The sequence below is a fragment of the Alligator mississippiensis genome, chromosome 2 (genome assembly GCF_030867095.1).
Source record: "Alligator mississippiensis isolate rAllMis1 chromosome 2, rAllMis1, whole genome shotgun sequence".
Lineage (NCBI taxonomy): Eukaryota > Metazoa > Chordata > Crocodylia > Alligatoridae > Alligator > Alligator mississippiensis.
Genome location: NC_081825.1, coordinates 211,959,633 through 212,087,768, shown reverse-complemented (window position 1 = coordinate 212,087,768; position 128,136 = coordinate 211,959,633). Strand labels below are relative to the sequence as shown.

Below are 128,136 nucleotides of genomic sequence, written 5' to 3'. Positions count from 1 at the left end.
ATAATGGAGAATCAATTAAATATCTATAACTTCGTTGTTCTTTGTCTTATTTGGATGGAACTTGCAGCAGCGATAGCCTCTGCTATGAGCACAAAGCCTACCAAGCTTCAAGAAGATCAGTGCAGGGGTTCAGGGGGACCTGCACCCAAAATTATTGAAAGCAAAACTCATGTCACATGTATGTGTTAAGCCACAGCAGGATGAAAACTGCAGGGGCGGTAGCCCCTGCTGAGGCCACAAAGCCTGCCAAGTTTCAAGGAAATAAGTGCTGGGGTTTGAGGGAAAACTGCACCTCAAGCTGCAGACAAGCAAAACTCATGGCATGGGTGACCCTGTGTGTGTTAAAGCACAGCAGGGTGGAAGCTGCAGGCCTGCTAGCCCCTGCTGTGGCCACAACACCTGGCAGCTCTCAAGGAGATCGGTGCAGGGCTTCTGGGTTCTGAGGTCCTGCACCTCCAGCTGCTGACAGGCAAAACTCCTGACATGGATGCTTGTGCAACTAACTGTTTCCGTCTTGGGGCAATTGATTGTCTGAATTGATCATTTCCTCCCCTTAATTTGTGGTTTTGTAGGTGTTAATCGTTGCTCATTAACTCATTAACACCTACAAAACAACAGCTTGAGGTGCAGTTTCCCCCCAAACCTCTGCACTTATCTCCTTGAAACTTGGCAGGCTTTGTGGCCTCAGCAGGAGCTACCATCCCTGCCGTTTTCACCCCACTGTGGCTTAACACACACACACACGTGACATGAGTTTTACTTTCAAGAATTTGGGGTGCAGTTCCTCCCAAACCCCTGCACTGATCTTCTTAAAACTTGGCACACTTCATGCTCTCAGCAGAGGCAACCATCCCTGCCAGTTTCATCCAAATCAGACAAAAAACAACAAAGTTATAGATGTTTCATTGATTCCCCCTTATAACCTATGGCCAGATCTCCTAGGTGGCTCCAAAGCTTCGGAGCCACTTTGGCTGGATCGAAACAGGAACCTGGTCTGGAGCTCTGGATCAGATCGCTGGCATCCGAAGCAGCCGGATCCAAAGCCAGGTCAAATAGCTGCCTACTCGCACAGGCCTACTAAGGAACCACATGATTTGATACTAAATAAAATATTTAAAAAAAAGGTTTCCCTCAATTTAAAATATGGCCCACTGTGTTATACAAAGAGTGCTGCTGCTCTGAAGGGATAGGGCCCCTGGCTTCTATGTCAGACCTTTGCTCCTAATGGAGAACAAGCTCCCTTGCTACTCCCCATTAATTGATGATTAAATGCAAGGTGCAGTTGGTCAGCTTCAAGACAAGCCCATTTTTGCAGAAAAACTGGCTGGGTAACAAAGAATAAAGGTCATGTATACACTAAGTAGACAAGGTTCTTTGGGTGAATCTGATATCTTTTATTAGACCAACTTAAATAGTTGGAAAACAATTATTAAGCAAGCTTTTAGGTTCAAAACACTTCCTCAGGCTAAGGAAGTTTCAGCAGTTGATGTGTGCTCTTCCTGGATGGAATGCAAAGTAAAGAAGCCAGGGGCTGGGCTGGTATGCATACAAGACAGGCAGTTAGTGAAAATGTAGATTGAGGAGTCAATGGGTGAGAGAAGCCAATGGATTGAGGAGTCAATGGGTGAGGAGTCCTGGGTTGGGGGGAGAGAAGGGGGATGAATAGTGGAGAAGTACCTGGGGCGTCAGATGTCAGGCAGGTTATAATGTGTCATAAATCCAATGTCTATATTTAGTCCATGATTTTTAGTATCCAGGAGGTTGATGAAGTGGAGTTCATAGGCTCATCTCTGGAAAGTGTTTTGTAAGTTTCCTTTGAGGATCAGGCCTGAGAGATTGGAGGGAGAGTGGTGTTCTTGTGAGAAATGTGCCCTCCACAGGAAATTGGGTATTCTCATCTTTGATAGATTTCTGGTGTGCGTTCATTCTGGAGCGCAGTTGTTTGGTCTCTCCTACGTATTTTCCATCAGGGCATTTGGTGCATTGGATGGGATATATTACATTTCTGGAGGTGCAGGTGTAAGATGCAGGAATGCTGATGGCTCTGTTGTGGGGTGTAGTGATTGTGCGGGTGGTGGAGATGTGTTGGCAGGTTTTGCATTTCTTGTCATGGCACGGTCTGGATCCATTTGGTGTGTTCTGGGCCTGAGGAAGTTTGCTTCTGGTGAAGAGGTTGGCAAAGTTCGGTGCTTGTTTGAAAGCTAGGATGGGTGGGTCTGGAAAGACCTCTTTAAGAATAGGGTCTCTATCTAGTAAGGGTTGCAATTGTTTGAGGATTTTCTGTACGGGTTCGAGGGAGGGGTGGTATGTCATAACCAGCAGTGTGCAATTTGTGGAAGTTTTTCTTCATACTGCAGCAGTTCTTCACATGGTATCCGGGTGGCTCTTTCAAATGTGTGATCTATCTCTCTGGAGGAGTGTCCTTGTTTGGTGAAAGCCTTTTTAAGATTGTTGAGGTTTTGTAAGGAAACTTACAAAACACTTCCCAGAGACAAGCCTATGAACTCCACTTCATCAACCTCCTGGATACTAAAATTCATGAACTAAATACAGACATTGGATGTATGACACATTAAAACCTGCCTGACAGCTGACTTCCCAGGTACTTCTCCACTATTGATCCCCCTTCTTTCCCCCCACCCAGCCTGTCTCTCACCCATTGACTCCTCAATCTACATTTTCACTGACTGCCTGTCTTGTATGCATACCAGCCCAGACTCTGGCTTTTTTACTTTTCATTCCATCCAGGAAGAGCACACATCAATTGCTGAAACTTCCTTAGCCTGACAAAGGGTTTTTGAACATGTTTTTAAACTCTGGAATATTGTGGAAAAATTTATTAGTTATGTTTAGGTAGACAGAAAACCTAAGTACTTTTTAAATATATGCTTACATAAAGCTGAACAAGTCTCTCATAATGCCTTTATAGCAAGAAATGTGGCTAGACTCTAGTTTCTCGAGTGATATATTTGTAAAACAGAAATACAGAAAATTGTGTCGTGAAAGTATCATTACTTCAACTGAGTGATCATTCCACAAATTCCCTATAGGGAAATGCCATATAGGGAATTTGTAGCTCTGGTTTATGATCTTTACTAGGTAATTCATGAGACCTGTTTTTGTCCCCCAACTGAGATTGGTTTTATCTGCTTTTGCAATCTTACCACAAAGGTAAAACAACATTTTGTCTAAATCCATGTATGCTATGTTGTGTCTTGAAATAAAAATGTCAAGCAGAAACTCCTCCATAATGGCTGACAGATACAGCACCTTAATATATATGTTTCTTTTGGTACTGGTTTCCATGGGGGCTTTTTGGAAGAGATCTAGTTTGGATTTGGAGCATTCTTCAGACCCACAAATCATGTCCAGATGTGCATGGACATTTGGTACCCCAGGGACAACTAGCAGCAGTTGCACTGCTGCTAGTTGTTCCCAGGGAATACTGGTGCCACGTGCAAGTTACTTTGGGTGGGTAGGGGTGGCTGGGGCCAGCACTGGGATGGCCCCAGTAGCCTTACCTGTGATCCTGGGGGCTTCCTAGGGCTGCAGCAGCAGCGATCCTGCCATGTGCATCACCCCACTCCCCTTGCACTGCCCGGTGCTGCTCCCTTACCACATGTTCAGTTCTTGGTGCTGCATGAGGCATCACAGACGTGTTTGCAGCTCCACATACCACATGGCCACGCTCAGCATGTTGTGAACAGTGAACAAATGCCAATTAAACATAGACAAGGTGATTTTGGTAAATGTGATATCTTTTATTAGACCAAGTCAGTAGTTGGAAAAATTGTTCTTTACAAGCTTTTGGGCATAAGCACCCTTCTTCACGCATAGGGAGAGTCTGGTAGTGTTTGTCTACTCTCTAGGGTTGAATGGAAGCTTAAGTCAATATGCAAAATGCAGGTATGTGAAAATGCAAATGCATGGCAGGGAAGATCAGGGGGGATAGGAGTTAATGGATGTGAGACAGGTAGGTAGAGGGGAAAAAACAAAAGAAGGGAATGTCAACCAGTGATAAAATGTAGCTGGTAAAATGTAGAGAGGTTACTTGGGGTTATTAGATGGCAGGCAGGCCATACTGTGCCATAAATCCAATGTCTATATTTAGTCCATGATATTTTGCAACCAGTAGATTTAGGAAGTGAAGTTCATAGGCCTATCTATGAAAGGTGTTTTGTGAATTCCCTTTGAGGATTAGAACTGAGAGATTGGAGACAGTGGTTATCTTGTGAGAAATTTGCACCCACAGGTAACTCGGTATTTTTGTCTTTGATAGATTTTCAGCGTGCATTCATTCTGGTACATAGTTTTTGTTTGTTTTTTCCTACTTGGTTTCCATCAGGACATTCAGTGCACTGGATGAGTGGATTACATTTCTCCACTCATCCAATGCACTGGGGAGGTGCAGGTAAAAGATCCAGGATGGTGACAGTTCTGCTGTGGGGTGTAGTTATTGTGGGGATGGTGGAGATGTGTTGTCAGGTTTTACATTTCTTGTCCCAGTATGGTCTGGATCCATTTGGGCCATAGGAAGTTTGCTTCTGTTGATGAGTTCTTCTTCTAGCACGGGTTGCAATTGTTTGAGGATTTTCTGTATAGGTTCTAGGGAAGGATAGCATGTTATTTTTCTAGTCTATCCAGGTTATTCTGGATCCTAGCCCTACCTTGAAGAGTGTCTGCAACCCCAACCAAGATGGTGGCATCTACATATTTGCTAAGTGTGCACTCAATCCTACCATTAATGAAGATGTCTGGACACAGGACAGAATACCAGACCTAGAACCAAACACTGGGGAATCCCACTTGATACCTCCTTCCAACTAGACATTGAGCCACTGGTGACTATTTATTGACCTCAATGATCCACCTTCCAGTACTTTCATTTAGTCAGCATTTCCTTAACTTGTTAATGAGAGTTGTGTGAGATAACGTTAAAAGCTTTGCTAAAGTCAAGGTATATCACACCTATTTCTCTCCCCCCATCCACAGATCCTGTCACTTTATAGAAGGAAATCAAGCTAGTCAAACATAATTTGCTCTTGGTGAATCCATGCTGGGTTGTTCCTGATCACTTTGCTTCTAGGTCCTTCACAATAGATTCTTTGAGGGCCTGCTCCATGATTTTTCAAGTCATCAAGGTCAGACTCACTGGTTTGTAGTTCCTTGGATCCTCTTTCTTCCCTCTCTTAAAGATGCATTCTATATATTCCTCCATCATCCAGGTCTTCATTCAACCGCCTTAAGTTCTCAAAAAGGATATCCAATGCCTCTGAAATTACCTTGTCCAATTCCTTCAGTACCCTAGGGTGCATCCCATCTGACTTGAAAGCATCTAGCTTCTGTAAGTAATCTCTAACCCATTCTTCTACTATTCTGTGCTGTTTCTCTTCTTTCCTATTTTTTGCTGAGAACAGTGCTTGTCATCTGGTAGCTGTCCTTATTTGTGAAGATTGAAATAAAAAAGCATAAAAAACTTCAGTCATCTCAGCATCATCCATAACTAGGTTGCTTTACACATTCTATAAGTGACCTGTGATTTCTTTAGTTTTTTTCTCTTAAATTTGATGTACCTTAGAATCCCTTTTTATTGCCCTTTATTTCCCTTGCCACTTACATCTCAAATTACGTCAGTCAGTAAAGTCATGGTCTGGAGACAGTGAAGGATGATATTTTTCTCTCTGTTTTTCAAGGTCATCACCAGGGACTGCTAAGACAATAAACTGTTGCACTTATAAAAACTGTGGAAAACTCAGCTGAAGAGGACTTCTCAGGGACAATGTACAACCCCACATCTCAGAGTACAAAGGACCCAACCTGTTCAGGCTCTCTTAGAGCCTGAGCTGGTTTAGGCTCCCTTAGACTTCTCCCTGTTTCCCAAGTTGAAGCAAAACCCTTCATGGAAAGAGTATGGAAAGAGTTTCATGGAATGAGTTGGGAAAGAGTTTCAATGTTAACTCTTCACAGTGCAGCCATCAGAAACAAGGGAAGGGCCAAGCTGCAGCTGTATTGGGAGCCAAGTGCGTTGGTGTCAAGCAGGATATACTGAAAAATAAACAAATAGTTGACTGCAAATTATGTTTGTTTCTTTATCAGGCTAGTAATTTTTTTAATAGAGTATTCCTTATAAACGATTGCCTGTAGTTTAACGATTTAAGTTTGTACTTTATTGCTAAAGACCCCAGTTTCAACCATCACTGTGTAGAGTGAGTTGATCTATTTCTTTTCATTCTGTAAATTTTAATAACACAAATACCTATATTATTCTAGCACAACAGCTAAAATATTTACCAATTTAAAGCATAATCAGCTACAGTATATTTGGCATAAGTACTCCTTGCAAGGAGTACGCAGGAATTCCATATTCTTTAATGGAGATGCAAATTGTCACTATTGAAGAACAAATGGTAAGGTATAGTGACACTGAACTTCTTTAAAAAGGGGCAAAAGATATCATGCAGTGGGACAGTATAGCATGCTGTCTTTTCCTATGGGTTTGAATGCCATTGCAGAGATATAATGGACTCCTAGAGCACCCGCTGGGATAGTTCATTCCTGTACTACCTCCAGCGTGATCCACTGTGTAATTTATATAACTTGGCATATCAACAAACCACAAACCAGTTCAATTACAGAAATATGAAAGTACTTTTGGGAGTTCTAGATACAGCAGTTACACATCTGTGGACTAACTATTTAGCTTTCTTGCTGCACATGTTGGGTGGAGCTGGAAGGGGTTTCATGTAATTAGGGGCCAGGAACCCAAGCTGTAACTGTGGGAATTATTGTTGTTTCTTGCTTTTGTGGAACCTTGGTATTTTTTTTGTGGTCCTATGTACAGAGAAACATTACTCTGAGATATGAAAGTACGATTAAATGAAAGGCTAAAGAAAATGTATATTGTAAAGAAAACCTTCTGACCTAGTGAATTGTAGACAGCAACAAGCTCTTTGAATGCCTTCTCTGGTATGTAATTTCTATACTCCTTGCTCTAGTTACTTTTTATCACGAGATTAAAACAAACCCAAACACTGCAGACATTGGACACCAACCCTTTTTTTTTTTTGGTTTTGGCTTGACTAAAAATAAACTATCATCAAGTAATTTATGACCCTCTGCATTTTCAGTAGAGGCCTAAACCTGTAAGTAACACTGATCATAAGTCCCTATCCAGAAAACAACTTAACTTCTAGAGAAAGTAGTTTAGGCATGAGTAGTCCTGTCAATGGGTCTATGATCTAAGGTGTCAAAACAAAAACAAACAAACAAAAGCAGACAAACAAAACAATTCAACCTATTAAATAAAATGGTTTATAAAAGTCAGCAAATGTTAAAGATACAGAAACTGAATTAATCCAATCCAAGAGGTGTATAACCAAGATTAATGTTGAAACATATCTAGGAAACAAAATAAGTGTTATGGTTCAGAAATTAGGCCTAATTTTTGAAAAGTTAGTAATAATATGAATTAACTATAATAGACAATGAATTTATTCCACCCATCGCTCCATTTTGGCACCCTAATTTGGTATTGGCTCTGGAAAAACTGGTGGAGTATTAGTAATGAGTTGATACTGCCACAACTACCACCTGGAATCCTTGGGATATATTGGTCCTGACTAGATCAATCTGGAAAGAGGGACCCAGATATCATACTCTGTTTCTACTGGCTTTTGCTAAACCTCAACCAACAATTGGAATGTGACACCTGGATTGCTTTCACTCCCACTCTCAAATTTTTTTTCTTCCTTCTCATTTTATTTCCTCTCTCTTGTTTCTTTCTGTCAGCTATTGGTTCAAAAGAATCTGGATTAACCAGCCAAGAGTGCATGTTCTGCGATGCTTTTGTGAGCCGGTGACTAGAAAGGCAGCTACTTGCAATGTTATTAAATACTCTGAGGCTGGTTTAGAGTCTCAGATCTGAAGAGATATTGTGCTGTGCCTGTCATATTCTAAATGAGGCTGCAAAGTACAGCATCAAGACCAGAACCTTTATTTTCTATCTTTGTTGGCCTTTTGTCTTCTGTTTAGCATGCCTGTTTTCCTAAGGGGGGTTGCTAGAATGGAGATGGGGGCCACCTCCCCTCTCCCCCCTGCCCTCTGCATCTTCCTTTCAGTGGTTTTGACACCTGTTAATGCTCGTCTGGCTCACCCATGAAGCCCTGCCATCCAGCCTTCAAGAGCCCTGGAGCATGAGGTCTGTTCTGGCCCCTGGATGGGATCCAAGCCACTCATCTAACTCACCGCTCTGAAAGGTTGAGCATCCCTGTACTACAGCCTCACTTCCCAGGAGAAGCCACTGCTGCAGGGGGGAGGTGCCAATGTGATGCCAAAATCTCCTTTTTCACTACCAAAATTCAGCTTGAAATTGCAGTTCTACATATATTCTGGTAGCATTAGCCCCCATAGGAGTAGTTCGCTCTGCATACAAGCCCTATCAATTACGCTCCTTGTTTTGTTTTTAGGGGAACTCCAATAACAACCACCTCTCCAACCCATCTCACTTAACTTTTTCTCTTTTGCACTCAACAGAGAGCTATACCATCCTCAATATCATGTACAGGACTGTCAAACAGGGTTATAATTTTTAAAACTCTCTACTGCTATAAAGAAAGAAAATGAGGCACGTTGTTGAAATGAAAGCTATCTTTAGTATGTTACATTTCAAATGCTTTAACATTTTTTCTTCTCTTTCCTGTATCTTTAATAAAAGATTTAAAAGATTTTAATGGTGACTGCGTGCTAAGCAGGCTAAGTTCGGTGTACCTGAAAACCTCAATCTTGATTAGCTGTTTTAACGTTGTACTGTGATAAGGTCAGGTTAATACCTCTGAAACTGGGCTTATTTATTCTACTGAAATCAATGCAATCTATTTATTGCTTGTGTATAAATGCTTTCTTACAATTAAGGATTCCTACCGTAATTATTATTATCATCCTTCTCCTCATCATTGTGTTAATGCCTAATGGCCCATGCAAGTATCAGGGACGCATTGTGTCAAGAAGTACCCACACATATAATGAGAAGAAGGCCCTGACTCCAAAAGAGCTTACAGTTTAAGTACTATACTCAATAGTTTTTCTTTAATTCTGATACCTTATATTTTGTATAGCATTCTTCACTGGAAGCTGTAAATATAATTAAATAATGTTGAGCCTACAACAACTAGAACAATATGATCTGTAATCAAGAGAATAAACAAGTAAGGGCAAAGGGAGAGAAAAATAAGAGGTATGAGCAAGTTGAAAACATTGTATTTTCAAATGAGAGTTCAAGAGCGATGAGCTCATTGAAGCAGAAAAAATAAATGAACATTGTTCCACAAGGCAGTAGTTGCTTTTGAAAAGGAACACAAACACAATAGAAGGCCAATGGCTGAAAAGAGAGAGACAGGTAGATTTTCCAAAGCGACAGTTTAAAAAAGCAACGTAGGCTTTTAAGACTGATTTTCAGAATTATTTGGTGCCTAAAGATGCACATTGACATGCAGTGGGGTTTTCAAAGGCACCCAGTAGGCTATGCTATGCCTGGAATCGCAGAGCTTCCTCTTGTGCGTGGATGACCTCTACCTGACTCAAGAAGTCTATGGGCCAACGAGAGGCAAAGCGCTGCTCGACCTGGTGCTGGCTACTGGGGAGGACCTAGTCGGCGACCTAGTGATCGATGGGAAGCTGGGTGACAGCGACCACGAGCTGATCACCTTCACCATCCGCCAAAAAGCTGGCAAGTCAGTCAGCAACACGCAAGTCCTTGACTTCAGGAAAGCCGACTTTGACAAGCTCAGGAGGCTTGTCAGTGAGGCCCTAAGGGACTGTGACCACAGGGAGAGGGGAGTTCAAGAAGAGTGGTTGCTCCTCAAGGGAGCGATCCTCAATGCATAAACTAAGTCTATTCCATCTCGGAGGAAAGGCAGCAAGAGGGCACAGCAGCCCCCCTGGCTCTCCAGGGACCTAGCAGACCTCCTGAGGCTAAATAGAAAGGCCTACAAAGGATGGAGGATGGGAGTCACCTCCAAGGAGGATTATTCTGCACTGGTCCGGTCCTGTAGGGAGCAGACCAGGAAAGCCAAGGCTGCAACTGAACTCCAGCTAGCTTTGAGCATCAAGGACAATAAAAAGTCCTTTTTCAGATATGTGGGGAGCCGGAGGAAAAGCAGGGGCAACGTTGGACCCCTGCTGAACCAGATGGGGCAACTGACAACTGACGCCCAGGAAAAAGCCAACCTATTAAATAGGTACTTTGCGTCGGTCTTTCATCAGCCCCATGGGACGCCCGTGCCCGCTACAGGGCCGGGAAGTCCGGGTGAGGGTGATCCCCTGCCCTCCATTAATGCTGACTTTGTGAAGGAACATCTTGAGAAGCTGGATACCTTCAAGTCAGCCGGCCCTGACAATCTTCACCCCAGGGTACTCAAGGAGCTGGCGAGCATCATAGCCCAGCCTCTAGCACAGATCTTTGAAAACTCTTGGCGCTCTGGTGTAGTGCCCGAAGACTGGAAGAAGGCCAATGTGGTGCCTATCTTCAAGAAAGGGAGGAAAGTGGATCCGGCTAACTATAGGCCCATCAGCCTGACTTCTATCCCGGGGAAGATCTTAGAAAAGTTTATTAAGGAGGCCATCCTTAATGGACTGGCCGACACCAACGTCTTAAGGGATAGCCAGCACGGGTTTGTTGCGGGTAGGTCTTGCTTGACCAATCTCATTTCCTTCTACGACCAGGTGACCTATCACCTGGACAAGGGAGATGAGATTGATGTCATATATCTTGACTTCAAAAAAGCCTTCGATCTGGTGTCCCATGATCGTCTCTTGGAGAAACTGGCCAATTGTCGCCTTGGGTCCCCCACGATCCACTGGCTGGAAAACTGGCTCCGGGGTCGGACCCAGAGGGTAGTAATTGATGGAAGTCACTCATCGTGGTGTCCTGTGACCAGTGGGGTCCCCCAGGGCTCTGTCCTTGGACCCATACTGTTCAACATCTTCATTAATGATGTGGACACTGGAGTCAGAAGCGGACTGGCCAAGTTCGCCAATGACACCAAACTTTGGGGCAAAGCATCCACACCAGAAGACAGGCGGATGATCCAGGCTGACCTGGACAGGCTCAGCAAGTGGGCGGATGAGAATCTGATGGTGTTCAACGCCGATAAATGCAAGGTTCTCCACCTTGGGAAGAAAAACCCGCAGCATCCTTATAGGCTCAGCAGTGCTATGTTGGTTAGCACTATGGAAGAAAGAGACTTGGGGGTCATCATTGACCACAAGATGAACATGAGCCTGCAATGCGATGCTGCGGCTAGTAAAGTGACCAAAACTCTGGCTTGCATCCATAGATGCTTCTCAAGCAAATCCCGGGACGTCATTCTCCCCCTGTACTCGGCCTTAGTGAGGCCGCAGCTGGAGTACTGCGTCCAGTTTTGGGCTCCACAATTCAAAAAGGATGTGGAGAAGCTTGAGAGAGTCCAGAGAAGAGCCACGCGCATGATCAGAGGTCAGGGAAGCAGACCCTACGATGACAGGCTGAGAGCCCTGGGGCTCTTTAGCCTGGAAAAGCGCAGGCTCAGGGGTGATCTGATGGCCACCTACAAGTTTATCAGGGGTGACCACCAGTATCTAGGGGAACGTTTGTTCACCAGAGCGCCCCAAGGGATGACGAGGACGAATGGTCACAAACTGCTACAAGATCGTTTCAGGCTGGACATAAGGAAGAATTTCTTTACTGTCCGAGCCCCCAAGGTCTGGAACAGCCTGCTACCGGAGGTTGTTCAAGCGCCTTCATTGAACACCTTCAAGATGAAACTGGATGCTTATCTTGCTGGGATCCTATGACCCCAGCTGACGTCCTGCCCTTTGGGTGGGGGGCTGGACTCGATGATCTTCCGAGGTCCCTTCCAGACCTAATGTCTATGAAATCTATGAAATCAACAAAGGACAATCTTGAAGAACTGTAAGAACAAATGAACAACTTTTGACTGAATATAAAAGATGAACTGGGAGCCAATGAAATATTGTTGGTATAATAATTATGAAGCCGATTAACAATATTTACTGCCCAGTATATCTGATGATGTTTATTATATGCCGTTACATATACAGTAAATGTAAAATCAATTAGGATGAACTCTAAAGAGGTTTGGTAGTGTTGTCAAACACACAATGATTTTCGCATTATAACAGTCAACAGCTCCCAGCTCAGTATTAACTTTTTTCTTTTTTGATGTTGTCCAGATAATGTTCACAGGTAGAAATGAAAGGTTATAACAAAAATTTCTTAGCGAACCGGAGAATCATAGGCTTGGAAGGACCTCAAGTATAATCTAGGCCAACTCTGTGGTTTCTATAATGATGCAAATAGCAGTGTATGGATTGATGATGGCTTCATGCAGTTTGTCAAAACATTAAAACATACTACTGAAAGAAGTTTAGAAACAAATGTAAGGAATTTTTCCACTTTCCGTTGCTGAACCAAAACAGAATTAAAGAAGCCTGACGCTCTCCAAGCCTTCTAACTTTTATCAACCCTAGGTTTTAAGCTTGTTAACAATGTATTTTGGCAATTCAGCATGTAGGTAATTGTTGGCAATAAAACACACTGTAACAAATAAACCTTCTGTGTAGATTATAAATACCAGCAGGGACTGGACAGGCAGGTTAACCCTTCCTAGCCTGCTCCCCTGGGACAGACAGTAGGGGCAGCCACAAGTAGGTGGTGGGGGATGACCAGGGGAAGTCTGGGGGGCGTGGGCTGAGAGGAAGCCCAGATTGGGAGGGAGAGGAATCTTAGTGTTCAGTCCTCCAGGCCTCTGGCCTGAACATGGAACTGCTCCCCGCATCGACCTTACACTGCTAGTGCTACCCCCATCAGCCTTTGTGCAGTCACAGTGTAAGGTGCAGCACTGTACCTAGACTCCTGGCAACCCTGGGCGAACTTTTAGTATTGGCAGCGTTGCCAACTCTCATGATTTTTGGCATTGTTTTTAAAGTCTGCACTTCAGGACTGTGAAAAACTTAGCTCTTTCTTTTTTATATAAGTATATATACTGGCAGTCCTCGAATAACAACATTTCAAGTTACAACGTTTTGCACTTACAACATTTATAAATTGACACTGTTTCAACTTTCTGACGTCAGTTTCAACTTTACGATGCTTGATCTGACTTCCCTGGAGAACACCTGTCCAAACTTCCTTGCACACTTTCATTAAGAAAGCAGACAAGACTCCAGAAAAACCTGCAGGCAAGGTTCCTGAGAGCCAAGAAGCCTTCAAAAAGTCCAGCAAAGTCACCTCAAAGAAGGCCTTCCAAATCAATATATTTGCTATTTACAATATAAATACATTAATGTAGCTATATTATTAATCTATAATTGATTGAGTACAAAATTCTGGGTTATTTTTGGTGAAAATAGGGTACTGGGCCTTGGTTCAGGAACCAATCCCCATTTATAATATTGTTTGCTATAGAAAAATCAGTTCCGAGTTACAACGTTTCGATGTAAGACGGGGTTTGCAGGTGTAAGGAATGACCTAGAAGCCTCTACTCAAAGACGAAGCAGAAGAGAATGCTATGTGAAAAATGCCCATCTGCAATGATAAGGAGGAGACAGTCCTAGATAAAGGGGGCTTGAAAACAAAAGAAGAAGCAGAGTACTGGGTTAAAGGGCTCATTAAAATACTAAAAATCATGCCCCTAGGTGGGGAAGAAGTATGCTAATGAAACACACATGTATGTAAATGAGATACATAGCTAAACCACAGGTATAGAGACATGCTCAGTAAAGAACTTCTTGCGTCACTCACTTATAACCAAACAGCAAACAAGCACGCTGGTGAAAACTTGAAAACTCCTGTCTAAAAGATGCTTAGAAATAGTGATCTGGTGTGCTTGTTACGTGAATTATTCCGCTCGCACCTTTTATTGCTAGCAATAAACCTTCTTTGTACTTTCACCCCTGGTATCTTTATTGGCCTTTGCATACCGGGCACAATCCCAGACTTGAGCTGGGGCACAACAGTTTTGGCACCCCAGATGGGACTGCCTTAGATAAGGCTTTGCCCGGACTAACTGACGACCAGACAGCCGCTCCTCCGAAGCGAATGTCAGGCGTGCCCCGGGATCTCTTTTCCCGGTGAGACTTTTGCTTCAGGGGGAGCTGGATCGCTGAGGCGGCAGTAGCCTAACGACGCAACACCATAGAGTGAAAGTACCAGTAACAGGCACTTGGGTGAGAGGGTAGAAAGAGCATAAGGCCTACTGTCAGTACGCCTGCCTGGGATTATCTCTGTACGTATTCTGTCTGGCCCCAGTCCAAGACCAGTGATTTTTTCCCCTGTGAGGACGAGGACTAAGAACAGATCCCTGGATCCTAGGTAAGTCGGACGGTCAGAACCGGGAAGGCAGCCCTGAGATGGGTACCATTAACAGTAAGGTTAGGAAATGTACCCACCTCTCTTGTGTATTGGGACATTGGGCAGAGTTCGGTGGGGATCCTATGACTAAGAAGAAAGCTAAATTCTTCTGTGAAACTGCGTGGCCACGCTATAAGCTAGATGATCAAGAACATTGGCCTCCGGAGGGAAGTGTTAATTATAATACCATCTTACAATTGATTTTGTTCTGCTGGCAGAATGGTAAATGGGAGGAATTGATGTATGTGCAAGCGTTTATGTCTCTCTGTAGGGATAGAAAGGTTTTGGATAAATGTGGATTGGGGGAGGGGGTTGGGATCTGTGAGGTGGCAGTGGCTCGACCAACTGAAAATCCTGTCCTGGAATGTCTGGATCCGGAGGTTCCACTCCCTTTGCCACCTCTACCTTATCCTCCTCCTCTCCCCCCTCCTCCTCCTCGTTCGTCTGATTCCTTGTTGGCATCCGCTCTTTTTCCTTCCTCCCCCCCCCCCCGAGGCAGAGGTTGAGAACACTCCCCGACCCAGGGATCTGGAACAGCACCGACCATGGCCGTCAGGTGCTTGGCAATCTCCAGAACCCCCGACTTCTCCTGATATAACCCTGGGAGGTGGGTGGAGAGTACAGTTAGGAGCAGACTCCGGGGTTAAGGGAAAACATCACAGGGAATCTGATCCTGGCCGTGGGAAGGGAAATGGGGTATTTCCCCTAAGAGAACAAGTGGTACCCGGGCCCCTCGAAGATGACGGTGAGCCAACCTATCGTCGAACCTTTGTGCACGTTCCTTTCACTACCTCAGATTTGTATAACTGTTGGAACAACACCCCCAGCTTGAGAGAGAATCCTGAAAAGGTACGAAACCTGTTTGAAACGATTTTCAAAACCCATAACCCAACCTGGGCAGATGTTCAGTCTCTTTTAGATGTCCTGTTGACACCAGAGGAAAGGAGGATGGTAGTAAACAAAGCCCGTGAGTACGTGGAAAAGGAAATTACCGCAGGGCGCCTGCAAGGAAATAAGGACAATCATGTCCCCACCTAGGAGCCAGATTGGAGCCCAGACCAAGATATGATCTCCATCCGTGCCTATCGAGAATATATCCTCTGAGGACTGAGAGGTGCTGTGAAAAAACCTCAGAATCTCAGTAAGGTGTATGAGGTTCGACAGGAGATGAATGAGACCCTGAATGCCTTCTTGGAAAGAATCTACACTACTTTCAGACAATACACCCATGAGGACCCAGAGGATGCATCAAACGCTCGCATGGTAAATATGGTCTTCATAGGTCAGAGTGCATAGGACATTAGGAAGAAATTGCAGAAGGCAGATGGAGCAACAGGTATGCCTATTTCCCAACTAGTAGACTTTGCTTACCAAGTATTTACTAACCGAGAAAGTGTTCAGGAAAAGAAACAGGACAAGAAAGAGGAGAAAAAGATGAAAATGCAGGCAGCCCTAGTGGCAGCTGCAATCACGGGAAAACCCAGAAATGAGGGATCCCGGAGACAGCCTCAGAGGCGGGGTCCATTAGAGAAAGATAAGTGTGCCTATTGCAAACAAAAGGGACACTGGAAGTGGGAATGCCCCAATCAGAAAGTAGGTGAAGGTGAAAAGAAAAGAGAGGAGAGCAGTGGACTGTTTGCTTTTGGAGGGGATTCAGATTGAAGGGGACCGGAGGCCCGGGAGGGAAAGATAACCCAGATCCCGGTGTCCCCTGACGAGCCTCTGGTTAAAATGCAACTAGGGAACAGAGATGAATTGGTAGAATTTCTCGTCGATATAGGTGCTACTCATTCTGTCTTAACTCAAAAACTGAAACCTTTAAGTAAAAAGACTGTGCCTGTGGTAGGGGTCACAGGGAAGGCAGTAACACGGCCCTTCCTACAGCCAATGACCTGTAATCTTGGGCAGGCCGAAGTCACCCATCAATTCTTGTATATGCCAGACTGCCCCGTTCCCCTTTTAGGGAGAGACCTCCTCTGTAAACTGCAAGCTACATTGTCATTTCAGGATGGGCAAATGTTCCTAATGGTGCCTCCTGAAAAGGGGTGGCATCTGCAGGCCTGCCTTCTCGGCCTTCTCCGAGAGGAAAGTACACCGGATATTCCTCAAACCCTGCTCGATGCTGTTGTTCCATGGGTATGGGCAGGTCACCGAAACAGGAAGGCTAAAAATGCTGACCCTGTAAAGATTCAACTTTTGCCAGGGGCCAACCTCCATGCATGAAACAATATCCAATGCGGATGGAAGCCAGGAAAGGACTGAAGCCGTTAGTTGAACGGTTCCTGGAGTATGGCCTTCTCCGTGAATGCACATCAGCTTTTAACACACCCATCTTGCCCGTGAAGAAGCCTAAGAGTGATGAATATCGTTTTGTTCAAGACCTGAGAGCTGTAAATAAAGTGGTCGTGAGTATACACCCAGTTGTCCCCAACCCATACCCCCTGCTGTCTGCCTTGAACCCAGCTCATAACTGGTTCACGGTTATTGATTTAAAAGATGCTTTCTTCTGTATACCGGTAGAGAGGCAATCTCAGGAAATATTTGCATTTGAATGGGAAGACCCAGATACTAGAATTAAGACTCAGTTTTGCTGGACTGTCTTACCCCAAGGGTTTAAAAACAGCCCAACCCTATTCGGCACTGCGTTAAGCAAGGATTTACGTAGGCTAAAACTGCCACTGTCATGTGCCCTTTTGCAATATGTGGATGACTTGTTTTTAACAGCCACCACTGAAGCAAGCTGCCTGGAGGGAACAATTTGCCTCCTTAATTTTCTGGGACAAGAAGGATATCGAGTGTCCAAAAGTAAGATGCAACCAATGTCCCAGAAGGTAACATATTTGGGATTTGAACTGCAGCCTGGTCAGGGAGCCCTGTTGCCTGAAAGAAAAGAAGCTATATGCCAGCTAGCAACCCCAAAAACAAAGAAGCAACTACGGGGCTTCTTAGGTACAGTAGGTTTTTGCAGGATTTGGATTCCAAATTTTGGGGTTATTGCAAAACCTCTGTATGGAGCTACACAAGGTGATGAAAAGGTGCTCGAATGGACTGAAGAGTGTGAGGAAGCATTCTGCCAGTTAAAGCAGGCTCTTATTGAAGCACCCGCCTTAGGACTACCAGACATGAGTAAGCCTTTTTCCCTTTTTGTGCATGACCAAAGGGGGGTGGCCGTTGGTGTATTAACACAAAAATTAGGTAGCTGGCAGCAACCGGTGGCATATTTTTCTAAGCAATTAGACCTTGTGTCATCCAGATGGCCTGCTTGTCTCTGGGCCGTTGCTGCCACCTGTCTGCTAATACAAGAAGCTGAAAAGTTAACCCTAGGCCATGAAATGACAATCATTTCATATATGTCCCTCACGCAGTGCTTACAGTCCTGGAGCAGAAAGGAGGGAACTGGTTAACCCCGGGACGAATGGCTCGATATCAGGCCATCCTCCTCGGTAAGCCTGAAATAAAATTGGCCATTTCTCGCATTGTAAATCCAGCAACACTGTTGCCACCTATGGCTGACACACCAGATCTTGTACACGATTGCCTGCAAACACTTGAAGCTGTTTACTCCTCAAGACCAAACCTGAGAGACCGACCCCTTGACAATGTTAAACTGGAATTCTACACGGATGGCAGCTCGAGTATGGAGAATGGAATTCGAAAATCCGGATACGCTATCGTGACGACACAGAATGTGATAGAAGCAGGACCTTTAAACCCATCTGTTTCAGCTCAAAAGGCTGAACTCATTGCTATGACTCGGGCTTTGCAATTGGCGGCCAACAAAACTGTCAATATTTATACTGATTCTAAATATGTTTTCCTTGTTTTACATGCTCACGGAGCGCTGTGGAAAGAGCGGGGTCTACTTGATGCTAAAGGAGCAAGCATTAAGCATAGCAAGCAAATAAAAGCTCTCCTCAAGGCAGTCTGGGAACTGAAGGAGGTAGCGGTAATGCATTGTAAGGCACATCAGAAAGGGAATGACCCCTCCACAAAAGGTAATCGATTTGCTGACGCTACAGCAAAGAAAGCAGCTAAAAGACCTCAGACAGACTTGCTGCCCGAAGTAAGTAATCTGTTACCTCTCCTCCCAGACCTATACAGCCTGTGACACCACAGTATGGGGAAAAAGACAAACAATTAATAAAAGAGTTTCAAGCAAAGAAGGGGGAGCACAGGTGGCTAGTAGCAAAGGATGGCCGCATTATCATCGCAGCTGCCTGGGTTCATGCGGTAGTAAAGAGCACTCATCATGGCACCCACTATGGACCCAGGGCCCTGGTAAGATGGATCAGTCACTATGTAACTGGAGTGGGATTAAAAGAGGCTGCCAAGAAGGTATCAGAAACATGTGAGGTCTGCCAGAGAAATAACCCAAAAGGAGGGAGAAAAGAAACTCCAGGACATCGGAGAATAGGCAATGGGCCAGGAGAAGAATGGCAGGTGGATTTTACCGAGTTGTCCCGGCAACAAGGGATGAGATATCTCCTTGTCTTTGTGGACACTTTCTCTAATTGGGTTGAGTGCTTCCCCTGTCGGACTGCTCAAGCCCAAGAGGTGGTCAAGGCGCTCCTATGAGAAATCATACCTTGCTTCGGACTTCCAAAAGGAATAGGATCAGACAATGGCCCACATTTCATCGCACAAATTACTCAGAAGGTTTCTGAGTTCCTGGGAATCAGCTGGCATTTACACACCCCTTGGTGACCCCAGTCCAGTGGAAAGGTGGAACGTATGAATCAGACCTTAAAAAGACACCTTGCAAAGATTTGCCAAGAAGCTCGACTCAAATGGCCAGAGGCCCTACCCTTGGCCCTGTTACGAGTAAGGGTCACACCACATTCTAAATTGGGATTAAGCCCATTTGAGATAATGTATGGTAAGCCTTACCCTCTGAGTCTGCCCATGGGTACTGAACAACAGTTACATGTTTTAGGAGAGGGAATGATTAGAGAATATGTATGGTCCTTGTTTTCTGTTTTGTCTTCCATCCATCAGCAGGTACGGGACGTGCTTCAGTCACAGGATCAGTCTCCTGCCCCGGAAAACTGACTATTACCTGGGAGTTACGCCCTTGTGAAAGACTGGAATGAGGAACCACTTCGAGCCAGATGGAAGGGCCCATATAGGGTACTCTTGACGACCCCAACGGCAGCAAAGCTCGAGGGAATCAAGACTTGGATACATTCCAGTTGCCTAAAGCTGGTGGCTGGACCAGAACAAGAAGGAATCCCTGCAGATTCCGGGACTGGAGGCAGAGAACAGTGGAAGGTGGAGCCAATAAGAGACTTAAAATTCCTATTCAGAAGAAAGGAACTTTAAATAATTTGTCAATTTTTGATCAAGTTTTACATCCCTTATCATGAAATTGGTCAAAGTTTTATTGTGGGGCGTCCTGATCTATCCACTCCTTCTCATAAGAGGGGAAAAACCTTTTACAACAAAAATTTGACCCTCAGGAAAATGTCTGGATTTATCTGGCCCAGGAAATTTTAAATAGAACGGACTTTTGCTTAGTGGGAGGGATCAATGCTCACCTGGTTTTTACCTCATGCTTAATCACAGTACCAACCCCTTTGAAAATTTTACAAAATTATACTATGTTGAAAGATATAGATAAGGAAAGTACATATCAGGATATATATAATTGGGGGACTATTGTAAAAGATAAAAGCAGAAACATGTTCTCCTTACGGGTTCAGGCAACAGCTAATGCTTCCGAATGTTTCCTAATGGTTAATTGTACTGGTAATTGCCTTAAATTGAACCAAGGTAAAAATATCCTCTGTAATGAGACCAGTCAAATATCCTATGCATATGCACATACCGTCCTTCCTCGAGGATGGTTTCTAGCCTCCGGGAGAATAATATATTCATACCTCCCAGCGAACGCTACTGGAGGACCATGCACCATTGCCTGGGTAACTGCAGCTCTTCCAAGGAAATCTGACTTAATGCACACTGAACAAACCCCTCTCGGTGGGAGGTATAAGTGGGCATATACTACTCTCACCGCCGATTGTAATGAGAATGATTTCCCTGGACTGTTATCTAAGACTGAATACGTAGCATTAGCTGTATCTATGGTGGGGGTTCCGGGCCTCGCTGTAAGTAATAGTAGAAATCTTAATGCTGTGGCCTGTGTTCTAGCAAAAGGACTAAATGCTACATCTCGAGCTCTTTCAGCCCTGAATGCTGAACAAAAACAATTAAGGGACGCTGTCTTGGAGAATAGAGCTGCTATTGATTATCTCTTATTACGACACAATCTTGGGTGTGAAACTTTAAAAGGAATGTGTTGTTTCAACCTCACCGATAATTCTGTGCTAATTGAAGACAAAATTGGTGCCTTACAACAATTGGCACAGATGTTAAAAGAATCATCTGGCTTAGTCTTTTCCTGGTTAAATTCCTGGCTTCCCAATTTTAGATGGTTGAGACAGTTATTTAGTATAGTTGTCTTGTTTTGTGTTATAGGGATTATGGTTTGTTGCTGTATCCAATGTTTACCTGTTTTTATATCTATCTTCAGGCCTAAGGTAAATCAAATGATTTTACAAACAAAGAAAGCTGATGATACTAGATTTGTGTTAAGCCAAATTGCATGGAGCAATCATAATAATAATTAAAAATGCTCCAAAGGGGGGAAATGTAAGGAGTGACCTAGAAGCCTCTACTCGAAGACGAAGCAGAAGAGAATGCTATGTGAAAAATGCCCATCTGCAATGATAAGGAGGAGACAGTCCTAGATAAAGGGGGCTTGAAAACAAAAGAAGAAGCAGAGTACTGGGTTAAAGGGCTCATTAAAATACTAAAAATCATGCCCCTAGGTGGGGAAGAAGTATGCTAATGAAACACACATGTATGTAAATGAGATACATAGCTAAACCACAGGTATAGAGACATGCTCAGTAAAGAACTTCTTGCGTCACTCACTTATAACCAAACAGCAAACAAGCACGCTGGTGAAAACTTGAAAACTCCTGTATAAAAGATGCTTAGAAATAGTGATCTGGTGTGCTTGTTACGTGAATTATTCCGCTCGCACCTTTTATTGCTAACAATAAACCTTCTTTGTACTTTCACCCCTGGTATCTTTATTCGCCTTTGCATACCGGGCACAATCCCAGACTTGAGCTGGGGCACAACACAGGGACCGCTTGTGTTGCAAGTCTGAGGACTGCCTGTAAAAGAAAGAGCTACGTTTCTCACATTCCTGAGGTGTAGACTTTAAGAAAAACACCAAAACACATGAGAATTGGCAACAGTGTTCCCTCTAAGCTGCGCGGCACGCTGCCAGGCATGCCTGCGCACATAGCACAGCTTTGAGGGAATGCTGGTTCAAAATACTGTATTGGGCCCCCCTTCGTCAGAGATGATAATAATAATAATAATCACTTCTCAGCCTCTCGAAGGCTCAGATCAAATGCAGTGGCTTCTTAACTTAGCCGGGGAAATACCATATATCTGTGTCCAAGAAGGCAGTTTTCCCAAACTGCCCCGCAGCAAAACAGCTCTTCTGGTGTGGTTCAGTACCCGCTGAGGTGCAGCGGCTTTAAGCCCAGTTTATAGAGATGGGAGTCTCCTCTCTTGCTGGCTCTGAGGGCCTTACGGCTGAGGGCAAGCAAAACTGGGGGGGCATCTGTATGAATGGCACTAGGGGAGCACAGTGGCACTAGCAGCGACAGGAGCACGGTGGCAGGAGCGTTGCGGCAGTAAGCGGGGAGCTCCCGCAGACACTGCTGGCGCTGTCCCGCTGGCTACTGGGGGGGAGGGGTGCACTGCCATGCTCAGGGGGTGCACGTGCAGCCCCTATGCGTTGCCAAAGGGCATCCGAACCCCGCAAGCCTCTGCGCTTGGGCCTCCAAGTAGGATGCCCGCCAAAGGTTTTGGAAATGTCTGAAGCCCCAGATGGGGGTGGAGGATGTCTGCCGGTAGTAGGGCCACTTACAGTTCTGGACTCATGGATTTGGAATTAGTTTTGGCTAGTTTGGCCTCGGATGCACATTAACTAATAATAATAAAATAATAATTGGAGAACCGGGGAATAAAAATGACCATTTTGGGGCCCTGCTTTCTGCCCGGGGAGCAGCCGCCTGGTTCACCCGTGCCTGTGTGCGGTCCTGGTAGGGTGTCACCAGGCCCTGGCGCACTTGTCCCTGCTTGTCTTCCGTGGCCTTCCTGACAGCCCGGGCCGGGGGGGCACTCAAGCCTGCACCCGCCAGCCCCGGCCCCCGCAGCGGTGGCGGGAGGCAGCTCCATCCTCGGGGGCGCTCGGGACCCGGGCGGGATGCCCTCGGGGGCCGGAGGCGGGCCCGCAGCCGCAGGGACAGGCCTGGGCACCGCCCCGGCCGCCGCCGCAACCCGAGCCGGCGCGGAGGCGGAGGCGGGGGCTGAGGCTGGAGCAGAGCCGGGCGGGGCGCGCAGTCAGCGCTGCCGGGGCCCGGAGCGGCGAGAGGGCCGCAGCCATGAGCCGCCTGGGGAAGAAGGAGGAGGAGACCCTCATAGAGATGGCCTCGGCCACGGACGGTAGGTGGCCGGGCCAGGCCGCCCTGGGGCTATGCTGTGGGGAGGCTGCGGGCTGCGCTGTGGGGAGGCTGCTGCCCCGCCCTGCCCTGCCCAGCCCTGCCCCGTCCCGCCCGGCATCCCGCTGCTCTGCGCGCGCGGCTGGGCAAGTTCCCTCCGGCCCTGCCCTGCCCCTGGGGCTCCGGGAGGGTTTGGGATTGAGGTTGCCCCCCGCACACTGGGTGCGGGCCTGGTGGCTTCCTCCGGTCCTTCGGGGAGGTTTGGGTGCCAGGTGGCGGCGTAGCAGCTTACAACCGTGCTGGTGTGACCCGCTGCGTATGTCGCAGAAGTGCCCCGCGCCATGTGGGCTAAAAGAGGTGGCTGGGAAGATAGCCAGGCCTATTGACGCATCTCCGAATAGTCGGCGGGCAGTTCGGCCTCCCGGATGGGCTGGAGCAGGCTCACAGCTCGAGAGCGGGCACTGGGCGCAGGGTGGGTCCCAGAGTAGCTGGGATGGGCACCACTGCTGTGTGGTTCAGCCAGGCTAGCTGCTGGATTGGGCGTGGGGGAAAGAGGTGTGCGGGCCCAATCAGGCACGTGGACCAGCCCTGTGCTACTCATCTAGACCATTGGGCCAGATGAGTTTAATGCCCCCGCCCTAAAGGAACTGGTACGTCTTAGCCCTGCTAGCCCACGGGCACGGCCTCTCACCTGCGTCGTATACAGCTCGTATTTGACCCCAGGAGGATCATTATTTCTTCCGGCTCTCAGGGAAGTTTGTGCCTTCAGGGGGAGAACGGATCTAAAGCTTGAGGCATTTTGAGGAGATTCTTTAGTTAATCCGATTGTGACAATGATAGTCCCAGCACAGAGCTTTGACTCATCCCCACCTTCCTGTTGCGTAACATAAATAAACCACTAGAGGACTATTTATGTTTTAAACTAAGCATTTTTCTTCTTCTTCTTCTTTTTTTTTTGTAACACCCATCAACACGATGACCTTGTGAGGTCCCTTCCAGCCTTATGAATCTAACAGCCTTGATAAGGTTTTTGGGCCTCTCACTTCACATTATCTACATGCTTTCCGGTTTGAAACGTCTTTGACATTAACACAAGTGTCTTTAGTACATGACCAATAGTGTAAGATTTATGTTAAATAAACAAGAATGTATTCCTATACGGTCGGCAAAACAGAGTCTGTTTGTTAACTGATGGTCCAGACAGAAGGTAGGGCAGGGAGGTTCCTTGGACAGACATCATATTTGAGAGAAACCATTTTATCCTGGGACAAAGTGCAGCCATTCGGATGGCCACGTCTGTTGTCTGGGACGAATCCTAAGACGTTTGACACAAACAGTTCTGGGATGTTGCAAACCACATCTGAACAGCTGTGTCAGGATTGCAACATTGAATCAGTGGCAGAAAAGGGGCAGTATATTCAGCTGCTCATTAAACCTGAGGGTGATGTGTGTAAATGCCAATCCTGAGACTTTTCTGTTGCAGGACAAACACAGACACAACTTTTCCCAAGACAAATTCAATATCTGTTTTCAGCCTTAGGGACTATCTGGGACAGAGAGGCATGAACTGTTATGGGCAACAATGTACTTTATTGTTGACTCCTCACATGCTAGGAACAGATGCAAGAAACCCACGTAAAGTAGATTGTTGCCTGTAACAGGCTCATGACTCTCTGAACCAGTTAGTCTCGGAAATGCCTTGCCTCCAGACAAACACACCTTTGATTAGTCAGTCATCAGAAACAGTAAAATGTTGTATGTGAGATCATCCTCAATGTCATCTAAAAAGGAGGAACCAACCAAAGAGGAACCAATTGATCAGCTATGTAGGATCTCAAGAACTTCCTTTACCCAGTTCAGAAGGTTTTGATGCCAGTTACAGGTTTGTAGAACATAAAGTTAGAAGGGACCACTACGACCTGTAGTTTGACTGCTCTGGTTACAGAGACCACAAAACTTTCCCCAGAATTTGGGACAAAGCATGCCATTTAAAAGATATCTAATCTTATTGTAAAGTCTGTAGATAATTGTTTGATAGTTTGGCCTTCTGTGTGTTGGAATATAACAGCAAATGGTATTGAACTGAAAATTCACTGCGGTGCACTCTGTTGGTCCTTGGATTTAGGAAAGACCACGCACTTACCCAGAATATGCCCCTACCCAATCTCCAGGTAAAAAGTACTCATTAAATTCAGAGATGGCTTTCCCTAAGCTTTTGCTTATCCGATAAGACTTCTTTCCTATGTTTCAGAGAGTACATTATACCTGTAATACTAGCCTTGAAATTGCCAGGATCTAGTGGGTTCAAGGATGCATTATACATTTTAAAATTGACAGATGTTAGTTAGTTTAACTAATTTTGAAGCTAAATGGACTATAGTTACATTACAAAGTAGATATTGAGACGGAGAGCTCATGTGCACTTAAAGCGGTTTATGCAATTACATAATATTCAGCTAATCAATATTTTTTATGATGTAAATGGGAGTGACATTGTATTATATAGTTAAGTGAATTATAGACTTGCCTGATGTGCATGCAAGTGGAGTACCTTTCAGCAGGGGCTACTCTAAGTTATAATTCTGGTTGTTGCAATTTAAATACCACTTGGAATAAAGGCCACAGCCAATTTGAGTGTTTTGAAGTTAAATGAGCAGTTACTTTCACTGTAAAAGTATCTTACAGTGGCTAGTTCTTCTCTGGTATTCAAACAGCCTCCTAGTTAGCAGTGCATTTTCAGGAAAGTCTGAGTCATTATTTGCTAAGTGAATATGCCCAGACACTCCTAAAGCATGTCTAAAATGTCTTACACTTCAAACTGACCCATTCAGCTATGGGGGGGAGGGTGTTTCCTCCTAGTATGAGACTACATTTTCCTTATCATTAAAGGGAAAAGTTAATATTTCCAGAGTTTACAATAGCTATTTTGGAGAATGATGTCAGCTAAGTCAACTTTGTGAATTTAATTCTGTGGCATTTTTATGGAAATCTCTCTTGTTTTTTATTAGCCATAAACATGCAGTATAAAGAGATGTAGTATTACATTTGAGTTCCAATGAACAGAAAAAAATAATTGCAAGGAACTATACACACTGCAAATGTACTCACTCAAATTTGGATTGTGGTGAATCCATTCATTGTAGTAAGTTTTTCAAATACATGTGAACATTTCAAAGATGATTTTTCCATGTTAGGTTTTAATGCTGCCTAAACTCTTAGTGTTAAGCCATTTTTTTTTCCAAGAGAGTGTTAGTAAACTTGCACCATCACCTAGCCCCCGTATCAAATTTAGTAGTACTGTAGTTAAAGTCGTGGTATCTGCAGAAGTAATTTATTTTCCTAGAGAACAAACAGTTCTTAATTCATGTTCCAGCTTCATCTTCTGGTTGGCTGAGCACAATCAGAATATTCTTGCACTACTTCAAATCATTAATCAGTGCCCTCAAATGTTCTTTTATTGTTCTGTTAACTGGTGAAATAGTAGGATGGGAAACTGAGAGTTGAGCAATTGAGGTTATGTCAATTGTAAAAGTTGTAACAGTTTAACTTTAGAATTAATTTAAAAATAAGTTTTGTGCAGAATCTGGTGTAGACATTCATAATTTGATTTAAACATGGTTTTATCATTTGATTACAATTCAGTAAGAGTTCAAGTTAAATATGGTGTAAATAAAAATCAAGGTCTCCACACAACATTTTGGACCAATTTAACTACATTGCTTTAAGATCAAACTTATTTGAACCAGAACACATTTGAAGGTCTGAAAAAGCAGATGGAAAGATTATTTGAAAAAAATCCATTTGTTTTTTGTTTGTTTGTGAGAGAAGTGCTTAGGATAAAAAAAGTTCCTTGATAACAATCCAGCAAACATATCCATTCAGTTAAGTTTTATAAACAAAGGCTATATACATATGAGTCCCCAGAGAATTGTCCAATAAATCAAAGCCCCGTGTGGATACTTCTGAGAAAAAACCCGAGTAGAATTACCACCTGAACCTATTCTTTACCCAGGAAATAAAGAAACATTTTCATGTCTGCTTAGTATAGGTAGAGGTGGCAAAAGGAGAATTTGGCCTCTTTTTTACTTTTTTTCCCCTACAGATCACTTTCAGTTTTATTGTCCTTCCAGTTTAGAACACTGAATCACTAATATTTTCTCCTTGTGTGGTGTAGTACAGATCTTGGTCTATATTGCATCAATCTATTAATAAAAAGTTCAGCAGACCAAAAAAACATCCGACGTATAGCAGAAGTCAGGAAAAGTGGGTGATGGGGCATTTGTGGCAACAGTTTCACAGAGTTGACTGACTATTGCATTATAGTTTTGTACAGTGCCTAGGACAATAGAACTTTGATCTGTAATTTAATTGAATTCAGACAGATCATCATCATTATTGCTTGTTTCCTTTTGAGGCTGTAGGAAGACTTTCTGTGCTACAGTTGTTCAGATATCACAATGGCCTGAACCCAAAGGCCACATCCATGTGAGCAGGGAGATGTGGTTTGTGGCACCACGAACCATATTCAGTGAATGTTAAAATGTGCCATGCTGCAAATTTGCTACTGGGATTTCCTGGTAGCAAAATAACGCCCAGAAACAAAAGTGGCTCAAAGCACGCAAAACAGGCATGCACCAGCACAAGTCGAGGCTAGGCCATTCAGAGCAACACCCAGCTTCTGTGCTGACCAGGCTTCTGTGCTGGCCCTGTTGCTCCAGCACGCCATCAGGCCACCAGGTAAGACTGCTGAGGCCGGACAGGCGCTGGCCCCAGTCTCCACTTTCCCTAGCTGAAGAGCTGGGAGGAGCTGGGCACAAGGGCAGTTTGTCCATTGTGGGACAGTTTGTCCTGCAGTTAAATGCACATGCAGGGTTATGTGCTGAGGCAATTTGTGCTGCTGCAGGCGCACGCTCTTGCTCGTCTGGACACGGCCATAAGGTATATCCTACACATCTAACGGGTGGATTAGGAAGGTCAAGACAAGAGAAGACAAGGAGGAATACCTACAGTACATGCTACATTATATTTACCTAAGAGTTAATCGGATTTAACTCTTGTTTTATGATAGTGTTCTCTTCTGGAGCACTGAGGAAGACAGTGGTATATGGGAACAAAAGGTCACTTATGACAGGGAATTGTCATCCTGAAGTTTCTGTTTACGAGCTGAAGGTTTGAAGGCTGCTCTCTAAATCTACCTTGCAGGGAGCATGGAGCTCTCTTGCTTCCTGTTGTTGTGGTTTTATTGCAGAAGGGGCAGGCCTATGTTTTCCTGTGTGATGCATGAAGTTTTTAATGAAGGAATTTGAAGTTTACTTGAATATTAAGAATTAAAGGCAGGTCAGACATCTTTTGGGGAAATTTAGAATTTAGAACCAAAAGGAGATGTTTGTCGTTGGCTTGGAATATTTGTCTGGTATGGGCTGTGTTTCTGTATTTTTTTATAGAAAAATTTAATGACAACGCTAACAGAGTTGTGGAATATAACCCAAGGTCTTAGACCATCAGGAAACTGTTTTACAGTTCAGTGCCATGTTGCAGAACTGTATTGCCTTCTTCCCATACTTTTTACAGAACCTCCATAATCCAGAGGTATGCTTTGTATTCTGAATACAACAAGACAGCACTAAAAAAAGATAATGTATGGGCATGTTTTTACTACTTTGGCAGTGGTAGGGGGCACTACCATGAAACCGTGCCTTTCCCTGCACCTCCCCCTGCATATTAGATGCTGAAAAAATGTTATGTAGCTGCACTTGGTGCATACTCGTTACCTTTCTCAGGCTCAGGTGTGCTTATGAGTGTGTCATGCACATGCGCGTTTCTGCTCTAATGGCAACTGCATCATGCAGAAGGTGAGTGGGTGGAGCACTGTCCAATGCAGTGTAGACATGTCATATAGTGGGGGGGCAGGCAACCTTTTTGGCAGATATGCCACAAATTAATCCTGTACCCTCTCTGAGTGTTACCCTGTTTCCCTTCTCTGCCTGATCTGCTGCTCTGGCTTCTTCTCCCTACTCTGTGCTCCCAGCCCTGCCTTCTGCTCTGCTTTCTGCTTCTTTCCTTGCCCGGTGGCCTCATCTCCTGTATTGCTTTCTGATTCCTTCCCTGTCTGCTGCTGCCCTGCCTGTCCTCTCCCTGATCTGCCGTGTGCCACACACAGAGGCTGCCCATGCCACTGATGCTGCAGGTGGCTACCTTGTCTTATAGGATGTGTGGCCTGTGATAGCAAGGCAAGGAATTGATGTCCCAATAGGTTCCTCTCAGTTTTATGTTCCTAAAGATATATCATGAGAGTAACGTCCTAAATTCTAGGATTCTTATTTGTATTCCTTGTTTGACTTTTTTTCTCTAAAAAACAAATGCTAAAAACAGCTAGCAGTTTCTCAAACAGCACTTTTAAACACTGGATTCTAATAACTCATCAGCATTTCGAGACATGTTCTGGTGTGATTTTATCCAGAGTAAATTCTTTCTATTTCATCTGAATTGCTATGATTTCTGTGGGTGTAGCCAAGATCAGAATGTGAACCTCTTATTCAGTACCACAGTTATCTCAAATTACTTAAGTGATAGGTGTAATAATTTCTTGTCTATGTATAGAAACGCTGAACAGGACATCCTGTTCCTAGAAGATCTGAACTAGAGTATAAAGATTTATCAACCTGTAAGTTTAAAAAAATACTTTGTATGCACTGAAGTACAAGCCCTGGGCAGTTTATAAGCAATTTAAAAATGCTTAAAAAGAGATGACTTAGGAAAAGCCTCTTTAGAATCAGTAGTATTGTTATCTTTGGGTGGAATTAAGTTAACAGGAAAAGTGCTGTGTTGTTATGTGTGTCAAAGTAGTTGAACAACCTAAATTTAATTACATTACATATGTAATGTAACACATTTTGTCTAACTGAAAGGGAACCTGTATCTTAAGAGAAAACTCCAGTCTGGAATAGGAAAGTTTCATTTGGAACTAGATCCAGCACCTTGAATAACATTGGGCTTGTTTGGCTGCTTATAAGTAAGCGTCTTAGTGCTTCCAATGAGGAAATGGAAACTTTAGCTCTAGTTTACCACTGCACTTATGTATGGCTCTAATCCAAAAACTGCTTAATGTACCAATTGGAGGTGGTCCTTATAAAAGGAACTGGAATCTGTGACTCCCCACAGAGAAGCAGGTACCTTCTTAAATGACGTTTAAGAACACCCTTGTTCTCAGTGTCTCCCTGTAGGCTACCTTAGGAAACCCACAGCTAAGAGCGCTATTATTTTATGAGGCAGGGTTTCTGGTTCACAGGTAATTTAATTATTTTTCTATGAAAAAAATGCCTTCTGTCAAAGTCAGACCCAGAGCTCTCTCTCTCTTTTTCTCTCTTTCTCTTTTTATAATTTCTGTTGAGCCAGAACTTCCCAGACTCTGTACATCTTCAGAAAAATTGGCACTTTTGCGCCAGAGTACCACCATACACATTCACAAGAATGTCAGTTTGGTAGAGAAGCTGCAGGGTCTTCCACAATCTCCCTACTCTGGTGCAGAAATACAAGAGGTATAATTGCCCTAGGGATCCTGTTAGTTTTTGGGTCCCTAAGTCTTCGGGCAAACCTGCCAGGAACCTGGACCTTGTTCCTTTGGACCACTGCCCTGGAGAGAATTAATGTTTGCCAAACACACATTTTTGATTGAAAGGAGTTTGTTAAGAAGGCTTGTGACTTTAATACATCTTGCACACACACTTTTCTCTATCTGCATCTGGCTTCTAATACATTTTCTCCAGCCTCTGGTGTATTCTGGCAGAGGAAGACCTGTAGGCCTCTCTCAGACTATCCCTCCAAAGATCTTTGTATGAGTTTGCAGCATTCCACTTGGCCATACTTCTGTCGTACTTGGCTGTGACTTATACATAATTTCAAGGCAGCATTTTAATGGTGGAAATCTCACAGGAAAGGATGACACCTTTTTTCTGCCCTCTCTGGGGAAACCAGAATGAATTAGTCTCTACATGCATTGTGCTGGGACCTTTATGTTTGATAATAGGTATTACCTACACCACAGCTCACCACTGGCCATGTTATGCTTATCTTAATCATGAAGGCCATTCTTTCAAAGTCAGTGACATTGGGCAATGTCTATGCATGTGCTATGGTGACATAGCTCATCACTACAGCGATGTAGTGTCAGCAGGCATAAACCGTGATGCTGACACTACGTCACTGTAGTGCTGAGCTACCTTGTTACAGCACTTTGCTGTGGCAATGTAGCATCTAAAATAACTGCACAGCCAGGATGATGTAGTGATGGCTGTTACTGAGCCATCGTTTCAGTACTTCCAAAAGGAAGTACCAGATGATGGCGCAGTGACAACAGCGCCATAGGGGGCACATGTAGTTGGGCCCACTGTCTCATGTATGAGGTCTCTTACTGTTTACATATGCTAAAGTTTTAAAATTACTGTCCTTTTCCACATATCACACACCCCTAGAATAAGACATACACCTTGTTTTTGGAAAAGCAGAATGAAGAAAAAGAGATTTATCCAGAGTTGTGGCTGCACAGAGCAGTAACAGAGCCTAATCTTCAGCTCATTCGCCCTTCCTTTCCTGCATAACCAAAAGCGGAAACCTAAGCTGCTACTGGAGACTGGTCTCTGTGGGTGAACTTATGATTTTGAAATGAGCTAATAACATTCTGCAAGGCTGTGAAATAGGAGGAGAGAGACCAGGAGTAGCTAAAAGACAGCTAAATTCCCAGAAGAAAGGTTAGCTAGCTTAGTGGGACATCAAGATTAGTGGAACATCAAAAAGTAGAAATATCATTAACACTAGTTAAGTGAAAAACAATGAGCCATAAAATCAGCTGACTCCCTCAGCTACCTGAATAGAAATGAAAGCAGGGATCAAAGCAGGAATACAAATCAAAATGGTGTGCCTCTATGCCAGCCAGAAATTGGCTTCTCTGCTTAAGACATACACCCCAGTTTTGGGGGGTTGGTTTCATTAGAAAATGTGCATGTGGTATGCAGGTAAATATGGTGACTGCCAGTAAATTTGCAGTCTTTTAAATTTTGCTTGGATGAATGTCCCCATAAAGTGAATTACATGAACACGGATAAAATTTGTTCAGTCAAGAAGTAAAAAGTATTTTGTGATGTAAATACATTTGTTTTGAAGGGGGAAAAAAGAAAAGTACTTTGAAAAAAAACAGACTATAAATTATTGAGTCATGGAGCATGATTGTATCACACTTCATGATAGCTGGGGCAAACTGATTTCTGAATGTTGAATGATCAGAGGAGTATTTTCTATGAAGACCTGGCAAAAGTATCAGTAGCTGAAACTTGATTGCATAATGTATTTATTGTTCAGTTTCTAATAATGTAGGAATCTGTAAAAAATGTGATTTGTTTGTGGCTTGAGGTTTCTTTGAACTAGACTTAAGATTTGTTTTCATACTCACAAGACTTGAAGAATTTATCTGAAATCTACTAGTCAGGGGACTAAAGCTACTAGTCAGAATTAAAGTGTGATATTCCATCTCCTACTACAAGGCTTATCCTGACAGCTGTAGGAGAAAAGTGCATAGGATTTCTGCTCCTCTACCCCTGTTTCATCCTTATAGCTTTTATGAATGGGGTGTTTCCTCTGTCCCTGTTTTGAATCATTCTTCCTAGTACTTCGCTCCAGTACCTCCCTTTATTTTCTGCTCGTAGTTATCCCAAGATGAAATTGAGCTGGGTCTTGGAAGAGAGCAGAACTAAACTTAATAAGATTGAGAAGCAGTAGAAACAGACAAAATGGGCATGTCCCCATATATAGGGACATTTGTTTGCCACAGCAAAAATAGCAGCAACACAAATTTGTGCCACTGCTTTTTGCTGCTGCACGTGCCCCTGCATGTGGGGTTTGGTACGGGGTAAATTGTCCTGGGTGGGGTAGGGGAGGTTGGGGCCAGCACCTGTGCTGACCCAGGCCGACTTAGTTGGAGTCCTGGGTGCCTCCCGGAGCAGCAGTGATTCAGATCCAGCTGCTTGGAGACTGGCTGGCAGCTAGTCCATGGCTCTGGGTAGCCAGGCTAAGTTTCTGGTGGCACAGGCTGCTGCCATGTGCAGCGCATCACTTTTTTTCCCATAGCTTTTTTGACTTTGGGATCTTGTGGTGACACGTTTTGGTACTGTTCTGCAAATTAGCAGCACGGTGAACAGCTGTATGTGTGCCATGTGCAGTTTGCAGCACCTCAAACAGCTTTGAGGTGCTGCAGAGTGCACATACGTGCTCATCTGGACACGCATAATCTGTTTGTCTTGGTCTGCACTTGATTCAAATTTGTATAGTGGTCTTTGCAGTTATAATAGCTAGAAACCTGTTTTTCCAATGACAGCGTAGACATTGATGATGTTAACAGCATTAGTTCATTAATCCCTGAATTATGCTAGGAAAGCTTCCAGCATGTCATGGTTTATGATTTTATTGAAACTTCTGTTCATTCATTGTGAGCCACAGAAGAAAAACAATGTAACTTTAACATCTAGCTTTTCCATTAGAGAGTTCAAAAAAAAAAAAAAGGCTAGTAAGATCTCCACGATGTAAATTGTGCTTTGAAATTGTCAGTGAATGACAGTAATGGCCAAGCACAGCTAAGAGTGCAGTGCTATAAACATGTTCAGAATAAAGTTGCATTTGTTGTCATTATATTGTTGAAAGTTGTCATAGAGATGGTCTGAGCCTACACGTCATACTCTGCCAGGCTACCCCAGAGACTGGGGAGTATTCACGTATTAGAAGTTAGTTTCAGAAGAAAAAAAGAGCATGTGGAAGCTCACATGTATTCTTTTTTTGTTGAAAGTTTCCGGAGGTTTGGCACGATATTCTTCTGTGTACTTTGAAAGATTTTTCCTTCACTAATCGGTGTGAACTTTTTAAATTAAATCCTCTGAAGCCACGGACACATTGAATTTAAGCTGTTAGTTCAATATCTAATGAAACAATCGAGTGGGAGCTCTCTACAGTGAACAGGGTGGGGAAGGTTTCAGCTGAGTTCTCTTACCAAATATAGTCTCCTCCGTGCAGCTGAGTCATATGCTTACAGTGTATCTGGCACAGCTCTGGCAGTACTGTGTGTTAAAGAGCTCTGTTTGGAGTTTTTAAAAAAAAGTGAACATTCACAGGGAGAGCTATGCTGAGTTACTCCAGTTGGGAATCTGCCTTTTGTTTCAGGATGAAGTTATGTCATAAATAGCTGTGTTTTACAATCTAGCTAATGAGGCAGAGACCTGTGTTAGAAATACAAGTTAGTTAAAATCAAAATGTATCTGAAGATGAGAAGCCAAACTTTGCTGAAGCAATTTATATTCTACCTACGCTGTCTAGTATAGATAGCATTATAACTATGGCTTTTTCACTTTTAACCAGGCTGTTCAAAATTTTCTGAACCCAGTAAAGTTTACAAAAATGTTATCTTGGGTTCCTCCTTGAAATTTTTCTTTTCAGTTTGTTTGGTGTAGCATACAGTAACAACCTTCCAGATCTTCCTTTCCCCAGTAAAACAGCAGCAGCTACATTAGCAACGTGAACTTTCTACCAAAATACCTCAGATTGCAAACTCTCCATTACAGGGTTTGTGGCTTGGCTTCCCTGCAGTTTTCAAACACACTGGCCACTTACTGTTTCATTCCAGCACCTTACCCTATGTTCCTTTGGGCAAAAATTCACTCTTACTCTGAATCCTAGGGGAGGCCAACTGAACACTTACATCCCTGTAACTCCTCAGTTTAGATCTGAATAGGAAGGAAGTGGTACATAGAGATATATTGCATCCGCAAAGTTGTGGAGAGCTGAATTCCCTTTTGTGGTCTCTACTTCCCAGCTCTCTTCTGACAGCAAAATCGTGGTGCTTCTGTTTTAAGTTGAGCCTCTAGGACTGCAGAGGTGCCTCGGAGGATTTCACATTATTGCTGAAAACCCCCCAAACACTTTGATTTCACAGGGAAGAGCTGTTTCGAAACTCTCTGCATAAATCGTGTCATACTACTAAAATTTTTAACACACTGCCTTTCAAACCTCAAGCTAAATGCAGACCAGTTGGCATTAGTCAGCACACATTAGCCACAGGAAGCCAGGGTGAAGTGAGAGAGTGCCTTGGTATGCTCGCTCATGCAGAAAAACATGAGCAGTGAAATAAGCTATTCTAAATTAGCCTATTTCATTTGTCAGATATTCTTGGCCGTTTCCATTTTTTGTTGAAAAATTAGGCCACTGTCATAAAATGAAAGGACTACATCTGTGTATAAGAAGATTTGTAATATGCTTTAATGCAGGTGAAAATAAAGAGGGGACACTGCGAAAGTGCATTGTTAAAACAGTACTGAAATACCGTTGGCAAATGTAGCAAAAAGGAAGATCCCACCATTTTAATTATATTAAATATCTTTTAATGGAGAAGTTAGTCTTCCAAGAAGATGGAGGAATATGGTGTATTTGTTAAAGTAAATGTGTGATTAACACTGTATAAGTGACATTATGTGTGACACACAGAGGCTCTCTCTACGTGTTTATGTTGAGATGCTAAATAGCAATGCAGGAAGCATTTGTACTATCTGTTTTATTATCAAGTGGCTAGGTAATGTTTGTTGTATCATACAGTAACTTTCTAGTTAAAGTCGAATAACATTTCTCTCTTGTACGTTTGTGTGGATAAAAGGAAAGGAAATCTTCCTCTGACTAATGCCTTGGGGTTATGTCATAGATATAGCAAAGTCTCATAAAGATTTTAAATCAATGGTGTGTAAAACAAAGAGAATAATATGATTTAAAACAGTTATGTATAAGAAGTTGGGAGACATTTTTTGGAAATAATGATTAATGGTTTAGTTTCTGGGTACAATATTTTCACAGTCCTGTGTGCCTGTCTTTGAAAAATCTTCTGCAGGGCTAAGTACAGACATTTGGAGAGGTTATATTGGGTTCAAAATGGGTGCCTAATTTAACTTCTCTCATCCTGATGCTAACCTTACATTTACAGACCCGGTCTCAGTGACTGGCAGCCAATCTAAACCTGTAACTGTACAGGAGTTTCATGCATACAAAGTGGTCTAAATATGGTTTAAGATAAACCCGGATCTATGTAGTATCAGACTTACTTGATTTAGATCAAATCGGTGCATAGAATTTCTGTACACTTTCCCTGTGCAGCTCCAGGCTAGGAAAACGTAGACACTGGCCCTAGCCCTGGGGCTGCTCTTTTGCTGTATTCACTGCCCCACTCTTCTGTTCTTTTTGCCCCCCAACCTCTTCTTTCCCACCCCCATGAACCAGCCAGCCCTCTCAACCTCCATCCCACAAGCTGCCTTGGGTGCAGCCACTTTTATCAGCGTTGGCTGCTGCCGGAGCTGAGCAAGTAAGTTCTGGTGGGAGGAGAGGCAGGGGGATGGAGGGGACCCCACCCCACCCCACCCATAGGTCATGCCTGCCCCCGAACCCACCCATGGATCATGCTGGCTTCTCCAGGTTGTGCCAGCCCCACCCACCCCACCCATGGGTCACACTGGTTGTACCAGTCTCACCCACCATCCCTCATGCAGCACGCCTCCCTCCATCTCCTGGTGGACCCCTGATGTCCTCCAGTCTGCTGCACCCTCCTGCCCCCCCCCCCCAGCTAGCCTCCCCATCCTGACTTACCTGACTTAGGCTTTGTGTGCGGTGCTCAGAAATCACTTGAAGCCCTGAGTCAGAAATCTGCTACATTTAGGATTTGAATTTGACTGTTCAGCAACAGATGAGTCTCTGCACATTACAACAGCTGGTTCCAAATTTGTGAGAACCTGTTAAAGGTGCAGCCAGACATCTACCTTCCCCCAGTAAAACATCACATCAGTCACACTTATCAATAAAATAAATAATAATATTACTACATGATTTCAAATACATATGAATAACCTACCAATAAATAATGTTGAGATAGTCTTTGAGATTTTTCTGTGCTGGCTGACAGAATTGGAGGTTTCCCCTGAGATATCAGCTCTACTGTTTTCAAACAACAGTAAGTCTGCAGGACCAGGTGTGCCATGTTTTGAGTTTCAGCAGTATCAACCTGCTTTGGTTGTTCCTTGAGACTTGTCCTGATCTCTCTTCCTTCTGTAATGTTGATAAAGTGTTACCTATTCCTCTGCAAAATATGTCTGAGTGATAGCCTCAGGTGACTGTAGGGTTACTTCTTGTGAAAACACAGTTCTTGCCAATCACTCTCTTGTTGTAATAAGCCTCATTTTCATTAAATTGTGGCAGTACCTGCAAGAGCCTATTAAAAGTTCAGTTCTACAGTTCTACATGTTATTCAGTGCTTATAGGAAACAGAATCCTTTCTTGATAGGATGGGAAACATTAATTTAAAAAAAAAATTGTTTTACAGAAATAGTACTCAATCTCCAGTCGATGTGCTGAATTCAGCCTGTGGATCTGTGCCATCCAGCCTGCAGGGCTTCTCACGGGTCTGAACATTTGACTGCAGGGATCGATGACAACATTAATTGCCAGGGCTTCCCTTAATTGCCACAGCTGTGACTGCTTCTGTGTGCCAAATTTCCAGACCCATGGGGAGCCCTGAAGGCTGGGTGACTCAGCTCTGTGTGCCAGATGCTGCCAGCATGTAGAGTCACTCCATGGATAGATCCAGCATGTGGAATTAGGCTGCGCCCAAAACCAATGTCCAGGGTTGGGCCAATGTGTGGGTCACTCTGCGGTTGCATCTGGCATGTAGGACCAGGACAGCATACATGATTGCACCATGGCGGCATCCAGCACATAGAGCCAGGCTGACACCACAGATTGCATATACAGACTGCCCCCAAGGTGAATCTGATCCACAGATTGACCCTGCTGGCAGACTGACTTTGTGCCACTCATCCTGCCTATGAGGCTGAAAGGTTGAGCGCCACTGTTCTACAGTGTTGTCATACTGGCAACTCTTTGGTCCTGTCTGCACCTGGAGGATGATGAGAATAGATTGATGCAGTGGAGATAATACCCCATTGTACATAAGAGATGGAGAAGTTCTATTTTTAAGTGTTCTGCTCTTAGGGTAGAGCTTAGGTTTTACATCTTAATCGTTATTCATAGCATAAAAAGTGCTATGAGCAGAGGTAGCAAAGCACTCTGGCTCTTTTTATTGTGATCCTTAGCAGTATATTACGTTGTAGTGATCTTTAAAACAGGCCCAAATTAATTGGAAAAGCTCCTTTTCCTATGAATGGTTCTACCATAACTGTCTCTAGGCTCTGCAATTCTGCTAAACTTCCACCCTGTATTATCTCGGCAGATGTGCACATAGCAATCAGAAAAAATTGAGAGGTTGACTTACCTCACTTGTGATTAACATTTATGCAAAATTTTGGTCTAGTGAAAAGCTATGAATCTACAGAACACATAGAACAGGGCATAACTGTAGCCCTGTCCACATAGCATCATCAGTGTTTGAAGGGTGAGACTTCTTATGCATTCTTCAGTTCTTACTGAAACTGTGAACCAGGGGTACAGAATAATGTGGTAACACTACTTGTAATGAGGGCATTTAGATATAATCATCAGAGGTGTTGCAGATGTATCTTTGTTAGAGGGGAATATGGAGAATGGTTACTTTATAAATAAGCCTAAGGAAGGCAACATTGTAACTATGTGCATTATGTATTTCTCAAGAGCAGAGTAGAAACTAAACTGTCTTCTATCACTTTCAAGGTGAAATACACCTGAAATGGTGGTGCCTGGACCAGCATATGTGGACTGTCTTACATGCCCTGGAGTAATCTACCATGATCTAAATTCTAAATGATTATAATCAGGGATCCAGGTTTTCAGTTTGCCACAGAAAAACGTGGTAAAACCTGGAGTTTCTAATTTTAAGGAGAAAAACACAGATTTTCTCCTTACTGTCATGGTGAGGTGCCCCCTGCCTGCCTGGCAGCAGCGGGGGTGGCTGTGTGAGGTTTTGCCCGTCGCTGCTGGCAGGTGGGCAAGGAGTGCCTCACCATGGCAGTGTGGGGCTTGTGATGGTGACCTAAAGCTATCCTGCCTGCCCGTGCTCTGCCCTGTTGCACTGGGTCCTTTCTGCTGGGCTGTGGAGGCCCTGGGGAGAGGGCAACAGGGCGGGGAGCCCTGAGCCCACAGCAGGCGGTATGTATACGTGCCCCCCATGACGCCCCTTGAGGGGAAAGGGAGCCACACTCTGTGCTCCGCTGTGGCACAGCAGCCATCAGCTCCCACAGGTGGCATCTGGGACTTGGGTGCTGCTGCAGGGAGCAGGGGCTGTGGGCCCAGGTCCCTGGCCCCATAGATCTGGCAGCTGGGATCCCCCTCTGGCAGGGCTGGGGGAGGGTGGGGGACTGTGGGCGGGGAGTGAGGGGCACCAGCATGGCACGAGGGCTGTGGGTCAGGAGTGAGGGGCACTAGCAGGGCTGGGGGGCTGTGCCTTGGGACTGAGGGGCAATGGCATGGGCAGGGCACCAGCATATCAGGGCTGCGTAGCTGGTGGGGAGGGGGCAGCTGCAGCTGGACTTATGTCCTGGTGAGTGAAGGGGGCAAGGGGAGCTCTGATTTTCCATGACAAAAAACCCAAAATCAAGTGCCAAAATGTATAGTTATTTAGAATTTATTTTATTATAGAGTTTGAGGCACTGGTAGGCCTTCAGATTGCTTTAAATTTGTAAATATATCAATTAAATCAATTACATATTGATTTCAACTGATACTTATATATTTAGTGGCGATTCATTTTAATCATAGAAAAACACAGATTTGGGGGTTTTTAATCATAGAATTTGTGGTGGTTTTTCTTTTCTTTGCAATTTTTAAACAGAGAAAACCAAGATCCCTGATTAAAATGAAGTTATATTGGATTTACATTAGTTCAACTGAAAGCAAGCTTTGGACCACTGCATCCATTTTCACTCAGTTTTGTTAAACACGATGTCAAGGCATGCTTGTAGTCTTGTAATGAGGGGTGGGCACCTGGGGCACTAGGTCTGATGCAGCTGGCCTGTCCTGGACCCTGATGCCCTTGGCACAGACCTTGATAGTTATACTTTGACTGGACTGCACACACATAGTCAAGGAAGAGAAGCCTGCTGTCTCCAGTTTTTGCAGACACAGTCTCAATCTTATAGTAAAATATTTGGAATTTTTTTTAAAGTGAGTTTAAAAAAATATATTGTGTCCTATAATCAGATAGAATCTCTAGATCAAGAATAAATGGGGCATAAAGAAGCAATTCTTACTATTTACCAGTCAAAAATGCTGCCACTTTTGATGTTGATAGTGTACCTGGTGATAATTCCAGGTGTCCGTTTGAAAGTAGATATTTGAAATGAACATATGGGTCACGCATGTATTTAAAAGCACAAAACAAAAATGTCACTCATTTATTACATTAATTGCTCTGGTTCAAGGTCTTGATATGCAGTAGCTAGTGTGACTGTCAGTATCATGACAGATTTAGAGCTTTCAAGTGCATTTTGTCAAGAAACAAGAATATCTTTAGGTGTGGTACAGTTTTATAATTGGAAATCCCAAATGCTGCTGTGGTTTTCTTCAGATATAAGGGTAACTGTATAACTTAAACATTGTCAAGCCTTTGGCAAAGTAGCAGAACACTATCAAACCATGAAAACTGTGGGTGGGGCATGTCTATGCAGGCAGCACATCCAAATATAACGTAGGCCTCTAATTTTTCTGCAGCCAGTCTGTGAATTACATATGGCTATGTGGTTTGTTATTCAAAAGTATTTTTTTTACTTTCAGTTTGGAGGTCAGAAAGCCTAGAATTACAAAATTTGTAGTGTGCTGAAATATCTCGTGCTGACAAGTAAAAATTGTAAAAGACACATGTAGAGTAAACAGCCATTTTCCAAGCCATTGTCAAGTTAGATATCTTTGCTCACTTCACTTAGTGTTGAAGACTAATGTTTATATCAGATACAGTAAGTGCCAAGGGCATTGGCCCAGTGCCCACCCCATTTTCTTGATTGATGGAAAACATTTCTCTCTCAGATGGTCTGGGCTCTAATGTAGACTCTTGGGCCACATCCAGATAAGTGCAGCCATGCACTATGTGGTGCTGCATACCCCCCTGCAGTGCCACATACTGCACATTCTGGCATTTTTTATGCATCGTGGGGTTTGGTTTTTTTTTACTCCTGGAGATCCAGGGGCCAAAAAAACCTGTACAGAAAAAAGGTGGGGTGGTGTACACGGGGAAAGTGTGCGCCGTCCAAAACCAGAGCCTGGCCAGCTGGAGCCAGACTGCGGCTGGTGGCCAGACTCCAAGCTGCAAGAGAGATGCAGCTGCAACTTCCCCAGCCCCAGGACTCCAGGTAAGGCAGCTGGGGCCAGCACAGTTGCTGGCCCCAGCCTCCACTACCCCACCCAACGTGGCACAGGTGTTCCCTGAGGACAACCAGCAATGGCACAAGGTGTCCCATTGCTAGTTGTCCCCGGGGAACTAAAAGCCTGGGCTCATCTAGTCATCCCATCTCTTTTTAAGCAGTTTGGGCAGAAAAAGTGAATTTTCCATACTGAGACATTACCAAACCAAATAAATATAGGAGCATTTTGATGAGATACTTAAGAACTTTTTTTTCTTGTCCCTTTTGTTACATTGTTTTAATATACATGTCAGTGAAATCTTGCTGCTTTGGAAGTTAACAGCAAGACTGACTTCAGTAGTACCAGGATTTCACCCATACCACTGAGGAGGTCTGGAAACAAAAATTAACAATGCACTAGCATGTGATACAGAAAGTAAAAAATAACAACCAATAATTATAATAGGAAAATGATCAGTTGAATTTCCTTGTCCAAATGGAATGAAATGCAAAACATTATTGTTAAACAATAAATTTAGCATGTGATTCTTTTTAGATTATTACAGTTACAAATTGTATATGCACCTACTGGGTTCTGAAGCATTTTATCGTTACCTCATCTTTACAGGTCCACTATTTGTTTCACTCCAATGGTAGAATCTTCTAGACTATATAACTTTGGGACACTTTGTTATTACTATATGTTTGGTTATATATACACTATATGTCCATCTGGCTAACATAGATTCCCCAACTGGTTGAGTCTTAGGCCCCACTGTAATACAAATTATAAATAATAATAAAATTAAGAACTACTTTATTTTGGTTTTACGTTACCATGAGAGCCGTGATTTCAGTGGAAGCTTCAGAAATACAGTAATGAGTCATTTCCTGAATTTCTGGGAGCATGTGGGAAATAAATAAATCTAGGCTTTCGAAAGGGTGCATCAATTTGTATGCAACAACCTCCCCTGACTGGTACAGAAGCCTGATAGCTGGAATGCTTCACAGAATTCGGTGGGCTTCAGGAATTGGGCAGTCTGATATTTGTTTGTCCTGGCCTTGGGAGTCTCATTCATTATTTTATTTCTTCCATGTTTAAAATACAACCTAAATATCTAGCAGTTTAAAAATAGCATGGCTTCTCTTTAATCCCAACTATCCCAGTTTGGAATATTCCTTTTGAAATGGTAATTTATGCTATCATCAGTTTAGTTGCATGTCATTTGGCAAAATCATGAACTGATTAAATGTTGGACTGTTGACCACAATTCTGAACAGAGTGGTTTGTTATTATAGCCTACATTGGATATCACTTCCAGCACAGATAGGAGTTAAATCCTGTTTTGTTCTTAAAAAAAGTTGTTGGAAACAAATCAGAGTGGCATATGCTTCTAGACCAAACAAGGCTTTTTTCTAAAAGCAGATTAACCTTTTTCTTTAGCTTTTAATTCACAAGGAAACTTTATAATCCTTTAAAAGAGATGGGGCTAAATTCCTAAGTTTCAGACATTTCCATTTTCTGTTGGGCTATTCTACTTGAATGAGGATTGAATAAAAAATAAATAAGGATTTTAGGATGTGGCCTGTACTCTGTAGAGCAAAGAGAAATCATTGCACAATGGTAGATTTCTTTTCTTATGACTTATTATTTTAGATTGTGTCAGTTTGAACATGTTGGAGCTGCTCTCATCATCCCTTTTAAAATGCTAAGTGAGATAGTATCACTGAAAATAAATCTGTCTCTCTCCTGTATACTTATTCCAGTTATAGTCATTCTTATTATTTTTGTTTTTTGTATGCAAGTAATATTCTTTGGAATAACTTTGGAGGCTTGTATATATTTTAGAATAAAGATTTTTTTCAGTAAACATGTCAGTGAAGTAGATAATGCTAGAATTGCCCTTTGAAATGGAGGCACATCTCTTGTTCTGGCATGTTTCCCCTCAAGGGATCCCAATATATCTTGGATATCCATAGTTGTCTCCAGCTGCTAATAGAGCTCCTCTGGAATTCTCTGAGAACAGATTTTATTCTTATGTCCACAGGAGGAGTTGGATACATTATATTTTAATTTGGATTTGTTTTTTTGGAGATAATGAGATAGGTAGTTCAGTGCCAATGCTGCATTAGAAAACAGCTGTCTTGATGTAATTGGTGTGGGCAGCAAGCACAGGGCAACTTGTCCAGAAAACAGGAATGTCTGAATCAAACTGATTTGCAACAAATCTATTATCCCAAATTCATGTGAAAAATACAACAGGTGATTTCAGTTCTTTCTTTGTGCCTTATGTTTATTTCTACTGTCTTGGAAAGATGTCATTTTCTTGAAATTTACTTCATGCAGTATCATATAAATACATTAGCTGATGGAGACAGCAGTTCTTTAGGTGCAGAGTCCCTTCATATAAGTCTACATTATTAATCTCTGTTTTGACATACAGAAAAATACTAAAAAGCCTGAATAATATTTATGATACTAGGAAATAGATTATTTATAATGAAAGCTCAAATGTATTGGCTTTTTAATCATATAAATAAGGAAGGGTTTGATTTTGGTATACATGTATTAATTGGAAACTGAACCTGTTTTTCAAAAACATGGTGCTGATACATTATTTGTACATTAGTTTTTAGAAATGAACACCGTTCTTTTAGGATTAAGCAAAATTAAAAGACACCATTATTTTGTTTAGATTCAGAAATCTGTTTTTCTTAAGGAAAGCAGTTCCTGTGCCTCATGTCTCTGTGCATGTGTAAGCAAGTTCAGGGACGCAGGCTCAAGTTAAAGGGCTAAATTTGCCTGCAACCCTGTTGGATTTCAGTGGAATTGTATTAGGGTATGCTTGGTGCTGAAGTATGGAGAGCTTATTTTTTAAAGGTGTCCCCAGCAGTACATACAAATAAAGAGTGTTAGAATTACTAAGAGAACAACATTTTTTTTTAACTATTAAGCTATGACTAGTGCATTAGGCAGGGTTCAGAATATGTGCCTAATTCACAGCTATAGGACTAATCCAGGGAGTACCTGAGGAACATCTCAGAGATGCAGTTTTCTCTCTGCTGTGTCTTTACTATATGAAGGCAGTTAATTATAGTATTTTCCGCTTGTGCTGCAACAAATTGAAACATTTTTTTACCCATGCTGGTCCATCTCTCCTAGATCATCTGCTGCAGTGTCCTAGGGGGACTGGATCAAAGATCCAGGGTACTTTGGCAGGGACTTACGATGTTACTATACAGGTGCATACTCATAGTTACAAAGTCACCCTGTGATATTTTTAAAAATATTTATAATAAAGGGATGCTTTAGAGGTGTGCTGCATGTGAAATGTACCTTTTTAAAGGAGGATACATTTGAGGACTCTAACAGATTGGCTGTGTTGTTTTCAGTCTGACCATTTTATTGCAGTTTGCTGCTAGCCATGAAGTACCTTCTCTCTCAGCTACTCAGAATTATGGTACTGTAGTAACATTTATTGAATTATATTTGTTGATTTCCTGTAAACATTAGGTTAATTTTTTTTTCTTAGAAGAGAATTGATTTGTTGACTTTCAGATGTTTGGATCAGAATACATTTTATAGTTTGTAGTTGCATTTTGCTAGATATGCAGACACAACAGTCTCCAGTAATTTCTTCAGGACCTTAAAATGTGGGCTGTATTTGCTGGGTATGCATTTTTGTTTGAATGACTTCAGTGCTGAGTCAGATTCCTGGGTCAAAGCTGCAAGTCAGGCAGATGCAGATTCAGATTCACTTGTTAAACTGCCACTGTGGTCCTTCAAAACAAAGCAGACATTGGTTGTAATGCCAATTATTGATAAGTAATTTAGTGTTTAATTGGTAGATAACCATGTTGTGAATTTGAATCTATCTTTTATGTAAGGGTAGGGTCTGCCACTGGAACAGGGTAGGATTTGTTAAGGCTATGAGCTTAGAGATGACCAAGATAAAATTCTATCTGTTTGCTTAGTTATGATATAGAATAGGAAGTGGGTGTAGTAGGTATTTCATACCAACTATATTATGTCCTTTTTATCCCCCTTCTCTTTTCTCTGCAGTAGTCATTGGTTACAACCAGAGATGAGCTACTGCACTGGATGGATAAGTGTGTATGCACCAATATGGCAGATACGTACTTACTAGGGCTGTGCGAAGCTTCGGTTGCTGATTCGATTTGGCAGAGATTCGGCCCGATTCAGCGGCCGAATCTCCAAATCCAAATTGAATCAGGAGACCCTTTAATCTCTCCAAATCGAATTGGAACCCTCCGAATCGATTTGGAGAGATTTGGAGAGATTTGATGATTCGGACATAGATACAGCTTTAAATGTTTTTTCTACATACTTCACGGTACAAGGCACCTTGTGAATGCTGAGATGCTGGGGCGGATGAAATGTCTTGCAGAGGGTGGGGTGGGGGTGGTGTCTTCTGCATGCTTGGTGGCAGACCCGGAAGTGGACTAGAAGTACTTCTGGTCCACTTCCGGGTCTGCCACCAAGCACGTGGGCCCCCCTCCTCCCCCTGCTCTTGTGGGATGCTCCATCCACCCCAGCATTGCAGCATTCATGAGTTGCCCTGGTACCTCGAGGTATGTAGAAAAAACATTTAAAGGTGTGTCTATGCCTGAATCACTGATACTCTGAATCAGCATCGAACCTTCAATTTTGGATTTGGCCAAATCAAATCACTGTCCCTGATTCGGGCCGAATCCAAATTGAATAAGGCCTGTTTTGCATACTGTTCATACTTACCCTTGTGTTCTGACAAAAAACCTAAACTCACATAAAACAATATGGGTAGCCCAAGGGTTTACGCAGCAATTTTCTGCTAACTGAAAGAGGTACAATTAAAGTTAAGGGGTCTTACAGTCAGCCTACCTCAACGTGTTATTTCTGCTAGAGAAAATTGTGGCCTAAGCACAGACTTAGAAATTTGGAACTTCTGTCCTGCAATCCTGTCTCTGGCTATCTTTTTTGGACTCAGATCTACAGGGGAACATGGGTTCCTACGTCTAGCCTCTCTGCTACTTATATATTTAACATCAGAACTGTGATCCCCAAAACTGGTACCTAACCCTGGGGCCACATAAAACACCTAAGATTGGGTGTTCCAAAACAAGAGCTAAGCTGCTAGTTACTTTAGTTTATAACTAGGTGTTTCTCCCTGTCGGATGAATTCTATCGGTGTTCCCAAAACACATCTAACCAATTGGATTGCACAAAAACAGCTGACAAAGATGGCAGTGGCAATGTTACCCTTCTCCCCTGTCTTTTTATCCAGTAACTTAATAGTTATAGCACTCAACCAAGATTGTGGGAGATCTGTATTCATTCCCTCTTCTTTCTGAGGAGTCTCCCAAGAGAGTTCTCTAAACATTGGGCAGGGGTTTCACCAGGTAAGTGTATTTTAGTCAGTCTATCGGCCACACCAAGACTGATCCCCAGCAGAGTACCTGAAGCATTGGGTCGTGCCTGCACACAGCATGTACCAGGTCCCAGGGCTGACATGGGGCACATGCTGCCCATGGTGTATGGTCTGGACCCAGGGTAGTAGGAAGTACAGAGGGTTGGTCTGGGGCACTGCATGCAGCCCATGCCATGGACCCCTAGACGTTTTGTAGTGCTAGGTCCAGCCCATGCCACAGGCAGCATGTACCTCATGCCAGGCTCAGGGGCAATGTGCACAGGGAGCTCTGTGGTTGGCTGGCCTAGCACATGGCACACCGGGTTGAACCACCCACACATGTTGTACACAGCCCAGAGCAAGTGTTTTGTGCAACTCCCTGCTGACTGGCCCTGTGCATTGGCTCCAGGTCTGGCAAGATGCCACAAGTAGCATCCACCATATGCTGGCCCCACGTAGCTTATGCAGCACACGTGGCTGATTCAGACCCATGTGCCATTTGTAGCATGTGCAGGCCCTGGGGCTCACTGTGCACATGGCTCCTGGGGCTGGTGTGGGACATGCACTGTATGTGGACTGGACCCGGTGGTGCTGCACATGGCACAGGGGACCTGGCGTGCAGGCTGCCTGCGGTGCCCCAGACTGACCCCCTGTGCTGCTTGTGCGGTGTGTAGCTCTAGGTCTAGCCCATGCACCACATGTAGTGTGCAGGGCTGAGGCTGGTCCAGCAGCCCACGGCTGAGATCATATGGCTCCCTGGGCCGGATCTGGCTCATGGACTGTATGTTTGATGCCCCTGGGCTCTAGGCTGTTGGGGTGTCTTTACACTTGCTCTGGGGCTGGGGAGGGGGCGCTTTAATTAGAGCAGCTCTGAGAGCCACTGTAATTAAAGCACCTGCAGCATCTTGTATATTTAGTGTCACGTGCTTCAAAATGATGGCGGGGGCACTTTAAAGCTTGTCGAAAAAGCTTTAGTTAGAGCGCTCCTGCTGCTAAGCGTGAGGACACTGTATATGCACACTCCAGAGACTCAATTAATTCTGATTTGCTGTAATACAGCCTGTTAGAACAGTGTCTCTGCTCATCTACAGGCACCCTTGGAGGGTGTGTATTTTTGTTTTTGTTTGAAGGACTTAGTGCTAAGTCAGATTCCTGGGACATCAGGCAAAAGCAATTCACTTGTTAAGTTGCTACTGTGATCCTTTAAAATGAAGCAACCATACAGAGCAAGGTTATAATGCCAGTTATTGATAAGCAGTTTAGTGATTAACTGATCATGCTGTGAATTTTAATCCATCTTTTTGTGTAAGGGCAGGCCATTCAACTGGTCTCCTTGAAGCTGTTTAATTTTTCTTAGATTAAGTGCAGATTCCTTGGGCCAGAGAGGATGGTTTATTGTTTCAGTAGTTAGAGCACCCACCTGGGAGGCACCTACTTCTTTTTGTGCCCTGAACCTTTTCTTGGTAGACTTGGAGTAGCCATTTACCTATTGGTCATATTTTGCTTCATTATAAATTGAGAGTAATAACACTAATATGCTTCCCTGGATAGTTATGATCATTTACAGTATTAGGGAAATAAGCCCATTTCTTGAAAATGTAATAATGGATGCCTGTGTGTTGTACTAGAGAAAGTTATTATAAGCATACTAATAATTACCCAGAATTTTTAGGGTTTAATTGCGTCTCTGAGACAATGGCCTACATTGAGAGTTCTATGATGTTATGAGCATTCATTGGGACAGATCCTTTTTTTATGGTAGAGCTCCACTTGATACATGAGTCAATAAGGTGAGAGAAGGAAAGGATAGATTTAAACCACCTTTATCATTCCCCAGAATTCAAACACAGCTGCTGTTAATTATACCCGGCTACAACAGTCATCAAGGTATTGTTTTGTCGCTGAATACGGTTTGGGGCAACATTACTTTTGGCATGCTGCTTCTCCTCCAGTATGGTCCAGATAATACCATAATAGTTCTGCCAGGATAGTTGCCATGTATCTGGGTAAGCTGGCTTTAAGAATCCTTTGGAGAGCCAGAGCTTTTTCAAGGCCTGTATTAGGCCTATTAAAGTGTTACAGTGCTCAAAGGGAGAGAAGCTGCCATTTAACCTTTAAACTGTGCACTGTACATTTGTGGGGTGTGAGAGAGTAGCCCCAGGCACTGCCTTTGTGGGGGGTTGGGCACAAAAGCAGCTGCTGCCACAGTGGCAAGTGATCATGCCACTGCTATAGGCAGAACAGGGGCTGGTCCTGCCCCATGCATCATGGTTGCTCCAAGCATGGAGCTGCCCCGCTATGCCTTTGCTTTTTCTGTGCCTTGCTAATTGCACCCACCAGTGCAGGGAGGAGCAGGAGTTCCTTAACTATACTCTGAACAGGCTAGTACTAGCTGTGATATTAGTTAGCTATTACGGTAGTATTGCAGGGATGTTGTAGCCGTGAGGGTCCAGGACTTATGGAAGAGGCAGGGTTTTTTGGGGGGTGATCTCTTGTATTGGACCAACTGCATGGTTAGAGTGAAGTTAGACAAGCTTTTGAATGCAAAAGATTCTTCAGCAGGTCTGGCCACAAAGCTTGACTGACTTTATTCCAACCATGCAGTTGGTCTATTAAAAGATCCTTGCCTCTTGTATTAGTCGTATGTCATTTTTGGTCTTTTCATAGAAGCTGGCTCACCTTGTTTCTTAGGAAAGGTATCATTTATAGCTAGGGGTCTACTAAAATCGTGGTTAGGTTTACCAATTTTCTTAGGCTGGTTGCAGCATAAAGAGCAAATTCCATGAACATTTCATGGTGGCCCCACCCCTTGGTGCTGATTGGTGGAGAGGCCTTGGCGGGGAGGAAGGACAAGAAGGCAGCAGTCATCTTTTCTGCTGCCTTTCATGCTGCCCTGCCAGCCGGCGCATCTCTCTTCCAAGTGGGCTGGGAGCCTGGGCTGCAGTGACAGCGAGGACCTCTGGCTCCCACTGGGGAGTCAGCATTTTATTTTTATCAAGTTTTTTTGTTGTTGTTGTTGATTTCACAGACAATCTTGGGATCTTGGGGACCCCTATTCATAGCTACAATAAATTCTAGCATTACCAAAATTCCACTACTTTTTTAGGAACCAACACTCTCATTTACTTCTATATTGTGAAGGTATATAAACATACACTTATCGAAGTAAATTAATGGATAATATTTTTGATGGCTTTTCCTTAATTTGTTTTTGCATTGGTGTTTTCTTTGGTAATTTAAACAGTCTGCAACCCATGCTTCCAAGTATTAAAGCAGATTTACCAGGCTCCTTAGCATTACTGTATGAAAAGGATTCATTTAGTTTCCCATCTATTCATCTGCTTTTTAAATGTGTAACTACTTTTTCTATAGCATTACATTTATTGCTTCTGGAGATAGTACATATATTAGTGCCTTTGAAGATGTGTGAGTATATTGCTGCTTAAAATAAGTGAGGATTTTGTTAGTGATCTTTTTAAAAATGAAATGGCATGAAACAGAATAGAAATAGCTTGGAAGAAAGCCTTCTTTTGAATTCCTGAAATGCTGACATATCCAGTAAGATGCAAATATGTGAAATGAAAACAATTTTTTTTCTTGTTAGACCATTGCTATTTTGTCTGGTGCTGATAAGGAAGATGGTTAGTGCAGTTCCAATGATGCTATAGAATGTTATGCATACAGTCTGGCAAATAGTTATAAGAAATAAGAATATAAGAATTGCTATTTACTAGGTCAGACAATAGGTCTGTCTTGCCCAGTGTCCTGTGTCACAACACTGGTAGACAGTTGATGCTGAAAGGGAGAGTGAAATGGGTATGACCAGGGTTTTTTTTCCCACTGTTCCTCTCTCACTTGCAGCCTCCAGCATTTAAGGTCTATGAAGCTTTAATTCACAGGCAGTATCCCCATCTCCCATGCTTAATAGCTACTGATGCTCTTTTCCTTCAAGTATTTGTCCAGTCCCTTTCTGCATCTGACTAAATCATCAGCTTCCACAACATCTGGTGGCAATGTGTTCTATACTTTAATTACACTCTGTGTGAAAAGACTTCCTTTTGTTACTTTTAAACTTACTACCCCTAGCTCTTGTAATGCGAGAGATAGTAAATAATACATCCCTTCGAATTTTCTCTTCTCCATTTAGTATTTTTAAACGCTTATCATGTTCTCCCTCAAGCATCTCTTTTCTAAACTGAATAGACTTGGCCTCCATAGCACTAATCATCCTTTGCTGCCCTTCTCTGTAGCCTCTCTAGGTCCTCTATATCCTTTTTGAGGTGTGGGGACCAGAACTGAGCACAGTATTCAAGGTGTGGATGCACCATGGATTTATAAAGGGCCATAATGTTACATTCCATTCTGTTTACAATTCCTCTTTTAATAATCCCTAGCATTTGGTTTCCCATTTTGATGGCTGCTGAACACTGAGCTGATACTCAAGGAGCTTTATTTTGTACATTTATTATAGAAATACTTTTTTGTGTGTGTTTTGTAATCATAAAACTATCTAAAGAGCTGAAACAGCCCTGCCCTTTCCACATATCTGTCCCCTAGTATTGAAATCCATGGGCCATTTTATAGCAATATAAATGTTATCATCCAGGTTTGTGATTAAATTAGGCAGCGATTAAAGTAGACTTTGTGAATGTGTTTAAGTATGAACATTCTAGGCATGTATATAGTTAAAGATTAGACATATGCCCTCTTGTGTGGTTGTCAGTACTTCATTACCATCAGTTTTGTGAGTGGGATTTACTAGGTTAGGGACAGACATTCAAAAAGCCTGAGCCTGATTTGATTCAATCTTTGCAGGTTAGTCTAACCTGACTAGGCTGAACTCGTTTGAAACTGGACAGACATTCTCTCTTGACCTGAGGAAATTCAGGCACATGCCTGCAGTGGCTCAACCTAGAAGCTGGAGAGGGGGGTGTGCTAGAGCAGCCCTCCCTTCCCTTCTGCAGGGAGTTGAGCAGAGGGGGGTGTGGCCAGGCCCCGGCAGGACTATCTCATTAGGGAGGTCTGCCTGCATGGTCGCAGGCTTTTTCCTGCTGGCTGCTCAAGGGCCGGGAGTGTTGCCAGCCCCCAGCTAGCACTCTGAAGCACGGGTGTGTGTCCAGTGCATGCATCTGTTGATGATACAGAGCTTTTCAGTCTCCCACCCTGCTTTGTCATACTGTGTGCAAAAAAACTGACAGGTGAGCCCCGTCCCCAAGCCCTCCCTGGACTATTATTCCTTTATCCCTGGCCCCAGGAGCTTCCATAACAGCTCCCGAAGTCTCAGGGCCTCACGCCCCTGGAGCTTCATGCTGGCTCCTATATGTAGCCTCAGACCTCCACCCAGAGTCTGGGCACTGTCACAGGTCCCTCCGCTAACTTGGGCCCTGCCTCAGTACTCTTGGTGAGTCTGGGCTCCCCCTGCTCGATCGCACCCATCAGGAATGTGGGGCCGGGGTTAGAAGGCGTCCCATACTCACCTTTCACTGGGGTGGTAACTGGCCTGGCATTTCTGGGGGACTGTCCCACCAGGCCACCCATCCCTGGCAGGGTGCAGTTTCTGGTCATGCCCAGGACCATGGAGCCTTTTCCTTCCCCATAGCCCCAGCCCTTACCTCCAAGCTATTCCTCTGAGCAGCAGCCCAGGCAGGTGGTGTTCTCCCTGGCTGCTGGCAGCAAACTGCTACCTCTTTGTGTTCATGACTCAGCTCTTATAGAGCACAGCTGGGCCCTGCTTCCAATCAGGTCACTCTGCCTAATTGGCATTGCAGGCAGATGCAGGCTGCCTAGCTGTCATTTAGGCCCCTGTTAGACCCTGTGCTCTGTTACAGCCTGCAAGTCTGTGCCGAGCTCCAGCCAAGGAGCAAAGGGGAGGGGTCAGCCCTGCTGTGGAGCAGAGAACCCTGCCCAGCCCAGAGAGCATGCTGGGATGCTGGGGGACTCTGATTTAACTTAAACCAGCAAGGGGTCTGGGACAGACATTGAATAAACCGGTTTGAGCCAGATCAGTTAAGTCTGATACTACATTCAATCAGATTTATCTCAAACTGGTTTCAGCCATTTTCAAACTGGTTTATATGCACTGAACATTGACTCTGTTACAGGTTTAAATCAGTTTTTGATCACTTAAACCGGTTTATGTGTAATGTCTATCCCTAGCCCTAATATTCCAGAAGTAAGTTTTAGCAACGTGAGCATGGACAAGAACATAACTATTCACAGTAAAATTTTCAGAAATGCCCAAGTCTGACTGACTTCCAGAGGTCCTTAGGCTATCAAGTCCTACAGTTCTACTCTACCAGTTAAAACTGCTTTCAAACATGCTGCACTATTCTTCACATGCTACCTGATGAACTGAAAGCAGTATAACTGCATTTGCAAGGTTCTGCATGCTCAGAGCAAGGGCTAATTAGCTTGTCCAAAGTGCCCTAGGACACAGGAAATAGATAATCTGTATGGAGTGACTTGGAGTGTTTGAGGGCTTGGCCTTCTGGGACTGTAAATTTTTGGTAGGTAGATGTTCTTAGACATGTATGTTACTGAAGGGTCAGAGACAAAGGTTGCACTAGGAAAAAGTCAGTTTAGTCAGTTCTTTTAGTTCATTAGTATAGCGGGCCACAATATATATATTAATATTTACAAGTAGACTATCTGTAAATGTAGCTTATTCTGTGATTGATTCTGGGTACCCATATTAGACCATCTGGAGTTGAACAGCAACATATAACTTTGAAATATAGCGGAGAACAGTACTGTTGAAGTACTCTGGGGAGATGTGGACACGCCGGAGGGCATGGAACAGCTGCAGGCAGACCCGGACAGGTTGGACAAGCGGGCAGAAAACAACAGAATGCAGTTCAACAAGGAGAAATGCAAAGTGCTGCACCTAGGGAGGAAGAATGTCCAGCACACCTACAGCCTAGGGAATGACCTGCTGGGTAGCATGGAAGTGGAAAGGGATCTTGGAGTCCTAGTGGACTCCAAGATGAACATGAGTCGGCAGTGTGACGAAGCCATCAAAAAAGCCAATGGGACTTTATCGTGCATCAGCAGATGCATGACGAATAGGTCCAAGGAGGTGATACTTCCCCTCTATCGGGTGCTGGTCAGACCGCAGTTGGAGTACTGTGTGCAATTCTGGGTGCCGCAATTCAAGAGGGATGCGGATAACCTGGAGAGGGTCCAGAGAAGGGCCACTCGTATGGTTAAGGGCCTGCAGACCAAGCCCTATGAGGAGAGACTAGAGAAACTGGATCTTTTCAGCCTCCGCAAGAGAAGGTTGAGAGGCGACCTTGTAGCTGCCTATAAGTTCATCACGGGGGCACAGAAGGGAATTGGTGAGTATTTATTCACCAAGGCACCCCCGGGGGTTACAAGAAACAATGGCCACAAGCTAGCAGAGAGCAGATTTAGATTGGACATTAGGAAGAACTTCTTCACAGTTAGAGTGGCCAGGGTCTGGAACGGGCTCCCAAGGGAGGTGGTGCTCTCCCCTACCCTGGGGGTCTTCAAGAGGAGGTTAGATGAGCATCTAGCTGGGGTCATCTAGACCCAGCACTCTTTCCTGCTTATGCAGGGGGTCGGACTCGATGATCTATTGAGGTCCCTTCCAACCCTAACATCTATGAATCTATGAATCTGTGCATACAAAAATGCATTTTCTCGGGTTATCTTTGGCAAATGAAAGTGAAGTTATGACTGCTTTCCTCTGCGGTCGAGGTCACGTGATATTTAAATTGTTGAAGTATCTGCCTATATAAGAGAGTGAAAGAGAAGGTATACATTAAATATCTTTATAAACCGCATGGCCCTTACAAGAGTTCCACCTATAATAAAGATGACTTTTATGTCTAAGAAGTCCTCGTGTTTTAGTTATAATGGTTTTCTCCACTGCAGCAGAAAAGGGATCTTTTAAATAGATTGTGTTAAAATGGATGCTACTTTAGCAGGCTTTTGGTTCTTACTCTTAATGTTTTTTCCCTTAAAGACAATATGGTGATTCTTATCAACTTCAAGCCATCGAGGTCAGCAGGTATAGTACTAACAAGTATTGTGTCTTCTTCCCTTTCTATGCGTGTCCTTTCTGTTTACTTCTCTGCTGAAAGTCGGTTGAAAATCAGACTTCAGAATAATAGTTTCATGGATATTGCATGCAATCAGATCTTAGTTCAGTGCAAGATATATGGAACCACACTAGGTTTGTAACGTAACTCACACATTCAATATAAATTACTGATTGGAAAGAGAAGGAAAGAGTCTTTATCAAAACTATTTGGAAAATATGTTTTTTGTTTCAGTAAAGATGTTGCCACAAAGAAATAGTGAAAATCATCTCTTCCCCATCATATGTACTCAGCTACATAACTAAAAGATATGTTCAACATAAAACATCTGAGCTGTGGTTTCCCTTGAATTTAATGTTCAGTGATCTCTTCTACATACAGTTGTACATAATATAAAATCATGAAATCATAAAAAAGGGCTGAAAGGGACCTCAAGAGGTCATCTAGTCCAATCCCCTGCCTGAGGCAGGATCATCCTTATTGTCAAGGCTGTCATCAGAGACTTGACTGAAGATGCAGTATCCCTTTATGCATTTTCTGACATGGACACCTTTATCTTTCATATAAATGGATCTCACTACATTAATGTTAAGTAGTTTTGATCAACGACTATCAAGCAGTCACACTTCTCTATTGCAGTATGTCCCATGTGCAGTTCTGTTTTCTTTTGTGTGCCAAGTGTTTCTGCTGTGCTAGAGATGTATAGAAATAAAAGTTCTGTACTAAAGCTTTTTTTCCTTGTCTCTAGTTCTAAGTCCAGTGCTGCTGCTGTTCTGAAATAGCAGCTTATCTTAGGCACCCACCAGTTCCACTTGTCCCTCAAAATGATACCTAAAGGCTAGTGAGGTAGGAAAGAATGAACTTAATCCAACGTTAAACTCTACATTGACATTTTAAAAAATGTCTTAAAAGCAGCCTCTAAACTTGCACCAACAAAAGTGCACATACAGATAGGCAAATATGGGAGTTCAATAAAGCCTGTGTGTGCAATTTCTAAAAAAATTATTTAAAATATACATTTTGTACGTGCAAATTATTGCCATTACAAAGTTGCATACATCAATTGTGGATAAATTTGGATGTTATAATAAATGTGTCTGTGGTCTGATATCTCTTCATGTTAGATAAGCAGTGACAATATGAAGAACTTGATTTAAAAGCAAATTTAAAAATGTCCATGTACACACTTTCAGAGCAAATTCCTCTTAAAATAATTCAATTCTTTTTAGACCATATTGCTTATCATAACTTTTGGAGAAAACAGTACAGCGTTGCCTTGCCGGAGGAGATTTTGGCAAATCAGATATGGGTACTAGAAGTATAGTTTTCCTGCTTACTACACTGGTGGAGTAAAAAAAATAAATAAGCACTGAACTATTTGTGAAAAGGAAAAAAAAAATGACAAAGCAGTATTTCATGTGAGCTTTCATTCAATCTTTTGCAAGTCAGTAAAATACATGTTAGTCTGTTGCATATCTTCTCATTTGGTAGTAAGCCAGATGAACTTGATTGTAGATGTGCTAAGTACTCACAGCAAAATTCAGATGAATAGAAGGTGCAGCTGCTGAGGATTCCTGAAAATTAGATTCTGGGCACATGTATATTCATAGAAATAGAAGAAATAAGTGGTGCTATCCTGTCTCTAGTAGCTATAGCAGTTGGATCAAATAATTTTCATGTTCTTCTTGAAAGCATATTTTCCATGCACAGAAGAAATAAACTCTTATACTAACCTTTTGCATGAAAGTTCCCCATTATAGGAAAAATGTTTATTTGACAAAAGGACACCACTAAATAACTAATGCCTATTCTATATAAACATACCAGTTATTATTATAAAATATTTTACTACATATTTTTGTATAAGAGAGTTCTAGGAAATGTGTTTTATTCACTTTTACCTCCTAGAATGAAGACTGAACAGACAAAAAAATTGACTGAAGTCTGCAGCCATTTAAAATCTATTAAATAAAATACCTTTGAATAGGGGAAAAATAATCAACAGGCTTACTAGAGTTGGGGCCAATGTAACTCCTATTCAAAAGTAGTACTTCATAGCCGAACCTGGGGAGGTTCTAACAAGAAAAAAGACAGCCAGTCATCCTGCTAGCATGGTTCAAAAAGGTGAACCACATGTGAATCAACAAGTGGACAGCCTCTGATACTAACTCCAACCACTAGTATCATGGTCTAAATCAGTGTACATGTGGTAAATAATACAAGGTATAAGTGCCAATCTTAAAGTAACATTACAGAGTCTTCTATTTTAAACAACAGGAAGTTTAGTAATCTGAGCTGTCATTATCCCTCCTGATTCTCCCAACGTATCTCCATTATGCAGACATCTGTAATGCAAAAAGACCACTTGGGAAGTTTCAGAGCTATACCCTATTGATTCGCTAACAAAGACAGACCTATTTCACTTTCTAGCAAACAACTTGTGGGAAAATAGAATGCTCAGAATTCAGGCATCAAGTTTCTCAGCGTGTGACCCTTCAGTGCAAAAATGAATTTTATCTTCTGAAAAATGTGGTTTCTGACAGATTCATTTATCACAGTTAAATTTGTTTCTGTTACTGCAAGGTTACAACTAGCTAGTAGAAATGGAGTGCATTTTGTCTGTCAGTATTTGTCTCAGGAATGATTTGCAGAGATTTATCTTGGTTGTTAAGTTGAGTATTATTTTCCAGATGTGGCTTTTGATTCTTTTTTAATGTAAATGCTTTATTTCTATCTTAATGTCTTGATTTTTTTCTTTATTTTCATACCAGAAAGATTTTAAATATGAAATACTCACATACTTATATGGATATTTTCCATATGTCTTTTAGGAGAAGATAGCAATGGACCTTTATATGAAAGCAGTTCAAACACAGAATCAGAACTTCCAGGCAACTCAGAGGTAAGGTGCAGTTCATGTGCTATTTATTTTGCAAGACTGTGAACTCCAAACATAGAAAGAAGGTAGAGATACGATTAAACTTGGCTAATAATAAAACTTTTAGATATTATTATTTAAAACCATGTCTTCTTAACTGTGTAAGAAGTTTTCTTCCTTTACCAGGTTTGTGATGGGAAATCCTAGCTTAATATTATCTCTGTGGAAGATGTTAGGGACATTCCCTCATCAGAACCACTCCTCTCCAAGGACAAGTTAGTGTCGCTGACCCAAAATGAGGTTTCAGTAGATGGGGTCACAGACAAAATTGATAAACTAAACAGTGGCAAATCACCAGGACCTGATGACATTTACTCTAGCATCCCAAAGAAGCTCAGATCAGAAATGACTGAACTCCTAACTGTAGTATGCAGTTTATCACTAAAGGCTAGAGGACTAAAGGCTTGCCAACATGATTGCAATATTTAAAAAGGGCTCTAAAAGAGACACGGAACTACAGCCTGGTGAGCCTGTATTTTGTTCCTGGAAAACTGATAGAAACAATAATTTAAAAAATGAATTGTTTGGCACATGAATGAGCCTGACTTGCTGGGGGCCAATCAACATGGCTTTGGTGGGAAACTATGCTTCATCAACCTACTAAAATTTTTTGAATTGTCAATAAGCAAGTGGATCGGGCAATCCAGTTGCCATAGTATGTTTGAACTTCCAAAAGCCTTGACATGGTCCCCCTCAGAGTCTCTTAACTAAGGTAATAATGGGTTTACAAGGAATGTTCACTTGTGGATTAGAAATTGGTTTAAAGATAGAAAGCAAAGTGTGAATATAAATGGCCAATTTTCAAGATGGAAAGAAGTAAACAGCAGGGTCTGCCAGGGACCTGTTTTGGGGCTGCTGCTATTTAACATAGTCATGATCGGAAATGAGGGTGAATAGTGAGGTGACCAGATTTGCAGATGACACAAAATTATTCAAAGTGGTAAAGACCAAGGTGGACTATGAGGAATTATAGAAGGATCTGTCATGATTGAGTGAATGGGCAACTAAATGGCAGATGCTATTCAATGTAGATGAGTATAAAGTGATGCATCTGGGCAAAAATAACCCCAACTATACCTACACTATGATGGGCTCTACATTAGCTGTTACCACACAGAAAGAGGTCTGGGAGTCATTGTGGCCAATTCACTAAAAACATCAGCTCCATGCTCAGCTGCCATCAAAAAGGCAAATCAAATTATAAGGATTATTAAGCAGGAAATTATAAACAAAATGGAAAGTATCATTATGGTCCCTTATAAATCCAAGGGGGATCCACATCTTGAATACTGTGCCCAGTTCTGGTCCCCACACCTCACAAAGAATATAGAACAATTAGAGAAGGTACAAAGAAGGGCAAGAAGGATGATTAGTGGCAGGGAGGGGCTTCTATATGGAGAGAGACTAAATAGGTCAGGCCTATTCAGTTTAGAAAAGAGATGTTTGAGGGAGGACATGATAAGGGTTTACAAAATATTAAAATGGAGAAACTTAAAGAAATTTATTATTTACTATCTTTCACAATATAAGAACTAGCGGTCAGAAAATGAAGTTAGTAGGTAGCAAGATTAAAACTAACAAAAAGGAAGTTCTTTTTTCACATGGAGTGTAATTAAAGGGTGGAATTAATTGCCATCAGATGTTATGACAGCTTAGCCAGATGCAGAAAGGGACTGGACAAATCTGTGGAGGAAAGGGGCATCAGTAGGTATTGATCATGGGAGTTAGGGATACAGTCTCTGAATTAGAGCTTCCTAGACCTTAAATGCTGATGGTTGCAATTGAGAGAGGAATAGTGGAAAAAACCCTGGTCATACCCAGTTCACACTCCCTTTCAGCATCTACTCCCTGCCACAGTGTGATACCAGATAGTTGGACCTGCTGTCTGACCCAGTAAATGGCAATTATTATGTTCCTATGTAATAGCACAGTTAGATCTCAAAACTTGCAGAATACTGTTATACTAAGCACTGCTTGCCATTATTGTCAATGGTGTGTGATATTAATATGAGAGAAAAATCACAATACAGCACCTTGGCAACTGGGAAAACATTGTTCCTGAAAAAGCACAGCATTATTTTATGACCGCGTTTGTCACTGGCTTGGTAAAGGAACAACAACTGACTTGCATCTGTCTGGCACTCATGATTTGTTGAGAAAAAGCTGCTCATGAGGAGAAATAAAATAATCTAAATTATATGTATAAACTGTCTCTTCAGGATAAAGAGGACAGTCTCATGTAACGAGATAACAAAAGTAAGCAGCAGCTGTTAGCTCATCGTATTTCTCTTCTCTGTACATACCGTATATCACCTGTTAAAATAACAGAAGAACATGTATTTTCTACATTTTACTTATTTTATATACTTTTAAAATTTACTTTAGAAACAAAACATTTAAGAAGATATACTTTTTTGATGCTGTTAATTTCTTCTGATGATTTAATAATTTTGAGAGGAGGCTTGGGGCGTCTAACTACCAGAGGGTTGCTGATGACGTAACTTGAGAAATATTTACACTAGGAATGAACTTTCTTACATGCTGTACGCCACAGGAATGAAACAATATCCGTCAAGGACTGAGCAGTAATAGACTGATTGTTCTGTCTGCTGAGCGTGTGATGAAATACCTCCATACTGAAAGCTAACTTATAGTTTGTTCTACAGAGTATAGAACTGAAAGGACTTCCTGAGTTAGAGCACAGCCTCCTGGTATTACAGACAGCCACATCAGATAACCCCTTTCAAAAAAAAACTTATCAGTCTTCATTTCAAATCCTTTTATATTTTGCCTCTCCTATTTCAATTGGAAGATTGGCATGGAACCCCCCCAGTCTTGATGTTTCAAAACCTCTTACTGATTCTCAATCTAAATTTATGAATGGATGACTATCAACCACTTGCTCTCGCACCAACATTGCCTTTTAGTTTAAATAGCTTTTCTGTTCCCTAGTGTTTGATTCTTTGAGATGAAGCAATTGTCTCTTTTAGCCTTTGTTTTTATAAAGAAACCAAGCTTAGTTTAGCCTCCACTCATAAGCTAGGCTTTCCATTCCATCATCATCTGAGTAGCCCTTCCTTTTTCCTGTTTTGAATCCATCAGTATTAATCATGGGTGATTAAATTTGTACAGAGTATTCCAGAAAAATTTTAACCAGTGTCTTGTGTAAAGGTAGTAATACCTTATTTACTCGACTATAAGACAATCACCTTATAAATAGATTCTGTATATGCAAAATATATACATTTGTTATAATTGTCCAGGTATAGAATCTAATTATTGGAGGTTTGTCTTGAATTCCACCTCCACCTTCTTCCCTGCAGCAGGGAAAGCAGTGGCTGGGGACAGGAGCTCGGGTGGTTCCCTTGCCCTCTAGCCCACCAACTCCTTCACCCTACAGTTTTCCTGCCCCCCTTGCCACGTACACCTCCCGCCCCCAGCTCTCCACAGCCTCTGCCCATCTTCCCAGTCTCTGCCCCTTCTTCCCTTTTTCCCTTTTCCTCCTTATTGTCAGACGCTGCTCCGTCCCAGACCACAGCATGTGAAAGCTCAGCCCTTGCCTAACTCATGCAGCACCGCTGATTTCCCAGGCAGGCAATGCAACAGTATCCGCAAGAGACCCCATCCTGAGCCACAGCTGAGCTGTGCCTGACAGTAAGGGGAAGGGTAGGGAGTGGGCAGGGGGGCAGAGGGGAATTGCCAGCAGGAGGCTGTTGTGGGTCTGACTGGCCCTGACCCAGGCTCAGGGCCAGAGTTAGAACTTCAGCAGCTACCTACTGCCCCCTCCACTTTGTATATGAATATAAGGTGAGGGTTTCCCCCTGCCCTTCTGATAGGGGGAAAAACCTTGTCTTACACATTTGAGTAAATACAGTGTTTCCTTATCTTTATTGAAAATACCTCACCCATTACATCCTAGAATATATTTGCTTTTTTTTACAGTTGCATCGCATTGGTATTTCATAGTGTTTCTATCCTTGATGGGTCCTTCTCCTCTTCTGTTATTGCCAACTAATGAGTCTCCAGGTGAAAGCCAAACATTTGTTACTAATTCCTATGTTCATGCCCTTAGATTTTGTATTAGTAAATTCATTCTCATTTCTGTTACTCCAGACCTGAAGGTTATCCAGTTCTTCCTCTGTGATATTTAGACCCTTTCTGTTTTGACAGTCTTCTCATTTGGTGCCATCAGCACATTTCTACTTTTTGTGCAAAGATCATTATTGAAAATATTAAAAAGGTGGGTCCCAAGACTTATCCTTGAGGAATTCTACTAGTAAACTCCCTCCAGAGTTTCACTGCTCTTCACCACAGTATTTTAGCATTTGCTTTGTCATTGTATTTAGTCTCATTGATCCCTATCTTCTCCAGATAAACTAATAGTTTCCCATGTGACACCAAATCAGATGCTGTACTGAAGTACAGATTAGATCAGTGGCATTTTTCTTGTTCAGAAAAACAATTATGCTATCAAGAAATATTTTTAGCCTACTCTGGCATAATCTGTTTTAGCTGAACCTGTGCTCCATTTATCCAATTTTCCATTTACCTCCATGACTTCCCTACAAAACTGGATCAAGAGTCTTGCATAATATTTAGGTCAGAATAAAGGGTCCATAGCTGACCACACTACTGTTTCCAAATCTTAAATATAGGTACTACACTTCCTGTTCTGTAGTGTTATAATACCACCACCAATTTTATATTTATTAAAAATCCTGGTCCCCAGCCTTACAATATTACTACTATTCTATCAGTATTCTGCAATGGAGATTATTTAGCTACCCCCGAATGACTTGAATGCTTTAAGCTCTTTGAGTGTTATAGCTGCCTTGGATGTGATAATTTATTTTCTATACATTTGTGTCCTTTAGCTACTCTACCTTTGCTACCACTTCTGCATATCCATCCTTATTGAAAACTGAGGCCTAGTGTTTAGTTTTGGGGCCATGCCTGTATTATCTTAACTTTGGTTTCCATCTTCCTTAACTTTGGTTTCCATCATTATGGCAGCCCCACTTTGCCTAATTTTCCAAAGTTTAATTGTCAAAGTTTAATTGTCCAAAGTTTAATATTTTGAAAGCAAAACCCATTTTTATTTACCTTTTTTTGTTTATACTTTCAGTTAATTTAAAGGCTATCCTATTTGTGATAATAAACTATATTATAATAATAGTTGAGGTTTTGGAAAGATGAAACAGTTATAATGATTCAGAAGGGGATGGGTTGATTTGCTGGATTTCAAGATTATTTATTGTAATTTATTTTTTAAGTCTGCTTTTCCCACAGTAAATGGAAGCTAAACCAAGGTATTTTGTTAGATATTCTTTATGGGATAAACTGCTTGGATTTAGTCTCCTTTTACTGTAGGTAGCAGCAGCCTCACAGAAATTACAATGTACTCATAAATGGTAAGTTACCATCCTTTAAATCAGTTTAATTGTTTCATCTCCCCACAGCATAGGATTATATTTTTTGTGCTTGGTTCTTATGTTCTTCCCTCATTACTTACCAAAGCCACCTTTTGTTATTTCAGTGTCTATTTAGGAAAGACTCTGTCAGGTATTATGTCCAAAACTATGACCAGGTACAGACATTACTCTTTTACTGGTATAAGTGATTGGAAACCAGTCTAGACCCATACAAGAAGCACACAGACTGGTTTAAAAATGGTGGAACCCAGTCTAAGATTTACACCTGCTCACCAAAGGGTGAATGTGTATTGTGTTTACTACCAATCTAAACTATGTTGCTTATAGAAAGCTGTGTAATTTAGACTGATTCTGGCTCAGGCTTTTTGAATGTCTGTACCTAGCCTAGGAAGTATGTTACTAAGCCCCCTATTGCTGTTTTTTGTGCCTGCCTTAGCCTGGAATTCTTGATATATTTCAGTGGTAATCTGGCAGTGTCATCTGTCCTGCTGTGGACAAACACTGGCTTTTTCTTCTACTCCAGTGAGGAACCTTTTCAGCCTCAGGTTGAAGTCTCTGTTTCAGCTCCTGGCAGGCAGTGCACCCTTTGTTCTGTTGATCTGCTCTGGTGACAGGCCTGTCAGTTTTGTTTTTTAAGGAGTCTTTCATCCCATACAGCTGCCTTTTCCTGGAATTTCATTCTCTTTGCACTTAGTGTTACAGTAGAAGAATAATGATCTCATTTAAGCCACAATGCAAAATAATTTAGAGACAGGAATTAAATTGTATCATTGAAGTAGTGGTGCATTTTTTGCTTTTTTATTGAAGTCAAAGTTCTCTCTGTAATTTACACTAGTGCTTTTATTCAGAAATTATTTAATTAAAAAACCCAACAATAATACAATGTGATTTCAAAATGAATTATTTCCTATGATATATAAAGCAACAGCCAAAGGAATATTACTCAAGATCCCAACAAGCAACTGTGAGTGTCATCAAATAGATATATGTTTAAGAAATTTGCTTCCTTCTTTAGTTCACTTCTACTTTTACAACATTTCTACATTTGTACTCTATACTGGCATTTCTTTGCATCTCCCTGCTTTGCTTCTTTTCTGAGTCATACAAGGAAAATGAAAAATCTGTAATATCTGAATTGAACTAGCAATGTTTATGTGGATTTGATATACAAAATGTTCTTCTTTCAGCAATTCTCACATGAATATCTATAAACCCCACAGCTCAGCTTGGATTGTCTATAGCTGAATATTTTTCCAGTTTCCAAAAAGGGGAGGGATTCTTCATCTAGCTTTCAGTCTTCTATTACCCTGCCATGTCTAGTGCTTCTATTACCCTGCCATTTAATATTGGTTATTGTTGCAGCCTAGGTTAGAATACGGTCCTGCCAACCAATAGCATCTTTGTAATCTTTGTAAACAGAATTATTGACTAGTCCTTAGAAGATCTAGCTGGATCCTCCCACTTCAAGATATACATACATTATTCAGAAAGCTCCCATGGTGCTCAAACAAATGAAAATTAGGGATTTTTAAACCTTAGTATGCCTGATTCTTTAATGCATTTTATGCTGCCCGATTACTTTCATGTATGCTAAGGATAGTTGTGAGTGAATATAAAATGCTTCCATCCTGATTTGTATAGATAGAATTGCACCCACAATTTGGGAAATGGTACAAAATAAAACCCATTGATCTTTTAGCATTCCAGTTCTTTAGCTTGAAACATAAAGATAAAAAAAAATGTACAAAATGATTTTTACAATATTAAAAGAGTGATTTAAAGTTGATATATTTAATGAATTCTCTACCAGTAAAATTTTAGGTTTTTCAAACTAGATGATATTTGTCAAATTATTTTCTTGACTTTATTTGTTGGAGTCTATGTGGGAAATTGAATCACGAACGATGCTTGAATCTTTGATATCTTCAGAATCTTTCTGATAGAGTTAGAAAGAGTAGGGGTGGTGCTTTTTTCTAAACTTACATGAAGAGTTCAAGTTTTTAGTAAACATAGGCTCTTAAAAAAAACGAATTAAGCCCCTCACCCCATAGAAGGCAATATCACTTATAAGTAAAGTTTAGGATTACCCCCTCTTAGAACTGAGTGAAGATGATGAGAATTAATTTACAGAGTTTTGCACCAAATTGTTTATGCCCTTTTATGTCTTAGAAATGTTGTTTTCAGGATATTGCTGTAAAATTAAAATTTGTATATGTTTTTAAATTGGCCAGATCATGAGAGGTTCTAAGCACAAGTAATTCTTATTAAAACAAGTAATCAGCTGGAGTAAATCAGAAGAGCTCTAATTTAATGAAGTTTACCCTAAATGAGGATCTGGCCCATTGAGTTCTTTGAGAATAAGATGTGGTCAGTATCTTTTATCATCTGTCCAAAGTAAATTTATTTTTATCAGAAGGAACTATCAAAATGCCCATTGCTTTCATGTTTGTCAAATTTTAATTCACACAGTTATATTCAAGTAAATGCACATAGTAAATTGCTTTGCTATTGTGAAAATAGATCACTTTAAAATAGTAATTTTTAATTTGGCTGTATTTTTTTAAAGTTTTTGGACTTTTGCACAGCTATATCAAAAATTATTTACAAAACTGGGCAAAAGGAATATTGAATATCTGTTGAGTATTGTGGATACTTAGGCCCCTGGCAGATGTTACACTTAAGACACTATTAACCAGTTAACCATGTATTAAGTAGTAACCTGGCCACACATTTATGAAATTAGTGGTGCAGTAAAACAGGGAATAAGCCGTATTTTTTTGTAATAACTTTGTGTCTGGTTCCAATCTCACTGTAAATTGAACATGTGGTTAGCGCCTCCTACCATGCATACTTGGCATGGTAGGAGGTACGATTGTTGGGATTGTAGACCAGATCCCATCATGCCTTTAACTGAACATCTGTTAGTGACCATAGTATGGAATTTTCAGTGCACTCAACATCAACCTCCTATTGCTACCATTAAAGTAAGTTGTCTTTGAATTCCAGATGAGCAGTTAGATTATTGCTGGGTCTTTGTGATAACCCCATTATTCTTAATATTTTGTTATTGTATTATAGTACTGTCTAGAGACTGTCTGCTGAGGTTTAAAATCCTCTTATGATAGGTACCATATGCAGACAGTGACATATGATAAATGTGGTCTGCCTGTAATAAAGATGCCAGAATTTAAGCACTTGAAGAAAGGGTATTTTAGCTCGAGCACTATTACATTGCTTAACTACAGTAACTTCAGTGAAAATATTTATATTTTACACTGGCAGTATTGGAGCAGAAGAGTTGGCCCCAGCTTGATAAGAATGATTTTTATATATATAACTGTTTCTAGTGACCTGTCTATGCTATTGCATGCTTCATCCTACAATGTTTCATTATTGTTCTGTATATTATAATTTTATAGGTGAGTTTTTTTAATAAGTCAAAGATTTCATAAAAGAGGATAAAACTGCCACAGAAGCCCCCAAAATTGAGGTTGATATGTGACTGAAACCCCATATTTACAGCTAATCATGGAAGAGATAGGAAATGTATGAGTGGGAGTACAGAAAGGAGAATCCAAAAGAAAAGGGAAGGGAATTGCAGAGATTTGAAAAAAGGAGGGCATTTCTCAAGTGAGAGGCTGACATTCTCAGGGGAATTAAATAAAAGCAAGAACAGGCACTTTCATTGTTCACAAAACTTGTATTGTACAGGATGAGGTTGATGTTTTTAAAAGAAAAACTTAGATCTTAACTGCAGCAGTTCAATGTACTTCTGGATCCTTATTCCTTTTCAGTCAATGGGGATTATTTTGCTGGTATCTACCTCAGCAGGATCAGTCCTCAACACAGAGTTCAGAGTAGGTTAGGAGATTTCAAAGCAGGTTAATACGTGCGTGCATAGTGTTTATTTGTATTTTCTCATCTATTCTTTTTCCCCATGTAGAATTATTTGAAACAAAATAAACCTACTGATCTACATAACCTTGTTTAAGACTCTGAAATGGAGATAATATGTTAAGTCTTTGTCCGAACAAAATAGCCAAACATGCATTTATTAACAGAGAAGGAAACGGCCAATATTTGTTCCTTAACTTAGCATTTCAACATGGACTTAACTAGCGTGTTTTCTTCAGATCAATTATACGGATGGGTTTCTAACACTTTTCCCAATAAAAGTAATTGAAAATATGAATCAATGTGTTTTTTCAGTTAATTTTTTAAAAATTCTTTTTTTCCTGTTGATTAGCAATGCAGTGGTTTTTTTTTTAATTTGATTTTGACAATGAATTTCCCAAAATTTATTTTATATAATGTTATTAAAATAATATAGCTGTAAAGAATTAATAACCAATGTTCAATATGGAGCAACTAGGCTGGCTTTCACTGGAGTCAGTTAGTTTCATAGTCAAAACAAATGCCACATTTTCACATTCTGTTTCAGCTTCAGCTGCTGTACAGTGTTTATTTCCTTCCTGATCCCATTGTTTCTGTCCATCTGTCTGTTGTGGTTTTATATTCAGAAACATTTATGAAATGAAGACATGAAAGATGATCACATATTGCAAGTACATGTCTCTGGTTATTTTCGAAATAATTGATATTTTCAATTATTTAGACCTGATCTTAGAAACATTTACACAGGCAGAAATGGGATGGAGTGGGATTGGGGCCTGTATCATTAATATTTCATTGTTTAAACTTGCCACCTCTGCATTAAAAACCAAATCATTTCTCTCATTGTATGTGTTCTGATTAAGAGATGCTCATTGGATTTTGAGATTACATGGAAAAATAACACCAAAGAAAGCAGCATCATAGTTGGACCTGAATGCAATTGCAATGACATTTGTTATGTATATTTTACTGTAACCATTTCAAAAATAAAGTAGGAAAACCTTTCAAAAAAGGATTTTTCTTTTACCAAATGGTAGACTGTAATCAGCCTTAAGCTATTTAGTGACCAATTCTCATTTTCATAGTGGAAATGTTGAAAAATAGTTGATGACATTTTTGTAAAGAGACCCTTCTATATAATTACAAATCTGTTAAAACCAGTGGTATACAATGCTACATAAAAATCAGTGGTGATAATCCAGGCAGCCTATTTGTCTGAGAAAATAAAGATGAGAAATGATTTATTTAGCACGCTGTTTTCTGGGGCTGAAATCCAGCAATCACTTTAACACAGCTTGTCATAACAAACCAAGAGCTACACTGTTTCTTTTAGTTTTATTTGAACATCTTGCTGACCTTGCATCTTCACTAACAACATTGTCTCTCCCGTAATGCCACTGGCAGGGGCTAAGCAGCACTGAGACTACTTTACTGATTCCTGATCATCAAGTGGTAAGCAGCAAGTGATATTCATGCTTTTTTGCATGGATCTGTGTGATGTCTTCTATTGCTTTATGCAAAAAATATGTCCCCCCAAATTTTCCAGTTTTTCAAGCAAGCCATTCTTTTTCTGCAGTTAACTATGTTTTCTGTAACGTGAAAACTGTGTAGTGTTCTCACAGGAAATTGGGGTACATCTCTTGTTTCTTTTTGGCTGTAATCTATAAACCAAGCATACAAAAAGTTCATACAATTCAATATAAATAACAGTACGTGTTTAATATTTGCAAAGAAAACTGGAAAGTTAAATTTTTTTATAAAGTTATTTGATTTGATGGAAGAATGGGTATAGTGTATGCTTCAGTTCTGGTCTGGTGATATTAACATGCATTGGTTTGTTTCTACTACTATAATGATCTGTAGAGCTCTGTCAAAGTCAAGCATGATGCTTTAAAGCAGGGTTGGGCAAAATGCAACCCACAGACCAGATGAGGCCTGCCAGGCCATTCTATCTGGCCTGCAGGGACCCTAAAAAATTGAGAAAATTAATATTTATCTGCCCCTGGCTGCCTGTCAGGCCCCTAATGGCTTGTGAAAACTCAGTAAGCGGCCCTTCACCTGAACTAATTGCCCACCCCTGCTTTAAAGCATAGTGTAAAGGTTTAGAAAATAAACACTGATGTGATTTGAAATTTTTCATGTAATTGTAGTTAATTATATGCACAGGCTGAAAATGCCACCTCATTTAGACAGGAAAGTTCTCGAACGTTTTTTCAATTCATCACCAAGTAAAACTGACAATACACCGTTTCTTCATAAAACAAATAAAATAAAATAAACGTGTTGTAATATAAAGGGATAACTACTGCTGAGATACACTGTAATCATATGCTTGCTTATACTGGGCTCTTGTGTCTTTTATATTAACACATTGTCCATGTAATGTATTTTTTACTTGTTATTTCAATGTCCCTACACATAGCTAGTATTTCTATGGAATTAAACATTAAAGCAGAAGTCTTAAAATCTTTTAAAAATGTGTCTTAAAATATACTGTCTTAAAATATACTATACTTAAAATATACTCCAGCTTACTGTCTTAAAATATACTATACTTAAAATATACTCCAGCTTTCTAACTCGTTTGAAAATATAAGAGAATTGTGGTAGAAGTACAGAAAAGGCTTATAAAATTGTAACTCTAAAAAGCAAAACCTTTTTTACATGGAGGACAAAGTTGCACTTTTGTATATATCTGTGCTACCTTCATGAAACATACTTTCAAAATCAGACATGTAGCATTAACAAAGTTGTATATTACACTTTCTTGGCAAAGTAATAATCACCAGTTAAATTATATTGATAAAGCAAGAATATGCTATAGATTTGTATATTAGATGAATCTCTGGTGTGATGACTCCACTGAAGTTATTTCAGACATACCAACAATGAATTTGGCTCCTGATTCTTAGTGGAATGCTTCCATATTTGCATATGTCATGTAATTGCAGATACAGAAGCTTCTTGCTCTTGGGAATAACTTTCATTTGACAGTATTTTTAGCATGGCAAAACTTTAATCAGTATCTCTCTGTTAAAGAAAATTCTCTTCAGCAGAAGCAGCTGATTTTTCCTGGATAAACATCACAAAGAATGATTAAAAAGCAAACATAGTTTGCACTATAAGGGTTTTAGGTTTAAGCCACTGGATGTTTTTACCCTTCCAAGCTGTCGCTAATTACTATATGGAATGCAATTTTTTCTGTCTTAAATTTGTATGTATTTCAGTATTCTCAAGGAATGGTTTGCTAATTTGTATGAATTAATGACTAGGTATTTTATAGTATAGTCTTTTAAGATTGCCATGATATTATCACAGAAAGAAACTAACACATTAGATCTAGTAATTACAGTGTGTCGGAGCAGGCTCGATTAAGTGAGTCTGCTGGAGCGTAGTAATTACTGCACTCGAGCAGACTCCAGTGTCATGCGTATCAGTGTCTCTGTGCTGAAAAATGGCAGCTGTGGTGCTTTAACTAAACCTCGTTTGACAAGCTTTAGTTAAAGTGCCCGCACCACCATTTTTCAGCACAGGGATGCTGATACACAAATGTTTCAGGTGATTTAATTAGAGCAGCTCTAATTAAAGTGCCTTCCCCCTGACTTCCAAAGCACATGTATGAATGCCTCTAGAGTTTAAAGTTCTCCTAGGATTGTCTATAGTCAGAATTATATCATTAGGGGATGCTATAACAACTCCGTCTGATAAATTGTATTGAATGTTTTGTTCATTTGTTTGTTTTAACTTATTTTTCCTACTATAACATAGACAAAAACATGGAGTAGATGACTGATTTATTTGAGGTCAGAACTCTTTGCATTTTAGTAGGCAGTTCATGTTTAGTAAATATTTATGACAGTCTGTCACTGAGTGAATCCAAGTAAAAGCCAAAGTAATTTATTTTGAAGCACCTTCTGTGGTGATTATTTTGTGGTTGATACTATATCCATCAGTTAACTTCCCCTCTCATAATTAGTGGTGCCTGACTTGTTTGAGTTGGTTATTGGGTCCACTCTGGGGACTAAGGTGGTCAGAACTGGTATACATCCTCTTTGGCTGTGCAGCAAGGATTATATGTGTGCATTTTAGATTGCAATTAGCGGGGAGAAATCACCAGTCACCTTTACCCAAATCCACTGGGGCAAAAGCAAATGTGAAATAGGCTTGCAGTTGTCTTTGGTTTTAGGGGCAGACAGTATTTAATCGCAGTACCACAGTTCATCTTTTTTTTTTATAACCAGTTGCTTCTGGGTAAGGAGGCCCTAACTTGGGACTTCAGCTCATGCCTGATATGAGCACGGCAATGCAATTAAAAGTATCATGTAGGGGGATTAGCATTTATGCTAAAATGAAGTGCTTTATGCTAATTCTGGTGGATGTTTATATGAACATTAAAGATTTAGTAATAAGTTATGGGCATCCATATAACTGCAGACTTCAGAAGGCTTACACCTGAATGACTTCATGGAAAATTTAGCCTTTATTATTAGGACAGTGATAATGTTTGACTAGCAGACATATCCACAATCTATAAAATTGCTTGCTCTGGCAGTTTATTGGATTCTATTATTGTAGAGTTACTGCAGAGTGGAGGGCAGGGAGTAGAAACTTAAGGCTCAAATTGGGGGTTATTTTTTGGGAGGGGGAGATTTCTGTTTTTACAGTCTTAAATAATTGATGCTGATACAAAAAAGTAGAATACCGACAAAACTCCAATCAAGGAAAAATTTTCTTCTCTTTAGATTCCATGTTTTAATCATCTTGTCCTCAATAGTAAGGGGTGCACAAATAAAAATTAGGGATACACTGATATTTTTTTTGTCAATACCAATAGCCAATTAACCAGCCATATTAGCCAATATGGATCTGATAACTGATTTACAGGAATGCAGCCAGGCACATGGAGGGCAGCACCCTGCAGGTAAGTCTGTGGAGGGGAAGGGGCACAGGGGAGGGAAGGGGCATGGGGGGGGCAGATCAAGGCCTGCAAATCTGGGGGCCCATGCCTCCCCCCAGGGGTGTGTGCAGCCTAAGGCAGCTGCCCCCCTCCACACCCTTACCCCCTGCACCTCCTGTGGCTCTGTCCCACTTCTTGCCCTGGGTCCTATTCACTGCCCTGGCTAGGCAGCGCCCCTAGCCTGAGCCCCAGTCCCTGTCCCACTCCCTTACTGTGGGGACCTTGATCTGCTCCCCCCAGGTCCCTTCCCTCCCCACACCCCTTCCCCTCTCTAGACCTACCTTCAGGGTGCTGCTCTCCATATTACCTGGCTGTATTCCTGACCACGTGCATGGGTTCCGTTGCAAGCATACACAGGGCATCCAGGGGCTCTGGCCAGAAGGCATATTATATTTATTGGTGATGTTATCAGTTACACCAGCCAAAACAAGCCGATAGCCAGTAATGTTAATTTTCCTTTTATCGGTGAGGATCTGATATGGCACCGATATATCAGTCGATGCCTCTAATAGCAATACATTTGGAAGCAAAGTCATTCCCCAAGGAAATTCCCTTGCTTCAACTCATAAATTAATCTAGCTTAATTGCAAGAGGCCCTTTTTGGATGATGTCTTTTATTGCAACAATGAACTAGCCTTAGTGGCCTGTCATAATTGGTGTCCAAGTGATCAGCATTGCTAATTACCGAAGTGGAGGACCAGAGGGGAATTAAAGCAGATTTCTGAAAATGATTACATTACCTCTATGTATCACTTTAATTTGAAATATTGTGGTCAGTTATTTCCTGAAAAGCCAGTGTACTCTGCAGAAATATATGACCACCTCTCTGGTTAGCCTACTGTATCATTTTTAGCAGTTGCCAGCGATAGTGAGGATGAGTATATAACCCTCCTTCAAATGCATCCAGTTCTGCAGTACTTTAAGGGATTTTTTTTCTCTAATCCACTTGCAGATAAATGTAGGCCTTGAGTGATGAGGGTTAATAGCCCTTCTACTTTTATCAGATAAAGAAATACATTGCTATCAATTTCCTGTGTGTGCTATATGGGTCCAAACACATATAAAGTAAGCTTAAGAGAAACATTCTTCCTCTTTCCATAAACTGCTGCTTGGTTTTGTTGTTAACGTTTGATGATGCTTTCTTGGCCTGCTGTTTTGAGCTGTATGTGAGCTGAGTGCCCTCGTATTTAACAGCATTTAGCATTATAGAATTAAAATCATTTTAGAGCTCTTTAGTTAATGAATGGCAATTGCTGCTTTTGTCTTAATTAAGCTCTATATATTATAAACATATCAGTGAGTTTTGGTTTCTGTTGTTTAAAACCTAAAGCTTTATCTTACCTTTATTATGGGCATACAGACTCTAACTTTACTGAGTTACTTGCTTGGAATAATTCTAGAACTAGGTCCTTGAGGTAGATGACGTGCTTGTTAACTACTTGTTGGTTATTCCAGCAGACTGGAAGGAGATACAATCTGTTCCTGAAGCGACGTCTCAGGGTAAAACAGTGACGAATGATACTGCTAGTGGCTTGAATGGTTGCAGTGATGCTTCAACATGCTTCAACTGTGTGATGTCTTTTGTTAATTGGGAGCAAAGTTCATATTCAGATAAATACTCCACAACTCTTTTAGAGAGCTTTTATACTTCCATATGAGGGCACAGGGTATCCAGGACAAAATTCGTTCCACAGCCAACAATGATATACTCCTTTGATAAGCAATCCTTTTTTCCATCTTAATAAAAAATAGAGGTGAGCCCTAAAGACTAAATTTAGCCCTTTATAAACACATGAGCTAAGTACAGACAGTCAAAAAGCCCAAAGTTGAATTGACTCAGTCTTTGCAGGTTTTTGAAATTTGTAAACTACATAGATTGAACCAATAAGAAAGTGAACTGATGTTTACTTTTCAAACAAGAAATACAGCCAGGCTCTTGCAGTGGCCCATACTAATAGCAGGGGATGCTAGAGCTCACCTCCCAGCCTGCTGGCCAGTGCAGAGCTGGAGCCCTCTGATTCACCAAGCCATGCCCTCTCAGCCTCCCCACTGCCTGTGCAAGGAGTGGTGGTGGGAAAAAGCTACTTCTCCCACCTGGCACTGGACCCCCATCCAGGAACAGCTTGGGGCAGGGGGAAGGAGGGGAAGCTGGAACTGGGGCTTTACTCTGCCACCCCCTTCCCACCAGCTGGGAGCAGGGTTGGAATCTCCTAGCCATGCCCCCTTCTAAGCCTCCCAGCTGGCTGAGGCAGCGGGGGAGGGAAGTCTGCCCCTAGGCTTGGCTCTGCCCCCTGAGCTGGGAGCCATGAGCCATGCCCCCTCCTCAGCCTCTGGGTTGGCTGAGGGCCCGGGGAAGGGGAAGGGGAGAAGCCTGCACTGGGGCTTGGCTCTGGCCCCAGAGCTGGGAGCCAGGAGCCACACTTTTTCTCAGGCTCCTGGCTGGCTCAGAGGAGAGAGAAGCCTACACTGGAGCCTTGGCTTCCTCTCTCCTGAGCTGGTAGCCATGCCCCCCTCTGAGCCAGTCTAGAGTCTGAGGGGGAGCATGGCAAGGGGACTCCAGTCCTGCTTCCGACTGTGGGGGAGCAGAGCCAAGGCCCCACTGCAGGCTTCTCCCTCCGCTCCAGCCAGCTGGGAGAATGGGGGTGTGGCTCCTGGCTCTGAGGGTGGAGCCAAGTCCTGGTGTTGGCTTTTTCCCGCCCCCTGCCCTCAACCATCCTGGAGGCTTAGACGGGAGCATGGCTTCTGGCTTCAGACTCTGGTGGCAGAGCCAAGCTCCATTGCAGGGTTCTTTCCACTTCTCAGCCAGTCTAGAGGCTGAGAAGGGGGTGTGACTCCCAGCTCTGGGCTTTGAGGGGCAGAATCAAGCTCTCCCTATAGACTCCTCCTTCCCTCCCCAGGCCAGCAGCATTTGGTTTGGGGTCTGTTTCCCAACCCCTCCCCACTTTACTGGCAGCACCAAGCTGGGGGTCTGGCGCTGAACCAGAGGGATGAGTTCCTCGCCCCCCGCCTCCCCGCTTAAGCATCCGGAGGAGTGATATCCAGCTAGGGAGCAGAGGGACCAGGCTGACACTGCTCGCTGGAGCAGACAACACAGTCCAGGGCTGCAAAGCATCATAGGATGCCAGGGGACTGTGCGTTAACTTGAATCAGGAAGTTCCATAAACCAGTTTGAGCTATTTAGTGTTAACTAATCAGTTAACTCTGATGCTATATGCAACCAGGTTTATCTTAAAACAGTTTCAACCATTTTGAAAGCAGATTAAGAGCACTGAACTTCTGTTCTGTTACAGGTTTAAACCCGTTTCTGATCATTTAAACCAGTTTGTGTATAATTTCTGACCCTAGCCATGGAGTTCTTTCTGAATTCCATGTTAGGTGAGTCCCATTAGGCAAGGGTTGAATTTAGACCAAAATGGTAGATTAGGTAGATTTTATTTTTGTCCCAAGGACTTTATCTCGTAACAGATCTTGTGGAGTTCAGTAACCGAAAATTGTTAACTACAGGCAGTCCTCAACTTACGACTTAGAGTTGTGATGAACATCACTTAGAACGTTTATAAATTGACACCCCATTTTGATGTTCTGACGTGGGTTTTGTCTTTATGACAGTCAATACTGCATGTGGCTGGTAAGTGATGAAAGGGGAGGGAGAAGGGAAAGGGCATGGGGCAGATCAACACCCCCCGTGGTAAGGGAGGGTCTAGGGCTGGGACCAGGGCTGAGGTAAACACTGCCGAGCCAGGGCCAGGTGGGCACGAGTAGGTGGCGAGGCAGCTCCTGTCATTGTATGCTGCTCGTCTGGTGGCTTGATAGGCAGTTCCTGCCGCTGCTTCCACCGCTGGTCCGGGAGGGCTTGGGGGGGGCATGTGCCCCTGGCTACATGCAGGGTGCGGTACGCAGGGCCGAGGCTGCACTGGGCCATGTTCTGGGCAGGTGGCGGGGGCTATTGTGAATTTTCGGGTGGCTGCAGCCCCCACCATAGCCTCTGCTCTGCTGCCTGCTGTGCCCCAATCCAGGAGGGCACCCCCCTGTGCCCTCCCTCTGCTTGTCCAGCTGGGGTGGGACGGGCATGGGGCGTAGCTGCTGCACTGCCTCCAGACAAGTGACACACAGTGGCAGGAGCCATCCTTCCCGCGCCCCCCAGATGAGCCATGACTTTCAGGACATGGTGGTGCATGTACCTCTGGATTGGGGCAGGGCAGGAAGCAGAGTGGGAGCTCTGGGGGGGCTGCAGCCAGCTGAAAATTCACTGTAGCCCCCACCACCTGCCTGGAGCGCAGCCCGGTGCAGCCCTGGCACTACCCATCCTACCCCACACAGATGCGGTGGCACTAGGCCCCCATGCCCTCCCACACCAGAGGCAGGAGCAGTGGCAGGAACTGCTGGTTGAGCCACCAGAACAACAGCACACAGTGGCAGGGGCCACCGCCCCCACCTCCCTGCAGCTTCCTGGCCCTGACTGGGCAGCACTTGCCCCAGCCCTGATCCCAGCCCCAATCCCTCCCTCACCGCGGGGGTTGTTGATCTGCCCTCCCATGCCCCTTCCCTTTCCCTTCCCCTTCCACCACTTACCAGCTGCACACAGTATTGACCATCGTAAAGGAACTAAACCACCATTTGTAACACTGGTCCTATGGGAAAATTGGTTCCGAGTTACAACTTTTCGACTTAAGACACGGTTTTCAGGAACCAGTTATGTTGTAAGTCTGAAGACTGCCTGCATAGATCTTTTTTTCTAGAGAAAACTTTGTGTTTGGTTACCTGGAACTAACCAAAACTGGTGCCATAGCAGATATTGAGATAGTTATGTTTACCTGGTTACATTTAAAGCATTATTTCTGTAACACAATTTACTGGAAGAGATTAGATTTTATTTACTATTATATTTTAATTATATTATATTTTAATTTTATATTTACTATTATATTTATATTTTATCCTGAAAATTAAAATACAGAATCAACACTTTGATTTTAAAAAGAAATGTTAACTTTATACAGTAGATTAATGGATTTTAATTCTTTTTTTTTTAAGGAAGGAAATTTAAGGGAAATTTTGCAGATGGCTAAGATTTAGTTTGTATAGTTTTTGTTTTCTAATTCTTGATGTAACCAGTTAAGTTAATCACTGGGCAGTGTTTCTGGATAGTTGCTGCTTTAGAAGCCCTGGTTTGAAAGAGAGTAGGTGCATGAACTGTCTTTACTTTTACAACTGTTGCTGTGCCACTTGCTTTGACATTTTTCAGCTGTTCTCTAGTTTGCTCTTGCTTAAAGGAGTGCTATAATTAACTCTGCAGTATAAAAACCATATTGACGTATAACGAAACACTTGATATAGTTTTTGAGAGAAGCTTTAAACTGTTTTGAAGAAGAGGCATTTCTGAAAACTGAGAAATCTTTAAATCTAGCGTTGCTCACAGGCATTACTATATTAATGTGTATCATTTTAAGCTATATGCTGCATATATTTCAAGCGGATGCCCAGTGCTTGTACATAGCCAGTTGGAAATTCCTTCTCAACTCTCCTATAACTGATGGAACTGTTGTTAAAACTCCATCGTAGACACAGGTACCTTCAACTGTGAGGAGAATAAAGAACTGAACCCAACTGAGGAAGCTACTCTGTTCTTCTGTTGTGTTTTAGAGCAATGTAAAATTTGATTTTCAGTTGTTTACCTGTGCTCTTCACAGATTGACAAACGGCACCAAAGCAAGGATTCTGTTTTCTTCAGGGATGGGGTCCGGCGAATTGATTTTGTACTTTCTTATGTGGATGACCCAAATAAAGACGAGGAAAAGAAAGCGGTAAGTTTCTTTTTTGGTATCTTCTGAACACCAGCTTTCCCTGGTTTTTGCCTGGATTATTTTTCTTCTGGAGAAGCCATTTTTTGCTCTGAGGAAAAAAACCCCTTGAACCTGTGTACACTTGTGTTTTCTATTGGGAAAGCAGTGACTCTCCCAATAGAAACTAATGTCTGTACATGGCCTTAGATTTGTTTGAAATTGCCATCAGCAGCTACCATCAGAGCTCCAAACTTTCCATCCTCATTGTAAGTCAATGTCTCTGAAATAGCAGTTCATGGTAGCTGGCATTCAGTCATATCTACCTGACTAGAGTTTATTACACAGGTTGCTTCTCTTTTTATTTTTTACTAAAATATGTTTCATGTTGCAATCACCCAAGTCTTGAGCTTCCAGTGTTTTGATATGTTTGTCAGAAGACCAAAGGCAGAAAATTCTCTGAAGGCCCTTGATTTTGGAACTGACTCCTTGAGGAGCATTGAGCTACTTGGATCATGCTGAAAAGCCAATCTGTTGACCAGGGTTATGAAGGCTGAATGTGAATGATTATACACATGACTATTATTTCAACTGAAAAGCTCATGTATGCATTTTGTACGTGCTTGTATTATATGTGTACATGTATTAGTAAGATACCTTCTGTGTTCAGAAAACGTACTGGATCATTGCATTTTAATAAGCATGTGCAACCTAATAACTGTATGGTTAATTCAGATTTCCTTCATTGGAAGAATACCAGAACAATAATTTTACATTATTTAATTTGTGTTCAAATGAAGAAGTTGAGTTCTTGATACTTTGTAACTTAGAGCAAGTAGCTCTGTTAAACTCCTTGTTTAAATTATTATATAAACCTCCTTTTCCTTTAGGGTAATTCTGTGTCCTTCCCTTATAATAACCAGATGAAAATTCTGGGTTCCTGAGGCTAAGCTCATGTGTAGAGATAAGAGCTGATTTTGGCTTTTGCTGTTTATTTGAGAAAGAGCTTTTGTGTGAAGATTTTCCTCTGTTTAATGTACACAGTCAATTACTAATGCCCAAAGGGTGAAAAGTCTGATATCTTTATTAAGATAGATGTAAGATCCTTGGGCCACCATTTATGTCCACCACCAGTATTTTACAAATACCTTCACTAAGTGCATTAATATATGTTCATTTCTTGAAACACTGATGCTAAATTTTTCAAAAAATTAAAACAATCGATCTAAGGCAATGAGACTATGAATGTTAGAGCATGCCAGTTAATGGGAACCATCATTTTATGATGTGCACCATGTCTGGGAAAGACTAAATAAGGTACACACCTAAAGAAATACAACATTTGGTGGTTCACAGGGTAAATGTGATTCCTTTATTAGATCAACTAAATGGTTGGCAAAATTGTTCTTTGCAAGCTTTCAGATACAAACACCCTTCTTCAGGCACAGGGAGAGTTTGTTGTTTCTTTGTGTGCTCTCTTGGGTGAAATGGAAGCCAATATGCAAAATGCAGGTCTATGAAAATGCAAATGCTGGCAGGGAGGATCAGAGGCCCTGGGAGACAATAGGTGTGAGACAGGTAGGACCAACATGGCTACAAGCAACAACCCTAAAGCATTTGGTGGTTTTGTATTCATGTAGATAACAGCATTTGGGCAGGGTTTTGGGCCAGATTACCACTGAGGTCTCTTCCAATCTTTTGGTTCTGTGTACAGATTTGTGCTGCTGTCCTTACTCAGGTGAGTAAGAGATGTACTTGGGCCATGCCGTTGCACAGCTGCTAAATAGAACTGTATTTGTTTAACTGTTAAAGTGTCTAAAATGTAATTTAGAGTTTCACCAGCAGGCACTCCTTTACTAAATTAATTTGATCTATTTTCTTGTGAGGTTCATGGAGGATTCTTACATTTCCCATAACCTCCTGAGATTTGTGATGGATGAGGTCTATATAAGGTTGTCGGTAAAAGGGCTTTTATTCTTAATTACTTGCTTTATACTCCCAGTAAAATGATCTCAGTGTCTCCTCTGCTAGGCTTTCTGACTGGTATCTTGCTTTATTACCGAACTATTTGTAATTTATTATCTTTATTATTACCAATCCCTGTTGTTTTAAAACCAGGCTCAAAATATCCATGGAAATGGATCTTGTAGACAACAAAGCATGAAGTCCAAGCTTACTGTGGGTTGCTGTAAAATACCACTTAGCAAGTTCTCAGCAAAGCACAATAGCCACAGTGGTGACATTGGATCAGATTTCCAGAAGGAATCAAAGTGGCATTTCTGTTTGTTCTTTGTCTACACTGAGATTTTGGACCCGATTCAAGAAATGCACTCGTTCAAGCCATTTTTTACATTGTAAGCTCCAGTCCTGTCAACCTCATGAATTGAAAGGAATCATTAATTGGCCAAAAAATTCTAAAGATGTTTTAAAATATACTTTAGATTATTTTGGCTTTTTAAATTTTCCTTCAGCCTTTTGAGCCATTACAGGTTCAATTTACAAGCTGTTCTCAGCAATCACAAGCAGCCAGAACCTGATTTTCTTTTCAAAACGAAAACTGAGATGCTCATGTAATCTCATATTTCCAAGGGCAAATGATGCCTTAATGAAAAATCTCTGGAAATTTATGCTTGTGGAGTTCCGTGAAATAACAGACCTTCTTTAACCAAACACAGACACATAAAAAGAAGAAAACACACAAGTATTGTGTATTCCCTTTGTAGGAGGAAGAACAATTGGAAAGAATAGCTGTTTTTCTCTGGCAGTCAAAACACAGAGCCATGAAAAGTTGGCTCTCAAAACCCAGGAATTTTATTTTGGTAAATGAAATAAACTAAAATAGCTACATAAAGCAAATAAATAATCAAAGTTCTCCAGTGTGTGTACATCGTCTGAATCTGAACATCTTGCAGTCTGCCTTTCTTAACTGTCCCCGTTCAGCTTATGTGTTCAAACCAAGAAGGGGTTAATTACAGCTGTTATTTAAAGAAAATGGGTGCCTATAGACTTGTTCCAACATATTCTAATTAGAATGTGTTGGAGCAGACTTGATTAATTGAGTCTGGTGAAGCGTTCTAATTAGAATGCTCCAGTATGCCTCACTATCATCTGTATTGAGCGCCCTGTGTTTCAGAATGGTGGTGGGGAGGGGAGGGCTTTATTTAAAACTCATTAAATGAGCTTTAGTTAAAGTGCCCTCACAGCCATTTTGAAATGTGGGATGCTTAATACATGTAATGGTGAGACATTTTAATTAGACTGGCTCTCTGGGAACCATTCTAATTAAAATGCGCCTCCCCTCCCCTGGAGTTTCCCCAGGAAAATCTCTGCAATGACAGGACCTCTGTATATAGAGCTGTATAAACACTGGGAGTGTTTGCATGAGATGCTACTGACAGTGGTTACTGCTCATTTATTTAGCACTTGTATAATCAAGTACTAATAAATGCACAGTAACCAGAGTTACTGCACAGTAGCGCCGGTGGACACCTTTTAAGTAACATTACTTTGCAGTAGCCTAATAATACTGTGCAGTAATATTAGTATTAGCACTGTCAGTGCTGTGATATGTTACTGTGTAGTATTATTTGGCTACTGTGCTGTCCACATCTCATGTAGACAGACTCACTGTGAACCAGTTATAGTGTGGAGATATGTTTCTTGGGAGTCTGAGAAAGTAAGATTCACCAGTGTATTTAGGGCCAGTGTAAGGCCAGTGCAGTGAGGCCAGCAAAGTTGTACAGGCTAAGAATAGAAAGGTTCCGAGGAGAAGGAGCAACATTTTTTATAGCAGGTTTTGAGTACTTGCTTCAGAGAAATAGCTTTGGATTTCCTAACTTTGAATAGAATTCATTTCTATAGAGCAACAGTCTGCTTCAGATGAAAGCACTTCATGTATTAATAGGCCTATCTTTCCTCTTAGCTTCATACAATGCAAACCCATATACTTCATAATGCTAGTTCTTTGCGTACCCCCAAGAGCTCTACAAGTTCAGACTGGAAAAGCTGCCAAGTTTCTTGAGATAAACTTCTTGAGAGAAATCTCCTTTTAAGAAAATGGTCTTATTGAGATAATCAGCTAATTCAACTCTTAAGTTAACATGGTGGTTGCTTAAGATTAGAAAAGTCACAAAATTACACGTGGAAGCAAAATTTGTAAATATAATATATTGATTGAATGCTTTCTGATAAACAGAGCTTTCCTTATCATCCATGTAAAATAAGATGAATGGGACTGCAATGTGTGGCTGTCCACCCAGATCTGAACTCTCAAAGGCTCCCTCTACACGTTACAGGTAGAGGAATTTAGCCTGAGACCAGCTACATGTGCAAAGTACCCATCATGCCATAAAAAGCTCCAACCAGCTCTAAAGTTAGACTTTGAAAACGTGTATTAATGTTATAGCTGATTGCTATTGAGCTTTAATTCAGTTACCAGGGCTCCCAGCTGCAAGGGGGCACCATACCCAGCTGGGGCTGGGAGTCCTGCAACTGAGGGGACTCTCAGCTGTAGCAGCTGCCAACTCTGGGTCCTGGCAGCACTCTGGACCTGCAGATGCTGGGTCCCCACAGTGTGCCTCCCAGTGCCAGGACCCAGCTGAGTCCTAGCAGCCATGGAGCATCTCACATGCCATCTCACAGCCCTGGGGATATATGAAACCTCTGGGGCTGGGAGATCATGGCCACTGCAATCTCCTTGCCAGTGCAAGGGGATGTTTCGCATGGCAGGAGGCACAATTTTGTAGATGGGGCATTAGATCCCATCATGTCTTTGTCTGCGTGAGTAGAGGAGCCCTCTCTTCACATCTGCAGTGTGATTGCATCCATGTATCCAGGCTTTTGACTAAAACCTCTCTCTATTTTTGTTTCTGTTTAATCTCTTCTGCTTCTGGATTTCTATTATTCTAATATTGATCCTGTAGTGGCTGCAGTGAACTGCTACATTCTGCAAACATTCCTTTTTATCCCCTGGGCATGGGCCAACTAAGAAAATAATTGTCTTAGCTATCTTGGAGGTTAAAAGTTTACTTCTGACTTTCCATTGTTTAGGTGACCATATAGCATGTAGTGATCCCATCATTGTTTTAATTTTTAAAACCTAATTGCCTGAGGTAGGGAAGTACTGATTACATCCTTCAAGATGCTAAGAAGCTTCTGAATTCACTGAAGGCAAAGTTAAATCAAGCCATAAAATGTTGAAAATCTGGAGATTGTTTGTGTACCTTTTAATCAGATGTTCAGCTACTCTGGATTTACTTATTAGCGATTTGCATTCACCATCAGCCTTAGGATACTCATTATAAGCTTCCCTGTAATCTTGCACATCTGAAAGGGACAAATTTAAAAAAATAATACTTATGCTATCTCAGTAATGGGTAGTCTACAGCATCAGCTATTGAAATTTCACTTTTCACTTTGCAATTCCACTTAATAAACTCATTTTTATGAATGCATTTATTTTAAATGCAAAACATAACCCATAATCTATATGGTGCACAATTTATACTCACAGGGCACATACAAATTAAAGTCCAAAGCATTCAGTCAGAGTCATCTCTGCAATAAACCATTTTTTCTGTGTATTGTACTTGGATGTTATAAACTACATGAATGAATCCTAACTGTAAAGCTTTTTACAAACAAAAATCTAAATTATATTTTATGTTGGGCAATTTATTTTATATTTTATCTATTATCTAGCAGTAGATAGTGTTTATTTGTCCGACTAACCTCACCAATGCATTATTTTATCCATATATGAAATTTGCTGGCATGTTCAGAATAAAAGTGGCTGAATTAATTTAAGAAAAAAATAAAACAGTCTGATTAGAACTATTTATTTAGGACTGCTCACATTCTTTTTGTTGTCCATAGGCCCAGTTCTCCATAACGAGCACTCCAAAAGTATTATGTTTCTAGGAGCTCCACAAGCTGAGCTTCTTCATGGTGGACCAGAACTGTAATTTCACATGCAACACACAGACACAACTCTTTTTAAATCTTCTCAGCCTGAAAAGTGCAACTTTTGCCTGCATTCAGGTTACCCTGATGTGTATTATGCAAGAAATAGGGAAAGGATTCCCTAATTTCTCTCTCAGTTCCTGTTCCATACTGCTTAGCCACATTAGAGCTAGGCGTAGTCTAGCTCTTAGTGTTTTGTATTTTGGTGCAGTATCACTTGTAAATAGCATTAAATGTAATGTTACTGCTTTTTAAACTAAGAAAAGAGAGTACATTTTCCCAAATTTGGTTCTTTCTTTGCGTTCACAAAATTCTGATGGGCTCAGTGGAAGTTGTGGGAGTACCAGGAATGGCGAACTTGTGTTTTGTCTTGAGGGTCTGATTTTGTTCAGTGTTGAACACATACACCGAAATGCAAAGCCTTCCATTGTAATTGAGGCTCACAAGATTGAGCCCAAAGTTGTTAACAAGGGTCCAAATTCTATGTTGACTTTTGCTTTCTGCCACTATGTGATTTATGCTACTGGGGCATAAGTTAGCACAGAATTTGGCCACATATATTACATTTTTTGTAATACATTAATTTTGTTAGCACCAGTTATTGTACACTTGGAGTTTGGTTAGAATAGAAATGGATACTCTAATCCGGAGGAGATGTTTTCTAACATGAAAACCTATTGCTTAAGAGTAGTTTTTTTGTGTTAAGTAACAATGTACCATGAACTTCACCACTTTTGACTGATTATTCTTACTAAAACACAACATTGCTATCAAAGGTACCTTCATGTTTAAAAGAGTGGTTTATCTTTCTTAAATGTCTGATCTTATTTATGCACAATGGCATTTGGCTGACTTTTCCCACTGGACTTTGGATCCATTTTTGATAATCTTAATGCATCTGTTTTAGTTTGTCAGGTATGCTGGGAAGGAACTATAACAATAGTATAATTATTTAAGCTAGCCTTACCTCTGTGGTGCTGAAGTGGAAAAATTGCCAAAATATGGGCCCTTATTTTCAGCCTTGCAAGGTGAGTGAGGTCATGAATTTTAAATTGTGACATTGTTATATCTAGAAATGGTATCTCTGGCCCATTAAGAGACTTGAGAGACTGCATTTTGTCTCTCAAGCTACGGACAGGCTAAAATTGGGGGAAATTCTATACTTGGCATAAAAATAAAGGAAAAGGCTCTGGGAGCATGATTTTCTTTTTGGAGAGTTTCATCAAAACTGTGGAATCTAATATGATTTGGGGAGGGTGGATCAGTAAACAGACAGCAGATAAGCTAGTCAGAAGGGTACAAGCAATTAATTCATTCCATTCTCTACAAGTTATCACTCCAGAGATGTTGTATCATTGTATATGCAATATGGGGCAGGGTTCTCACCCTCTATACTTCTGAATTGTGAAAGAGGAAGATACTGCTCATAATCTCCTTTTCAAGGGATTCCTTTAATATACATAGACCACTAGTGGGCAAAGAGCCAGCAGTTGATTTCTTAATTTCCCCTAGTGTATGGGTTGGGGAGAGAAGCTGTATTGTCAGGGAACCATAGTATGATATACTGCATGCTGTAGTGACTGTCATGGGAAATATGGTTCCTACTACAGTTCTGTGTGTTTATGTAGATGCTTAGGCATACATAACACTCAGCTATAAAGCTGTATTTTATTCTTTGGTTTTGGAGTTTGATTTGGACATCAACTGTGAAATCCACTGAGTCTTCTGATATCTGTGATTATCCCAGAATGGAGCACTAATGTACTGGGAAGACAAAAGAGATGTAGAACAGCTAAAAATACCATGTTTTCTCATATACCACACACCCTATATTTTGGCAAGACAGAATGAAAAGAAAGGTGGGGTTTTTTTTGGGAGGGGGGGAGAGGGGCGGGGTTACAGTCTTCCCTGCTACAGCCTAGGATCACCATGGCTGGATGCCCATTTGTGCATCTGTCACTCATCCTCTCCTTCCAACTCGGGTAGGTTTTGCCTGACCAATCTCATCTTCTATGAGCAGGTGACATATCACCTGGATAAGGGAGAAGAGATTGACATCATATACCTTGATTTTAAAAAAGCCTTCTATCTGGCATCCCATGATCCCATGATCATCTCATAGAAAAACTGGCCAACTGCGGCCTCAGCTATGTCACAGTCCACTGGCTGGGGAATTGTCTCCAAGGTTGGACCCAGAGAGTGGTAGTTAACAGAAGTCAATCCTCATGGTGCACTATTACCAGTGGGGTCCCCCAAGGCTCCATCCTTGGGCCTATTCTTTTCAACATCTTCATCAATGATGTGGACATTGGTGTCAGAAGTGGACTGGCCAAGTTCGCCAATGACACCAAACTTTGGGATAAAGTGTCCACACCCAAGTACAGGATGGTGATCCAGGCCGACCTTGACAGGCTCAGTAAATGGGTGGATGAAAACCTGATGGTGTTAAATACTGAAAAATGCAAGGTACTCTACCTTGGGAAGAAAAACCTGCAGCATACTTATAGGCTCAGCAGTGCTACACTTGCTAGCACCATGGCTGAAAGGAACTTGGGAGTCATGATTGACCACAAGATGAATACGAGACACCAGTGTGATGTTGCAGCTGGTAGAGTGAGCAAAACTCTTGTTTGCATTCATAGATGCTTCTCAGGCAAATCCCAGGATGTCATCCTCCCACTGTACTCGGCCTTGGTGAGGCCACAGCTGGAGTACTGCATCCAGTTCTGGGCTACACAATTTAAAAAGGATGTGGAGAAGCTTGAGAGAGTGCAGAGAAGAGTCAGGTACATGATCAGGGGCCAGGAAAACAGGCCTTATGATGAGTGGCTGAGAGCTATCGGACGACTTAGCCTGAAAAAGTGCAAGCCTCAGGGAGACCTGGTGGCTGCCTATTAGTATATAAGGGGCATGCATCAAGATCTGGGGGAACGCCTGTTCACTAGAGTGCCCCAAGGGATGACAAGGTCAAATGGTCACAAACTCCTCCAAGACCAGCTCAGGCTGGATATACGGAAGAACTTCTTTACTGTACGAGCCCCCAAGGCCTGGAACAGACTGCCGCCAGCACCTACTCTGCACTCCTTTAAGAGACATTTGGTTGTTTATCTTGCTGGGATCCTGTGACCCCAGCTGACTTCCTGCCCCTGGGGCAGGGGGCTGGACTCAATGACCTTCAGAGGTCCCTTCCAGCCCTAATATTGATGAAATTAGCATGAATGAGAGAGAAATAATATAAATACATACAACGATAAAATGAATAATTAGCTAGAATCAAAACATTATATAGGGAAGCTATATTTTGCCTCTTGTAGAAATTTAGGAATTACTAGTCTGATCTCCAACACTGACCATCCCCAGACAATTCAGATGAATGTGTCCAGTAAACCTGTTCAGCATACATGGTATGACCATGGATCAAGTCTGGCTATCGCAGGGGCAGGCAAAATACAATGCTTGGGCCAGATCTGGCCTGCCAGGCCATTCCGTCTGGCCAGTGGGGCCCATAAAAATTTTTGAAAATTAATATTTATCTTCCCCTGGCTGCCTGTCAAAGATGACAGGAGACAGGGGCAGTAGGATCCAGGGGGAGCTGGTGGCAGAACTAGACAGCTGGAGCAGCAACTCAAGCCTGTCCCAGCACTCCTTTGTAGCTCCCCCACCCGGAGCCCCAGCTGGAAGCCTCTGCCTAGCAGGGTCTTCTAGAGGCTTCTGGCATGAAGCTGTTCCTGCCTCCCTGCACTGAGGGAAATACAGATAAGAAGGAGGGGTGGAGGGAGGCAGGGGAGGAACATGGGTGATTGCCCCAGTCAGGGCCAGATGGGCTGGCTCTTGTGGTCCCAGCGCTGCAGCTGGAAACCACGTGGTGCTGGAGGCTGGTAGGTGGGTGGGGGGAGCAGGAAAATGGCTGTGCAATGTGGGGAGAAGGGGCAGAGAGTTGGGCGGGGGCACGGGGTCTGTTCTGGTGCACCGGGGCCAGCACCAGCAGGGCCCGGAGCGGGCTGGCTCCCACCTCTGCCTGCTGGAGCAGTGCAGCTTGGCTCCATAGAGACCCTGGCAGCCCAGGCTCCATGTTCCTGCTGCCCCACTCTGGGTCCTACCTGTGCTGGCCCCAGTGCACTGGCATGGGCCCTGCAGTCCCACCCAGCTGTTACTGTGTTCCAAATGTCTGCTCACTACTCCTTCCTCGCACCTGCCACAGCCATTTCCCCACTCTCCACCCTGGCCCCCCTGCCCACTCCGGTATCACGTGGTTCCCAGCTGCAGTGCTAGGACTGCAAGAGCAACTGAGAAGTGGTGCTGGAGCAGCCAGGGGAGGGGGGATAGGGAAGCGGCAGGAGAAGGGCAGCAGTGGCAGAGCAGGGGCAAGAGGCAGTGAGCAGAAGCATGGGGCCTGTGCCAGTGCTCCAGGGCCAGGAACAGCAGAAGCACCAAGCTCGGGCTTGCAGGAGCCCTGGCAGGGCTCTGCCAGGGAGCAGGCTGTTGGCAAACCCATGCAAGCCACAGCCCTCCACAGTCACCCTCCCCCCACACACTTACAATCCCCCACAAACCCCATACCCACCTATACCCCACATAATCACCCCCACACCTATCCACCCCCCCCACAAGTCACACACACACACCCTTCCCCATACCTCACATACCGACAAAACTATACCCACTCTCCCACCCACACCCTCCCACAAGATACAAGAATAAGACTTCATTTTAAGCTATCACCTCTATGTACACTACACAAATACATGTAAATCAGGACAAAAATATTTTTTGAAATGAAATTAATGAATTTTGTAACACATTTTTGATTTTTATAATATAATTTGGTATTTTTCTGGTTCCAAGATGGCAAACCCCTTGCTGAAAGGAGTACTTCTGGGAGGCAAAGGGAGGGACTTCTGGTGGCAAAGGTCAGGGGCTAGGGAGGCAGGGCTTCCGCCCCCAAGATGGCGACCAGGGGGTGGGGCACCCATGCAGTCCTCGATGGCTTGCCAAAACTTGGTAAGAGGCCCTCCATCCAAAATAATTGTCTGCTCCTGGGCTATCATTGTTTACAAGGATAACAAGAATAACAAATGCAGAATAATTATAAAAGGAATAACTGGCTCTTTCTTGTGCTGTACAGAACTTTTGCTTTACAAAGTGTGATCATAGTCTATAGAAAATTTGGATGAAAAATTCAGTATAGGTTACTGAAATATTTTACAGGATTGTCTATTTAGTTTTAAAAAAAATAATTTGAACTCTGGGCCTAATCTAGAAATTAATAGAAGCTTTCCAGTGATTCCCAGGGGGACAGAGTTTGAGCCCAGTATATATTATATATGTTAATTCAACATCTAGTTATTATACCAGAGGAAACTCTGAGACATTTTGGTGAGTGAAAGGAAATTAATAGGATTTGGGAATAATTATTCTTTCAGGACTAATCTAGTTTCTGTTTTGGTAAGGATAACCTTCTTTTGACTGTAACAGAAACAATATTGGACGCATTGTATAGGGATATAGGGAAGATAATGTTCTGCAAAATTAAGTTAAAATTATGCCAACTTCATTAATTGAGTAAATTCTGTTTGTTTATAGGATAGAAGGAGAGAATTTGAGAGTAATCTGCAAAAATCTGGTCTGGAATTAGAAACAGAAGACAAAAAGGTAAACAATTTTCATCCCATTCAAATAAACTATAATCAAAGAAGTGAAGTTATAAATCGCTAGTTAATGTTTCTAACTTTCTTTTTTGGTAGGATATTATCCACTGTGTTATAAATGATTGCAAGGAATTTCAGTAATATATGTGAGAAACTAAAGCTAAGCAGATGCAATCACCTAACTGGGGAGCTGTCTCTTGATAAGCCTTGTGATAATACAGTTGTTGTTTCTGCAGGAAATGATTGCTTTTTATGTTTGAATGAGAAGAAAATAGTTTGCCAGATAACTGAACTCTGAGCTCATTTATACCCATAAACCAAAATCTACAGGAAGCATCCCTAGAGTCCCAGCCCACAGCCTCACCAATCCATGCACCTCATCCTCTCTACACAGTTTATGAGAAATACCTATTGTAGTAATTGGAAAGTGCTTATATCCTGTTGACAGTAGTATCAGGATGGGCCCTTATGCTGGTGTGTGGTAAGTCTAGTCTTTTTGCTTAGGGTTAAAGTTCTACATCATGCGTGTGAAGAAGTGCAGGGGGAGCATCTCTGGTCTGCATGTAAAAACACAGAGAAAAAATAACCTTGTAAAACCTATGGATCCCATGGAATCTGCAGATAAGGATCCAAAGGGCCGTTGGCTGAACATTACTATTTTATATGGTGAAACACTCTGTTCTTGAGTGCATGTACTAAGTTCAGAGGAATTCTGTAAAGATTTTGGTTGGGGGAGGGAACTGCTGTGAAACTATTCCTTAGCCACTGCTGCAGGCTATAGGGTTGCAGTAGCTTTGATGGTTGCTGATAGACTATGAGTTTTTCAGGTAGATCTGCATGATTGTGAGTTAATCATAGCGTACTTGCCATTTTGACATACCTACCTAAGACTGTCATTTGCTAAAGAGAGAGAATCTCTGTAAAGCATAGCATCATGAGATTCAGGGAGTTTGAACTGCTCTGAGGCATGCCACACCGTTTTTGAGATACACAGATTGGTTCAGAGGTGATATCGTTTATTACACCAACTAAATAGTAGCAAACAATTTCCTTTTTTTGCACAAACACCCTTCTTTAGGCTGAGGAGAAATCAAAGATTGTAAAAGTCCCCTTAGGTAGAAAAGAAACTCCATTTTGCTCAGGGGGATATAGAAAGTGAAAGTTTATTCCCCTGGCTATCTCTGGGTCCTTTTGTGAAAGTGTTGCTCTTTGATGAGTAGATCTGGCTGTCATCTTCCCTGGTGGTGTCCAATGTCAGCGGCAGATCCCTGACACCATTTCTGATGCATTCTGACTTCTGTGCATCTTAATTAGAAAGAAGGATTTAGCCTTTACTGTGCAAATCTGGTGGAGCTGGAAGTTTCCTTTAGAACTTCCCAAAACTGCAAAGAATATAGGTACCTTGTATCAACCAATCATACAAGTTTTCTTGTATTGAGTGGGGGGAGATTTTGCTCCTATTTTCATTGGATCAATTGAAGCCATTCAGATGAAAGAAAACAAATGCAGAAAAGTTCTGAAGAAAGTCTAGCTTCATATTAATCCTACAGTTAAAAAAAATAAAGTTTAGTCTGACATTTGGTTTAATTTTTCTTTTATAGGAATCTGAAAATGGCAAAACTTACTACGTGAAGATCCATGCCCCATGGGAGGTTCTGATTACATATGCTGAAGTGCTGAACATCAAAGTCCCCATCAAGGAAAATGATGTTCCCTGTACTATAGAAAATCCCATCGATTGTATGCTTTCACCATTTAGGCTTCCAGAGAAAGTGATGCATCCTGACCCAGATTACTTCACAGCACCATTCAGAAAAGATAGACAGGAACTCTACCTCATTCATGATGAAAGCACCTTCTTCTCACCATCAGTGAGAAACAGAATAGTATGTATCTCAGCCCTTTGGTTTACATGTGCATACAGAATTTAACAGTGACCTATAGTGTGGGGGAGAAGGAAAGTATATGGTACAGTATCCTCAATTTTTGCACAGTGAAGCCAACTGGCATTTGTGAAAACTGTTCCTTCATTAACCTTATTTAGAGCTTCCTCGTTCACTGGAGCCCTGAGAAGCATTGAATTTTCCCTATGCAATAAATGCTGCAGTGTCTCACCCTCTTCTCTGAGGAAGATTGAATCCCTCAGCAATACCCTTTTCATCCTTCCCTGTAGTGTGCTGTTAATCCAAGTTAAAACAGAAAAGACTTAAACCTGCATGTTTGCATCTTAGGTTTTCTATATTCTAACACGATGCCCATATGGAACAGAAGAAGGAAAGAAAAAGTTTGGGATTAAAAGACTATTAAGTAATGGCACCTACACAGCTGCTTACCCTCTTCATGATGTAAGTATTCTAGTTTTGCAGTCCCTTAGGTATTTCTTAGTCCAGGTCTCCTCCTTCATTTGTTTTACTGGCTGTGACATCACTGATTGAAACAGAAACTCATTTGGTCTCCAACCCTTCCAGTATCTACTGATGACTCTTGTCCTTTGTCCTGTAATGTATAAATAAGATTTGCCAGTCCTGTTATACAGTATGTAAATTTATGGGACGTAAATAATTTCAGCCAGAGAGGGTGCATCTACACATGCATTAATGGGTTTTTCCTTATGTGCGTTAAATTTAGTATCTCTGATGTGAGGTAGTAAATTGATGTGCATTAGGCTGCCCCAAAGCAGAGTAGCACAAGCATATGCTTTTTTAGGTGGTGCTTAATGGACAATAGCCTATTTTACTGCACATTTCTGTAATACCATGTTTTTTTATGCACCACTTTAATGTGCAGTAAAATAGACTATTGCACATTAAAGTGCATGTGTAGACATGCCCAGAGTGTATTAATATGACTCATACAATAATATATTTGTATAAATGGGATATGCTATATATTATGAGAAATTATAACAGTTATATGCAGTAACATATAATGACAAAGAAACAAGTAAATGAACAACATCTTCATCTGAGGCCATAGATACTACAAGTCACATCCACCTGCAGTGTAAATCTCCACTAAAAATAATAACGTTAACCCTGCAATAAATTTGGCCCTAAAAGACCACATAGTTTGATAAGTGCTTTATGATGCCTTCTGTGGGCAAAATGTAGGTACAGGTTTCTCTCACTTTATGCAAGTTCTGTGTGTGCGAATTCACTGTTATGCCATGACCCTTTTTATACCAAAAATTCATTGTATGCGAGGTAAATTCACTCTTATGCAATCTGTGTGGTGGAAGCCCGCAGTCAGCTGCTTTGTGCGGTGCATTGTGGGGGTGATGCGCACCAAAATATAGTCTCTTGTGCGGATCTGTGCTCCTCACTCATTGTCTGCAACACATTTCTGTACTTGCCATCCTATTATGATGGTGCCCTGTGCTTGGTGAGTACCAAAATTGTCTTGTAAAAGTGGTAGAAATGGGTCTGGGAGTCAGTACAATCAAGGTCTTGGAACATATCTCTATTTGTTACATTGTAAAGTAGGTTTATGAGAATTCAAGTTATGCACTGTTTTCCAGGAATGCATGTAGAGCATAAAGTGAGGGAAACCTGTACTATAAAGCTTGTAGGAGTAAAAGCTTTCTCTATTTGCTTTTCCTGCTAGGTGTGTTTTTAAAGAAAAGATGTCTGAATTTCTCTCTAGTCCCTATTTGCAGTGACAAAAGGGAGCTGTGCCACTAAGCACCAACATATTATACTGAAAAGCTACCTCCTAGCAACATTTTAATTAGCTGTTTGTGGGATTAATCTAATCCCTTATTTATTTTTAATAATCATTTGAAGATAATTATAATGCCTGCCAGCATTTTAAATTACACGTTTACTTGATTGATTTCTAATTTATGGGTCTGCTTTTTGAGAACTCTTTGCTTAATTTTTGTTGCAAGTGAATTAGAGAAAGAGAGTCTAAAAATGAGAAACGTCCCATTGAATGCAGTGTTATCACCTATTCGATGGGATGGAAATTGTGGCTGTTTACACAATGTCAGCTTGGCACAAGGCCCATACACTTGTTTTACTTGGGCACCTAGCACATTGTGGACAATATTAAAAACAGATGATAATAAAATAGCAGCACTGATGCCAGAATAGGGGTTCCAAGAAAGCTTTTCCATTCTGTGTTAGTAGTACTAGCCCCCAAACCATGAGTTTGTTTCCCAAAAACCATGAAATAGAAGTAAATATCAAGAGAGATTTACAAATGATATATCTTGAGTTATTTCGTTTCTAATTTTGGAGCTTTGAGGGTGCTCATGTACCACTCTTTCAACTTTGTCTCCACAACTGTAGACTTAAAACAGAAAAAAAACTGGAAGCTGAAGTTTTCTCATAGTCAAATGACATGTGAAGCTAGGGCTCTGAGACTTGACAAAATAACAGGTGTCACTAATGACACAGTAGTTACTTAATTATTGTAGTGGGTGTTCACTTTCCAACCTCAAGCCACAATGGTGATAGTAGGTAAGGAAAGTCCCTGGGTAGATGGAAACCAAATTGATACTTTATCATGTTTATACACTTCTATCTCTCAGTGCAAGCTTTTTGACTATGGAATCCACCATGAAAGCATGATTCTGACCAACAGAGCACTGAGGATTTGAACTGGGGTTTGTTTAGGAGTAATGTAGGGCTTGTCTACATTAGGACAATTTGTGCTAATGTAGGTACATGTTGTCTAAATGTAGGTGTGTTATACTTGTGTAAACCTGGCTTGCATCTGTGGCTTTCTTCAGTGAGTACAAGAACAAATCAGAAGTACAAAACATATTTTCCACCAATGCAGGCTGCCTGTAAGAGCTTAATGTTAAAATTTCTGAAATGTCCCAGGGGCCTACTGGTACACATGTTGTTTTAAAATATTATGTGTAAAACTTGGAGTATAGGGTTGAGTGCCAATAATTTTACTGAGTTGTGTTGCTACTAATATACATTTCTTCACTGTGTTGTATTAGCGTATTGATGAGCTGCTTTGTCTCTCTAATATATGCACACTCACACAGTGCCAGTACTGGAAGAAGTCAAATGATCCACACTGTGATAATGAGAGATACACGCTGTACATGGAGTGGGCCAGGTTTTTACGGTTTTTCAAGGAACAGCCTTTGGATCTCATCAGGTAAACTATCAGTTCTAAAAATCATTTATTGTACTTGGCCATATTCAATGGGTTTTCACGGCAGTATATGCCTGTATTCATTTGTCATTTTGTTCCTCTTGGGAACTTTTTTATCCATTTGTAATGTTTAAGGAAAAGCAGATACTTAAGCAGGGACCAGGTGCAGAGAATACATAGAATGTATTTTTATTAGCAACTGGCAACACTCTCTACTTCAAATCCTAAAACCGTTCCAACCCAATCACCCCAGGAGGGTCATTTTTCTGATTCTGCCTTGCATGCAGATGAATTTTTACAGAGGACTATTATGTACAAGATTTTGGTCCAAGGTAGCAGGTATTTTACAGAAACAACTGAACACCATTTAAGATGGAAGTGTTTTGAGAATGTCAATGACGTTTTGTCACCATTAAATCTAATCTGAAAGGACTCTTATTCAGTCTCAGATGTAAAATCCCACCTTAATACCTGAATTCTAAGCACTTGGTCCCTTTCTCATTCTTACATAGAAGTGCATTTCTTTACTGACGTGACACATTTCTCCCATTTGTAACACATCCTGCTACTTTTTCTATAATAAAAAGACCGTTCTTTTTAAATGATACATTTAGTCCTAAATTCTGCTTATTCATTTTGGTGCATAACAGAGGTAAATTCACATTTATATAACAACATTGTGGGTAGGGGAAGTAATTCCTTAAGTGAGGGACCAGAGAAAACAAAGGCAAATAAGGTCATCTGTCGTGCTTATTCAACACATATAACTCTTATTTATGGGCTACGTTCTGATCTTGCTTTAGCAGCATGACAATGGTTTTATTCTGTTGTGAGATCAGAATTTGTCCTATAGTCTTAATTTTGCATGGACCTTGACCAGTTTTGTCTTTTTTAATTTTTATTGTTCCTGTTTCCTGTCCAATATCATTGTGTGTTGCAGGAAATACTATGGAGAGAAGATTGGAATCTATTTTGCCTGGCTGGGTTTTTACACTGAGATGTTGTTCTTAGCAGCAGTAGTTGGCTTATTCTGTTTTCTGTATGGTTTGTTTACAATGGATGCAAATATGAGCAGGTGAGTGTAATTATCAGAACTACATTGAAGTGGAAGGCACTACTTTGTTATCAAAGCAGAATTATAGTTTTTAAGTGTCTGTCTTAACACTGCTGTTGCATGTTTTCATAACTGCAGCTGTTCAGGATTTGCTCCATATGGAAGGAAGTTAGAATTGGCATTCACATATACTGAAAAAATATATATTTTTTTAAAATATCAAGTAACTCAGGGTGTGGTTATAGTGGTTCTACACTCACTATAGAAAAGCAGGAAGTATACATATTTTTAAACAATGAATTATGTCACTCTGACACTTGTATTCTAGTAATAACATTACATTCATCCTGAAAGATCCTTACATACACATGTAAATGGACATTGAAAAATGTAAGTAGGTCACTTCACTTGCCACTGCTATTTAGCTTCTTGAGGTTTAAAATGCAAACTTTAAAATACATCTTTATTGTTGCATAGTGGTACACAGGAAAGAAGAAAATCCAGCAAGTTGAAAAATAGCAGAAAAAACTTAGGAAAGTGGAATATAGATATCAAAGTTGGAATTTGGCAACAATAATTGAGTTAATACTGCTGGTCCTGCCAAAATAGTATAAAAAAAGTTTGCCTACAAGAACCTTGTTTAGTATGTCATCTGCGAGTCTGTACAACTGTCACAGTGTGCTCGTAACAGAATTCTGCCGTGGTACTGATTCAACCGTGGTACGGGGGGATGCACACCACCTGTACTTCCTGGCTTTTTCTTTGAGGGTTCTCAAAATGTGGCCTGATTACAGCTTATATCAGTTGGCTTGGGTATATCATATGCAAAACTAAGAACTGGAGCTTTGAACTGACTGAGTTTATCATGTATTTGAAAGAAAATGTAATGCAGAGCATCTGAAGAAATTCTGAAATTCTTTTCCTCAGCAAAGAAATCTGTGACCCTGCAATTGGAGGAGAAATCATTATGTGCCCTCTTTGTGATGTGGATTGTAACTACTGGAGATTAAATACCACGTGTAGGCCATCAGAGGTCTGTATCCAGTTCTGAAATCATTAGCCATTTTTTGTTTCCATTTAAATTCTGGTCTGTTACTGAACTGTCCCTATGCATTTCTGTTGCAGTATTCCCATTTGTTTGATAATGTGGCAACTCTGTTTTTTGCGATTTTCATGGGCATATGGGGTAAGTAATTTAAGTTTAAATAAAGTAATGGGGAGATCTTAACAGAAACTTTCAGGGATGTTGGGATAGCCTTTTTATTGTTCTAGATTAAACAATAATTACCTGAACAAAGAATAAAAATAATTTAAAATTGTGGAGGAATTGCACAAAAAATTAACCTCTTATCTTGTGCAACCAATATCCCTTTGGATTTGTGGTTACAAGCCTGTTTTCACAGAAGTGGTTATCTCTAGATCAAGTCCTACTGTTTGTGCTTTCTTTTCCTGTTAGTAACCAAAGCTGCTGTAAACACACCCAGACTTTCATAGGGGATGGATGTTTTGCAGCTGTTAGCAATTTAGAACATGCTGTGTCTTTTTTTCCAATTTTGCAATAAAATGTTTCTTTTTCTACCCCCATAAAGTGTATTTCTTCCATTTCTGACTAATGGCTACCACACTAGAAAGCAATAGAGAGGCACAGGGATTATTGTGGGTAACTAAGACCAAGACCAGTATGCCTCTGCACCAGATAAATTCATACAATATGTATGGACTTTGATGATGCAGAACGCAGATGAATTTAAATGAGATCCCTGAAAGCATGCCTGTTTTAGTCATATAATTTAACTTGTACTCTAAGTACAAATTTCTGTGAAGCAAAGCTTTACAACCAGCTTGGCTATGAAAGTATATTACAGGAGCTGGGATAGTTTATGGAGCAGATAGGATGATAAAAAGGGAATTTTAGCTCTCTAGTCAGAGTGTGTGATGCATGAAGTTCTGTTTGCAGTCTCCAGGTTGCAGTGCAGAGTGGTGGGTGTTTGGTTTTTTATGCTTCTGGATTTTGTTGGTCTTCACATAGGGCCAGGATGAACTAGGTGTTGGACATAGCCAAGGCTGAGAATTTTGACCTGACTGGGGTATGCTGGTGCTTCTGCTGGGACATAAAAATTGGAGAGGTTCCTAGGCTGGATGTTTTTCTTCCTCTCAGATCAGACCAATGACCAAAATTGGGATTAGGAAGGAATTTTACCCCACAGTCAGACTGGCACAGATGGCAAGAATTTTTGCCTTCCTCTGTGGTGGGGAGCATAGTCCCCTTCCTTGGCTTTCTTGTGTGTATTTTAACAAACTATTTCCTGTCTTTGCTATGGCAGGATTTTGACAGTGCCCCTTAAGGTCCCCCCCCCCCCCGCCCCCCCCCGCCCCCGCGTCACCTTCACCTGTTGCATGTTAAAAGGTATTTTTGATGTTTCAGGCATTGTGTCTGTGAGGCATACATGACAGTTATTCCTGAAGTTAAGAGCAGATTAAGCAGACACTTGTCTAGGACAGTTTAGATAGGGAAGATTGTGCCTTGGGCAGTGGGTTGGACTGTATGACCTTTGGAGGTTCCTTCCAGCCTTATGTTTCTATGATTCCAGGATTTGACTTCAGTGCTTATAGCTCAAATCAAAATACATCTTTGTACATGTCTAGGAAAATGTGCTTATTATTTCCTATACTGAAGCATCTTTTGTCCTACTTGGGTGATTAAAGCACAAAAAAATGTGGTATGTGTCTTAGCCCATCAAAATACCATAAAATAGATCTTCCTTTAACTCACAAAAAATCGGTTTATCTATCTGTGATCATGGCAGCCAGGCACCATCCTCCTTACAGAGCTCTTTCTGAAATTAGTTGAAAGAATAGCTTGTCATTTGCTTTTTTAAGATCTTTCTTAGTTTCAAATAATTCTCCTTGAGTGGCATAAAATTAGCTAGTAGAGGATCATTCTGGAAGTAAAGCAAAGGTTTAAAGAGCAGTGTTCATTCAACCACCAAGCTTCATCAACTCAGACACTTCATATAATCAAAAGGATTACAAATTTAAGATCAGCTTGTAGAGAATGTTTTTAGATGCCTTGCCATTATACGCTTTTCCAACCTGATATCCTAAAATGGGAGAGGGAGGGAAGAAATAGATTTAAGCCCAGCTCTCTCTTGATGACTTGGAAAGCATCAAACACCTACTATCTTTTGAAGTCACTTTATCATTTTAGCTCTTAGAAATCTCAATGGATGCTTCAGAGAAAACTTTGGAAAATATTCAACTTAGAAGCAGTCTTGCTTATTTGTAGTAAAGATGTTTGCATAATAGACTCTTGTGCTCAAGGTGCTTATCTAAAACATCCTGACTTGTGTTAGTTCAGTATAGTTGGCTGTGTTAGAACTAGTCACCTCAATAGAACTTGAATGTTTTAGCTACTGAGGTATTGAGGCTTAGTTACTTTGTCACCTTTTTCTCTCTTTACTCTTAGGAGGCATCCTGACAAGTGTGTACATGCATGGGTACACGTTTCTCCACAGGATGAATAGTAGCAGCACATATTTGTGTCTCTGCTATTTGTTCCCAGGCATGCCCCCGCATGCACATTCTGGCACAGGGCAAATTGACCCAGGTAGGGGAAGCTGGGGCCAGTGCCTGTGCTGGCCCCAGCAGCCTTACCTGGGGTGCCGGGGAACTCCCTGGATCAGCAGTGGCACCAAGCCAGCCACTTGGAGCCTGGCCAGCAGCCCGAGCACAACTCTGGCCAGCAAGGCTCCGTTTCTGGTGGCCCACGCTGCTACAGCATGCACCATGTTGCTTTTTTTAGCAGTGTTTTGGGGGCTGGGGTTTGACACCAGGATTTCCCAGTGTCAGAAAAAACTGCCACACTGAAAATTAGCAGTGTGGCAAATGGGTGCATACACATCAAACAGATTGGCAGTGCCTCAAACAGACTGCAAACTGCGCATGCACACTTGTCAGGATGTGCTCTTACACTCCATTTCATCAGTAAATATAATGAATAGCACAGTTCTTAGTAGTGTACCAATATACTGATATGATTACCAGATAGGCTGCATTGAAAGAGTAATAAGCCATGAGACAGCTGGGAGAGAGGGTTGTTCAGTTTGAGTGGTATCTAACACCATCCATTTACCTCTCCTAAATTGGTTTATTCTGCTTTCCCAAAACTTTTCAATTGTAGTCACACTTTTCTTGGAGTTTTGGAAACGCCGACAAGCCAGACTCAAATATGAATGGGACTTGGTTGACTTTGAAGAGGAACAGCAACAGCTCCAGCTGAGGCCAGAATATGAGGCAAAATGTACCCAAAAGAAAAAGAATCCAGTGACTCAGGTAATTAATAATGTCTTTGTATTTGTAAATCATTCTTTAATAGACATGCAGGTGAATAAAAACTCAGTGCTAACAGTCCATATTAACACTTTTTTGTATTATGAGGGTTCTTTCCTAGGAGCTAGTTAATTTCTTACTCCTAGGTAAAGATCCATGCCACCCTAGTAGGCAATAAGCCACTTATACGAGGATGAAACAGGCAGGTGGCTACATCTTCACACAATGAGGTGAATTCTTCTCCCAGTCAGACAAATTAAAACCTGAAATAAGTCTGCTGAAGTGATTGAAGATACTTCATATTACTTCCCTGTACAGCTGGTTGAAAAATGGATACATGCTCAGATACTATGATAATAGGGTTGTTTAAGAACCACAAATTATTTCCTCCTTTCTCACCAAAAGCATTTTAGAGCAACATTTTTTAACCAGCCCTGTATACTATAGGAGAGAGTTCACCGGTAACATGCAGAACATTACCTATGACCAGCACAACATACAATCTTGCTGAGCAAAATGGGAACACTTGAAATTTACACAAAGGCAGAATTTGGTTTTATAACTTGTACTATTTATTATTTTCTTGCTGCAGGCATCTACTGGGTGAGTATTGAAGTTTTCACTCTTCACGTGAATATAGTAGCAGAAGTAGCATATATCCAAGAAGAAACAAACAACAAATTCTGTTGTCTGTATTGATAAGGAGGAGTAAAGAAAATGAAAGTGCCAGTTAAATATGAAGCAGCTTTTCTGCCACACAAAGACAGCTTTTGATTTTTCTTGCAATATTATCTATTATCTTTTTTCTCAGAGAAGTCTGAATGTAGAAATAATACAGCACAAACTGGAATACCAGAAGGTGAACACATGAAAAAAGAAATAATTCTATAACTGCAACACTGGCCTGGAAGTGAGACCTGAATTCTGGAGTGCACTTCCAGTACTGTTCATGCATATTGCTTTACATATTTATTGAATGAATGCAGAAATGGCACTTAGAGCAGGGGTTCCTCAGAATCCTATACTGAAAAAATAGGAGAGAGCTATGTACTTTCCTGAGTGACTTAGATTCACTCAGAGCTACCTATCCTGAGAATATCAATATAGGTTGAATTAAGACTGGCCTTTGCGGGGCATACCAAAACACCCACTGAGACAGTGGAACTGTATGTCTCTTTAGGTGGATTTGAACTTCCTGGTAGGAGGCATAATTTTCAGATAAGTCATTGGACGGATATCAGAGGTGGTTTAAGATTTGGGCCTATACGGCTGTTTAGAAGCAGAACTCATGAAAATTTAAACAAGAGTTATCTGGTAGTCTCTAGAATAGGTGGTGGGTATTTCTTGCTTATGATTAGAGTCTTTACCATCTTAAATCACACTGCTCATCCCTGGAACTATGTTTTTAAAAAATTCCTCTTCACTAAAAACATGTAGTAGTCATATAAATAAACACATATTCCATGTTCCGTAGCCATGGGTAATGAAACAGCATACTGTGATTAGAACAATAGTCGGCTGGTACTTCCCTTCATCTCTCCTTAATTATTAAGAAAAATAGACCTTAATTTTGTTCCTAACTGAATATATCTCTCCTTCCCCTTCTGTGTATGTAATGGTACCATTGCCATTTTTATACCTCCATAACACATTCATTCTACTCTAGTGAAAGTAGATAAAGTGGCATGACTGAACACTACGTCACAAATGTAGCTCTGCCAGTTTTATGGTACTGTGGTACTCTGTAGTACTGTTTTCAGATTGCTTAAGAGAATAAATTCCAAGCAAATAATTGGTTTTTACTCCTATATACTACCTGTATCAAGATCATTGAAATGGAATGCCTCTCTCTTTATTATTACACTTTCTCTTCCAGCTTATATGCAAAATACCTCTAAAACAGCTGAATCACTGTGATTCTGGTATTAGTGGAGGAGAAATCAAGAGAAAAAAAAATCACATAAGGAACCTCAACTGTTTTGCACTGAAGAGCAATAAACTGTAGCATCACTCGTAATAGCAGAGCAGGATGTGGTTGGGATAAGGAAGTAGGGGAATGAATAGTGGACAGTGGTTATGTACCACAACATGCACATGGTCATGCAAGAGGGATGGTGAAGCAATCACAGGTTCTTATTCAGCCTCTGAGCTATAGCTGCAGGGGGTTGGAACCAATGCACTATTTTGAGAGTGAAGATTGCACCTCTAGCCCAGGAAGGTCCCCTGTGTAAAACAGTAGGCTTTTTATAGGGACCAAGCATTTGGCCCATGACACATTGTCTTGTCTCAGGTACAAAAATCAAGGGTTAAGACAGGATAAGAGGTCCATCTACAGGTGTTTCCTGTTTTTCTTTAAACATGTATTGACAGTTGCTATTAAAAATCTCAATTACCTTGTAATATTTTACTTTCTGATACAGAACATGTGCTACCTTTGCAGATTTGTGGAAGCTTTTGTGCTGCAGGTTTTTGTAATGATCTCTGTCATTGGTAAACCTTAAAAAAAGCCATACAGGTTAGCTTAATTTCCTTTCATTATCTAATGTATAATACTGAAAGTGTGAAGGTACAGTGCTTTTAAACAGATTAGTTCTGCAAACTGAAAAGGCAGTATTGACACAGTTCACTGAATTTACTATGCCCAAAGGCTAGCTTTGCTTCATTGTGAACTATTTTCACAACATTACTTGCAGCTACTCAAAGTCTTTGCCTTTCACTCAGCGCTCTTACACAAAGATTACTCATTGTGAGACTGTACTCTTCATCTTCTTTGCTATTTAAATAGTGTTAGCAGTACAATAGTTTCTGGCGAAAAGACAAAACTAGCTCATAGCTGATCAAATTGTGCTCTCCCTAACTTCAGGAGGATTCATATTTACAGATATAGGAAAATCTTGGCCTAGAAACATTAAGGCTTAGCAATATGTTTTAAAGAGCAAATAATTGTATGTCAAATAATCTAAAACAACTTTGAGACATTGAGCTCTAAAATAGGGTCTCACATCAAAAATGTTTTTTTTTTTTATTGCAGTAAATAAATCCTCTAATATTTACAGGCGTGTTGATCTAAGGCAGACAAGGTTCTTTGGGTAAATCCAATATAATTTAAACTGTTAACTGATATCTTTTAAACAGTCAGTTTGACTGGCTTTCTTGCATACATACTGGCCTCTGGCTGCTTTACCATTCCATCCAGGAAGAGCACAGACCATCTGCAGATGCTTTCTCAGCCTGACAAAGGGTGTTTGTGGCCGAAAGCTTGCTAAGAATTTTTTTTTCCAACTATTTGAGTTGATCTAATAAAAGATACCGGATTAATGCAAAGAACCTTGCCTGCCTGATATTTACATGCATATCATTGACTTCAGTTATTTCTATAATTTTCTTAGTGAAAACTTCTATTGTACATTAATGACTAAGTATATCCTATACTAGACTGCAAGATTGCTTAGCTGATTAAGTTTATTATGAATATATGTGAGCCAGTCAGATTGCTTATTCATAAAAATATAGCATGGGACTTCAAATGGACAATGCATTTGTGTGGACATACTGGTCACTGACTAAAAAATATTGTCATTTATCTCAGACATGAGCACACATCAGATAAAATGATTGATACTGTCCAATTGCCTCAAGGGAAAATGCTTCTTTCACTTCTGTTTTTAGTCACACTGGGATAAATCCATTCAATCTAATAAAATTACTCTGTATTATACCAGTGGAACTGAGAACATTGTATTTTTCCCAGTTTATCTGATTTTATAGAACAGAAATAAAACAATTTAAATAAGATACTGTTGTTCCAGTACCCTCTATTTTCAAAACAAGCATCTACTTTTTCCAGTAGTTAAGTGGTATCATTTATATTTAATATTGTATTGCAGTACCGCTTCCAAGGGTTCAGTTAGGAATCAGGGCTCCATTGTCCAAGGCACAGACATACAACACAACAGCTCTTGCCCCTAAGAATTAACAGTCTAAATAATGACAACCTGAGATTATTGTTCTATATAAAATCCTCATCCACTGGTATAGCCCTTAATACCCCTAGTTAATCCATCTGATCTGATATTTTAGGAATTAGAAATGGTTGCTAGAGACAAGTCTTTACATGAACATGGAAAACTTATCTTCTCCTATATGGGAATAATCTTTTGGGTAAGATCTCTCCGCATGAGATTGCAGTTTAGATTGGAAACTAATAAACGTAACCATTTCATCAATAAATAAAAGTTTGAAGTGGAAGAAAATGCTTTATAGCTGTGTGGAAGAACTTAGTATATCACTGTAAATATTTCCGATAAAAAACCTTGACATGAGGAATTAAAAAAAACTTCAGTAGAATTTTGAACGCAAAGCTTAATATTAGTGAACATAGCTTTACGTTAGTAGTTCTTTCCTCCTCAATTAACTAAAAGCTGATAATTGGAGAAAACAAAACGCAAGTTTCTTTTTGCAACTGACCAGTTTTTCAAAGGTTTAGCCATTCTTCCTGGTTATCATCTTAACTATTTGCATTATTCACTAGTCACTTCATTTCTGATTTCCTTATCAGCATGTGCAGAATCATGCCACATACATTCTTTGAGATAAAGTTTAAATGATTTTCCTTTCACACAGCTTTGTGTGCTGCTTGATGTAAAAATGTGATTGTGGATTGTCAACTGTGCTGTGCTTGCTTGATTGTTTCAGGAGATGGAGCCTTATTTGCCTCTAACTAGCAAGGCTGTACGGTTCTGCATCTCAGGAACTACAGTGTTGTTCTGGGTGAGCATCTTTTTGAATCCCACTTTAACATATATTACAATAACTCATCATCACTAATTATCAGTTTAACATCTATTACCATGTTTGTTTTAGATCTCCCAATTCATATGGTCTTGCATGGTTTCTCCTGTCATGCAGAGTATACTCCAATTCATATTTTCAAGATCTGTCATTAACCAGCAATTTTGACTGTTAATGTTGGGTCGAATTTAGCGCTAGCTTGCACTCTGGTATCATTTTTCTGTTTTGAAGGAAGAAAACTTCAAGGATTATACTTTACTAAAATAAAAGGTAGTACCAGTTCAATCTATGCATCTGTACAGTGAATTTGATGGGCAATGAACAGGTCTTTTCCATCTCTAGTGCTATGATCTTATATATCTTTCCATGCGTGTTTTAAATGCAGATATTAAATTGATTTTTAACTCCAGCATTCATGAATGCTTGTGGTAGATTATGTGACTAATATAACACTGCAAAATTCATAGACAAAGATTGCAGTAAAAATAAGTTGACACCATTAATTTCAGCCCTCAAAGAATAAGCATACATCTGTATTGATTAACTGTGCTGTAAATCTGTTTTTTTTCCCTTAGACATCTCTGATCATAGCTAGCATGATAGCTGTGATTCTGTACCGTCTGTCAGTTTATGCTGCCTTTGCTAGCATCATGAAAAACACACAAACTCTGCAACCCATCAGTGGATTACTGACACCTCAGTTGGCAACTTCAGTCACTGCCTCATGTCTCAACTTTGTTATCATCATGATACTGAATTTCTTGTATGAGAGAATAGCTGTCTGGATCACTGATATGGGTAAGCAACATGGAGGATAACATAATTAATAGGGAAATATTTTGCCCTGTCACCGCATGTCATCACTTAGACACAATTCTTGTTTTTTCTAGGCCCTAGACTTTTGCAGCAAGCCTTGTAACTGTGGCGCTTATACGCAAAGTCAGGCTTCTTTCACTGAATGCCTGTCACCCTAGATGGCTTTTTTCTTTTTATGTATTTTGATCCTTTTTATAACATCTGAATGCACTGAAACTATTCTGACCCTAAAGTAATCAGGAGGTCTGAATATCTCATTAAAAACACGTATATTATTAAAATCTTAAAAGGAGGATCAGACAGTCTTGATTTAGCAGGATTTTAGTGAATAGTCCTGAATATGAGTTCATTGTGATTCTAAAACTGAAATACTGTTTTTCTGCAAGAAAGTTTGCAAGCAGGACAGTTACATAAGCAAAATAACCACAATCTTTATCTTTATTTTTATTGGATGTAATTGTCCTCCCAAGGATTTGTATGCATGGATTTCCCATTTGGAAAGGGTGTGAAGTGGGATCAAGAAGCTACACCTACAGAACCATCTTGTCTACCTCTGGACCCTGCAAGTCCAGCATGCTTGCAGGGAAGGAGCAAACAGAGGTCCTATAATGTACCATATAGACAAATTCCTAGTCCCTAGTAATATATATCCCCTAAAGCCAGGCATCCCAGGAGCTGGGGGATCCTACTGGGGGCCAGACCAAAGGAGATCTTCTCAATTTGGGGCAAGCACTATATTCTGATCCATAATGGGGGACCCCATTGCCCTCTTTCTTCCTCCTCAGTGGAACATTGTGTCAGTGGGGAGGTAGGGTGCAGGTTGGACTCTGTGTGATGGGATCTTTGTGAAGATTTCTTTCCCTCAAAGATTTCTCTGTGTAGTTTTCCACAGATGAGCAATCTGCATCATTAACAATTTCATAATTTCTAGAAGGAGATGATTTTAAAACCCACAAACATTAAAGATACATTAAAGTAAATACTGGGTGCATCTGCACTGTCATTAATGTGCTTTTGCTGCACATTAACATTCAGTACCTCTAATGTGAGGTACTAAGTAAATGGACATTAGGCTGCCCTAATGCATAGCAACAAAAGCACACACTTTTTAGTGGCTCTAAATGTGCAATAGCCTATTTTTACTGTGCATTAGCATATATGCACGGTTTTTGCCGTGACGCTCTAATGTGTGTTAAAATAGGGTACTGCACATTAAAGCGCATGTGTAGCTGTGCCCACTGCATGCCAGTGGCCCACAGGGCTCTCATTTGTCTGGTATTTAAATTTTATTTCTCCTCTGTCCACTAGCAAAATAACTGAAGTAAATCAGTTACTAAAACAGCCATTTGTATAAAAGAAAAGTATCCTTTTTTCAACTTAAAATCAAATTCTTGTTAAATCCCAATTAAAGTGTGCACAAAAGCTTGAACAATCATATTATTTTGTATATTTGCACATTAATGTGAAGGATTAATCCTAACTAAGCAAAACACCATCATCCCTGCTTTATGGTTATCAGTTAATAGTAGATAACTCCAACTTTTCCACTTTTGTGTACTTGCTGCCCTCTAATGGTGAGCAGGGAGTCTATCATCTGTTGAAGTTTTAGTGGAAGACAGGAACAGGAAGCCAACTAGAATTTGTCAAAAACATCTTTTTATTCTTGATTTCTTTGTAACGAAGAGGGGAATTTTTACTTTCAGAGACATATGTATAACTGTGACTAGTATCAGTGGGAATTGTATATTCTTGTTTAAGAGCAAAATGTGTCTAAACTCAAAGACAAGATTTTTGGACAGGAGTTCCCAAACATTTGTTATTGTACAGTAATCCTTTTATCTGATTGCCTTCATGCCTTCAGTTTAATTCACTTCTTAACTCAACTCAAACTTATTGTATTTCAGTTTATTTATTCAATACAATATATGAGCAGAAGCATATGTAATAAAATGGCCAAATGTAGTGTAGGGACATGAGAAGAAGTGTATTTATTAGGCTAAATTCAGCAAAATAGGTGCAGAGACACAAAAAATATTCCTATCCTGAGCCATCTGAGCCCAGTACACATTCAGGAAGTTTCAACCCACTTCAGAGCATCCTGAATTTTTGTAGTTATTTTTTCCTTCTTTCTCTGCTCCAAACAGTTAGCTATTGTTATATTACTGGTAACCTTACTACAGTTCCTGTGATTGGTACTTTCAGCTTCTTAAGAAAACAAACATCATAGAGAACATGGCTACGAGTCTATTAGAGTCCTTAGGGTGTTCACATCTGTGTTACCTGTTTGGTTCCCCTAGCTTCTTCTCAAACACTTTCCCTTTTCCTCAGCCCCTTTGTTTCTCTATTAACCTACTGCAAAACTCACTTTCAAAGTAGGTCCCACTGTCTTTGCTTCACAGTACTTTTGATTGTAACAAGCTATTGTCTTCCAGAGAGAGCACAACTAATGTTCTCTGAGCAAACCCACAGTTTGAGCAATGCACTAAAGAGTTATGAGCTACAGGGTTTTAAGGCAGAGTTAGTGATAATGAGCAATATATAAAGATGAGAAAATATGAGCTGATAAACATTTCTAGAATGATTCCCATTTCCCTGCCTACTCACTATAAAGGATATCCAATCTGAAAACAGGAATGCAGTCTGCTGAACTGATAGTTTTTTCTATGGAATGTGGGTGATGAACACATACAAGTCTGCATATGGCTAGAAATGTGGTAAAGAAATTAATTTAGTTTGGTTTTGCAGAGATCCCAAGGACTCACCTGGAGTATGAGAACAGACTCACTATGAAGATGTTCCTGTTCCAGTTTGTCAACTATTACTCATCCTGCTTCTATGTGGCCTTCTTCAAAGGAAAGTTTGTTGGATATCCTGGAAACTATACATACATGTTTAGCCACTGGAGAAATGAAGAGGTATGGCTGTCCCTGTATTTTTCATGTATGTGGAATGCAGTTAATATATTAAGCCAGATCCCCATTATTATCCCTTGGCTCCAAGAGATTACTAACTGCAAGAAGGAGTTTAGAATGAGTGTGTTGTTCTCCAGCAGTCCTGGGCTTGGCTTTCTAAGAGCTGGTGCCACTAAGAGCAGCTATGTTTCTGCTTTAGCCTGGCATCAGGGTGCTTTAACCTAGCACCTACCCCTTTAAGGCCTATGGCCATGCCACCCCTGATCTTATGAAGTTAAGCAGTGTTGGGCCCAGTTAGCACTAGGATGGGAAACTGCCAGGGAATACTAGGTGCTGTGTAGGCTTGCCTGTTGGGCCAAGAGCCTATCTTGGTCTGCTCTTTGGTACCATGTAAACCAGTACAGCCTATTCCAGGGTTAGGTTGTCAGTGACAAAACTGGGGTGAGGAGGGTGTGTGGACATCCAGCAAAACTGAAAAAAGGCTTGTCAGAGGGCAAATGAACTCCCTGCAAGCCAATGGCCATCCATACCTGGAAAGGAGATGGGTGCTACCAGGTTACTCTTCCCAAAGAACCACCAGTGATGCAAAGCAACTCAATTAAATTAATCATAGTGGAGAAGTGTTGTTACAGCATCTAAGGTACCCCAACAGTAGCAGCAGCCTTGGGACTGACCTCACCTGACCTATCCCCTTTGACTGCTTGCAGGATCAGAGAGGTAAAAAAATAGTGGAAATCTGTTGATGACCCTCCTCCTACTTCCCACATGTACTCAAGGATCTAAGCAGCACCAGGCACAGAATAAGTTAGGAAAATCATTCAAAGAAAGTCTTGAACTACCCCTTCTCCCCAGTGCCACATATAATTATTTTTTAAAAGTCCATTAAATGACACCTTTCTGAGCTCATTGATTTAATGAGGCCTCTGGATTGGTGAGCAGAGTATGTGGTGCTCACAAGGACAGATGAAAGCTAGAGTAAATATGACTCTCACTTTAGGAGTAAATCACTTCCACTTTAAAGCATCTCTGCCACCACTTAAAACACTAGATAGTTTCAAAGAAGACACTGTCGGATACAAGGATTCCCAGTGAAGCCATGTGTAAAGAGATCAAGTCAACAATTAGTGTTTAGTGCTGCTTAAGGTCAAAAGATAAAGATAGAAAAAGAATCCCCACAACTTGAGATAAACAAAATAAAGGTATTTGAGTGGAGTTAGGGTCTAAAGTTGTCTTGGTGCTGTCATGGTCAGTAAATTCTCATGATGGCCATGATAAAAAAAATAAATAAATAAAAATTAAAGACTAATATCCTCGGCAAAAAGCCAAGCCAAATTTTTAATAATATTAAATATTCCAGCTGTGTGTGAAATAAAACAGTGCTGCAGATCATTTCAGGATTTGGTCTCTCTGAGCACATCTACACAAGACGTTTACTGCGGAGCTGATTAATTAGCTCTTCAGTAAAACATCAGCGCCTACATGTACAGTGCTATTAGGGCAGAGTAAACTAATTAACTTCCCCATAGAATAGTACCTCCAGACAAGTACTATCCTACGGCAGAGTTATTTACTCTGCCGCAACACACATATACACAGCTAGCCCCACACTAAAGTGCATAATGCCCCAGCCAGCCCCTCCGCAGTACATTGAGCTGGGTCAGCTCTGCCTTGGACTGGCATGCTGCGTCCAGGGCCCCCTGTCAGCTGGAGCTGCTCTGCCCCAGCTCAACATGCTGCAGTCCCAGGCACACATGCAAACACAGTGCCCAGGAGCAATGAAATCCATCATGAACTGAGCTAAAGTTTATTCAGGCACGCAAATTTCACACGTAGACATGCCTTCTTAGATGCAGAATGGAGTACAGGTACAAGCCTTAAGTGTCTCAAGGTAGCTTTAAAATGCTGTGTACTATTGAGTCTTGAAGGGTTTTACCTAGCATGGTTTTTTTTGGAAAAAAAATCAAGTTTAACTTTTTTGATAAGAATCTTCCTGAATGTGAAACCTTAGCTGAAAACTGAAGTGTATATTACTTATTTCGCTAAACGCTTTGAAAACTCTATCTTAGAGTAAAACGTATTTTATTCAAGTGATAGCCACGATAAAAAATTGTTTTTTCCACATCTTTCCTTTCAGTGTGATCCTGCAGGCTGTTTGATAGAACTGACAACACAGCTTACCATAGTCATGGCTGGCAAACAGATTTGGGGAAACATACAAGAGGCCATTGTACCGTAAGTGATTCCCTACATTGAGAGAGTTTTATATTTCAACTGTTTTACAGAAAGAGTGGTGAACAGTGTTACTTTTCTCAGCTTCTTGAGTGTGTAGCAGAAAGCCCCCTTTTCCTTTTGCCTGCATTTGCTCTCCCCTCTTTGGATACATTTCTCTTCTACCTTTAATTCCTTCCTCTTTCTTTCAGTATAAGATAAGGAATTGTGTTTTAAAGTTTGTATGTGTGCATTTTGTATCTCCCCTTGTATTTTGGTATTTTTATCTATTTGTGTGCCATGGCATTAGTCTTGTAGCTTATATTTTATACTCCTCACCTTTCAACTGAATGTGTTTAGTTTCAGAAGTAAGTTATACATTGTAACAATGTTAACAAGGGCAGGAGTCAAACTGCCACTTCCCTGTATCAGGCGGGCCCCTGAAAGAGCGAGTGAATCAGTGATTGAATGTGTAACACAGTAGCAGGTAGCAATTAACACCTAGGAAAACCGCAGATCAACCAACGGAAGAAATTAATAGGAGACAATGTGGCAACCGGGAATACTCTAAACGTCACTGTTCAACGGCTAGAAGCCCTGGTCTGAGTTAATCAATGCCGGGGACCAACTTTTGGGCTGAATATCTCCAGATCGACCGCTCCCAGAGTCCTATTCAAAATTCATCAACAGACTCCCAAACCTGCACGTACATGTGGACAACGCCTGGGGCTGACAGATGCCATCCAGTAGCCACTGAGGGGGAAGTCCCACGAGGGTCAACGACCCCTGAATTGGGCAATCCTGAAAACTGAGGAGTCACCAAAGTCTGCCAAGGATAGATAAAAAGCAGTGAAAAGTGACCCTCAGCGGTGCCCTCTTGATCTCCAACTTGACCAACACCCGACCGGTCCAGCCAGAAGGACCAGCTGGCGACCCCCTTCTGGAGGATAACACCATGCTGAAAGAAGCCTCGACAGCAGACTCCAGCACCTGTGGGATAGGTATACCTGACTCTTGTAGCTCGCTACTGTGTGTGTGCATGTGTGTGTGTGTGTGGGGGGGGGGACCAGCCCCAAGGTTTATGAATTAACTTCATTAAAGTGTTTCAATCCACCTAATAAACCAGAATTTTAAGGATCCTGATTTGGACATTTGTAGCCAACAAGTGAAATAAGTTAACTGCAGAGGTTCGGAAAAAGCAGATTTGATTTTTAGAATTTTTTTTCACAAAAACCAGGTTTGTGAAAGCATGTGTTTGGGTGGGTCAGATTCCTTTGGGGAAAGGGGTACTTTATTTCCCCCTTTCATTCATTGTTCCCTTTCTCCATGTACATACAGCTGGATTTGGAATTGGTGGGGGCGCCAGAGAGCTAGATGTAATCCAGAAAATTTATATAGTCGCTGGGAGCAGGACCATGATCTTCAGCGTTTTGGACACTTGGGACTATTCTATGAATATCTAGAAATGGGTAAGCTAAAAATAACAGCTTTGTACTAATAGGTACTAGAAGAAAGCTTTCTTTTTGGATATTAAAAGTTGGCACAATTTCTAATTTGTCTTGTAGACAAAGAATGATATAGGGAGCCAATGGGTCAGCACTATAAACTGAGGTGCCTTGTCATTATTTAATGCAATGTCATTTCTGTCCATGAACTTCCACTCCAAGGAATAATTGTTTCTCTCTTCTTTGGAGGGTGGATCTGCTGCCCTCATTGCATCTCTCTGTTGTGCATTCCACTCATGTTCTCAAGCACAACTTCCACTGAAGTCAGTGGAAAATTCGATGATGAAGCATGTGCCAAATATGCTGTAAGAATCTGCACTGCAGATATGAGATCCACAGGGAGGATCAGAGGGAAAGCACTTGGTTTTAGATCTGTAATACTTTGTGCTCTGAAGTAACCCAGCCAACCACCAGAGGGAGCATGAGTTAACTAGCAAGTGCTGTTTCTAAGGTTATCCAGACATGATTGATTGAGGGTGTTCACAAACAGCTGAATAACTAAAAACAAAAATTGATGTTATATTGAGTCCAGAAAACACTGGGGGGTAGTGGGGGAGGGAGTCAATATTCGTCAAATAAAAGGGTAGAGTCTGTTGAATGGCTATCCCCTTTTTAATGCTACTTCTAAGCTGTATGTAGAAACCCTATTTTTATACATTGCTGTGTTGTTTGGAACCATCTTCTTATACTTTGTCCATGCAGCTGTTTCACCCAAGGCGTTGATTATATCAGGTTACAAACCAAGCATATTTGGGTTTGTTCAGTACATAGATAGGAAACATGCAGGATTAAAAAAAAATCAGTATCTGCTCATAATGGATCAGACAGTAAAGATCCATGGGGCAGTAAAGATCTATGTAATGGCTAATATTACAAGTGAACCCATGAAGAATAGTAGCAAATATTCAACATATTCCCGATGAGGAAGAAATAAAATTAAAAGGGTTAGTTTATGAAACAGTTGTTTGAAATTGAAAAGCAGGAGGGCCAGCAAAAAAAGTCATAGATTGGTGGAAGTCTGGTCCCTTGTGTGTTCATCCTCTGGTCTCTCTCTCTCTCTTTCTCCCTTTCTTACACACACGCGCACACACATACTCTTCTTTCTCAAGAGAATATATATGTTATACAGTTATTAGCATTCTTAAATGATAAAAAAGTTTATGTGAGTATATTCCACTGGAGTTACTTTTTAATTTGATAGTATTATTTTGAATGTTCTGCTGTCTGAACATCATGAAGAGTTAGCTTGAAGATAAGATTTCCAATCCAGCCTTCAAACCAACTGTTGTATGTTTTCTTCTTTGTATGCAGTCATTCAGTTTGGATTTATTACACTCTTTGTGGCCTCCTTCCCTCTGGCTCCCCTTCTTGCTCTGATGAATAATATATTGGAGATTCGAGTGGATTCCTGGAAGCTGACCACTCAGTTCCGGAGGCCTGTTGCTTCCAAAGCCCACAGTATAGGAGTTTGGCAAGAAATTCTGAATGGGATGGCGGTGTTGTCTGTTGTTACTAATGTAAGTAAACTTGTTGAGTCCATTTTATATTTCAGCTGCTTTCCAATCTTTATATTTCCATGAGTTGTGGCTTCTGCCCCTGTTGTTTCTGCTTCTGAGCAGAGCGACCAAACCATTTGGATAGCAGTGCTACCAATATATTGATATGTTGCTCTTCAACTCAATTTCCTAGGATCAGAATAATTTATTCCTTTATCTTTCTAATGTCTGACAAATACAGGAAAAGATCATTAATTTAAATATCAAATAGTTAAAAGTATTGCATTGAAGCTATTATCACTCCTCAGCCAAAATGATAGGTTTTTGTATGCTTTACAGTACAGATAATTTGAAATATGGCAGCTTTGAAATTCAAAGCCATTTTCTGGTCCCTTGGACCACAAACCCTTGAAGACATTCAAGTTTGGTGCATTTGGGGACAAGCAGGGGGACAGTTGGCAGTTTATTCAGAAGTTGGTATTTGGAATCAAATATGGCGATTTATTTGAAAGTCAATATTTTTTTGGTCCCCTACATTTTGAATTAACAAGGTTTTCTTTCGAGTCCTCCAAATTTAGTTCAAATAAAGCTTTGAACATAAGAATATAAGAAGATTCCACACTGCGTCCTTCCAAGAATCCTTCTAGTCCAGTCTTCTGGACTCACAGAGGCATATAGTAGATGCTAAGGGGAAGAATATATATTCAGGACCCATTCAGAAAGATTTTGCACTTCCCTTGAAACTTCCAGCATTCAGAGGCCCTAAAGGTTCTCCTAATTTGGATCTTACACCCCTAACTAGCAGTCTTACCACTCAGTGATAGATATTCCCTACCTGAATTTGTCCATCCTCTTTTGAACCCATTGAAATGATCAGCATCTACAACTCTTGTGGCAAGGAGTTCTGTGAGATAATTACATGTGAAAAATAACTAATTTTACTTGCTTTAAACCCGCTATCTGTTTTGTGCCCCTTAGTTCTAGTAATTTAGGAGATAACAGCAAAATCCCTGTTTATTTTCTCCGTGCCATTCATCATTTTATAGACCGCAGCCATCTTTTTGTCTAAGCTGAAAAGTTTTAGCCTATTGAATCTGTCCTCCTACAGAACTCTCCTTATTCCTCGGATCATCTGTGTTGCCCTTCTCTGCACCTTTTTTATCTTTATTATATCAGCCTTTGGGAGGTGGGGGGCGGGGAACAGAACTGTGGGCATGACATGGATTTATACAGCAAGACATTTTCTGTTTTATTTTCAATTCCATACTAAGAATGTTAGGAATTATTATTTGCCTTTTTGACCACTGCTGAACATTAAACTGATGCTTTTACAGAATTAGCCACAATAAGTTCCAGGATCTCTTTCTTGAACATATCATCTTTGGTAATCTAACTGTATACTGGAAAGTATAGGAATTGTAAATATGGATTATTTCTGTCAGTTGAATGGTGTTTCTGTCTATTGTTTATAATATCCACAATTTAGGAATTCTCTTATATCATTACCTGGTTCTGGGTGTCCAGGTAGCAGCAGTGGCTAAGGATACTTTTCACAAACTGTTTCATATAGTGTCTGAAATCTTCAATATTACTTTGATTGGACTGCCTAACAAAATCCCATTTCATAGCAAAGGAAAATATTCAGCAGAATCCACACACGCAAATCTTAAACACCAAACCTCCACTTAACTGGTGCCTAAACTCCATGTGCATCTCGTTCTGTTTCTGGGCATGCCCTGAAATTACTCTGTTCAGCTCAACTCCTAGCTCATGTTTAACTCAGGATCCACAATTATTCCTCCTCCTGAGAACCTTAAGCCTGTATTTTAGATTAGACTTCACACAAAATGTGATGACAGCTGCTGCTTTTATTGAAGTGTAGTTGAAAGAGGTGGTTCTCTCCTCCTCCCTCTCCCCACCCACCCTGCTCACCTGCCATTTATTCAGTAGGTCAGTGTCTAAAGCACTCCTCCATGACACAAGATCTGGGTTAAAGTTCTTCCTCTGCCTGAAGAGATTTGAAGGTGCATTTTCTACTTCTCAGGAGATTGCCTTTACCACCATGCTAGAAGTGGTTATTTATTACTTATTGAATGAAATTACTTAGATTTTAATGCTACCCTCCGCAAGCTTCAACATAGAAATCCTTTTGTGAAACTAATCCTATATCATGGCTTGTTTGATACTATCTAAAGTTTTGTATTTTTTTTCCCCTTAGGCTTTCATTGTAGCCTTCACATCAGATATGATCCCTCGTTTAGTATACTACTATGCCTACTCTCCAAATGCAAACTCGCCCATGTCTGGATACATTAATAACAGTCTGTCTGTATTCAGAGTTTCAAGTTTTTCTGTAAAACCTAAAGATCAAGGGGACATTGATTTTTGCAGGTTTGTGGCAATTTTTCTTGTTATATTTTATACACAGTTCCCCAAACAGATTATTCAAATCTAAGTAAAACAGATGGCCCTAAATCCCCCCTTCTAAGAGCTACCATACACTTTAGCTTGCAAATTGTTCAAGTCATGGTTGTCAAATTTGTTTGGCTCCACAAGCTGAATCCAGACTGTGGTGGCTTCCTGAGGACTGAATCATCCACAAGCAGAAGCAGTAAGCCCCCTGGCTGCCAGATCTGCAGTTTCAGAATGACTCCAGAGCTCACGGCATTAACACCACTGCCGTTCCCCTCACATTTCTCTTACTACCTATTATAATGACCAGGACTAATTGAAAATCTCAGTTTCAGTGGTGGGTAAACAGGAGGCAGAGGAGATGACTGGCATTGATTCCATAGGTTCTAGAGTCATGCTGAAACAGCAAACCCAATAACCACAACAGCTTAGCACGTGCCTCTGCAGGGGCTCTGGCAGTCCCACAAGCCACATGGCCCATCTCTGAGTTGAATCTATCCCAAGGGTCATCTGTTTGACACCCCAGGTTTAAGTGATCCCACTAGCAAGCAAAAACCACAGATGCTTTATTGCTTGTATCAAAGGGAGTCTAAGCTTGTAACACAGGAAAGGGTGTGAAAAAAGTTGTGTAACATAAAAAGCAATACACAGGAGGGCCTCACAGCATAACTTAAAACAGCCCACTTTAGTAATATTTTCCAGAAATCGGTCCAAAGGTGTTTAACCCAGTCTGAGGAATCCTGATTTTCACTGTTTATCACCACCTCTGGTATGGTTTCTACAAATAATTTGTGGTCTATATACTGTTCATAAGCAGTTTGGTTGCCGTTGTTCAAAATTCCAGCTCTGCTGGTTAGTTTTTAATGAACATGCAAGTGTTTTTAGTTTCAGATTGGATGAACTAAAACTGTTACAATCCAGTTTAGGATGAATGGAGTTTGGGGCTTCTTTGCAGCAGTTCGGTATTCAAGAAAAGAGATAGAGATGATGGACTTATTGAGCAAATCCCAACATGCAGGTGTGTGTGCTTGCTGTGGCAAAAATAGTAGTGACACAAATTTGTGCTGTTACTTCTTTGCTGCAGTAAACACCCCTGCACATGGCATTTGGTTTGGGGCAATTTGCACCGTTTAGTGGAAACTGCTGTTTCCCCACTCCTCCTGGCTCGCGCCATGCTGGAGGAACTGGGGGACAACTAAAGCAATGGAGATACTCTGGCTGGCAGCCAGACTTCTTCCTTAATTTAGTGTAATTTATGAGAGGCACAATGGGACCATGTCCAGACAAGTATGTCCATGCGGTATGTGGCACTGCAAACCCATCTGTGTTGCCACACGCTGCACATTCAGGTATTCCCTGCGCTGCTACTTTGCAGCATGAGGGGGTTTTTAACCCTGGGAGATCCCAGGGTCATAAAACCCACACAGAAGAAAAGCAGAATGGTGCACGTGGCAGCAGTTCACACCACCCAAAACCAGAGCCTGGCTGGCCAGCTGCCCTCCAGGCTCCCAACTGCAAGAGCACCATAGTTGCAGCTTCCCCGGCCCTCAGGAGCCCAGGTAAGTCTTCTGGGGCCATCACAGTTGCTGGCCCAGCCTTGCCTACTCCACCCGGGTAACTGGCTTCACACCAGTGTGTGTGTAGCACAGGCATTTCCCAGGGACAAGTAGCAGCGGCGTTTCGGGAACTAAACGTCTGCACTTGTCTGGACGTGACCTGGAAGACTAACTCCTTCATAAATGTAAGCTTTCAGAGGTGACACCCCACTTTGTTGGAGGCAGATAGCACAGCCAGGTTTGAAAGAGGACTAGACAGATTAATGGATGATAGATCTGTTAATAGCTGTTGAACAGAAAAGTTGGAAATGTTTCCTCTAGTACACTGGTTCCCAACCTTGGGTTGCGACCCAAATGAGGGTCACAGGGGCAATGCTGGTGGCACCGCACATAAAGGATGAGCTGCGCCATGTGCCGGGAGCTCCCCCACCCCCGCCACCACAGTCCACTCCCAGCAGCGGGTTGCAGCAAAAAAAGTTTGGGAACCACTGCTCTTGCATCTCTAAAACAATGATGGATGCCAGGGAGGGTAATGAATAAGGGCTATATTACTCCAGATATACTTCTCAAGTTTAAAGCATCTGCTCCTGCTACTGTTGGAGACAGGATACTCTGCTAGGTTGAAGTAGTACTCTGCATAGATCTAACTCCTCTTATAGAGACAGGGAGTTCTGTCTACCCAACCATATATACTTCAGACAAAAAAAAATAATAAGGCCATGAAAATAATACACGTTGCTAGAGAGCAACACTGTTCTGTACCCTATCATACTGGAGTATTGTACTGTGTTTTAGAAAAGACTCTAGTATTCCCTTCTGGCCATTTCTCTGGGATAGCTGGCCTTCTTTACAGAAGGGCTGAATTATCATCTGGTATAAATTGGTATAGGTGTTACCTTTTACAATGGCAGAAGAAATTTATATCCATAAAGGTTGTGGGCTCTGCTCAGTCTTACTACATGTAACTGACTTACACTCCTAAAATGTCCTTGACCATCAGTGGTAATTCAGCCTCCAAATATCTGTCACTTTTGAAAAACTGAGATGTAGGCTGCAACTGAGAAAGAACAATGCTCAAGGAATTATACCTCAATGGTACAGGTTTTAGGCTTGAGAGGGAGTTTCAGAGACATCCATGGCAAAAGAAAATTTGATGCGAGAAAGTTATACTGAAAAAAAAGGACACAGAGATTATGACTCAAGACAGAGATCTGATAGTCCACGTGTTTTTTGTCCTGCCGTAGATATTAATGCTGAACACACATTCCTGCCTACCCACCCAGTGAGCCCTTCATCTGTGAAACAGAAAAAATCTGTCAACTTCCATTGTCATATTCAGCATTTGTCCATTTGCTGCATGCTGCGTTCCATCACTCTGTGCCACTTTACTTTACACCACCTGAAAACAATAGTAGAACAAATTTTGATTCCCACACATCTCCATCTTCTGTTGCTATGAATGAGGCTGTCTAACCATGGATAGAAAAGTTAAAGAGCCAACCTTTTCCTGCAAAGGTAAATGAATCACTTAAAACAAGGTCAAAAGGTTCTTTAAATGACAGCTGTATTTTCATGTAAATGTCACTGAGCTTGTTGCTTGTCTCAGACTGAATATACCATTTCACCTTTACATTTATTTATAACTAACAGGTACAGAGACTATCGATATCCACCAGACCATGAGCTGCAATATTCACATACAATGCAGTTTTGGCACATTCTTGCTGCCAAAATGGCCTTTATCATTATTATGGAGGTATGTGCTATAAAATCTCTTGAATTAACACATTTTAGATTCTGCATATAGCTGCTAATGTTCTATGAAAGTTAAACAGAGCTAATGAAGAGACAAGATATTTTCTTACGATATATTCTTAAAAAACATGGTGTCAGACGTACAAAATAAAGGCCAAAAGTCCTTAATCAGAGAAAACACCCTTAGAAGTTGAGAGACTTTAGGGTTTTGTCCAAAGAGTTAAAAACTCTTTTATGCAAATAGATAAAAAGTTAAATGTAGGGCCTGGTGATTCAGTTGGTTCATTCCCATTGATTTCTTTAGAGAACTGCATGTGAGAGTACTGTAATGTTAGACTCTAAATATGTTTTAAAGTGATGCACAGTAGATAAAAATACTTAATATCAATTAGGCTTTCGCTGGATATGGATGGATACGAGGAATTATAATGGGTTTTATCCTTGTTCTTCCATTCCTATTGTGATGCTGTTATCCTAATGTCAGTTTTCAAAGGCTGAGTGGCATCAGCAAAGGGTGGGAAAAGTCCAAGGAACTACCGAGAGACAGAAAAAAGTCCTGGTGATTCAGAAGGTGACATTCTTCCTCCTAAGCTTGTAACTTATCACTGCATTTTGAGTTTGCTGCTGCTGTATAAATGGAAGGATGTTTTGACATGTTTATACTTGTAAACTACTCAAATAAAGAACAGAGCCAGCATTGCTAAAATTGCTATTGTTTCCTGTTCCAGGACAGCCAGATTAAAAATATGTCCTTCTATCCTTAATTCCTCCCTGTGTATGGAATTTGTTTATACTTCCTTCCTTCTCACTTTCCCTTGCCTCCTTCTTTACAGCATGTTGTGTTCATCGTCAAATTCTTCGTCGCCTGGATGATTCCCGATGTCCCAGCAGATGTGACAGCCCGAATAAAACGTGAAAAGTTCATAACACAAAAAATCCTACATGAGTATGAACTAAATAAGCTAAAGGAGAAGCTGTGCCAAGGCAAGGCGTATCAAGGCATGGAAAAGGAATTCATTGCCACAGAAGGGAAAGTCGAGTTATCTCAGGCAATGTAGCTGCCTGGAGGAGCTGCCTGTTGGATTTTAACCCTTGAAACACTGGGCCTTATTTATCTGTGATCTGCTCAGTATGCAGCATGTTGAAAGCCATACACTAGTTTTAACCCTTTGCTTTCAGTCCAAAGATTTTAAAGGCATAGCTTACTGAGCATCATAGGCTTGGTAAGTGTTGTTTCTTGATGCCTGTGTCATGATTGTTAGAGGCTACAGCTTTCTATCTACTTGTAGTGCTGAATATTGGTTAAATCACATATCAAGAAAATCCTATAACATAGACCTCCAGTCCAGGGGATGCTGCCACCCTCTACAGGTCTTAGATGCCAGAGGGTCATGGCTGCCTTGCCTTCCTTATATTGGAAGAGGTTCCAGCTGGATCCCAAGTAAATGGAAGGCATTATAGTGGGAGGGGGTTTCTGTGAAAAATACTGCAAATTGTACCATAACATTGCAAGTTAATTAGTTAACATATGTGGTATGTGGTAGGATGAGTGTTTTTTGGATCTGCTATGTGAACAATACCTTACAGTGTATTTGTTCACAAGTTTGCAACTTTTATGCATTTTGAGGGGAACATATTTTTTCAAACATATTTAACCTAATTCTGCTTGGGATTATTTTAAGACCCAGAACTCAAATAACACCAGCTAGTGAAGAAAAATAAAGCACTTTAATTTATTGTCATAAATCGTTCTCTGCAACTGAAGAGTTCCTCACAATGCTTACAATGCAAATTTGTGGAGTAAGCTTCTTTTATATTCTAACAACAAGTTGTTTTAATTAAAAAAAAACCTAAACTGTTAAATCTCAACTTTGCATTATACAATTAGAACAAAAGTACATACTTACTGCAGGGCTGGCCCTTCAATTAGTTTCTGACTCTGCACATATCTGAGAGAGTGACAGCAAAGGGCTAAAATGGTTTGAAACTTCCTAGTTAGGGTTTCTGTACTGGACACAACCATCAGACTGTGACTTTTGAATAGAACCCAAAACTGAGAAGCAGGGCTGTCATACTGATTGATTCACGTACGCCTTTGTGTTTCTAGGTGAATGTGATTGTACAGAGGTAGGGTAAGTATTCTTGATATTTAAAGAATGCCATGTAATGTACATTGATGTCTCTTGTCATTTTACTAGGAACCTTGGACTTTTTTGTTGTTTTTATTGTTATTAGTTTGTTTTTAATATGCCAAGCAGAAATCTTTTCTGTTCTGTCATGGGGCAATTCCATATAATACACCCTTTGTCAGTTACTTGTGCAAGTTACCTGCAAGCTGGTTATGAGCACTACCCGTGGTATATATCGTTTAGAGCAATTACAGGTATTTTTATGTTTCTACTACAATTTTATACACATATCAACCCTCCAGTGCTTAGTGCCTTGCTTATATGCATTTGACACAAGATGTGAAAATGATAGCCATGTGACTAGGTGTTAGAACATATTTTTAAAGTGAACTTGCAGGCATTGAGTAATGAACCTACACACAAAAATGGACAGGGTGGCTGATTAGTGGCCATCTCTGTGAGCTTCAGTTTGTCAGCACTATGCAAACAAGCAGAAAGGAATGCAGAGTAATGGCGAGGCGAAGGAGAAATGGACTTGCTGAATTCTCACACATGGAACCATGCTAGATAAATATTTGAGATTTTAATATATTTGTACTTATAAAGCTATACTTCTGTGCAAGTATCGAAACAAGAAAGGAAAAAAAAAAAGAAAAGAACAGCTACACTACAATTAACTGAACATATCATTCAGCTTCTGTCCCAGGTTTGGAATCAGGATCTGGACTTCAAGGCTCTCAGACATTCTTGGGCTATGTCTGCATATCAGCCAAAGAACTCATTGTTCACTAAATCCACAAGTTTTGCTTTCCATTTTTCATATTAGAAAAGAAAATGTATGAATTAGGAAAATAAGAAATACCTGGCTCCTCATTTACCAATGGAAATTTCTAGTGATAAAATGTCTACCTCTGATGAGCATCATTTGATTCTGCTACCAGCCAGGAAGGTTAAGCCAATGTACATCTCTCTCAGTAAGCAAGCAATGCTTGTTTTAAGGAGGAGAGTGGCAGCTATACTATAGTTGACTGAATACAATACTTGGCTTCCTTCCCAGGCTTGGACTTCAGGGCCTTGCCTTCTTAGGCTGTGTACAGATGTTCAGTTTCTACTAGGAGAATTTCCATTCTCCTAATAGAAAACAGACATGTGTAGATGTTTAAACCTCTTCTCCCAGAGCAAATATGGCCATACCAGGAGACTGAATGTCTGCATACTTTTCCCACAGCTTAACTCCTTTAGGGGACCAGAAGGAATAGAGCTAGAGGAAAGGCTCCTGTGCCTTCCCAAGACTCGGGTCACTAGTATGGAAAAGGTATGGGACCAGAGATAGCCTTAAAGGTGAACTTGAGTGGTGCCCCCTACCCCTCCACACAGCAGCAAGTGGGCAGGGGTGCAGGGCAGAGGCTGGTGGGGAGGTGGAGCCATCCCTTCACTGCCCAGTCTGGCTCCCACTGAGCAGTGGCTGGAGGTGGGGGTTAGGCTGGGCAGTACAGGTGGCTGTGGGAGCCAAACTGCGCCTGCCCACCTGCCTCTGCCTGCAGCAGTGCCGCTGACTTGGAGTGTGGGTGCTGGTGTGTGTGTGTGGTGCCCCCCTGTGCACAGTGCCCTGGGCAGTTGCCCACCCTAAAGGCTGGTTCTGCATGGGAGATAGCTGCTTCCTCCTGTCCTATAGACTGGGAGGAGAAGGAAGAGCAGCCACCAGCTGCTCCCCACCTACTTGTTACACCCAAGTTCCTCATGTGAGAAGCAGGCAGAGGCTTTCCCACATCACTCCCTCTGCTTGCTGCCGGGTACCAGGAGCCAAGTGCAAGGAGTGCTACCCCTTGCCTGATTCCCTGTGCCCCTCTCTGTAGGGGCAGCAATTGAAAAGCCAGAGTGCTGGCAGCCAAGATTACAAGGCTGCCTCTCAGCCATGATGGCTTCCTCTTGCCCCCCCTTATTGCTCAGGTGAGCAGTGGGAGTAGCAATTTAAAAGCTAGAGGTGCTGGGAGTTTGGACTGGGCAAAGCATCTGCACATCTGGCTCCTGGCCACAACTTTTCAGTTGCCACCCCTACTGCACAGCTGACCCAGAGCAGTATGGAGCAAGGCAGGCTGCCATGTCACTGCACCAAGGCTCCTGGTGCCTTCTCATGGTTAACTGAGTAACACCCCCCTGCCTCCCTGCACTCCTCCAGGTCAGCCTGAAGCAGCACCAGTTACAGGGGCTATTCTCCTTTAGGGAAGAACCAAAAGAGGTCCTACCACAGGAGAGCGGTGGGATGCATGGGCATTTTCCCAGGATGGGAAACGGCCCAGCTGTTTGTGGAAGCTACTCCTTTTCAGCAGCTTCCAACTGGCACTTGACAGCCTGCCCCTTCCCCTTCCCTCTAAGTGCCCCCTGGCTGGACAGCTTGCCTGTGAAACTCTTCAGCCATGTCTGTACCTCTTTGGCTTCTGGGCTATTCTTCTACAAGAGGAAATTTCTTCTGGTAGAATGAACATCTGTACACAGCCTTAGTTATATAACATTGACATCCATATTTGTCATTAGCTGAAATCACTCTGTAACATTCACATCATTTTGAAATATAGGCCTGACTTATTATAGGTGTTCATGGCTGAGATTACTTTGCTGCTTACATACAGTGTACAGTGCAATAAACCAGATATATTACAATCACTGTAAATTCACACAGTACCAAAACACAAATGATACAAGCACTGTGCTGTTTTTCACAAATATGCTATAAATCAAATGCACAGTTTTCATATTTGTTTTCATATTTAAATTATTTTCAGATTTCTGTTACTAAATATTAGCCAGTGGCAAAGAATGAAGTAGTAAGGCAAAAGAAACAGAGAAATGTTATCATGGTACAGGATGCACAAAAGGTGCCCTTAATGTGAAAAGCCAAATTTGAGACTGTAGCCTCAGATGTTGCGTACTTGAAGATTAAAAAGAATGTCATTTTTTTTCCAGGTCTGACAGTACAATGTCTTAGTTTTTCACACTTGAAAAAGATCTGAATGGTGTAGTTACACTGACAATGGATAATGCTATTTTAATACGCAGGAGGGTAAAGAGAGAAATAACTTAAAGGTTAGGGTGGAACACTAGCAGGTCTCTGGAATTTTAAATAATGGAAAAATGAATTTGTTTTAGCAGCTGGCCCCAATTCTTAACTTCTGTCCATTTGTCTAAGCACCCTTAATGTGTGACTTGATATTATAGCATGTATATTTATATACATGCCATATAGCACACGTTAAAAAATGAAATTGTGGTGCTCAACATATTTAAATATATGCATATTTGTATTTTTTTAGCATCATTAAACGACTGTTTTGCAAAACAATGGCAAATTGTCATACTATTACCACTTAAAGTCAAATAAAAGAAAAGGTCCATCTCCTAATGAAACTATTTGCCTTTCCCTTTTTTTAGTGGCTAAGCACTATTTTCACAAACAAATCTTTATTAGTATGAGTACGGTTGTACAGGTTCATATTATTTATACATTTCCTGAAAAGTATGGCAAAATAAAAGCCAAAACAAGATTTTTCAGGTATTAAGTTATCTGAATATTTGGTTTTGGTCAAAAATTAAATACTGAGCATACAAAATATACTATAAATGTATAAAAGTATGCATTTTTTTTAAGTGTCCTTTAACCAAAGTGAAACTTGTTTGCTGATGCACCTATTGTAACTTCAGACACTAGTAGATTGCATCAATAAAGTAATGCAAGATGTTGATGATTGGCTTTTAAAATGTAAGCAGTAATGATCAGGGATTTTTTTTCCAATTTAAATATAGTATTTTTACAATAGATATATTTATTGAGGATATAAGTATGCTACAGCAAAACATTATACATGATTTTCTTGAAGATTTTATTACTGTACTTTTACTTTTTTATGTAAATGTTCAATAATACTGTCAGTTTCAGCCAGCTGGAGAAAATGACACAGAAGGAGTAGGAAAAAACTGATATTTTTGTTTACTGTACTGTATGTCTTGCTTGTTTTGATCCCCCTGTACCGTCATGTAAACAGACTGGCATTTTTGTCTGTTAAAATATGATGCTGATGTATAAGATATACTAATCCTGGTATAATTTTTTAAGCATTGCATTCAGCTAACCTATATGTACATTTAACAAGGTTTAAAATGCGTTGGCGAATAAAGCAGTGTTTATTTTTTAATTCTGCTGTTCACTTCCTTGTGAAATCATATTCCCTTTCATAAAATCCAGAGTATCTGTAGTTAAGGAGTTCAAGCTTGTTTGTAGTTCCTCATGGAAAAGCATATAGTGTATTTTTGTTTCAGAAGACTTGATCATTAATTAGGGATTGCCTCAATTTTAACTTATAGTACACTATATTTAGATACAGAATAGGTGCTAACAATTAATATTTTAAAATAGATTTGACTTCACTCCTTTTAATACGTGATTTCCTCTAAAAAAGGGTGAGGTGGACCCTAACTCACTTGAAAAATCTAATGCAAAATCCCATGATGGAGCAGTTTTTGTATCATAATAATGGTTCTTATTAAGCCAGTTAGAAGATCAGTTCTTTCCCCTCAGATGCATGTGAGTTTGCAATTTACTGTGACCTAAAAACTGTGTATTATACCCAGAGTAGGGTTATCCCTAAGTGTTCTTCATGTCTTCTCCTTCCCAGAACTGAGCTGGGTGAAGCAGTGACATATTCCATGTTAATATAACTTCATTTATGGGACAAACAAATAAGACTATACACAGCCTGTCATCTAAGCCTAGCTATATTTTCCTTTTGTTTCTAAAAGAAAACCTCTTCTGAATCCAGTAAGTTGAGGCAATTTCCTCACTTGCCTTCTGGTCCCAGAATCTCTCTCACATACAGATATCACAAATAGAAACATTTGGCATTTACCATTTTAGGAGTACTTTAATTAAAATACTGGATCCAATTCTGTTATTGGTTACAACTGTACAACCCCCACGTTACCCCTGCACCTTTGCTACATTTCAGTGCGTGGGGCCAGTCCAGGGTCCATGCTGCATGCAGCGCCTGTACTGGCCAGGTCCCACAGGCTGGATCTGGCACATGGGGCCAGTCTGTGAGGCCTAATCCAGCCTGCAGACCAGCCCTGGACCACTCATCTAGCGTGCGGGGCCTGATAGGTTTTGATACCCCTGCTATTTTTGAATGTGTATACTTGATAAGCACATCTAGTTGACAGTAGGTACACCTACATGAGATGATTACTTTGGAGCTCCCTAATTAGCTCTTTAGTAACGTCTCAACATCTACGCGTGTGGCCCTATTAGGCCTCAGTAAACTAATAAACTCCACTGGAGTGTACCTGCTGCGGACTTTTTTAATTGGAAGCAAGGCACATGTAGTCACTGCCCCAGGTGGCTGGAGTACTTCAATGTGGAGTACTTCAGGGTGCTTCAGTGTGTAGGCTGCTTGCTGGTTAACTCTGCACTGAAGCACCCTAGTGCCCCAGCCAGCTGCTTTGCACACATTGAGCCAGGCAGGAGCAGCCCCAGGCTAGCAGGCTGACCCTTGGGGCCCCCTGCCAGCCAGCCAGTGCTGCTCAGACCCAGGTCACCATTCTGCAATCCCAGGAGTACATTCAAATGCCGCACCCAGGAGCAATAAATTCCAGCACAAGTGCCAGAGTTTATTACTTCACTTTAATTGCATGTGTAGATGCACCCATTATCTCTTATTCTACCAACTTCATAGATGGGAGAGATGTTAATTAATCTTTGGGAGACAAAATGCCCTGCTTCAGTAGATATAGCCTAAACTAACCAATAAAAAGTGTTACTTTTGTTTAACCCTATTACATAAATTAAATTACATAAAGTGATCTCTCAAAAAGGAAAATGGACAGTAAACCTGTGGAGCAAAGATATGGGAAGTTTATTCAGTTAAATAGCTTACATCATGAATATTGGGGAAAAGATAAAAGGTAAAAGAAGATTCTCTGATGAAGAATTTTTAATTAAGTTTACGCATTGATTTGTAATACATAAAAATAACGTAATCCCCTGCTTAACCTTGCCATGGGATGTTGGGCATCCATTACAGATGGGAGTATTGGGTAAAGCCCTGGTGCATCTGGTTTCTCTTTCAGCATTTGTTATCATTATATTCAATATTCAGCAGATGCTGTGACTATTAATATACCTATAGTGACAGGACATACCACATTATCAGAGTCTCTCTGAAGACAAATAATTTATATTCAAAAATGAGTCATGTAAGTCTGGATTCACTCCATCCAGGCTTTGAATGTTATTTTCTTTTAAATGTTAGGAAAAGAATTAATACAGATACAGTAACAATCACCAAAAGCAAATATAAAACTGATGGAAGAAGAGAGAATGCTATGAATCTTAGTGAAAGATAAAATAGAGAAGGCAATTTGCCATGCTATTGACTCTGTACCGACTTTCTCTTTGGAGGGTTAGGTGGGTATTGTAAAGAAAAGTAAGAACAGTGGCAGGAAGGGGAGAGAGAAACAGAGAGAAAAATTAATAAATGTACACAGGAAGGAAATAGCTATGCTTCATTAAAGGTTATTTACCTACTACAAAAGCTACAACAAAATAGAAAAATCAAGCTCATTCAAACACTCAAGAAAAAAACCTTGGCCTTGAAGGCCAGCAGGTGTAGGGTTAAATCCTGGTTGCATTGAAATTAGCAACAAAACTCCCTGCACAGCAGCAGTCCCAC

The 128,136-nt window shown here is 41.3% G+C and overlaps 1 protein-coding gene across 4 annotated transcripts; it reads left to right on the top strand.

The window, feature by feature from the left end:
- Positions 1–22,786: 22,786 nt before the first annotated feature.
- On the top strand, positions 22,787–125,607 carry ANO5 (anoctamin 5). Of its 4 annotated transcripts, XM_019477019.2 has the most exons (22): positions 22,787–22,933; positions 54,657–54,701; positions 57,564–57,634; positions 68,401–68,448; positions 77,644–77,757; positions 89,278–89,346; positions 90,944–91,228; positions 91,574–91,687; positions 94,342–94,457; positions 95,395–95,529; positions 96,436–96,541; positions 96,634–96,694; positions 99,689–99,840; positions 104,533–104,607; positions 105,204–105,426; positions 108,190–108,359; positions 110,491–110,588; positions 111,903–112,033; positions 113,381–113,586; positions 115,784–115,956; positions 119,184–119,289; positions 120,122–125,607. In XM_019477019.2, exons 1-22 carry the CDS (start codon positions 22,873–22,875, stop codon positions 120,344–120,346), a joined length of 2,784 nt encoding a protein of 927 aa, XP_019332564.1. In that variant the 5' UTR covers positions 22,787–22,872; the 3' UTR covers positions 120,347–125,607. The 4 variants fall into 4 exon arrangements, with proteins under 4 accessions (XP_019332564.1, XP_019332565.1, XP_014457875.1 ...); XM_019477020.2 differs by lacking the exon at positions 54,657–54,701 and having other exon boundaries at positions 22,788–22,933; XM_014602389.3 differs by lacking the exon at positions 68,401–68,448 and having other exon boundaries at positions 22,788–22,933.
- Positions 125,608–128,136: the final 2,529 nt, after the last annotated feature.

Bases quoted from the DNA above. Each gene is read 5' to 3' on its own strand.
- ANO5 (XM_019477019.2), top strand. From the start codon at position 22,873: ATGAGCCGCCTGGGGAAGAAGGAGGAGGAGACCCTCATAGAGATGGCC. The intron at 91,229-91,573 runs GTATGTATCTCA...TTTGCATCTTAG, and splicing joins CATCAGTGAGAAACAGAATA to GTTTTCTATATTCTAACACG. The intron at 113,587-115,783 runs GTAAGTAAACTT...TTTTCCCCTTAG, and splicing joins TGTTGTCTGTTGTTACTAAT to GCTTTCATTGTAGCCTTCAC.